Source organism: Patella vulgata, chromosome 3 (genome assembly GCF_932274485.2).
Source record: "Patella vulgata chromosome 3, xgPatVulg1.2, whole genome shotgun sequence".
NCBI classification, from domain to species: domain Eukaryota; kingdom Metazoa; phylum Mollusca; class Gastropoda; family Patellidae; genus Patella; species Patella vulgata.
Window position 1 is genome coordinate 800,804 of NC_065881.2, and position 144,179 is coordinate 944,982.

Below are 144,179 nucleotides of genomic sequence, written 5' to 3' on the forward strand. Positions count from 1 at the left end.
TCAATACGCAGTTTTGATTTCTTACCTACACGTGGGAACACGCCTATCATTCGCGACAAAGAGATTTAAGAAAAGAAAGAACCTTTAGCGGACCCTGCAAAATATCTTTTTACTAGCTCTTTGAATCTTGATAAAGATGTTTTTATATAAACTAATCAGCACCCACCACCACCAAACGTTATATTTAACAAATTTTACGATTTTAAACAGTAAAGTCCCTGTCAAAATTATTTACCGCGAGAAAGACATATCCCTTCAAATTCTAAAAGTGATTATTCAACCGTGTATTTGGGAGGTGTGTATTCATTCTTTTTGGCCTAAATTAAAATCGGGTATTTTACATTTCTGCTCTCAGTCTGCTAGTTGGTGTTTCTGTCCCTACTTTACAATTCTAGAAGTTACAGACCAATCAACACCTCAGTAATAGGAAGAAAACCTAACAAGAAAATTTATAACCCGGCGACGGTGAGTGATAATAAGCAACTGTCAGATAGTGAAACAAATGCTGATAGCAATGTAGATCAGATATCAGTGAACGATGTTATCCTAGCTTATGTCGTATTTTCAATGCAGAATAGTTCAATCGAAAATATTAAAACAGCTGTACTTGGACATTATACACTAGAGCACATTTCACAAAGTAAACGCCTTTTGTGGGAGAAATGTGATAACAAAATTATTGGTGAATTAGTCCGACGAAAAGACTCTACTGCGAGATCAGAGAAAGAGGCGCATATAATTGACATTCTTTGTGCAATTGAAAAACTGGATAAGGCAGATTGCTTACCGGATGTTACACTTAATGCCCTTGATCTTGGAAAGATGCCTCGCTCATATCCAGAAGAGCTAAATACGATATCTATTGTGGAACGATTGAATCTGTTTGAGACCAAAATGACTAACCTACAGAACGTACTTGACCATACCGTCTGTGAAAATATCGCTATTAAAGATAAATTAGACAAGATGACTACAGTATATGGAAAATCATACGCTGACTGTATTAGCAATACAAGAACTGACACGATTATAGAGACGACCAAGTTTTATTCGTAAAACCATCAACCGAAAACCCCAGATATAATAATTCCAATAGAGCGAAATATACCAAAAAACGCAAAGATGTGTCAGTGGATCGTTCCAGTGTGTTATCGGAAGGTACAAACAACTGTATACAGTCCCGAAAAGGTAATCCTATTTTAAATAACAATGATTCGCGCCACAATGGTTGTGAAGATGATGGCTTTGAACTTCCACCATATGCCAGGAAATCGAATAAACGCCAGGAATCCAGGCGAAGACATATTATACATGGAAAATCCTCTAATCATCTCCATCAGTTTAAAGGTGCACCCGAGCCTAGCAGGGAGCTATTTATATATCGTGTACACGACTCTACATCTGAATCACAAATGTCTTCTCATCTTAGTGAAAATGGATTTACAGTGAGGGAATTATCATGTATATCTAACCCTAACTCAACACATAAGTCATTCAAGTTGTCTGTTCCTTTATCAGAATTTAAACGCTTATACGATGAATCATTGTGGCCCGAAGGTGTACGAATTAGGAAATATATCCGTCCTAGAGATGATGAAAATGTACAGAACACAAGGTAAATGGACTTGTTTATTGTTTCATATAACTCACATGGACACGGCACTAGTCGTCTTGAATATATCGAACGATTGTGTATTTCTAACGATGTGGTTTTAATTCAAGAGCACTGGTTTTTAGCGGAGGCGATGTCTGTTTTTGAACAACAAATTAAAAATGTCAGTTGCCACGGGGTTTCAGCGTTTTATCTCTGGAAGACAGTTTGGTGGATCCGCAATATTGTGGAAGAGTAACTTACTTTGTAAAGTTAAGCCCGTAATAAGTGAATCCAAACGTATTTGTGCCGTTGAGCTGTCAGGTACTGCTATTGATATTCTAATATGTAGTGTGTATATGCCATGTGACTCTACAAATCCCCGAGAATTCGATGATACATTAAACGGTTTGTTATCAATAATAACCAACTCGGAATCCGACTACTTAATTATCGGTGGTGACTTTAATACCGACTTTTCCAGAATATCTCCACAAACTGAACGGTTACAAAACTTTTCTGACTTTACTAATTTGAAATGTATATTAGATCAACCAAACGCTAAGGTGTTATACACGTATGAGAGTAAAATAACTGGCGATAGATCACTTATTGACCATATATTCATATCCCATAATTTTTACGACGATGTTAAAAACTATATCTCAATCCACGATGGGGATAATCTGTCTGATCACGCAGCCCTTCGCCTGTCTCTCAATCAGCCTGTCCAATACTCTAAACGAGAGTTTGGTTATTCCCACCAGCGATATCCGCGGTGGTTTAAAGCCTCCGATATTCATATTAAACAATATCAGCAAGAATTAGACTCCAGATTAAAATGTATTAACATTCCTATAGATGCTATAAATTGTAATAATTTTCTTTGTAAATCACATTTACAGTGTATTAATGATTACTACAACAAACTTATTGAGATTAGTTTATCTGCTGCTGAGCATACAATAACAATGTCTAAGCATAATAAGAACAGTAAACTCCCCGTTCCCGGCTGGAAAGATCATGTCGAACATAGTAGAAACACGTCTATCTTTTGGCATAACATATGGAAAGACAATAATCGTCCTCGGTCAGGAATTCTTGCCGATATACGTAATCGAACAAGGGCCCAATACCATTATACATTGAGATCCGTTAGGGCTAAGCAAGATAATATAATAGCTGAAAAGTTGTCTGAATCTCTACTGAACGACAGAACTAGACATTTTTGGGTAGAAATTGACAAAATCAAGGGTAAAGCAAAATCCATAGCCACTAATATCGATGGTAATATCGGAGTTAATGATATAGCTAAATGTTTTACACAGAAATATAAAGAATTGTATAACTGTATTTCTTACGACAATGCTAACATGGAAAAATTAAGTTGTGATATTGATTCTAACATTAAGCACTATTGTCAGACAAATACATGCAATGCTAAACATAATATCTCTAAATTTAATGTTTCTGGAGCTTTACATAAACTGAAACATAGTATAAATGATGGTTATATGGGTCATAGTAGTGATCATCTTATATATTCCTCAAATACATATCATGTCCATTTATCAATGTTAATAACTGCCATGATTAAACATGGTTATTGTCCAGAATCATTTTGTTTGTCAACTATTACATCCATACCTAAAAATCGTAGACAATCCTTGAATAGCTCTAGTAACTACAAAGGAATATCACTGAGTAGTGTTATAGGTAAATTAATCGATTTGATATTATTAGATAGTTATCCTCATATATTTAACTCCTCGCAATTACAATTTGGTTTTAAGAGTGAACACTCGACCACTCATTGTACCTTTGTATTGAAAGAAACTATTAAGTATTATCATAACCGGAAGTCTGACGTATTTGTTGATCTGCTTGATGCCAGTCAGGCATTTGATCGGTTGAACTACATAAAGCTATTTCGATTATTATTACGAAAAAATATATGTTGTGTAATTGCTAGATTTCTCTTAAATTTGTATATTAATCAACAAATCAGGACCAGATGGGGTAATTTCACAGATGAACCATTCTCTGTCTCGAATGGAGTGAAACAGGGCGGGGTTCTATCTCCGATATTATTTAGTTTATATCTAGATGAGTTATTAGTGCGCCTGAAAAACAGTAAATTTGGTTGTCACATTGGGCATGTGTATATAGGAGCCCTGGCATATGCAGATGATGTCACATTAATTACGCCAACAAGAAAGGCCTTACAAGAATTACTTAACATTGCAGAGTCTTACTCTAATGAATACGATGTCAAATTTAATCCTGACAAAAGTAAGCTTCTAATATTTAGACACAATAATAAACCTGATACGAGTACTTGTCCAATTAAGTTTGGTGATAAAAATATTAGTATATCCACTTCAGAATAACATTTAGGTAATCCAATCTTTAGTGATCAGACCAAAAATAATATAGACAACTGTATAAATAACTTTATTGTAAGATTCAATGTAACTTCAAATGTATTTAAGTTTCTCTCGCCATGGATTTAGTATAAACTGTTTAAAACTTTTTGTATGCCACTATATGGATGTCAACTGTGGAACCTAACTAACAAATCTACCGAGAAATTTTACTGTGCCTTTCGCAAAAGTGTAAGACGCATATTTAATATTCCATATAGAACTCATAATGGTCTATTACATTTGATTTGTAATGATCTACCTATTGATGCCCAAATTCATAAACGGTTTGTAAAATTTATTGTATCTGTTTTAAATAGTAAAAACAAATGCACACACATATGTGGACTACTTGCATTAAATGGTAGCCAATCAAATGCAAGTGATAATATTAATTATATCTGTGAAAAATATGAAATGTATAAGAATGTCTTCTGTTCAATGACAAAAACTGAAATAATAAGTAGCATGGTAAATGTCGCAACTAACAAATATCAAGTTAATGACCTGCAAACTGCTGGCGCTATAAATGACATGTTATTTATGAAATATTCTAATGAAATCTGTGATAAAGAAAAAATAAACGAGATTATAGAGTATTTATGTACAAAATAAGTCAATTTAATTTAATTAAACATGTATTTATGAAACTGTAAATAAGTGTAAAATTATTGTAAATTTTATTATTAGTATTACTACCATTATTATTATTATTATTATTATCGCATCTGTGCTTCTGTATGTATACCTTTGTGTATGAAATAAATAATATTATTATTATTATAATCAAATAGAATCACTGGTGAGTAGAAGATTTCTGTTTTATATTCTTAACAAGATTTAAAACAATATTACGGTATCTATATTCCTAATAATAAGATTGTTAAAAAGTGTAAAATGTTAGGGTAATCTATTCTGATATATTAAAGGGCGTATGACTATATTCTTTGGAACATTGAAATAGTCGAAAATGAATCTAAAAGCACATATTAATGTAATATGTTTGTAGTTTTGAAAAACGGATGTGTGTACTGTCGAAGACTAGAGGCAGATTTGCCGAAAATGATATATCAGACGCATGTTTTTGGGGTAGACATCTTTTGATATTAGTAAACAAAAGAAAAAAAAACCCCAAACGAAAACAAAACCCAAATCACTAGTTTATCAGATCAGAGAGAAAAGTGTCAAGGGAACGAAGTAAGTGAATCAAAGTGAATGAATATTTTGGCCACCTTATTGTGAGAAATAGACTGCCGGAAATGCAGTATTTCAGACACTGGTCGTCGAGATAAATAGATCTGATCAGATACTGTCTGGAGCCAAATCACTAGTTTATCCGAATAAAAAGGGATGTGTCAAACGAACGGAGCGAGTGAATCAAAGTGAATGAATATTCTTGCCGCGTTAAACCCATAACCAAAAACTTTGAGGATGGCAAAAACCACTTGTGGTTTACGTGTTCTTGTTTATAGTAGGTTTACAGCAGGATGGGCTTGGTAAGAAATCACTCAGACTCTACAACATGCAAGTTTATGACTGAGTGGGAATGTGGTATTTAATCACCGTAAAAGGTACCGATTACCGAAACATTTCACAAATATTTTTTTTATTATTTTTAAAATTATGGGGGGTGGGGCACACCGACCATGGAAGGGGTGGACGGGGGAATTAATGTGGCGATCATAAAGATTGAAGAAAGGGTCGGAGGTCTTCTTAAGCAGCGTTTTGATATCATCTGAGGTTGGTCGAATTAAAGCCGGAATTTCAATGTTTTGTCGGACCCCGTCTTAACATTTGAATAATGATTTGATTTGATATACATTGTGTTATTTAATTACTGACAGGTAAAGATCTGAAGGGTTATTTTATTGTGAGTCGGAAGATTAATCATATTACCATGTAAAATCTACAAAAGATATAAAAAGGTCCTTTTGTTGAATTACCCATAAATACAAACCCGGATAGTATTTTCAAAAATTACATGTACATGTGTAAACCTGAAATGACCCAAATCATCGCGAACTACCCATTTTGAACGCTATAATAAATAGGCCTCTATGTAAATAAAGTAAAATGGGATTGATGAATTTCTTAGAAAGGTAAACCAGGACATTATTTAAAATCTACTATAGGTTTTGAAACTATTAAGTCTACATAATTGAAGTGTTATGTCACTATGATATTTTAATATACGTTTTGACCTCATATATATAGCTACAAGATCATGTCCCTTACATAAAATATACATGTTTCTTTCCATGTCGCTGCTTGCCTTGATACCCGGTTTGGCTTTTCTGCTCGTGATCAACCGCAACTGTTTATTCGTAGTGTAGACCTTTCAATTCAGGCCCGTAGCTAGCGAAGGTGGGGGGGGGGACACGTTATTGGCTTCGTATTGCGACCAATGGAAAGGCAGGTCCGTAATTAAGGAAGAGTTTCGCCTCCCCGCCCCCTATGAAAAAATGGTCGACCATAAAATAATCGACCCCTGTGAAAAGAATCATCGATAGTTAATATCGGATTCTCAGTGTTTCTACTTATACGGATTTTATCCAAATTTCTGGATTTTTCACCTTTTTCAGATATTCAAATGAGGGTTATTTGGAGGTTTTCTGGTCAAATGTTCTTCAAATGAGACCACCACCACCCAAAGCACGAAAATTGCCCGAAAGGGAGAAAGACGTCAGGTGCGGGTAATAGTGAAGGTCCATCTGCATCATTGTCCTCTATTGATGAGGCTGCCCAGAATGCAGGAAATAGCGTTTCCTCGAAGCAGGGGGGCGAGCAGCCCCCCCCCCCCCCCCCGGCCCCCTAGATATACACTGTCCGTCAATTTTACAGCACCCCTAAGAACACTTCCCGCCCCTCGTTTCTCTGAACTAGTTACGGCCGTGTGGAAAGGGCGTAAAAGGCGCCCATTGGGGGGGGGGGGGACAGATTATTTCCCAAATGGGCAAAGGCACCATTGGGTGCGTCGATTTTTTTCCAGGGGAGGCAGCTGCCCCTCTTGCCCCCACTAGCTACGGGCCTGCAATTGATACCGTACTTACTATTTATGCCCTTCCAAAGAAATAGCTAGCTCACTAGCCAGGAAGTACCGGGATCGATCCAGTTGTTGGTCGAGAAAATATCAAGGATTTTTCTTTATATATTACCCCCCCCCCTTTCCCTCGCCCTTTTTTATATTAGCTAGCCAACGTTGAGAGAAAGTAGTCTCGTCAAAATATATTTAGTAGTTGTTTTCTTAAAGTATGTTTATTACTCAATCCAGTTACTACATACCTCTTAAAGATTATTTAATTTCATGTTTATGTTAATTTATTCGGGATATAAATAGTTAAAGGGAATCATCTGTTGAAACGAAAACATTTATAAGATGTAAATAATTATAATTCTTTAGTCCATAAACGGGTTTTTAAATCCGTAAAAAATTACGACCAAGTGGGGAACACAAAGCTCTTTGTACTAGGGATCATAATCTTGGAAGTTACTGTCCGACATGAGCGAATATCGACAGGAGCCGCTTTCAATAATTCGCTTGCGCATAGGGGTCTTTAGTAGTAAGGTGAAACCGGAAGACCCGGAGAAACCCCACGGGGTTTGACAGGCGACTCTATTCCTTGTCACGTACATTGACAATTTGGAAAAAAGTTAGAGCCGGTTTAAGAGACGAGATTTAACATTAAAATGAATGGGGAAATCATTGGGGATCTGTGGCCACATCGTCCGTTATAATAAAGAGAGTTGCCTCCCCCGAACCGTTAATTGCGATAAAACAACCTAAAATGTAAACAGTTCGATTGCGGGTACATTTTGTTTCGTTGCTTGGCAACCTATCCTTCTGTAAATATGTTCGACAAGAATTTTTTTTTATAAATAGCAACACCAGTAAAACATAAAGAAAAGACAAAATAAGTTTTTGTATATCAAGTGCTTCCGGTTAAACAATTGTTGTCGTTTTGTTTAAAGGACATTTTAATCAATTAATGTCTTTCCTGTCAGTTAAGATCATCTGCTAAAAGCCCACGAACGATACTCACAACCCCAAATCTTGAGAAACGTGCTCTTGTATCAGCTGTTTCCAGCATTCTGCACACAGAGAACTATCTACTTTGAGAAAAGTCATACATACAAAGATTAATTAAAATTAGGAATTAAAATGTCGGTATAAATTCCTAGAAAATACAACTGTGAATATAAATGCTTTCCCTGAAATTCATATTATCTAGAAATTATAATGCTAACAAAGGAAGTGGGACAATATCTTTCAATAGGATATTATTGTAAAGACTGGCTTTCCCCAAAATTTCATATAGAACGCTCAACGATATTATATTATTTGGTTATTTTGATCTCATTGTTTGGTCCTCTTTTAATATGCATGGTGATTCGAATACATGTTTGTGTTTTTTAGAAAGATTTCTTTCAAACTGTATGGAATATAATATTAAAACTGAATTGACTACCGACGTAAACAACCATTGTAAAATAAGTTTGAATAGAATACTTGGCAGTTAACTTTTAACCCGGATCGTCGGGTCAGACATTTTGTAAAGTGTTCAATAATGTACAGCAATAACATTAAAAACCCATTAAACAGTTACCGTTGTATTATCTATTTGTGAATCAAATTATCATAGAACGTAATGTCATTAATCCACCGGTAGCAGATCGTTTCGATTTATTTCTAATTAATTCTCATTTGTAAACTACAATATTTTAAAGCGAATATCAGTCTAAAAATGGTTCCGTTCCAGTCTAAAAAAAAGGCCCCCTCTCCATTAAGTATTTACACAGATATGATGAATTAAATATTATGCAACATTCAGAATCCTGCACAGATGATAAAAACTGGATATGGTCAAGACGGACTAAAACCAAAACGGACATAAACCAAAATAACAAAATTCGCTTTAGTCGAAACGACCAAATTATGGTCAAAATTTATCTGAATATCTATCTTTGGATTGTTATTAAATAACAAATATAGATCATATAGATGAAAATATAAATCGTCGTATTTACCTTTTTAATGTCGTTATAATATGGCCAATCTATGACTAAAAGTAAAGTACATTTTGACCAAATGTTTGGACCCTTTTGCTTTAAGACCGTTTCGCTTATCTCCCTAATAAACAAGTCTACGCCGAATTTTGATGGGCCTCGTTTTATCCAAATTAACGTAAACACATTTTCTTACATTGTCTTTCCGTTAAAATATACAAAAGAAAAACTACACTTATACAGGGACCTAACAAGTCTATGTGGGGTCCCAGGGTAAAGTTTCGGTGACGTTATCCCGCCCCCCCCCCTTTGCATACCGCATACTGTAAAATACAATTATTATACGCTCACATTGGAATGTGGTCGTATATTGTCGTCGCCCATGCCCGCCCGTCCGGCGTCCACAAATGCTTGTGGACGTTCTAGAGGCTAAAGTTAACAGCCCATTGACTTTAAATTTATACAGTGTTTAAGATCATGAGACGAAGACGACTATTGATTTTCAACGATTTTCGATAATTATGGCCCTTTATCATTTTGACAATTTTGTGGACGCTCTAGAGGCTAAAGATAATATCCGATTCACTTTATATTTATACAGTGTTTAAGGTCATGAGATGAAGAAACCTATCGATAAAGGAGATGACTCACTATATGAATAACTATTCGGGAGAATCCTTCTTTTAACAATTTCCCTTTGATTAAATCATAGTGACAACTCTTGAATTGGATTATATTCATACGCCCACAGATTTGTATGTGCGAGTTTGCGTTGTCAATATATTATACTATCCGCTCGTCTGTTATGAGGCGGGGGGGGGGGGGGTTTGTATTGGTATTTTGCTTTTGAAACTGAATACAATGGTTAGTCATATTGCTATTGCGACATATCTTATTCTGTCACTGGGTCTTTTTTATTGGATTTGCTTTTGAAAAGGCTGAAATTGTTTAGCTAGTCATAATGATGAAGATTGTGAAAATTGCATAACTGATTATAATGTCTTATATTTCCCTGGCTATATTCACCTATAAAGTTTTTATAGCCACAGGAAGGCTAAACGAGTAGGTTGCCAGTTGATGTCCGAACCGCCAAATGAAATGAAATGGGGTTTAGCACAGGCCCGGTGGAGTGGGGTGTGGGGTGGTGTGGGGGTGCACGCAAGTAATAATGCCGTTAGATACAACGAGGCCTGATTTTAACATAGTAGTGAGACTTCTAGAACATAGACGTTTAGAAGAAAACCCTGTTATGCGCTATACTTATCCCTGGGTGAAGAGACTCTCGGTTGCGAAGGGTCACGATTAGTTAACTGAACAGACGATCTTTATTTCAACCCCCTTTCACTTCCGTTGTATCTATGGCAGATTAGGTAATTAAAAAACGACGGGATAGAGTTTTTCTCACAATCTTTCCCTGTGTCCCTTATCCATCAAATAATTAACTGCTATCAGTTATGACTAGATAAAACAAGTGGTTGTCATGCAAAATACGCCCACATTTTCCAAGTAATAAAATCAATGGGGCTCATCCTCTCAATCAACATCTTTTGATCCTGGACATATTTGTTAACAATTGTAGCTCCACTGGAGGGCCTGTGACACTCTGGGAAAACTTATTCTATGCCCTGGAAGCCCACACTTCAATGTCACACTGTCGTGTATCTGTGTATATTCTACAACATTAACACATCAACTGTTCCATAGATATTTTAACGTTACACACGATCAAAACCTGCGATGTTCACCATGGCTATTTCGCCCAACTCTCTTCCAGGGGAAACGAGCTAGTTTAATATATATAAAAGGCGTCAACTATCAGGGACTATACCAATACTGATGTTATAGGATTAAATAAAAGTATTTTAGATTTTAATTGGAATCAGAGTTTTAATGAAGATACTAATTTGAATATTTTAACTTAAACGTTTTCAGGGAAACTACTTGAAATCATTTCAAAATATGTTCCAAATAAGACCGTTACTATACGACCTCATGATAATCCATGGATGAATTGTCATATACGTCATATTATTCGCAAGAGAAACAGAATCCACGGTAAAGCCAAAAACATAATTTACCTTCTAATTGGGCAAACTTTAGGAACTACAGAAACTATGCAATGCAAGAGGTTCGAAAGTCAAAAAGGTCTTATTATAAAAAGATCGAATCAAATATTAATACAGACACATTTAATGATTCTGACTGGTGGAAACTTGTACGCATTTTTTCATTTAGAAACGACAATTCTATTAAAGATATCCCCCCTCTGAAATCTGGAAATACCATCAAATACACAAATAAAGATAAACCGAGCTTTTTAATAACTATTTAGTAGACCAATCGCTATAAGCTAATGAAACGGACTACCGACTTCCAGAACTAATATTAGTCGATACTGACATTGAACCGCATTCTATTGAATATCAGGATGTGGTCGTTGAAAAATAATATATAAACATATTTATAACTTCGTTCACACTAATAAAATTATATATATGTACCAGTCTGGGTTTCGACAAAATGATTGTGCTGTTTACCAGCTCACCGATATGTATAACCATGTTTCATCCTGTATAGACAAAGGACGTGAGGTAAAAGCTATATTTATTGATATAAAAAGCGCATTTGATAAGGTATGGCATCGTGGGTTGATACACAAACTAAACTCAATTGGAATTAGAAATGGTGTTTTAGATCTCATCAAAAATTATTTATCCAATAGAGAGAGAGAGAGAGAGAGTGAGAGAGAGAGAGAAATGGGGTTTAACGTCCACTCGACACAAACTAGGACATTACGGGACTAACATATGGTTTGATTTATTTCAATAATTCGCTTGCGTGTAGGGTTCTTTAGCAGTGGGAGGAAACCGGAGGACCCGGAGAAAACCCAAGAGGTTGGACAGGCGATCCTACTCCTTGTCACGTACAACCGGGGATTCGAAACCACGCCAGTTGACTCAATAACAGGCCTTATGATACAGCACGCACGTGCTAACCATTCGGTCATCCACCCCCCCCCCCCCCATTATCCAATAGAAAGCAATTAGTTATTATTAATAATGATTCCTCAGCTTTTAAAAATATATATTCCGGCGTACCCCAGGTGTCCGTACTGGCACCCCTCCTTTTTCTTATTTTCATTAACGATATTAGAAATGAAGTTACCTCCCGATTAAGATTATTCGCAGATGATACTTCGTTATTTTTGGTTATAGATAATTCCCCCCGGCACCCTTAATACTTCGAATAATATTTTTTTTTTAACAAATATAGACAATTAGATACATACATACATACATACTTAGATACATATTTCAAATATTTTAGTAATGTGGCATACATTTCGGATATTTATTTTATAATACATGTACATACTATAGATATTTCAAAATTCTTAAAAATATATAAATACATATTTCAAAATTTGAACAACTACCCTCCAGAACTAGTCATGAAACAAATCAAAGAAACAACAAAAAACATCAAAAAAAGCCAACAAAAAACGCCCAAAGAGATGATTAGAATAATTTTACCATTTTATGGCAACCTATCATACCAAGTCAGCAACCTACTCAAGAAGTCCAACATTGATACCACATTCTCTGTCCCTACCACATTAAAACAGATACTGAAAGCGAATGGCAAACTAAAGCCAAGCCTACCGATTCAGCCTAAGGGAGTCGTCTACCAAGTCAACTGCTCTTGTGATTTCTCATACATTGGCGAAAGTAAACGACCCCTAGATAAACGAATATCGGAACACAGATCCAAAGCTGCTACCAACAACTCAGCCATAGCAGAGCATCTTCGAAACCACCCGCAGCATAGAGTTGAATGGAACGATGCGCAGATTCTGACATCCAACCAACAGAACAAGAAACCAGGAAAATCCTAGAAGCAATTAACATTAGAAGATACTCACCAGAACTGAACAGGGACGCAGGGCTTCACATTTCAAGGGCATATGATCACGTTATCAGGATAAATAATACCACTTAAAGGGTTCTTATTCCTCAACTCAGCGGCTTTACTTTACGTCGTTACCTCAAATATTACAAACTGTCTACATTACTTAATATATCACTCTACTGGTTTCTCACAATCAGCCTGCCAACCTATACATGTTTAATCACCTCATATTGCTTATTTATTCCTATTATTTATTGTTTTTTTCATATTTTGTTATGGTTTACATTTGTTTAACATCATTTATTTCCTGGATTGCTTAATTAGTACGCATATATTTTTCATGTTTATTTAGACAATGGATGTAGGGTTATGTTGTGTTTGTATTTCTTGGTGAATGGTCTCATCTTGATCACCTCATTAACTGCAATATGGTTTCACCCAATGGCTCCCTTTGAAGGCATTCATTGTTAGTCAACATTATCCTTTGGTTGGACCGTGGGTCTATTATATTGTGTTGTTTTTGCTTAATCTTTTACTTCTTAATGTTATTTAATTTTTGTAAATGGCTTCATCATGAACTCTTATATATTAAATCCAAGTTTACTAAATGTCATTGTGCTTGATAACGATAAGAGGATACTTGTCGAAACGTCGTGCTATTAGAATAAAACCAGTGATTGTTTCCCATAAAAATTGTGTTCTGTTATTGATATTGAATAGTGGTTATTTATAAAACGCATAGATCTTTTTAAATACACAACCTATGAATGATGACTTTACGTTACAATGATTATATAAAATGAAATAACAACCTATGAATGGTGACTTTACGTTACAATGATTATATAAAATGAAATGAAATGAGTTTTAACGTCTTACTTTCTGCACCTACCGGGCTAATACAGTGAACTAATACCTGCCAACGGTTCTTTTGCACATGCACACTAAAGTGTACACGAAACCTCGATTTTTCGACTTATCCGATCGTTTAGGAATTGCCCTTTGTCAGGCCCTTAATTGATCTATCAAGACTTTGCTTCATATCGCTCGCAAATCCACCTTCGTATTAAATAATTAAAAGACATTCAAATCTTTGAAATATATAAACCCAATTAAGAGACATACTATTAGTAAAATGATTGAAATAATTTGCGAGACCTACAGGTAACGGTCGACTGATTTTTATTATAATACACGTGTACATTATACTCGTCGAATGGGCTTGTAAGAAATTGCATGATTATACGAATACACTGTGTTTTCAATATGTTTGTTCCATTTGAATCTATACACTGCCACAAGTTTCTAGTTTGTGTTGTTTTGTTAGATAATTTGTTTGTGTGGGAAGTGTTGTCTGTTGTAGTTTTAAAATCGTTGAAAGAATCTACACAAATACCCAGTTATAAGGGAAAATATAAAAAAAAAAGAATACAAATGCACCAAAACATTATTATACACATTATTTAAACAATATCGTCATAACATGTTGTATAACATGGTGCTATGGACTTTCATGTCATGTCGGAGTTATTTCTCTTTATATTAGATAATTCAAAATTTCAATTTCCTTATTCAAAGTATGTTGCAAATACTCTATTTATGCCTTTTAATACCCCACATTTGTGTAGTTCGTATTTTCCAAAGAGCTATGGTTTATTTGTTTTTCCTTTTAAATTCATGGTTTTTCTTTTCTTATTTGAAGAGTAAATATTTTTTTAAAACAAATTCTAGAAATGTACAATTTTATACACGCCTCATGTGCTAGCCATTATGATTTTTATTGGCAAACTCTAGGTTAGCTAACCAGCGTCTTACGTCGCGCCATCTACGTAGAGTATTTGTAGGGTTAGATCTGAATATTAAGGCCACCTGCAGATGTCGTCAAAATGTAAACAGGGCTAGAACTAGCCTAACACACAATCTCGTCCACAATCACATGCCCTAACCCTATTTACATCTCGCGACTTTGACTCGACCGTATTTTGAGAGGCCCCCTTTTTCAAAATCTGACTGATTCTAAGCTGAGAGATGTTGAGTTTTCTCAATTACCGTAATGGCGGCCATTGAATTGAACTAACCATGACGATGTTTACATTTTTGATTATTCAAATAAAATAAAACCAAGTACGAACAATCCAAACCATTAGACAAAATTCGAAGTCCTAAACCCCCCCCCCCAAAAAAAAACCCAACGTTATAGGTAAAATAGTGTAATAAAGCAAAATAGTGTAATCAGCATATGGACTGTTCACCGTGTACAGAATACACGACAAACAGTGGTAACAGGTGTCCGGAAGAGTAAGCTTACCCTGCCTGGCGCCACACCCGCCATCTAAATATTTAAAACAAAATGATTAAAAAGATAAAACCACAGGTATTTAAGGATGTTTTTGTCATCTAGTCTGTGGAAAATCGTCGTCGGCATGTGGAATAATATTCTTGAAACAGATCTTTCGGGAGAAATTTCTGGACCGTTCTGGTATTTTTATTATGGTATACAATGGGTTGTTTGGCTTGATATGCCAATTATAAGATTTCTGGGATCGTTTAAGTTTCTTGATAATTAACGTATTTTAATGATATGCAAAAATAGTCACGGGATCATTTTTATTTTCGTAATATGCATGGAGAACATCTCGAGTAAAAAATCTGAAGTTGAAAGTCGAATGTCAAAAGTTCAATTTCCAAGTAGGAAATTTGTTCTTGAATGTAAATATTGAAAAGGTGGACGTTTTATGTTGAAAAGCACAAGAGGTACATATTTCCTTCATGAAAATGTCCCTTTTGGATGAGAATTTTGTCCTTTGATTTTCTACTTTCTACTGCAGATCGAATTTAGAACCTGATACCCCGCTATAAGACGTGACCCCATTTTCCCTAACCCATATCTAAATTATTGCTTAAAGGAAAAATATGTCATTAATTATTACTTTATGTTGATGAATTTGCGATAAAGAGGATGTTGATGTTGATGTTGGTGTTAGTGGGTCCAGTGACAACAGCTATTTTACAAGGTATTTATATTGTATATATGGACACAGATCACCAAATATTCCTACGCCGTCACCCACGAAACAAGGGCCAAAGCTATTTTTAGTCTTCCTCTCCCTTTTCCTTTTCCCCCTTTTGCATGGCGATTTTTGTTGACTTTTTGGTGTAGAATCGAGGAAAAGGATTTGAAAATACATTTTCTGCCAGGTTTTGGTGAATATTCATAATTTTGATGCGGAAGGATACAAGAGTTGAGAGGTTGGTTAGGTTGAAATGTAGGGCCTGAAATTGCATGTTTTCTTGTCTCTACTTCCAGCTTGTGTATCTCAAGTTTTCCATGATGAACCTCATACGTGCTTTTGGGCAAGAGGTTGCCACATGTTGCTAAATCTGTGGTAGAAAGCGTTCTACCCAACGAAAATTTGGGAAAAAGTTAGAGCCGGTCTAAGATACGAGAATTAACATTGGAGTCAATGGGGAAATCTTTAGTGATCTGTGTCCATATTACTAGTCAGTAGTAATATTAAACATATACCACAGTTTGTGCAGAACACACGGACGTTATATTCCATTTCATTTATAAAATTAATCGAATCCCTATAACCTCTAACACAGATAGGCCACCTAAATACAGCTTGTGTAATGACGATTCGCGACGAACTGATTTAAAAAGGCACCGTCTATGGACACGTTATTTTTTTATTTTATGCATTGAGCCGAGGTGGTTCAGTAAGTAAGACGCTGGATCACAAACCAGGGGGTTTCATCTTTTCCCCTAGTCAGTGGAGGAGGACGAAAGGCCAGTGTACACTTCCGTGTGAACGTAAAAGAACAATTGAAAGATGGAATTCGAAATAAAAGTAGGTCGTAGTCCAGACAAGTAGGACGTTAAACCCTATTCCATTTTGAGATGACGATTCAAGACAAACTTATATACAGTCTATGGAACAGTTTTATCGCCAAATCCATAAAGTTTAAAGTTCATAGGTGTTAACTCTATGTATCAATGATTTTATGTTTGTCAAATTTCATGGTTATATTGTATCTGCTCCTATATTTTAGATTCTGTGTTCCAATGGAAAAATACAACAAAACCTGTGATCAGTACTATGCGTCAAAGAATTGCCCTTGAGTGGATATATCAATCTAAAGAACCTGTCAACAGCATGGTCTTTACACGAGTTAAAAACAGCAAGGATATTAAAGTAAGGTCATTCAATTTAATGGAATTAAATCATTATTTCGTACTGATCACAACAGGCCTGATATTAAAGTAAGGCCATTCAATTTAATGAAACTAAATCATAAGAAATATCATGTATATGAGTAAATAAATTGTGTGTAGATGTCATTGGTAGATATGTGTAAATGGTTCTATGTTTAAATGTTTACAGGTTCTTGTAGGAAAATGGACACAGGAAGAAGGATTTAAACCGAATCCCTTCATATCAACTGAAATGACCTTTATTACAGTTACAATAAATGGAACGAATGAGAACAAAGTATCTTTAATACTAGAAAATCCTATCCATATAGACTACGACCTCCAGTACAACTGTCAAGTGAACTATGATGATCCAGTACAAAGGAAACGTTTATCAATTGAATTGAGAGCGCTGAGTAAGTAACAGTAACTGTAAAGTATAGTACATGTATATTATAGAAGAGTACAAGATTCAAAATGCAATATAATAAAATATTGGAAGAAAACAGCGTGTGTAGTAGACAATCAAAAGTTGAAAATAGAAATTCGGTCGATGAAAATAGAAAAACGTTTTTACGGGTAAAAGTTATAGGTGTCCGCCATGAAAATATCCTTTTAATATAAGAATTTTCACTTTTACATTTCTACTTTTCTATAATACCCAGACAGCCACTCAGCTTTGGCCCTACTATGGCCCACATATGGCAAGGTCTGGCTGGCTTTGGCCCATACCCAGGGTAACACTTGAAAACTATTGACTCACTACTGATGAATAAAACTTATTTTTGTAACTGGCATCAAAGAATATCTTGTCAGTTTGTTAAAAGTTTTTAAATTATTTGTGTTATTTTCAAGACAATTAATGGGAGAAGTTTGCCATTTTTAGGCCAGAGATGGCCCACATCCAACTGGCCAAAAACCTCAAAATATCAACCCAAAAACTTCCGGCTCAGAATATGACTTCTTGTTTCCTGTAGAATTTTCCTGGGTCTTAAAGTCTTCAAATAATGTTGTTTAATGTACTGTATATAATATGAATGGAATCCCCTCACCCCATCCTCCAACAAGAGAGAGAGAGAAATGCGGTTTAACGTCCACTCGACACAAACTAGGTCATTTCGGGACTAACATATGATTTAATATTATTTCAATAATTCGCTTGCGCGTAGGGAGGAAACCGGAGGACCCGGAGAAAACCCACGAGGTTGGACAGACGACCCACTCCTTGTCACGTACAACCGGGGAATCGAAACCACGCCAGTGACTCAATGACAGACCTTATGATACAGCGCGCACGTGCTAACCATTCGGCCATCCACCCCCACCCCACCCACATCCTCCCAAAAAAAGACAGTAAATGAAAATCGTTAATAAAGCAAGAATCTATAGCATCTCAAATTTTGGTTTTCATTAAATTCAATTTTCAGAGAGTGTTGGGTATCCGGCCAGTATCAAGGTATCATTAGCAGTAGAAACTTCACACTCGGTGTGTAGGAGGAACCTGAGAGGCCCTACTAATGTCCAGAATTTGTCTGTCCAAATCAATTATTGTCCTAATAGCATATCATCAAAATTTGGTTCCAAAATTGCCCATTGTTTGCTTAATTTTCTATTAAAATATTATGTTTTACTAATTTTCGAGGTCGGTATCAACTGAATCAATCTAATATTTTGTGGGGATGTATCTGGCTACTAATCCATCCCACAAAAAAATTTTGGTCGAAATCCCTAATCAAGGTGAACCACCCCCTGCATGGTGCTCTCGCGGACACGCTCTTTAATTGATAAAATAAATACAATATTCCGTTCACATTGTCGATGATCGAATGCAATAGCAAATGACTACTCCTTGTTTCTACTTTATCACGCCCAAAAGACCTTTGCTGTCCTGGAAAAAAGTCTCCACTATGTAGAGGAATACTTCGTTGCTGAGTTATAAAAGGATTACAAGATTAAATAGCGAGATGTTGACTAATGTTTATTTAATGCAAATTAATTTTCCAGGGCCATACTGAACACAAACTGATGATGACAAATATGCTGCCGTGGGAGAAGATGTTACATTTATTAGGGAATACAAGTATCCTTATACAGCAGTTGCCGTGTTTATAAGACGAGAAAATAACAGTGGAAGTGAAATGGTGAATCTCAATTTACATTTAATTAACACCCCAGATACTTCTATGTTATGTAAGGTGTTAAAAGCGGGGGAGGTGGGTCACAGTTGAGATGCACCGGAGAGGACCCTTTCCATTTATCATTCACAGCTGTGTAGTAAATATATTTAATCATACATTATGCAAGAGCTAAATATGTCTATTGCACGTCTTTCTTTAGGCCTGAAATGTTATATAAATTATTAATTAGACATTAATTAACTTATCCAGACCATAATCAACTCTCGTTGTCATCGCTACCCTGCGATATTATGTGGATTAGAATCCGATCTGCTGCTCAACGCTCATTGATGATTTTAATCAAAATGAATAATCGAGACTATGTTTTTTATCGTACCGACTTTAGTAATGATGATCGAGGCTAGGCCCCAAAATTCAATCGCTAAATTATCGCTTCAGGTTGGATTAATTTGGCTGAAAGTTTCAGTAAATTTCCTTTACATAATCTAGTTTTTCACTATTATAGTGAAAACTGTCAGCTCTTTATCTAATCGCCCATAATATATCTTTAAACAAGTGTATCAAGAATTGTGGTAAAGTTTCACAGAAAAGGTGATCCATGATGTATTGAAGTCCCCATTCGTTAGTTTGCAAATGACTAGCATGGAATTATAAACCTGTTACAGACCAGTACATAATATTCATAAAATTGGGTCTATATGTGGCCGATAATGTCATTCGTACAAGTCAGAATGTTTAATGATTTTAAAGGTTGAGATGGGATATTGGTACCAGGGTGAATTTACTGATCTGGATCAGTTCATCAATAAAATGGTCTTTACAAAAACAACAAATGAAAATCAAACTGGTGAAGAGATCAGTCTAACATTGAAAAACGTCTCAGTGGAAGATTTGTGGTGGCAGTATGTCTGTCAGTTAACACTGGGTGATGGAGAGCAACTATTAACAAGAACAATATTGAAAGGTAAAGTACACATTATTACAGTAATTGATGTTATGGATATGAAGAAATAGTGTAAATATCAGAATTGGTGTAGAATTGATATTCATAGAAGTGTAACAAGCATTTTCAGCAACCTACAAATGGTGCAGGGTTAAGGTAGGTTAGTTCTTTTTTTATCTAATATTAGCTGTTGAATTTTACCATTTATTTTAATAGAAGTAGAAGTGAAGCCGAATACTGTAACGTCTAGAACAGATTCACGGACATCAACAGCTACCAGATCAACAGTTGGATACAGTACAATAATACTCGTTATTGTCTGCTCTATTATTTTTCACATCTCACAGGACTAGTAAGTACTTGTTACAACTTGTTATGGTCAACTCTATTATCTCGCACATCTCACAGGACTAGTAAGTACTTGTTACTACTTGTTAATACTTGTTATTGTCTGCTCTATTATCTCTCACATCTCACAGGACTAGTAAGTACTTGTTACTACTTGTTATTGTCTTCTCTATTTTTTCTCACAGGACAAATTTGATAGGTTGAGTTAGTATGTCAGTCAGTATCGTCACTTCATGGCCCGTGCAAACAACAGTGTCATCAGCCAATGTTGCTATGTGAACTCCTAACATCAAAAGAATATTACACTGAAAAAACACTTGTGTTGGATCTCAACACAAGTACTTGTGTTAAAACTAATCTACACAAGTTATGTGTTGTTTTGCATTGCATTAACACAAACTTGTGTCGATTTATAAAATCTTGTGTGTTTTTTCATATCATTAACACAAGTAATGTGTACCTTCCACGATTTGTTTTCTTTTTAAGAAAAAAACTCCATACAAAGTCTGAATTCGGGAGTCGTCAAGTTTTCAGAAAAGTAATAAAGGGCTTAATTCACATCTCGAAAATCACTGGAAGGGAGTGAGTACCAATTAATCAGACAATTGCCAGACAGACTTGAATGTTAATTGGTGTTAAGTTGTCTGTATAGTTAAAATGTCTGTCTTTTTTTATTGACCCAATAAACTGATAGACCAAATGAATATATAGTGTACATGTGATTTTCAGCACCCTGGTGTTTTCGAAAATTGATTCAATGTGCAATGAACAAAAAAAATGAGTAAAACTCTTAATAATGTAATTGGTTGATGTAATCGAAATTGGACAGTATTGGTTAACTGAAAAGTAACCAATCAAATTTAATTGATCATCCACGTGTATCTCATAATCGACTTATTGATATAATGGTTCTCCAAGTTATCTATACTTTTTGTCTGCGATATCACTTCGGTGGAAGCGGGCGTAAAATACAACTAACTAAGAAGAAGTATCTATACTTTAGTCATTACGACAAATTCTTTCTTTGATATTATATCAGCGACATTCAGTTAGATGTAGTGACGTTAGCATCAACAGAGTGCTTTAGCCGTGATATTTTTTTTAAAAAAATTATAATGGTCACATAGAATACCAGACCGCAGGTTTGTAAATTTTTACAAAAAATAAAACCGTGTATTTAATTTAGCATGTATATATTGCTTCTATGTATATAATAATTCGTTTCGTTTAAAACAGTCAGATTTAGAACCACTGCCACTGACTGCACCGGAATTCTATTTATATAATGGCGCCACAAAGAAATTTTTTTTGATGTGTTCTAAAAGTGTTCCGCTAATTCAGCAATCTAATGAATCTGTCTTAATTTTTCTGAAATCGTGCTTAATTATTATTAGCTAATCGGCGCTACACCGTTGTTCAAATACTTATAATTGCAAGAAACCCCCGACTAGGACCAGCAGGTAAGAATCTGTCTTGATTTTATAGTAATGCCCGGTTGCAATTATTGGCCGCCATCTTTGATTTTTATAGACGTTCGGGCCAAAAAAAAGGAGAAATGTATATCCAGACATGGACTATAGCTAGATACTAACTTTTGTGTTATTTGTTTATTTGAAATGTAATCTTAATATTTCTGTAAAAGAAAAAAACAACAACAAACAAATCAGCCTTTTTTTTATATCAATGTCATCAATGTGTAGGCCTAATAATTAGACTTTCAATGATTCAGAAGTTTCTCTACAGTTTCGTTATTTTTTTTCCAGTCATTGATGTTAGCATATGTACTACACAAAGAAAAACAGGTAACAGAATTTCATTTCCTTTTAATATATTTTTTAAATAATGGCCAATAATTGTTATTGTATGTAACAGGAAAAGTATTTATCTCTGTAGAGAGAGGGCGAGTAAATGGGGTTTAAAATTCACTAAATTCACTTGACACAAACTATGCCATTCATTTCCTTGTATTAAATTGGTCGAATCAATGATGGGTTAGTTGTATTTTACGTCCGCTTCCACCGAGGTGATATCGCAGACAAGGTCGAATCAAGTAGGCCCATGCTTTATGTCCTAGAATCAAGTAGGACGGGTAGTCTTCTTCCGTTTCCGCCCTTTTCCTGAACACTGTCTCATTCTATTGCCATCTGTGTATGTTGTGTTATATTAATTCTGCATAAACCTAGAGTTGTTGTTAGTGTTTGTCGGATAGATCCTTTATACTTACTGGCGCTAGGTAATTTTGAGGCTAATATTGTTCAATTTTATTTGAATGATTTGCTTGCGCGTACCGTAGGAGTGTATTAGAAACAGTGTTCGCGCAGGTTCGAGAACGGCTGAAGAACATGAAAACACTTTCATGAGTCTCGAACATGAGAGAACGGTATCCATGGTAACAAGATGAATTAAATTTATACAATCTGTTACGATAACTTGTTTGGTATTGACTTCGCTATTAGGCATACTTATGATAAATTATGACTCCATTTTACTCCTTTTCAATTCTTTGGATGACGATTACATCACCTTTTGATACGCCCACATGGAAATGTGGTCGCATATTGTCATCGCCCTCGTCCGTAGGTTTGTCCGTCGTCTACAGACCTGATTATTTTGAAATTGATATGTTGTTTATTTTAATGAGATGAATCCTATTTAATTTCAATAATTTCCGTTAGTTTCTTCTGGAGTTATGGCCCTTGTTTCACTTTGTGAAATTCATTTGCATCTTTTAAATTAGTAAAACGAAGACGTCTATTAAATTTCTGCGATTTCCGTGAATTATGTCTAGAGTTGTGGCCCTTGTTTCACTTTTTCGAACCTTGTGAACGAGCGAACAACAAAATTATCATCCGATTTGTATGCATTATTTAAATTAGTAAAACACAAAACAAAAAAATCTGTCAAATTTCAACAATTAAGGCCCTTGTTTCAGTTTGTAGAACCTTTGTAAACCCACAAACGACAAAAATTATAATCTTTTCTTGTAAATGCCCACATTACCTACAAAAGAATGAATATGCGACAATCCCTGTTGACTGAGCAAACGATTAAACTGCTGTGGGCATATGTTTCGTTGCCTGGCAACCTAACTTATTTGATGTTATACTGGCCACATTCTACATCCAATTTTCGAACGGTATTAAACTTTTAAATTAATAAATGCACCCATGATGCTGTTTTCTCAGCAGTTATCGATGCGTCGACCATGTTTGTTCTCCCTCACACCAGCTATGAGGTAGTGTGGGATTTGAGAACGGGAACGTGTTCGTGAACGCATTCCAGACTGCTCAAGTCCGACAAGAACCCATTCTCCGTCCGTTCTCTGCACCGGAACACTGTTTCAAATACACCCTAGGGGTATTTAGCAAAGGGAGGAAACCGGAGGACCCGGAGAAAACCCACAAGGCTGGACAGGCGACCTTATTCCTAGTCACATTCAAGTGGGGAATCACATAATAATGGCCTATTTCAAATAAGATATTTGCATATAAAGAAAGTAGGCCTACAGCCTCTTTCAAATGTGATATTTGCATATAAAGAAAGTACAAACTTAAATCGTCAGTACTGGATAAACTAGCCAAAGGATTCGGCTGAATCAATTGGCGCTAAACTTCACCTAGTTTATCCACTGACATACGCCCGAATCAAACATGTTTAATATATTTGGTCGAATTGTATTTGAGTGGTGTGTCCTGCTGTCCGCTTCGCCGAAGCATTCGTCTGATTTTAGAATTCATTAGCCAATCACCACTCATTTATATCGAGTGGGTATCACAAACTAGCAGTCGAACTGTGACACGGGTGCTACAGCCAACAAATTCCAACTACCATACTATCGGCTTAAATGCACGCCAATTGGACCTCAGGTTTTGTGTTCCATTGAAACTACTAGAAATGAAATGGGGTTTAACGTCCTACTATTTTGCTCCGAACTGGGCTAATGAAGACAGGCATACACCACACAGTGTGCTATGAAGGAAATTTTGCCCGGACAGCTGTCAAGGGATCTTTTACGTGGACGCCAACGTGTACACGGGACCTCGTTTTTTCGTATCATCCGAATGACTAGACAACTGTCCTTGTCAGGCCCTCCATCCTGCATCACTGACAAGGGGGAACCACGCCGGAAAATCTGGGTGAACTTTCTCGGCCAATGCAGGGATCGAACACCCTACCTCCAGGCTAGCGAGCCAGCGTCTTACCCACTTAGCCACCATGACGACTAGACAGGGAATCCATGCTGAAAAATCCAAATGAGCTTTGTCGGTCAACACTGGGAGCAAACCTACAAACTCCCGGGTAGCAAGCCAGTGCCTTACACACTAAGCCACATGGCTCTCTTCTAATTACTGTGACAGTCCAGTCACATGACAAACAAGGGTTATTAAAACAGATTTTCACGGCTTCGGTAAGATCTTCGGGATTCAAATGGTTTTAGATATCACACAGTTTGTATATGGTAAGGTATCTTAAACAGTTAATTACATGTCACATATTTATATTTTTCAGTTTCCATATTAGATGCCATAGCAAATCAAAGATCATATAATAAAATAAGTCAAAAAACCCAAATATGGGAAAAAAAAGAGCTGAAGAAATGGTGATTTGAGCACCTATGATTTCTCATAGTTGTTTTTTGAGGGTGAGTGTTCAATTCTAATAGAAAAGATTGTTGTTGTGGTATTTTAGAATCTCACCATAATGTGTTTGGCACAATATAGCCCGGTTGGAGCTGATGTGACATAAACCTTAATTTCATTTTATTATTTGGAATTTAAAATTCAGTTTAGTATAGTAAAACTGTGAAGTACATGTATGTGCACAGACAGAATCTTACTTATGTCCAGATACATGTAGATATGACTATCTCATCTGTGGGGACCTACGGTGACCAAGTGGGTTAGACACTGGTTCGCATATTTTAAGGTCGCGGGTTTGCAGTAAGACAATGCAGAACGGAGGGCCTTACAAGGACAGCTGTCTAGTCGTTCAGATTGAACAAAAAAACGTGGTCCCGTGTACACATTGGCGTGCATGTAAAATAGCCCCTGGCAGTTAGAATTTGATACAAGAGTAGGCCTTAGGGTCACGGTACCCGGCAAAATTTCTCTCATAGCACACTGTATGGCATATGCCCAACCTCATTAGCCCAGTCGGAGCTGAACAGTAGGACGCCGAACCCCATTCCATTTCATTTTTTTCATTTTGTCTCATCTGTGACAAAGCAAACCAACACATTACAATACAATGTAATTAAATTAAAACTTTCATCTTTTAACTGTCGAGTCGATTTAAGTCAACTAATACATAGTATGTTTTTTTTCTCCGTTAACTACATCAGAAAGATCAAGACAGTTGAAAATGGCTATTCATATTATGGAAACTTTTTCTCTCAGAGCTTGATAATCAGGTAAAATGTAATTTACATACATATTTGTATTTTTAATCATCAACTAGTTCTATACACTTGCTTGGTAATCTAGTTATTCTTCTTGGGGCAATGCCTAGGACTCAGCTATTTCAAGTACTTGGCATGCTTGATTTTTGCCAATCACATCCATTACAGTAAATAGCAGTAAAATAATGATGGACAATATTTTACTTTTCAAATAGATTTCAATAGATTTTAAAGGGTAATATCCAATTTGTTGTCAATGGAAATAAAATAAGAATGGGTCCAAAAATAATTAGACATTGCCAAGTAAATAGGTGCTGCCAATGATGTAGTAGGGAATCTGGATTTGCAGACAATACATGTATGAACCGGGTGAATAGTTGACCTATTATGAGACTTCAGTCCCAAATCTCAAGACTTTTTTCTGACTTGGCCTGACAATGACAGCTGTCTAGTCCTTCCGATGAGACGAATATTGGAATGCACGTAAAAGATCCCCTGGCAGTTGGAATTCGATATAAGAATAGATGATAGTGCCGCTGCCCGGGCAAAAATTCCCTCATAGCACACTGTGTGGCATATGCCCGTCATTATTAGCCCAGTATAGGAGCAGAACAGTAGGACGTTAAACCCCATTTCATTTCATTTTTCTGACTTTTAACCCATTTGATTTGAGCATAATAATCTGCCTGGGTCTTTAAGTGGACAAGACACAATAAGCGTTACGCAAAGTTGAAACCAAATAGAGACTCAGTCTCGATGTGGCAAAATAAATTGTTTATTTAAACATTGTATTCTTATTGCCTACTTTTTATTTTTTAGGCTGGAACACCCTTGAAAGAGTATTTGGTGTATGATAACAACAAGAGAACCCAAGCATCAATTTATTTTATACTTCTGGGAAAGAATGCATTTGACCCAATTTTTAAATATTTATTTTTTGTTATTAATGTTAAATTTTCTTCCAAAACACAATTAGATTTTAATTCTCTTCAAATATGTATGTATAATATAGCAAGTAAACTGACATATAAATCACTTAGAATTTGGTCGGAAATCATAAAGTATTTAATAGGCATTACTAGAAACCAAATGTAGATCAAATACACCCAGAATTACAAAATACCTTGACCTACATTAAGGTGACTTTCCCTTGCTTATGAAATGAAATACGTTTTAATATCCTGCTTTTCTGTGTTCTTAGAGTGATTCTACCCTACCCTTATATCAAATATTTCAACTGTCAAGGGTTCTTTAAAGGGTACCCAGGGGGGCCGAATGGTTAACACGCACACATTTGATCAGAAGGTCTGTCATTGATTCAAATAATTCAATTTTCAAGGGTTCTTCAAAGTGTACGCAGTTGGGTTGGTTTCAATTCTGGGGGGTGGGGGTGGATGGCCGAATGGTTAGCACGTGCATGCTGTATCATACGGCCTCCTGTCATTGAGTCAACTGGCATGGTTTCGAATCCCCGGTTGTAGACAAGGAGTAGGGTCGCCTGTCCAATCTTGTGGGTTTTCTCCGGGACCTCCGGTTTCCTCCCACTGCTAAAGACCCCTACGCGCTAGCGAATTATTGAAATAAAATTAAACCATATGTTAATCCCAAAATGATCTAGTTTGTGTCGAGTAGATGTTAAACCCCATTTCTCTCTGTCTCTCTCTCTTTTGATTCTGGGCTTGTACCCAATTATCCCTTGCCATATCCAACACTGAAAAGTGGAAACTATGCCGGAAAATCCAGTTGAAATTTCGCGGCCAACGCCTTATGCTCACTGAACCACTGTGGCTTATGACTTGTGATTGTATATAAATCTTTTGTACATATGATATTTTTTTATTTCAATCCTGTAATCTTGATGCTTTGCTTCTTTTATTTATAAAATATTCATTTTGTTTGGGTTTTTTTTAATGAGGAAAAGGCTCTACATCATTTTATTACTCCTGCAAAATAGAGCAATTTTCTTTTGTTAGTTTTCTGTGTATGCTAGTTATTTCTAGATGCCTCACAAATCACTTGTAGTGTGATTTTGTAGCATTTTTCAGTTTTTGAAATTGTTTCAATTTAGTGCATAATTAATCTTATTAGTGCTTAGTTTGGATGTTATTAAATTTAGATATATTTGAATTATATATTTTGGGGTATGGGGTAGGGATACTGTGTACATATCTTTATATTCTCAGTTCTTGTTTTGGGGTAAAGAACAATTTAAATAGCTATTTTATATTTTGTGATGGGTAAAGTGTGTGGGGCAAAAAACAATTTAAATAGCTATTTTATATTTTGTGATGGGTAAAGTGGGGGGGGGGAGGGGTCATTATATATAACACAACATAATTTGTATTAGAATTGAAGTCTCTGTTTTTCTGTTAACATTTCAAATATCTATTTAGTTTTGATGTATTAATTTACTTTTTCCTATGATTTTATGAATAAATAATAATCTTACAAATTTTTTTTTTGTTTCCTTCTTTTATCAAACTTTACAGGTCTAACAGAGCAAAGAGAGGGGTCCTGCATAGAAAGGTTGCTATGCTGGATATAAATTGGGGAAAAATACAACACAAGTTTTTGATGATGGTTATACACAAGTTTGTATGAAACCACACAAGTTTCAGAAATTTCAACACAAGTTTCAGAAATTTTAACACAAGTTTCAGAAATTTCAACACAAGTTTCAGATATTTCAACACAAGTTTCAACACAAGTATTGTGTAGATTTCACACAAGTTTCAACACAAGTTTTGTGTTGTTTGATACATTTTAACACAAGTTTTGTGTTGTTTGATACATTTTAACACAAGTTTTGTGTTGTTTCAACATTTAACACAAGTTTTGTGTTGTTTTAACACAAGTTTGTGTTGTTAAATAGAGACACCTAACTTGTGTTGAATTTAACACAAGTTTGTGTTCTTTCAACACAAGTTTTTTTTCAGTGTAGCATAATTATTGTAAAGGGGGACGGATTATTATACACGCGAGTATTGATCTATAATAATAACTCATTACTGTGTTTATATATTTCAGGGTTCCTACGCACGCAGGTGTTGGTTATCTTCTGGTGGATTTTTAACATTACGATTATTTTATTTTTTATTATGCTTTTGAATGAGTTTGTATCAAGCAATGTACATTGTATTTTTTTTTGTATATATTTTTATAACCCCACATTTTTATACGCCCCGGTCCGTCCGGACATCTAGACGTCTATCCGTCCACAGTTTGTTTGTAGACAGTCGACGGCCACAATGTTTATCCGATTTTGACGAAACTGGAAATATATAGGTTTATCACCCAAAGATCTCGGTTCCTGTCGATATTCGCGCATATCGAACTGTAAATTACTGCTGGATTATGGTCTGTAATTTTAGCTTGTGGACCTACTAGAGGTCACAATTTTTAAACGATTTTAAAAAGCGTTTAAATACAGTAGAGTCTGTATAAGGCAGCCACTCAAGGGAAATGCCATGATGACCTCTTAATAGGAGTAACCTCTTAATAAGATAAAGAAAAGATAACTCTTAAAAACAGAAACGATAACTCGTAATAAGACAAAGAAAAACAACTCTTAATAAGTCAAAGAAAATGCAACTGTGTCGGGTGGTTTATTACAAACAAACAATATGTACATGTAACAATAGCACACCACATTAAACAAAAAAGTCACTTATTTTGGGTTGTTTGGCACATTTTTTAACAATCAATTTTGATGTAATGTCTCTTGCACTCACAATAGCATCCACAAGTTCAAAATTGTACTCTTTTTCTTCTAATATTTTAATTTGGTCACATATTAATACACTTTTCACTTTCTGTTTCTTCCTCTTCCTCACTTTCTCCTCAGCTAATAAATCCTGGGCTTATTTTGACCAGTCAATGTCACAGACATTCAAGTCACAAGTTGCCAAGTCACTGTCTATTGCTAGTAATGAAACAAAGTTACCTCCAACAACAGAACATCACCACATTACCTTGGCCAGCACTGAGTCCCGACCTCTCCCCCATCGAGCATGTCTGGGACATGCTTTGACAGAGGTTACGTCAACGTCAACAACGTCCTGCCAATGTCCAAGAACTTGCTGCTGCGTTGCAACAGGAATGGGACAATCTGGACCAAAATGACCTTAGACGTCTCATTAGGAGTATGCCACGTCGGATCAATGCTTGTTGGGCAAACAGAGGAGGATTTACCCGTTATTGACTTGGTTGTGATGCTGTGGTAACTTTGCTGTTTGACCCCGGGTATCATTTTACCCTTATAATGGTCAGTCTGTGCCTTACTTAGTCTAACGATCATTTGGAATAAATCGATGAATGTGAACTTCATTTCATTTTGTCATTTGTTTCTTCGTCAGTTTCATTAGGTGACTTTAATAACACTTAAAAATCAAATATCCCCTACAATTTCATAGGAAAGCTGTATGATACACAACCAGGCCTGTATGTTGCCCCACCCCTTCCCCATTAACATGGCGATGCCGACAAATAACAAAACCCCAGTATTCGACAGTATTTGCAGCGTCTTATTTTTAAAATTTGTCAAGTCTAATTTCGTGTTCAAACTGTCAAATGTGTGGGTTTTTTAATCATTTTATTACATGTGTCTACTTGACTATTTTTTATATATTATTTCGGTTCCTGTTGGTAATTATACAAATATCATTTGTTACTTTGATGAATAGAATCCTGATCAAACTAATTTGTTAATAAATACTTTAAATGATACAACATCACCTTATCATCAGTCTTAGATATCGACAAAAATAACGCTAAGAGTTAAAACAATTGAAAACTGTTTGAATAATTTTTGAACGATTTCAAGTACACTTCAAAAACGGCCCAGGACTTTGTACGATCATTTGGAAAATTAAACTTTCGCATCGCTCCGCTCGACTGGTCGTTTATGCATATAAACATGCAGTATGCCTTTGCTCGACCTGTTGGGACAATTAAATTTGCAATTAACTTACTACAAATTTGTCAATATATTATATAAAATTTTATAAAATAGAAGTTAGAAGTATATTTGCACATATCAAGATTTCAAAAGCTAGAAAAAATTTATTTGGATGCTGAAAGTTTTTGTTTTCTTATATCTCTTTGCAGGGAATGATATCAGTAAGAAATCAAAACTACACAACGCGTAATATTGTGCGAACATATGAAACGGAAATAAAAATGTCACAAGCTGTCTATATTTAACATGCAACAAATCGCACTTTTTTAGTCAACATTGCGATGTTGTTGTTTTCAGAAAAATCGTAAAAAAAGTCCCAAAGAATTTGTCAATTAACTTACTACTGATTGATCATTATAAAACCTTAAAAGGCAAAAAAAAACTTAGTCGTAGTTTTGATTGGTGCAAAATGACTCATGCCAATGTAGGACTGTAGGAGAGTGAACCTGTAGACTGCTGTAGATAGGGGCTATACATGGACCTGTAGGGGCTATACATGTCAACTATATAACAGATTTAAATTTACAGTTAGTGGGGGTATTTATAGTAGCAGTAGTCACTATCTACCAATCATACAGGATAGGGTTTAAACTCCGCCTTATTTTATTATTATTAAAATGGATGTTTGAAATGTTAATAGGGGTGACGGTAAACACACATATATATATATCTAGAGCAGGGCCAAGCGGCGAGCGTCAGAAATTATCCCGACAGCAGACGTTAAACAGCTACCAATCTAGAGTTGAGGTTTGCATCAAATACAAGTCAGGTAGAAATGATATTATTGGATATATTTATTTTATATTTATTTATATAGTAGAACTATATCATATCTTTATATAGTAGGAAATGAAATGAAATAAAATGGGGTTTAACGTCCTACTGTTCTGCTCCGACTGGTGAAGACGGACATAGGTCATACCATACAGTGTGCTATAAGGAAACTTTTGCCCGGGCAGCTGCACAATGGCCCACCCTTATATCGAATTCCAACTGCCAAGGGATCTTTTAGCTGCACGCCAATCTATACAAGGGACCTCGGTTTTTCGTCCAATCACTTCGGGATATACCAATGAACTTTCTCGGCCAATGCAGGGATCGAACAGGCTAGCGAGCCAGTGTCTTACCCATTTAGCCACCGAGTAGCCCTTGGATCCATTCACTTGATCTGCGGCGTCTGTGTATATTGTTTGTCTTGTCCACGGGTTTGTTATGTATAATTGTTTGGTGCAGTCCTCCTGCACTTACTATTTTATTTTAATGCAACAAACTGTCCTTTTTAGTCGACTATTGACAGTTTTTTCTCTCGAAAAAAACCCATCAGAAAACATAGCCAAATATCTTCGTTGATTGGCATTTAGTAATTGAACATATTAACACAAGGTACAATTTTATGGATACACAATTACTGAGTTTGATACTAAGCGAATACTCTCGTCTTTATCAAGCAAATGATACAAGTATGTGACTTGTGGGCAAATATATACATGAAATGAAATGAAATGGGGTTTAACGTCCTACTGTTCTGCTCCTAAACTGGGTTAATGAAGACGTGATATGCAACAAAGATAATAATCAAATGCAATTAAAGCTTAGGAACTAAACCTCTACAACGGAAATCTCTTACATGGATTAAAAGGAGGTGAATGCTATATTTATAAAGATCAGTGTATTAACAATGTTAATTACGGCTTCCCCCGTCCATTTTTTACAGTCTAATAACAAGCTTTATATATCTTCCATGATTTTCTGTTCATTGAATTAATATTTTTTATATTTTTATAATTTTAATTTTTAATTTTTTTAATTTATTATTTTTCTTTACTCCTGCATCAGCGATCACTCTTGTTCACTTATACGTACACACTTCTCTTTATATTATTGTTTATCTATAGCTCAGGTTAATTGGTTTTCCATTACAATTGTGCGTAGAATACGATGCCGGATTAGAATCAGTCCGCCGTTGGGGCGTTTTCGAGATATTTGGGGTCAAAGGTCAAATGAACTGGTCAAATGAGTTCATTTGCACTGAAAGTGAATGCGTAGTCATTCTTGTATTATGTAAAGATGTTGAAAATGATCGAAAGTAATCACACTTTCAATAAAAATGTAAACTTGCTAAATTCACCTTAAGTCTTAGTGACTCTGGAGGTCAAAAGGTGAAATTTACCGTTTTTGCACTAGGAAGATTTAAAGCAATAAAATGTCACCGTAAAATATAAAAACTAAAGCGAAACCTGTTCTAATTAATAATAGGAACATTTAAAATTTATCTTTAGGTTGTCTTAGCACCGAACTTTTACTTTGGAACGTCGAAAATGATCTTGCATAACAGAACCAACACACTTTGAAACCCGTTTCAAAAATACGTAAAAACTGTCAAATCGAAATCGCTTCGATTTCACTAAAAACGGACTAGAAAAAAACAAACACGCATTTGCGGCGGTTAAATTTTCAAAATTTTCTTGGGGCGCGCGAAGCCCCCATACCCCGCAACGATTGATTTGGATTTGGGATTCAGGTCAGGTGCGCTAAATTCGACAACGTTGAACTTACTGTATTTACGGGCTGGAAAAGTAGGAAAACGAGATTGCGGCCGTCAAATGTTCTTTGGGGGTAGGAGGGGATTAGAGGGTGGGAAATTTGTCCTACACGGTACACCCCGCTCCTTCGCTTCTCGCAGACGACCGGCGCCGCCGTTTGCCTCCACCCCATAACATCATCGAGCCAGTACGCCTATGCATCACGGGACCGATTTATGAATACATTTATCTGATATCTCTAGACGTATCTTGATAAGAGGACACCGGTGAAACATCCTTCACACAATGATCCAAATGTATAAATAATGAATTACACCAACAATATATTTATATGTATACAATTTCACACATCGTCTTCTTTAAGTTATATATTATAATTGCATACTTTGTCAACAAGGCAGTTACTGAAATATCTATTTTATTTTTACACATGTAACGGCAGTGAGGTGTTACGATAGAAATAAATGTTAATACAACCGTCGTAGCGCTAGCTGTTCCCACTATCACGATTCTCACATAATTTTCAGGTGTACCCCTACCCCACAACCTACGACCGATCATCCATTTTTATTAATATATATACCTCTGCACCGCCTCGTCATAATATAATAAATTTGTTACATGAACTAATGTTTTGGGGACATTTTAATTGAAGATAAAAACAAGTCAATGGTTTATTCATATTTCTTAAGTTGCAGGTGGTGTTGTTTTAAATTTACACCATCTGGACCATTCATAATTGGGTTTTTTTTAGAAAGAAGTTGAACCCAGCAATAATCAAACCCATATATAAAACATATTACAAACCATATCCAACGGACAAAAATGACGATTAATTAAAATTCCACCATTTTGGATTTCATTTTGCCGGCCATTTTAAATTTCTACCATCACCAACTCTCGGAATTTATTTTTGAGATCAGAGTTGAACTCAACACATATTACAAAATTTCGCAATTTTGGATGAAACTTTGCCGGTCATTTGAGTTTCTGCTATCATGGATTCATTTTTGAGATCAGTATTGAATCCGGTTACATCGAAAACCGTGTAGATGACATGTTACACACAAGTGATATCTAACAGAAAAAAAGACATCCGCCGATTTGTGTTGCTGGCATTTTGGATTTTCAAAATTTATCTTTAAATTCAGAGACATCGAAAACCATATAAAAGACATAGCAAAAGTCATATCTGACGATATTATCGCTGCCATGTTATTATCACATTTATGGGGTTTTTTTTAAATGGCATTATATTACCAAATTTCGCAGCCATTTTGAAAGAAATGCCCGGCACCATATGAAAAATACATTTCTTTAATTCATGTTTGTCAAATTCGATTTTTCGGCACATTTCGCTTGCATAACCGCTCTGAGTTTGACGAATTTAAAAAGAAATTATTTATTATCCCACCTCTAAAACACACTAATTACGAGCTATCGCTCTCCGAAAATTCCTGAAGACAGTCGTATTGAATTTTGAGTATGGTTTTGTTGGACATATTTACCATTGAACCCAAATGACTTGTTTTCTTCCGCAATTTTTTTAGGGTAAAACGTTATCCCTCCCCGCCTATATAATACCGCAACAAGTAAATAAAAAGTTTTGATAAGAAAAGCTGTATGACATCACAAGACGCAAGTTCCTCCCTGAGGTCCGCGAAAGGTACAGCGTGGTGGCAATGGGCGCTATCTTCTAGCGGCCATCATGACAGAGATAATTGTTACCATTAAGTAAAATGTAAATGGACATTGAAATGAAGGTAGGGTGAAATCAATCTCGAGCGCTATCTGCGATGACACTAGCGTATCGGGACGGGATGATCCATATTCCGCTCTACTTCCCCTTCCGGCCGCCATGCTGGCTGGTCGTCAGCTAAGAATGTAAACAAACGGTAGCGAGCTCTCGGAAGTTTAATTTTATGAGAAACAATAACAACAACTGCGAGGACTTTTTATTAACCTATTTACATACAAAGCAATCAACAGAAATTATTTTATATTGATGATGAACAACTTGAACGAACGAACTCTTGTAATTTACGGTGTTACTGATGTATATATGAAGCTTATCTGTCATTACATCAGCCATTGGTGGTGCTAATATGAATTCGATGGCTATTGAAGAACATTCATGTTGTCATTTTGGACATCCATGTTAGTCTCATATTTTTGTTCAACAATAATCATGAGCTGTAATAACTGAAATTCACATGTGTCTAAGTTATTTATTTTGTGTTAAACGTTAGAAACGTCTTACTATTATGCACCAACCGGGATAATAAACATGGGCATACACCATGTAGTGTCCTGCCCCAACCGGGGTAATAAACATGTAGCGGTCTATGAGGGAAATCAGCTCCAGACAGCGACATATGAAAACATATGATAGCCACGCCCACACAGATACTATGTGTCTGAAAGGAAGACATGACTGTTGGTTAAATGAGAATCACGCATCCTTCAAAAAATCGGATTTCTATTGATTTAACAAGATTGTTGGGAGACAGGAGGGTAATCCTGAACGGAAGGTCGACTTGTGTGGACGTATACAAATTGGTCAAAACTATCTATTTTGAATCGTTACAACTGCAGGATTGATCACATATTGTGACTTTTCTGTACATTTTTTCAATTGAAATTTAACCCCGATTGGGTGGTCGAATGAGGCGTGTACTTAGGTCAGAATTGAGTCAATTGAGTCTTTAGCTTGTAGGTGACAAGGAGTACACTTTACCACTGCAGAATACAACATTTTACACAGCAATTCAATCAGTCATTAACCATATCACCGTTCGGGAATATTCGCCCCTCAATGTAATGAAATGGTGTTTGACGTCTTAGTGTTCTGCTCCGACTGGGCTAATGACGAGGGCTATGAGGGCAATTTTGCCAGGGCAGCGGCACTATGACCTACTCTTATATCGAATTCTAACTGTCAATGGTTCTTTTACGTACACGTCAATGGATACACGATACCTCGGTTTTCCGTTCAATCCGAACGACTAGACAGCTATCCTGCACCACTGACAAAGAGAAGCCATGTCGGAAAATACCGAAGAACTTTCTCGGCAAATGCAGGGATCGACGAACACGCGACCCTTAGGCTAGCGAGCTAGCGTCTTACCCACTTAGCCACCGTGGCTCCTTCCCTCAATGAACGTTGTCAATAAACAAGCTTGAGTCGTGTAGCATTTAAATAAAACTGCAGTTTCATTTTCCGAATAATGGAACTATGAACCCATCTGTTGAAATAACACGAATGTAGTATTTAAAAACAACCACCACGCCCCTACATCTTAACTCTACAATAAGTTTATAATATGCTTTTCCAATTTGTAATTATATTTTGGACCGTGGAATGAATTTAGATTTAGATTGATGACCTATAGTGTGTTTTATATATATTGACTTGATTACTTGTTTGTAAGGAAGAAAAACCTTCACGCCAAGTTTGAGATATATCCAATTTTATCTAATTAGTTGACCCCGTGTATTTTATTAAATTTAACATTACCTACAAAATACTACTAGGTTAGTTAGTCCTCTTCGTTCCTTGTGGAACATAGGGCTGGTACAGACTTCCGCCTTCTCACTCTATTTTGGGCTGTTCTTTTTACCTCATTCCAGGTTTTGCCAATATTTTCTAGTTCTTTGAGTAGGCATAACTCATCACTGCTTAGCCATAATATACTCTTCAAAAAAAGTAGGGTATATTCAGAAACAATACAAAACTGCGGAAATGCACTGCTGTTTTTATTAGAGGTAAGCAGTCTATGTTAATAACAGGTCAATTGCCTACAAATAAACATAAACCGTTCATATGGGCGGCTTATCCGACGACCCCATTTCACTCGAAAAGAGATACACTGTCAAAAGTAAAATTGGACGTTTTCGATTTTTTCTTAATAATGAGTAATTGCTCCACCAATCCTCAGACATTCAGCAATTCGTCGTGGCATGCTCCTAATCAATCGTCGAATAACTATTTAAGGCAATCTTGCAGTGTTGTCAGTTGACGTCGACGAACACGTCTCCCATCAAATTAAACGTAACACACTAACGCAAAGATACGCTAAACAATAAATCTTATGCAAGAACCGATGGGAAAGCAAACACGGATAGGATAAACCACCAAGAGGCAGCTTTCATCAACCCTTCCTTGAAGTGTCAAATTTGACAATGAACCCCTCCCCCGTGTATGGCACAATTGCGTGTTGCACATGCAGCTCAGTGGTTTTGTTGGGGCGATAAGTTCTTCACCTGTGAACATATTCTCAAAGCATGTCAAGTGTCCATGACTATTTATCATATCACAACCTGCATAGGTATTTGCATTTCAATATCCCCTACTTTCTTTGAAGAGTATATAATACATTTGATATATGAACTAATGTGTTAGTGATATTTTATTTGAAGATATAAAAATGTCAATGATTTATTCATATTCAAGTTGTAGGTGGTGTTTAAATGCTTTAAATGTTATATAACACTGTACCTTCCAAATGAACTGAAATTTAATGGTCTAGTTTGTTGATCATATCAGTGTGACTAAGGATTTTTTAATAAAGTTGATATTCATGTAACAGTAATCTTGAAAAAAACCCACACATATAGGTAAGAAAATGATTATAAATACACCTTGGTTTCGATTTGGTTTTTACTTGGCATACCAGTCATGGGTACAGAGTTATTTAGATGGCAGAACAAAAGTAAAATATCTTACTGAGTCTAGGGAGGAAAATGGAAAGAGCATAATTTAACAATAGATGTTATTTTGAGACTCGTATGTATGGCTACATGTGAATGCAGGGAAATTATTTGAGTCAGGTAGCACTATTGCTTACACCTCTTTCAAATTCAAATTGCATGCATCACCAATTTGCACATTGAACCAAATGACCAGTTGGATTCCATTATAGGACTCTAGAACCACACCAAGCAATTATCCAAATAGCTATGCTAATTTGAAGTTTACAACTGTTTCTGATGATTACATCCAAGCCAAATACGCTCACACCAGGTATCGAAGCCACAACCAAAAGTCAGAGGTGACCGAGCAGCTAGAGGTCGAAGCGTGACACTCTAGACCACTAGCCCCCCCCCCCCCCCAATTAACTTTGGTAGTACAGTAGGGTTTAATATCGCAAAATACTGCAATAAATATTTCTAGCAATAAATGTCCAATTCGATTAAAGAACCAATTAAATTAAATAAAAAGATTAACTCGGCTATTTCCACGCCCATTCGGACATTTTATTAAAACCTAGATATAACACTATTGTTCTAATTTTCACATCCTACGACATTTTTCTTTGATGTGTCAAGTTTATTCATGCGATATCAGTCAGACACTTCCAAATGCAGACATTGTAATAACCTGTCTTTGTCTATTGTCCGAGACAAGATGTGAAAATAAACAAAGAGTAGACTCAGAATAATCTTTTATTATTTTTAATTAAATGAATAGTTTATAATTAGATAATATCTAAAATACGTTATTTTAAAAGACATATTAAATGTATCGCACTATACATACATGACGAGGTCTACTTAATGTTTGAAATAATTAATATAAGATTTTAGATAATTACAAATATTATCGAAATCAAGTGAATTCCCAACATTCAAATTCATTAAGAGGGCTTTTACATATAGGCTAAGCCAGATCCCTAAGCCAGTTCCCCAATACCATTCAGATTTTCTCAATAAATAAAAATCATATTACATTATATGCTTTGATGTCATAGTATATGTTTTTATGTCATAGTATATGTTTTTGTACTACCCATCGAGATTGTTTTTATGATGTAATGCGTATAATAAGAAATAAATATTATTATTATTATTAATAAAGTAACATAATAAATGTTATCTTAAACTTCGACGTAATTAATTATAAGAAAAGAAAATCACACAAGATTTTTAAAATCTACACAAGCTTAAACTTCGACGTTATAAATTATAAGAAAAGAAAATCACACAATATTTTTAAAATCTACACAAGCTTCTGTTAAGATATTGAAAAGAACACACTTGTGTTAATGCAATGTAAAACAACACAAGCTCGTGTAGAATATTTTTAACACAAGTCCTAGTGTTGAGATCGAACACAAGAGTTTTTTCTGTGTTGGTTCTATTCCTGTCACTGTAATAGCCTGGGAAGCCACGAGACATGTATTTCATGGGCCACAAAATAAACCCACTTCAGTAGTAACTGTTCCTGAATCTCAACCCAAAACTGTTCCGTCGCTAAGATCACTAAGGCTTGTGCCCACAAAAGTTAGGTCGTCAGATGCGAATCCTCCTGCAGATGTCAACGAATCCCTTCAAACTGTTACAGACTCGCAAGGAAATTAGACTACGTACAGATTAGTACCCAGGTGGGGAGAGGAGATGGCTCATTTTGACGCCCAGGGTAAGGTTATTAATGTTACTACTACTCTCCAGGCATTGTATGCAACCGTCTCCACCGATCGAAATCTCTGACGAGAACATACTTGGCGAGAAGGCTGAGTCATCGTGGGTCAGTGATCGTTTTGTGTTTTATTTTGATTGTAACTTTGGTTTGACTCGTATTTGCGAACATGCACCAAAAATAACAGATGGTCGAGAAAGTTCATTGGGATTTTCTCATTTTCTGACGTGGTTTCTCCTTGTCAGTTGTGCAGGAAGGATGGCCTGACATTGGCGTGCACGTAAAAGATCCCTTGGCAGTGGGAATTCAATATAAGAGTAGGCCATAGTGCCGCTGTTCGTGTAATACTATAGGACATATATACTGTCACTATAAACCTCAGAATGACTCGTTCGGCATTTCTGTCCAAACGAGGCAAAAACGTGTCAAAATTTTTGCCCCGATTTTGCCACGTTGTAACGAGGTAAAAAAAAATACCTCGTTTCTCTGGAGTTCCAAAACGTGTTTTTTTAAATTGCCCTGTTTTTGGAACGAGGTATTTTGTTCAGAACGAGGCTGGGTAAAATTGCCTCGTTTACTAAACGAGGTATTTTATCCAAGATAATTATTAGCGGTATTTGCTGTCAACAAATAGAGCCATACAAATAATGTTCGGACCATCATGTGACCAATTGCAGATCTACAAATTAGATTATTTATTTGGGACATGATATTGTTCATAGTTATGGCTTACTACACTGGAGTTCTATTATGTATAATAAACGCTTCCCGAGCGAAACAAAACATAACAATGTCACGTGACAATATTACATATGGCGGATACAAGCGTTCTTTGATTACATGCAATCTGTTTTACAGACCTAATGCGACATCCGTCTTTTATCTCTGTCCAAGATGACTGACCTTTAAAAGGGCACACCGCTGTAGTTCTAAGGGTGACGTCACATCACAATGTTTACCAACAAAGCAAGATGGCATCGATAACGCCAAAAAAGATTACTTCTGTGGCTTGTTTTTGTTGTTTTAAAACAAACACGAGCAGGTCAATCAGATTAGACGGTGAAAATGTACTTTTGAAAGAATTCAGAGTAAACAAACAGAAAAAAACGTCAAATTGATGGTCACACGTGCGTTGTTTACATCGAACGTAGTAATATGAACTGGTACGGGCAAAATTATATCGTTTTACCCATTTTACGCATCCGCATACTATTTTCTGTACCTATTTACGCTAAATATGGAATATTTTTTATCAAGATATACTTCAAACACCTTTATTTATTTTTCTAAAACTAAAACAAAATGTTTCAGAATTTAATTTGTCGAAAGAAAAAAGTTAATATTTTGTAGTCATTAAGTCGCATCGATGTCATCCTTATCAGTGATTGTAGCGGCCAAGCGAATATTCACTGCGGATCAGTGTGGATTACATGCTGTTTGGTTTGATTATTAAATAATACGGCAATCTGTATTTATGGGAAAAGGAGAATGAATTTCCCCAAATCCAAAACTAGATGACTGGAATATTTATTGAATGGAAAGTAAATATTTTATAAACAAAAATATTCGGATTTGCAGTTTTCTAGCTTGGATGGATTTGTGATTTGAATCTCGAACTCAGTGTTTTATACATTTTATTATAAAATTGTAATAAATGTTTTACATGAATGAATAAAAGCTACAATTTAAAACAGTACAATAACATTGTGATTTGACGCTCTACAAATCACTAAGAGTATAACAATTGCTTGTTGAAAAAGCGTTACTAATATGTTTTTTTCCAATGCAGCAAAACCTACTGGACTGTTGTACTTAACTTATTATTTTTTAAAAATATATTCAAAAAGAATGCGTCTTTTACAGATTTCAATATAAGTATTAATGGTTTGTATTTGAAAATCAAATTATATAAGCGAAAAATAGTAAGATACATTATGTATATCTTAAAACACGCCCTTCTCATTTACTACTTCGGCGAATATCATTTGATAATTTAGATGATCAGAATTAAACACCGTTTTGCTATGTTATTATTTTTTTATGATTGGGTGGGGGTATACTTAATTAGGGGATTGGATTGAAAGATTATAGCTACCATCTTATGGAGACATAATGTGTGGTGCATTTACGGTCTTATAAAGCTCTATTCTTACATAAAGAATTCTTGATTCGCACGGAATTGTTTTAGCCGTGATCATTTTAAGTCATGCTTATGCCAAGATCTGGGTAAGTGTTAATTTAACTAGATATCAGAAAAGTACCACGTTTTCATAAATGTACTCTTTAGATAAATTGTACAATATTTATCAGTTCACTAGTTACAATAAAATCATGCATTATAGCTATTTTTATTTATTTATCCCTGGTGCTTCAAATTCAATTTAGGGTGCCTCAACATATTTAAAAATATGTTTTAAAGCTTTAGGTCATTTTATTATATCTTTCTACCATAAATAATAGCCCGAATTTAGGTATACCAAAAGTTAAAGAAATATAAACAGTTTTTGAGTTATTCAGATATGACTGCCAAAATTGTCACCAACACTCATGTCGTGTTTAGGCTAAAATCTAACCAGAAAACTTAGCGTCAATACATTATTAAATTTTATATTCCATTAATCAATTCCATTCCGCCATTGGTTTGTCTTAAACTCGTCATTTGTGTTCATGGGCAATCAGGGTCGAGATGGCAACGTTATATGTTTTATTCCTCTAATTTACTATAAAACACCATTCGGTTCGCGTCACGGGTTAACGGCATATTAATAGCTTTATTCACTGAGATGGTTCCTTTACTTTTTGTATTTATTTACAGAGGTTAAAAGTTTAAATGGAAATATTTAAGCACCTTCTTGTTAAACCGTTGAAAGATTTAAAGTTTGGATTAAGGTTAAGTGAATGTAGGTCAAACATGCCGTTTGACAGAGTGTGTATTAGGGTGTTAAAGATTAAAAGTTATTCCCTACAAGGTGGTTCTACGGTTCTTACCATACAATTCAGCTGTGAAATAACACAATTTCTTTCATTATGTGTACAACAATAAAACTATTTCAATTTCAAGTTGTCTAAACCAGGGTGTTGTGAGGTATGCATCTAAGTGTTTTGACGATCTGAAAAATATACTTAATTTTATTTAAACTTATTAGAATCTTAGGATGATTTAAACAAAGGCACAAGACCGGTTCCAGATTCAATAATACATATAGCAAGTATAACAAACCTTTAAACCTTGATACGTTCACTATTTCGGGCATTAAACTAATGGCTGATATTGTTTGTAGATAATACTAAGCCTAGGTTAACATTTTCAAAACATATTATCAATTTAATTCAAGCCTACTGTCCTAAACGCAGATATAGCACAATTATTAGATAATACGAATTAATTAAGTTAAGCATTCCCCAATCATGGGTGAGAGAAAATCAAACCAACTTGAATATAACAACAATGACTTCCACCAACACGAGCCAAGTGTTAGATGATGAATGAATTTGTGACACCGAATCAATTAAAATCTAAGTGTTGTTATGAAAAATGTCTCAGCTCTAAATTTGTAAAACTTATTTGTTTAAATTATTGGGAAAAGAATGGTTTCTTGTGTAATTTTCCTATCATATGGAAAACCATTTTTTGTATTTTTAAAAATCCTAAATGTATTGACTTAGATTATAAAATTTTACATAATATATTATGATCAACGGAAAAGCTATTTAAGATAGGTAAAGTAAGTGACGAATATTGCCCGGTTTGTAAACCAATGCACGAAGATATTCAATATTTACTAGATGTCATTATTAAACAGTTTTTTAAACTTCTAATTAAGAATATAATGAAAATAAATATAAGTAGTAATGAATTAGGCACTGTAATTTTATTTGGTCTCCAGCGGTCAAGTAAAACTCCACTAATAGAATTATGTAATATTATTATGTGTACAATACGATTAGCTATACATAATAGATAATATATACTGCGTACACATCTACGAAAAGAATGAGAGTGCTAAAGATTTTATTTTAAAATTTATTAAGCCTCCCGGGTTAAGTGATGAGATAAGCATCGATTTTTAACTTTAAATAAAAGAAACACAAAGTCTAATTTACTATAAAACACCATTGGGTTTGCGTCACGGGTTAACGGCATATTAATAACTTTATTCACTGCGATGGTTTCTTTACTTATGGTATATTTTTCGAATTGCTTTTTGTATTAATTTACAACGGTTAAAAGTTTAATTGAAAATATTCTAAATATTTTTCTTTATAACTGATTTGCTCAGTCATAACATGTCTTAGAAGCCTACACAACAATCTTGTTAAACCGTTGAAAGATTTAAAGTGTGGATTAAGGTTAATTGAGTGTAGGTCAAATATGCCCCTGGCGAAGTGTGTATTAGGGTGTTAAAGGAGCTAAGTCTCTCACTCGATATTTTCCATAATAATCGAAATTAAAAACACAAATTAAAATTCAATATTGGTCCATTTCGAGAAAATGAGTCACGCGAACTCGGGGGGTGGGGGGAATACCCAATTTTAGTGATATATAAGTAGTAAAAAAAATCTTCTGACTTAGTCCAGTAATATAATACAACACCTATATTAGAATCATTGTTTTTTGATTGGCGGATCATAATAGGAAGATAATAATATATAAAAAATTTAATCGACCGATATTTATAATCTGCTAAAACAAATTCGAGAAAATGAGTCACGCGATTTCGCGTGATGCCCAATTTTTGGGTATAAAAGAGACATTAGTTAAATATACCCCATTTCACTTCCAGAGTTCCAACTTCACATTATTCAAATCAACAGCCACAGGTAAATATTTTATTATTGAGTTCCCTTTCATATAGGACCGTCACACCACATTGGAGGAGATAAATGGGGTTTAACGTCCTACTGTTCTGCACCGACTGGGCTAATGAATGCGGGCATACGTCATACAGTGCACTATGAAGGAATATTTCACCCGGACAGCGACACTACGGCCTACTTTCAAATTCCTATTGTCAGTTTTTTACGTGCACACAAATGTGTACCTTTTCGTTCCACCCGAACGAGTATACGTTGTCCGTTGCCAGGTCATTCGTCATGCACCACTGACAAGGGGGAAACCACGCTGGAAAACCCTGACGTCCACATTGTGACAATCCGCTGTGGTCACTTTTATAATCTTCTAGACTTTATAGTTATCTTATGACAGTGTTTGTTTTTTGTCATGCATTTGTTTTCATGTGTTGTTGTGTGTTGTGGAGACTTCATGCGTTTAGTACGTAAAGTTTTATTCGACACGAGCTTCTAAAATTACTTGATACTTACTGAGGCAAGGTCTACTTATAGTGAGTAAAAGTCTATTTATGTTGAGTAAAAGTCTATTTATGTTGAGTAAAAGTCTATTTATGTTGAGCAGTGTACTTCTTTTCATTTCGTGTTCTACAGAATCAAACATGGTTAAATGGAAAATAAACTCCCTCTATATTCGAAACCGGGGGCGTGTTTTTCTCCTAGTTCTATAATCCTTGAGTGGCACTTAGCGAGATTAATGTTGTTGTTGTTGTTTGTTACAAATGTTGTTGTTTGTTGTTTATTGACGATTTAACGTCCAATACAATGACATATGATATTATGGACAGGTTGATGTAATTAAATTATTTACACTTAATTGGTTGAGAATTGATAAAAACATAAAATATAAATGTCCGTGTATATCAAAAGTCTGGTAAAAACACAAATTTAACGTCCTATCCATTATATATGATATCATGGAGAGACAGAAATGGGGTTTAACGTCCACTTGACACAGACTAGGTCATTTCAGAACTAACATATGGTTTAATTTTATTTCAATAATTCGCTTGCGCGTAGGGGTCTTTAGCAGTCGGAATTAACCGGAGGACTCGGAGAAAACCCACGAGGTTGGATAGGCAACGCTACTCCTTGTCACTTACAACCTGGGATTCGAAACCCCGCCAGTTGACTCAATGACAGGCCTCATGATAGAATGATATCATGGAAAGGTTGATTTATAATTAACAGCCGATTAGAAACAGTCAGAGATCAATTAATCAATACTGTCTCAGATATTGGTTTTAAATGTGATGACAAGCTACATACAATATTTATTTGTTAATCCAGGAGAATCATTCATTTAAAAATACCTTTGTACATACAGGTGCCTACATCCAATAATACCTGTATACGTACATACAGGTGCCTACATTAATCCGATTTAAACAGATTAACATAAGAGTATTAAGGAGTTAATTTTGTGCAAATTACTTTGTTTTCTTTTTGTATATAATTTTAAGCCAATTTTTTAGAGTTTACGGTAATGTGGTTTCTGGTATTGCTAATAAAGTAAGGCGGGAATATGAGGAATATTTTGCCCGAACAGTGGCACTACGATCGATTCTTAAATAGAATTTCAACTGCCAATGGTTCTTCTGTGTACAGTGCACGCCAATGTGTACACGCGACCTTCTTATTTATCCCCTTCGAGCGACTAAACAGTAGTCCTTGCCCCGCCCCTCCCCGTCCTGCAACACTGAACAGGGGAAACCAGATTTCTTACAGTTAAAATTACACGGCGAATTTTAATAGAAATTGGACTACCTCCATATAATGTTACCTGTAAACCTTGAATTTATAATTATTCAGTGAATTTTAATACACATTGAATTTCCGTCATATAATATTACCTTTAAACCTTGAAGTTATTGTATAATTACACAATGAATTTTAATTTTAAAAATTGGATTACCTGTATAAAGCTTAAAGTTATAATTACACTATACATACAGGTATGACCCGGATATATATTATTACCTATAAACCTTGAAGTGTTAGTTTACACAATGCATGTCGGTCAGGTATGACCAGGTATGACCAAGATGTGCATAAAATAAAACACAATGAATCGTATCTTCATTTGTCTATTACAAATTACAATGATAAAGAACTCTTTTAAACTGTTGATGACAATATTACTAAATTCATATAGAGATCAAGGTCTTTAACATCTTTGATGTAGACTTGATATATGATTTCTATAGGTAAACATTCTTCTATATATACTGCAGGTAAAACGATACACCAACATGATATACAATACATATAGGTTAATGTATATACATAGTTTCACACCGATTTATTCAACGGTTTATGATAGACGTCCCGGGGGGGGGGGGGTTGGATGGTCGAATGCTGTATCTTAAGGCCTGTCATTGAGTCAACTGGCGTGGTGTCGAATCCCCGGTTGTACGTGGGTTTTCTCCGGGTCCTCCGGTTTCCTCCCACTGCTATATAAAATATTAAAATGATTATATAAAATAATTATATATAAAATAATTATATATAAAATATTAAAATGATTATATAACATATTGAAATAGTTATATATATAATTTTAAAATAATTATATATTTAAAATATCAAAAAATATTCTTTACAAATATTAAATGGTTATATGTAAATATATTAAAATGATTATATGTAAAATATTAAAATGGTTATATGTAAATATATTAAAATGGTTATATATAAAACATTAAAATGGCGTTGGCTTACTAACCAGTCATACTAAACTAACGCCGTCTGTCTACAATTAGCTCTGCTTGGGAACAGACACTAAGCTAGTTGACCGAAATCGACGATTTTAGTCGAAAACTCTTAGTTCGATACTTTTGAGAAATATTTATTCTGTATCAATTTAATATCAATGAAACGATTTATTTAGTCTTTGTGTGTATAGCAGATATGAAACGGAATAGAACCACATTTGAATATGGCGGCCATTTAGGACAGAGATCTATTTTCGAAGTAGAGTAGATAGTTGTCTGTGTTCCTTGATCGGTCGACCGCTTTCCTTTTGTCAGTGGTGCAGGTCGAAGAGCCTAGTAATTTGGAATAAGAAGATCAATTAGTGGTAATTAGTATATATTATATTAAATGTCATTAATATTGCCAATTAGCTAAAACCAGCCTGTCATGTTAACAGGTTTAAATAGTATTTTATTAAATAGTATTTTATTCAAGCGACGATTAATATTTACAAGTCATTATTTTGTGAAATAGGATGCAGTAACAAGCAAACAAATGTTTATATAAAACTGTTAATTATACGATATATCTACACTGAAAAAAAACTTGTGTTGGATCTCAACACAAGTACTTGTGTGAAAATTATTCTACACAAAACTTGTGTTGTTTTGCATTGCATTAACACAAACTTGTGTTCTTTTTAATGCATTAACACAAATCTTGTGGGGTTTTTCATATAATTAACACAAGTAATGTGTACCGTCAACAAATTTTTTTTTTTAAATTTGAACTCCATACAAAGTCTTAATCCGGGCGTCCACAAGTATAAGAAAAGTATTTTTTACTCAGACATGATGGCCAGACAGACTTGAATGCTAATTGGTGTTAAGATGTCTGTAGTTAAAATAAAGTTGTTGATTTTTTATGGGCCCAATAAACTGGTAGATCAAAGGCCTATTGAGCGCTCATGCCCGGTGTGATTTTAACAATTGACTCCAAATGCATTGACAAGAAAATAAGTAAAACTATTATTTAATGTGATTGGTTGATAAAATCAACGTACTATAGGCTACAGTTTGTCTGCGATATCATCTCGATGCAACCGGACATTAAATGAATTGATTTCACACAATTCATTTACCATTTAACAACGTGCTGAAATGATTTTGGAGCAGTGATATGTTTGACAAATGTAAGCTAATGGTCACAGAGAATAAAAGACCGCAGGTTTGTGAATATTTATATAAAAAAAAATAATACCATTTATTTTATGATCAGTAGTGGAATACCGCGTTTTATCAGTGAAATAAAAGTGTTATTCCACTGGCTAGTTGTTTTTACCTAAAATGATTGTAAAATCATAAAATAAATAGAACATTACGCATTCGTGAAAATATAAGTTTTCTTGCTTCTCGATGAAATAAAATATGTTATTCACTCTAAAACGACAAATATCCTCTATGTATGTAATTTAGCATCGATATTGTTTTTGTGTATAATATTAGTATTTCGTTTCCTTAAAAAAAACTCCAACAATTTAACCCGGAAGTTCATGTTTAAAATGGCGGGCGGTGACAGGGAAAAAATTTCGGCATGTTATTATCAAATCTGTTCAATTTTTCTGAAATCGTGCTTAATTAACATTAGTTGTTCGGCGCTACGATGTTGTTCAAATACGTACATTACAGAATTACATTATGATTAAACCAGAAACGGCTCGACTTGAACCAGCAGGTAAGAATCTGTTTTGAAATTATATCTTGGGAGGTTGGATTGGATTGGCGGTCATTTTGATTCTTGTTTCATGATTTTTTATATTATAAAGATTTTGCCAAGAGTAGACATAAACGCGGGCACAGACTAGAAAAAATCTTTTTACACTTTTGTGTTAGTTGAATTGTAATCTAATTTATGTTTAAAAAAACAACCTTAAATCAAATAAGCAGATATTTTCTCCGTTCAACCTCTGACTCTGTCACTCTGTGGAATATATTAGGCCCCTATTTTCCTGATTCAGTCACAGTTAATAAATAATAAATAATGGAACTAGAATCAGTCTGTGGAAGTTTCTCTATAGTTTCATTATTTTTTCCAGTCAGTGATGATATGACTCATTCCACCTTACAGTTACAGCAATTACCGTAATGAGAATTTACCGTTCAAGGACTCCATTTTGGCATTGAATTGGAATTTGAAGAAAAACTGGTAACAATTTCATTTAATTTTTATATTTTCTAATTTTTTTTTACCAATGTCCTACAATGATTAGTGTATGTGAACATACAATCCCAAGTAAAGTATTTATATGACACTTACATGCAACAGAGAGAGAAAAATGACATAAACAAGGCCTTACGTGTACTTGTATTTGAAGAATCAAGTAGTCCAAGCTATGCCTATATGCATACCGGTAATCAACTACGACGACGATTAGCTTTCTTCCGTTTCCACTCTTTCCCTGCACACTGTTCCATTCTACTTAGCCCACAGACGCTAGGTCGTTTCGGGAAAAAGGACAGGTAAGGTTAAATTTGATATGAATAATTCGTTTGCTGGTATGGGTATTTAGCAAACGGAGGAAACCGAATGGCCCAGAGAAAAACTCAAGAGATTGGACAGGCGACTCTACTCCTTGAAATCGAAACCATGCCACTTAACACAATGACAGACCCTGTGATTTCATGTGAATGCATTAACTACTAGACCATTCCCCCCAGCCCACCCCATATTGAATAAAAGTATGGCTTATTTCAAATATGATATTTACATATAAAGAAAGTAGAGAGACTTCAATCTTACTAGAAAAATACTAGATTACCTGAAATGAAATGGGGTTTAAAGACAACGTCCTACTGTTCAGCTCCGACTGGTCTAATGCAGTGTGCTAAGAGAAAATGTTTGTCCGGGCAGCGACACTATGGCCTACTCTCATAGCGAATTCAAACTGCCAAGAGAACTTTTATGTGTACGCCAATGTGTACATTGGATATCAGGGGAAACCACTCTGAAAAATCAAGATGAGCTTTCTCGGTCAACCCCAAGAGGTAACCTGTGGCCTCCATGCTAGTATTCAAGCACCTAACTCACTCAGTCACCATGGCCGTCTTCTAATTACTGCGACATTGAAACCATGTGACAAACAAGGATTATAAAAATAGATTTTTACGGCTTAGGTAGTTCCTTGGGATTAAAATTTTTGATACATATAGATACATTAGTTTCAATTTCAAATCACACAGTTTGTATATATGGTATGGTAGCTTTAATGGTAAATTACATATCATGTATTTATTTTGTCAGTTTCAATATTGGATGTATATGCAAATCACCCAGGAAAAGATCATGTAACAAAAGAAATTATAAAAGTAAAAAAATGGAAGAAGAAATGGCTGGAAAAAATGATGATAGAGCAGCTTTTTCTTGGTGGGTAACTATTCAATTCTTATAGAAAAGATTGCTGTTATGCTATTTTGAAATCTAAAATTCAGTTTAGTATAGTAAAACTGTACACGTACATGTATGAGCACAGACAGAATCTTAGTTAGATATGACTGTCTCATCTGTGGCAAAGCAAACCAACACATGAAACAAAACAAATGTAGTTAAATTAACATTTTTTGACTTAATCAAAACTGTCTAGTCAATTTAAGCCAACTAATGTAATACATTGCATATTTTTTTTCAGTTAGCCACTTCGGAAGATCAAGACAGCTGGAAAGGGCTATTGATATTGTGGAAGTGTTTTCTTACAGAGGTTGCTTATCAGACAAAGGCTATGTAAGTACCATGCATATTTGCTTTTTGAATCAGGAACTGGTTCTATACACTTGGTGGGGGGGGGGGGTTGGATGGCCGAATGGTTAGCATGTGCGTGCTGTATCATACGGCCTGTCATCCTCGGTTGTACGTGACAAGGAGTAGGGTTGCCTGTTCAACCTCGTGGGTTTTCTCCGGGTCCTCCGGTTTCCTCCCACTGCTAAAGACCTCTACGCGCAAGCGAATTAATGAAATAAAATTAAACCATATGTTAGCCCCGAAATGACCTAGTTTGTGTCGAGTGGACGTTGAACCCCATTTCTCTCTCTATATATACACTTGGTAATCTAGTTCTTCTTTTTGGGGCATAGTCTAGCGCTATGCCATTTCAAATACGATCAACATGAGACTCAGCAGGCTTGTTTGGTTGATATACAGTTTTGATATATGACTTCAAAACTATAAGATGGATGCAATGTTACACCCTTTCATAATCATTATTATAAAGCGTTCAAATGCATGAATTTGTAAAATATAATTAATATCATATTGTAATACTGTTTGCAATACTGTATTCACCACTGCCTTAGTGGAGATAATTGGTAAATTAAATGATTATTTTTTCATTATTGTCTTTTTTTCAAGACTTTTGTTCTGGCTTCTGACCCATTGAGGCATAATAATCTACCTGGGTCTGTAACTTGAAAAGACACAATAAGTATTATGCAAAGTTGAAACAAAATAGAGACTCAACGTGTGGAAAAATAAGTTATTTATTTAAACATTGTGAACCGTAGAAAGTATATTTATTGCCAACTCAACCACATACTATCATCCAGGGTTTATGGACCTACTTATAGTCCAACCTTCGACGATGGGTTGTATGTTCAATCTAGTTGGAGGTGTACGATTGAACATACAATAATTCAATAACTCACTTCTCTTAGTATAATCTTATATTCTGTAACAATATCTAACAAAGATAATATATACATATAATACTGACCCACAGGATAGGTAACTTAATAAGGAACAGCATCTAAGAAATAACTAGTCACTATATCAGAGACCTGCCCTTCAGTATGTCCTGCTGCCTGCCTGTGGTTAACCCGCCTTTTTCTAATATATACAATTTTTAGGACTTTTATACCTTAGCTTTGTTTTTAGTTACAATATAATCCTTAATACCTTACTGGAATAACTTTACAATAGATAATAATTTATGAAACAATGTCTCTCTAATATAATTACAGAGTTTATTTTAATTAGGATTCTGGCTAATCTATAATGGCTCTGGCATCAAATTAACTATGCTCTAATTCTACCTGGTCATAATACTTGAATATTAAGCCATCAAATTATTTTATAATTTTGAAAATGAAATGAAATGGGGTTTAACATCCTACTGTTTTGCTCATAAACTGGGCTAATGAAGACGGGCATACACCATACAGTGTGCTATGAGGGAAATTTTGCCCGGGCAGTGGCGCTACAGCCTACTCTTATATCGAATTCCAACTGCCAAGGGATCTTTTACATGCACGCCAATGTGTACACAGGACCTCGTTTTTTTTATCCCATCCAAACGACTAGACAGCTGTCCTTGTCAGGTCCTCCGTCCTGTATCACTGACAAGGGGAAGACACGTCGGAAAATCTGGATGAACTTTCTCAGCCAATTTTGAAAAAGAATATAGTGATTGTAAAAGCTAATAAGTTATCGGTTGCATTTTATTTTTGTTTTTAATGTTAAATATCCCTCTCAAACACAATTATATTTTAATTCTCTCCAGAAATTTGTGTAAAATATAGACTGTAAATTAAAACTTTCATCTTTTAACTGTTGAGTCAATTTAAGTCATCTAATACATAGTATGTTTTTTTCCAGTTAACTACATCAGAAAGATAAAAACAGTTGGAAATGGCTATTCATATTGTGGAAACTTTTCTCACAGAGCTTGATAATCAGGCAAAATGTAAGTAACATACATATTTGTATTTTTAATCAGGAAGTAGTTTTATACATTTGCTTGGTAATCTAGTTATTCTTCTTGGGGCAATGCCTAGGACTCAGCTATTTCAAGTACTTGGCATGCTTGATTTTTGCCAATCACATCCATTGATTTCCTTCAAGTTATGATAGGGCCTATGTGTATTTTTACAGTAAATAGCAGTAAAATAATGATGGACAATATTTTACTTTTCAAATAGATTTCAATAGATTTTAAAGGGTAATATCCAATTTGTTGTCAATGGAAATAAAATAAGAATGGGTCCAAAAATAATTAGACATTGCCAAGTAAATAGGTGCTGCCAATGATGTAGTTGGGAATCTGGATTTGCAGACAATACATGTATGAACCGGGTGAATAGTTGACCTATTATGAGACTTCAGTCCCAAATCTCAAGACTTTTTTCTGACTTGGCCTGACAAAGACAGCTGTCTAGTCCTTCAGATGAGACGAATATTGGAATGCACGTAAAAGATCCCCTGGCAGTTGGAATTCGATATAAGAATAGATGATAGTGCCGCTGCCCGGGCAAAAATTCCCTCATAGCACACTGTGTGGCATATGCCCGTCATTATTAGCCCAGTATAGGAGCAGAACAGTAGGACGTTAAACCCCATTTCATTTCATTTTTCTGACTTTTAACCCATTTGATTTGAGCATAATAATCTGCCTGGGTCTTTAAGTGGACAAGACACAATAAGCGTTACGCAAAGTTGAAACCAAATAGAGACTCAGTCTCGATGTGGCAAAATAAATTGTTTATTTAAACATTGTATTCTTATTGCCTACTTTTTATTTTTTAGGCTGGAACACCCTTGAAAGAGTATTTGATGTATGATAACAACAAGAGAACCCAAGCATCAATTTATTTTATACTTCTGGGAAAGAATGCATTTGACCCAATTTTTAAATATTTATTTTTTGTTATTAATGTTAAATTTTCTTCCAAAACACAATTAGATTTTAATTCTCTTCAAATATGTATGTATAATATAGCAAGTAAACTGACATATAAATCACTTAGAATTTGGTCGGAAATCATAAAGTATTTAATAGGTATTACTAGAAACCAAATGTAGATCAAATACACCCAGAATTACAAAAAACCTTGACCTACATTAAGGTGACTTTCCCGTGCTTATGAAATGAAATACGTTTTAATATCCTGCTTTTCTGTGTTCTTAGAGTGATTCTACCCTACCCGTATATCAAATATTTCAACTGTCAAGGGTTCTTTAAAGGGTACCCAGGGGGGCCGAATGGTTAACACGCACACATTTGATCAGAAGGTCTGTCATTGATTCAAATAATTCAATTTTCAAGGGTTCTTCAAAGTGTACGCAGTTGGGTTGGTTTCGATTCTGGGGGGTGGATGGCCGAATGGTTAGCACGTGCATGCTGTATCATACGGCCTCCTGTCATTGAGTCAACTGGCATGGTTTCGAATCCCCGGTTGTAGACAAGGAGTAGGGTCGTCTGTCCAATCTTGTGGGTTTTCTCCGGGACCTCCGGTTTCCTCCCACTGCTAAAGACCCCTACGCGCTAGCGAATTATTGAAATAAAATTAAACCATATGTTAGTCCCAAAATGACCTGTCTCTCTCTCTCTTTTGATTCTGGGCTTGTACCCAATTATCCCTTGCCATATCCAACACTGAAAAGTGGGAACTATGCCGGAAAATCCAGTTGAAATTTCTCGGCCAACGCCTTATGCTCACTGAACCACTGTGGCTTATGACTTGTGATTGTATATAAATCTTTTGTACATATGATATTTTTTATTTCAATCCTGTAATCTTGATGCTTTGCTTCTTTTATTTATAAAATATTCATTTTGTTTGGGTTTTTTTTAATGAGGAAAAGGCTCTACATCATTTTATTACTCCTGCAAAATAGAGCAATTTTCTTTTGTTAGTTTTCTGTGTATGCTAGTTATTTCTATATGTCTCACAAATCACTTGTAGTGTGATTTTGTAGCATTTTTCAGTTTTTGAAATTGTTTCAATTTAGTGCATAATTAATCTTATTAGTGCTTAGTTTGGATGTTATTAAATTTAGATATATTTGAATTATATATTTTGGGGTATGGGGTAGGGATACTGTGTACATATCTTTATATTCTCAGTTCTTGTTTTGGGGTAAAGAACAATTTAAATAGCTATTTTATATTTTGTGATGGGTAAAGTGTGTGGGGCAAAAAACATCAATTTAAATAGCTATTTTATATTTTGTGATGGGTAAAGTGGGGGGGGGGGGAGGGGTCATTATATATAACACAATATAATTTGTATTAGAATTGAAGTCTCTGTTTTTCTGTTAACATTTCAAATATCTATTTAGTTTTGATGTATTAATTTACCTTTTCCTATGATTTTATGAATAAATAATAATCTTGCAAAATTTTTTTTTGTTTCCTTCTTTTATCAAACTTTACAGGTCTAACAGAGCAAAGAGAGGGGTCCTACATAGAAAGGTTGCTATGCTGGATATAAATTGGGGAAAAATACAACACAAGTTTTTGATGATGGTTATACACAAGTTTGTATGAAACCACACAAGTTTCAGAAATTTCAACACAAGTTTCAGAAATTTCAACACAAGTTTCAGAAATTTCAACACAAGTTTCAACACAAGTATTGTGTAGATTTCACACAAGTTTCAACACAAGTTTTGTGTTGTTTGATACATTTTAACACAAGTTTTGTGTTGTTTCAACATTTAACACAAGTTTTGTGTTGTTTTAACACAAGTTTGTGTTGTTAAATAGAGACACCTAACTTGTGTTGAATTTAACAAAAGTTTGTGTTGTTTCAACACAAGTTTTTTTTCAGTGTACCTGTACACTAATTTAATATGGGAACCGTGGTGGCTCAGTGAGTAGGGCTATAGGTTATTAACCAGGTAGTCCCTGGTTCAATCCCGATCATGGTCGAGACAGTTTCCCGGGTCCCCGTCCCCCGCCTTATCAGTGGGTGCAGGGTGACAAGGAGATGAGGTATTTATTTGATGGGACGCAAATACGAGCCCCCGCCCCTCCCTCCCTTTCCCTAGTCAATGGGGTGCAAGGCGGAGGATTTGATAAGGAGAGCTGTTAGTCGTTTGGATGTGACAAAACTACGAGAAGGTCTGGTGAACAAATTTCGTCATAAGACACTGCATGGTGTAAGCTCGTCATCATTATCCATGTCGATGTAGCAGAACAGAACGTTAAACCCCATTTCATTTCATATTATCCACGAGTATCCCTTGTATATTAATTCACTACCGCGCATTCGTACCGGCTTCTGAAATCCACGTACTAACCACGTATCCAGTAACATCTGATGACTCTTATCATAACTAACAACTTCTGCTGTAATGTTGTGCTGTAAAGTTTAATAGTAATGGGTTTCTAGATGTTGTAGGGAATTATCTTAATATTGGGTGGTTTTACGCCACTGGACTCACCCAACTCACCCAACTTACCGATTTCTTATTAAAGTACAAGATTAAATTAAAGTAGCTAAGTCTCTAACTCAATATCATCCAAAGTCTTACACGTTGAAAACACGAATTATATGTCAATTCAAATCAACATTGATGTTGTGATCCTACCGGGAAAAGGTGGAGTCCTGATATCCAATATTTAAGACAAAATAAACGAATCGTGTACCATAGTGCGTTTCAGCGTCATTGGTAACAAATGACCAGAAAGAACGAAGCTAGACATATTCCACAACTCTGGAGAGCATGCGCAATAGACTGGAATAACCAGACGCTAGAAATTGGCCTTCGGTTGAGACTCATGTCGTATTTCGCTGGACATAACTGATTTGAAATTAGAGTCAAAACGGAAACAATTGAATGTAAATCAGTTTATATACAATCAGATTACAGTATTATATGCGTTGCGACCCACTTTTGTCAATTTCTAGGTCCCAAATGTTAGCGATTTAGCTCCTTTAAATCGGACTATTATTTATGGTAGAAAGATATAATAAAATGACCTAAAGCTTTAAAACTTATTTTTAAATATGTTGATGCACCCTAAATTGAATTGTGAAGTACCAGGGATAAATAAATAAAAATAGCTATAATGCATGATTTTATTGTAACTAGTGAACTGATAAATATTGTACAATTTATCTAAACAGTACCTTAATCGTCAGAAAATTTATGAAAACATGGTACTTTTCTGATATCTAGTTAAATTAACACTTACCCAGATCTTGGCATAAGCATGATTTAAAATGATCACGGCTAAAACAATTCCGTGCGAATCAAGAATTCTTTATGTAAGAATAGAGCTTTATCAGACCGTAAATGCACCACACATTATGTCTCCATAAGATGGTAGCTATAATCTTTCAATCCAATCCCCTAATTTAGTATACCCCCACCAAATCATAAAAAAATAATAACATAGCAAAACGGTGTTTAATTCTGATCATCTAAATTATCAAATGATATTCGCCGAAGTAGTAAATGGGAAGGGAGTTTTGTTATAAAATGTACATAATGTATCTTACTATTTTTCGCTTATATAAATTGATGTTCAAATAAAAACCATTAATACTTATCTAAGCATTAAAAGAATCAACCATTTGTGGTTATATTGAAATCTGTAAAAGACGCATTCTTTTTGAATATATTTCAAAGTAGGTTTTGCTGCATTGGAAAAAAAACATATAAGTAACGCTTTTTCAACAAGCAATTGTTATACTTTTAGTGATTTGTAGAGCGTCAAATCACAATGTTAATGTATTTTTTTAAATTGTAGATTTTATTCATTCATGTAAAACATTTATTACAATTTTATAATAAAATGTATAAAACACTGAGTTCTAGATTCAAATCACAAATCCACCTAAGCTAGAAAACTGCAAATCCGAATATTTTTGTTTATAAAATATTCACTTAACATTCAATAAATATTCCAGTCATCTAGTTTTGGATTTGGGGAAATTCATTCTCCTTTTCCCATAAATACAGATTACCGTATTATTTAATAATCAAACCAAACAGCATGTAATCAAAGAACGCTTGTATCCGCCATATGTAATATTGTCACGTGACATTGTTATGTTTTGTTTGGATTGGGAAGCGTTTATTATACACAATAGAACTCCAGTGTAGTAAGCCATAACTATGAACAATATCATGTCCCAAATAAATAATCTAATTTGTAGATCTGCAATTGGTCACATGATGGTCCGAACATTATTTGTATGGCTCTATTTGTTGACAGCAAATACCGCTAATAATTATCTTGGATAAAATACCTCGTTTAGTAAACGAGGCAATTTTACCCAGCCTCGTTCTGAACAAAATACCTCGTTCCAAAAACAGGACAATTAAAAAAACCACGTTTTGGAACTCCAGAGAAACGAGGTATTTTTTTCACCTCGTTACAACGAGGCAAAATCGGGGCAAAAATTTTGACACGTTTTTTGCCTCGTTTGGACAGAAATGCCGAACGAGGCATTCTGAGGTTTATAGTGTGTAGAGAGAGTTTACCTAAGTGTAATAATTAAATGAATTTTTAATTTTAATTAAGAGTAAGAATTAATAATACTGTTAAACTAATATTGAAATAAAGCTTTAAATTAGGAATAATTAGTTTTTGGTCTGATGACGATGACGTGTTTAATTTGAGGATGAATGAATTTGTCCCAACACAAGTCGTCAAAAGAAGTGCTGATTGAAAATTCTTAAAGTCGGGACTTCTACCCTACTTACAAGAAAAGAAAGTTTTGATGGTGAGAAGATGGTATCTGAAAAAGACCAATGGAAATCCAAGATGATGAATTGCCGAAGTTAAAGTGAAACTGAACTTTAACAATATTAAGTGTAGTGTAATAATATTTTGAAATTAGGACATGTGAGGAATTTAGGAACATTTTAGTTATAATTTTCTGTGTTTAGGTTAAAGTGGAAGAAAACGAACAATAGAACATGGAATTTATTTAGAATTAAACAACAGTGTTATAACTTGTGTCAGTGTATTTATGTTATTGTAGCATGCATAACAGTATATTGATATTGTAGAAGTAGTATTTAACCGGCAACTAAACGTTTTTGGTAGCCTGGTCGTTTAAAATCGGGCAATGACATCATAGTCTGATAATCCAAAATATGTTAATTCCATGCTTTAGGCACGCGGGCAACTGTCCTTCTTGTGCCCATATTAGTACAATGGGTAGTCTCTGTGCAGCTGATCAATCCGTGCAGCAAGTACCTGGTCAATTTCCCGTGACCAGGATAGTGTTACACCCGCGTAAAGTTTTCCTCATAGCACACTGCATGGCGTATACCCGTCTTTATTAGCCCAGTTCGGAGCAGAACAATACGACGTAAAACCCCATATTATTTTATTTCATTTATAGTGTTGACACTATACAATACATTTACCTCATATTTGCTGCAGCGATCCGTCTAATCGACTGAGATACAATACAATTATGTCATACGTATCTGATATACTCGTCTTCTAGGTCAGATTAACTGTCATATGGGAATTGAGATTTGCCATGGTAAGTAGTGAAGTGTTTTTTATTCGCCTGTTATTGTCATTGTAGTAAGTATCAACCACCTTTCCGGAAAGTGAAAGATAAACCATTATGTATTGTAGTCAAATATAATTTGATTCAATTATTATTTATTTTATCACAGTCAAATTTAGATCTTAATCAATTATTTATTTGATCAAAATTTTTTTTTTTTATTGAAGTAAGATTTAAATTTGAACAAATTAGTAAAACATAAAGTTCAATCCATTATTTTATTTTTTATGTTTGAAAATTAAGGAAAAACATAAATTCCAAAGAAATCAAATTGTTACCATTTTAGTTATTATTCTGCCAACTTTCAGGGGGGGGTGGAAAATATTTGAAACTAAGTTTCCTGGTAAAATGAACATTCTAGGAAATACACAATAGCCAGAATAGTAAAGTAAATGAATAGCACACTAAGCCATGCATAGTAAATTTTATGGTAATATAGTAGGGAGTCACGGTGGCTAAGTAGGTGAGACTAGCTTGGAGGTCGAGAAAATTCATCATGATTTTCCGACGTGGTTTCCCTATGTTAGTGGTACAGGACGGAGGGCATGATAAGAACAGCTGTCTAATTGTTCGGATTGGATCGGAAAACCAAGATCCTGTGTGCATGTAAAAGATCCCTGGGCAAATTACCTCAACGCACTTTGCCCGGGGTATTGAATGGATTACCGCGATCATAAGCCGCCTAATCTTGGTATTAATGAATTTTGTGACCGTCCATTTACTGGTACAAGTACGAGCAATGCGATGCAGAAAGAAAAGCGTGATCGCATAGTTGTCTACCTGAAAGTACTGAAAGTAAATAGCGGTGACAATAATTCTAAATGGTTTGTTCTTTGGGTGAAAGAGAAAGGCTTTGATAGGTCTACATGACATACTTCGTAAACCTACAAGTACCAAAGAAAAGGTAAGATTACCAAGTTACGTATCTATTTTATTATCTTTTCACTGATTGTTTCGGTATTTTCATTGATCAGGGAAACTGATTTGACAATAATTTCTGAAACTCAGTTTTATTAAAACATTATATCTAGTCAGTGCAAGTGCCGAAGTGGGGTTTTGAAATTTGCGATTTTTTCGTAGACATTTTTGCCGTTAATATTAGTAGGCTATCCTGTCTTGCAACAGATTCATGTTTTTACGTCCATATTCATAATGATCCCTATTGTTTTTGGTGCATGCCCAACTCCCAGGGACAGAGCCACGCCCATATGTGTCTGCGTGTCGCCTACAGGTCACAATTCTTAATGGATCGTCTTGAATACTTTTCATACTTTTTCCATGTACCCTAAGGATGACCCGTATTATTTTTGGTGCATGCACTACCCCCTGCGACAGAGCCACGGCCAAGTTTTGTCTGTGTCTTTGTGTCGCCTACAGGCCGCAATTCTTTACAGATCCTTCTGAACCTTTGTTTACCTATTCCTTATACCCTAAGGATGATCCTATTGTTTGTGGTGAATGCCCAACCCCCAGGGACTGAGTCACAATCATTTTTGCTTTGTGTGCCTGTGTGTTACCTACAGGCCACACTTTTTAGTGGATCGTCTTGGAACTCGATACAAGTATTCCTTGTAGCCCACTTTATGTTTAATCTTTTGTCCGTCAATAATCATTAACAACATATTGGGATCCAATTCAGTATGATCTAGCATAGGGTTGTACCTATTTATATTGGTAGGGGGTGGCGGGGTTGAAGCCAAATGGTTAGCACGTGCGCGCTGTATCATAAGGCCTGTCATTGAGTCAACTGGCGTGTTTTTGAATCCCCGGTTGTACGTGACATGCAGACGGGTCGCCTGTCCAACCTCGTGGGTTTTCTCCAGGTCCTCCAGTTTCCTCCCACTGCTAAAGACCCCTAAGCGCAAACGAATTATTGAAATAAAAATTAAACCATATGTTAGTCTCGAAATCACGTAGTTTGTGTCGAATGGACGTTAAACCCAATTTCTGTCTCTCTCTCTTTATATTGTGTCATCTGACTAGGCTATGGTATTTAGTAATCCATTTTCTTGCACTAATAATCACAGAGTAAAAATTCACAGAGTGGCGACTGCTTCATTTGCATACAAAATAGGTCGCGCACTGCATCTTGGGTTTTGTCTGTAATGTCACTAAACATGTCGGCTAAAGAAGACGCTTCGCAGTTGAACAGAAGAAAATACTATAATACTATAGATAATAATAACAGCAGTATATATCATCAAAAATTTTATTTTGTAAGAGTACATATTTGGTGAAAGGTGTTTTCATATTTGATTGATTAATTGGCATTATATTGCATATTATGATATACTGAGCGCCATGAAAAACTCATCACTTAGTTTTTCGTATAACAAAATGATCCTGTAAACATATCTTATTTATTTTGCTTCTTATTGTGAACAATATTCAGATGGGAACACATCAATAACAACACATTTGTACACTTATAGATGTTTAATCTGTAATCAAGGGTACAAAGTCAGAGGGGTCAAAACCAAAAGTACGACACAGATGTCAGTAGCGCGTGTGTCCTCCACGGGCCATCATCACGGTAGGCTACAGCATAAACGCGACCCCTGCAAATGCGTAGGGCGGTCCGGTGATGAAATGTGAAGCCTCCCCACACCATTATCACGGCCATCAGCGTGATAAAGATGAAAGCGACTCTCTCATCACTGAAGAGCACACTTTGCCAGTCTACTCTTCTCCATGTCTGGTGTCCTTGAGCCCATATCATACGGCATCTCTAGCTCGATTCCTTCACACGTCCAACAACAAATTACGACAGATTGATGTTTCACAGTTCATGTACTGCACATTAAGTTGAAAACATGCTTTTAAAGGGCTCCCACACAATGCTGCACGTGAATATTGGGGTTTTAATGTGCATCTCGTGCAATTTTTTTTTTCACGGGCCGATATTTTTTGCGTTTGGGAGCATTGTGTGAAACAATAGTTCATAGTATTGCATAATATTATACATACAAAACCACCTAGTAATAAAATATTTGGGAGAAAAAAGTGATGCGTTTTCCATGGCGCTCCAATGTAGAGTACTGAGTACTGTAGGCCTAGAAGTAGATCTATAGGTATACGTCTTTAGGCTATCTAACTTATGATAATATGACCTCTCGCATGTTCTTTTTACATTCTATATTTTGTGTATCGAAAAATGTGATTCTATGTAGGTCTACAATTACTTGTGGTAAACAATTTAAGTGTTAAGTATATGGTATGTTATATACCTTTCCAAATTTCATAACAAAAATATTATTTTGCTCAATTTTCAGTTGCAATAAGCTTTTAATACAGTAAGCCTAATACTGTTAAGCTATTCAAAATCACATTTCCCCTTTTACTGGTAGGCCTTAATCCGAACAATAAAATATTTACTGAAGCACTGTCACTAATTTTAAACCATTCAGTAATTCAAAATAATTTTAATTTACTCTGTTATTATCTAGTAATATTATGCTGTATGGTTAACTTCAGTTTTCATGGCAGATAATTCCATAAGTACACAGTATAAACTAAATTTTCTATTTCTAAATAATCAGTTGACAAAAAAAATCACAAAATTAAAAGTAACTCTGAACACAGATCAGAACTAATGTCATGGATATCAAGAGCAAACTTCAGATTTATAATAATTTAATATATTCTTGTGTAGTAGTGCAAAATGGATAATTTCATAGTATTATGGGGCCTATAAAGTCCGTCAAAACATTACATGACACCCAGAGCAATATGCAAAGTATTCATTCTAAAGTTGTTTTTGGTTTATTCTTGTTTGTAAAAAGAGAAACCAATCAACTCAAATAATGTTCATTGAAAAATTTTATAGGCCTATTTCAAATAGAATTTTAATATCGTTAATTATTTAATTTTTAAAAAAAAAAAATGAAAGCCTACATTAATTAATTAACAAAAATCATAAAAGCACACAGTGAGTCAACGTTGGGGCCAAAGGTATTTTATCTTGGAAAACAACCAACGGCTCAAATCTGTTTATTGGAAAACGTGATATGCCTATTTGAAATTCGATTTTAATACTCTTAAATTATTTTTTTATATTTTAATGAAAGCTTACTTTATTAACATAACATAAAAAAGAAAATCACACAGTAATAAGCTCTAGAAGACAAAGGTAAATCATGTTGATGTTGAGTAAAATAGGCCTTATCCAAAAAAGGGCGTGTCACTTTGACATTTTCAAATGGTCCATTTTAAGGTGTATGGAAATTACATTTCAAATCTGGGAATCGAAACAACAAAAATCGACAATAATTTACGGCCTTATAGACCAATTCATAAACCGTCACAAATGCCGTCTCTCAATTCATTCCGGACTGTACCACGCTTTATCTATGCATGTTTTAAAAATATGAATCATGTTTTATAAATTCCCGAAAAAAACACACAACTAACGTATGATTGTATGTGATAATTCTCGGTAGTTTTGTTACCGAAAATACTATAAAACTACGAAATTAAAGAGATTTAGTTCATCGATATAGATATCGTAACGTCGTTGAGCGAACTGTCAGTGTGCGTTTTATTACAGACAATTTCCAAGATGCATTGCGCGTCGCTGTGTTACTATGCGCCGTAATGCGAGTCGCCACTCTGTGTATTTTTACTCTGTGCTAATAATGGTACCGTAATAAAAGTAATAAGCTAATAATATGTAATAGCCAAAATTTACACTTTTAACTCATCGTAGCAGATTAGGGCTTCCTTTTTTATATTATAATTATAATTTATTATTGTTTTATTAGCATTAACTTAAAACTGCATTACATCCTTATTGGTTTATTTATGTTTCTGATCACTTGTACTCCAATATGGGATTACATTATATATTTTCCCAAGAACTCAATAAAACCAATCAAAAGTATTAACTTTTAAATCACTGACTTGAGAGGACTAATTAAGCTGTTCCTTGTCTTTGAAATACTAAATACCGACAATGGTTTTATATCAGAAACCGATTTTTATTTATTTAGTTTTTTTTCAATCCAGAAAATTCATGAAGCTTAAGGCAGACAAGACGGAGAAAAGCTGGTTGACTGGGAAGGCGACTATAGTAGGGTCTGCCATCAAGAAGATGGAGAAAGTTGTGGGGGTTTTATGGTAAGAAAACACTACTATACATTATCTTGTTATATGTAAATTTTACGCTTTATATTATGTGTCGAAGTTTGTGGGGTGTCGAAGTTTGTGCCTGAGGAGTATAGTTAATTGTACGTAGGGCCAGACATCTGCGGCGAGAAAGTTATGCATGATTTTCAAGCCCGGTTTCTCGATGACATCCAGTTCATATATATTCCGCTTTCATTCTGGAGTCAATATATTGAGTAAATTATTACTATGCCACCTACTGAAAGTAAGTAAGGGTATGTTCAACTCTTGCTGTGATCAGCAGCCTTTAATAGACAATTGTTCACCCACAACTTTTCATTTCTCACATTGAGATAGCTGCATTTAAGCGTCTGTTAAATATTACATATGTGGTACCCTAAATGGTTTGCCAGATATTTCTTTCACAGGTAATGCTTCATAATTGTATTTTTCGTTTTCTTTTTATTTTCAGTATGCGGAGGCTTTAATGGTGGGCGTTCATTCCATAATAACGAGGATGCAACATGTACCAATATATAGAAAATATATTGCTGGGGCATTAGTATATACTATAACCAACACATCAACCCTTTGTGACCCGTCAGCTACATGCCTGAGGCCGAAAAACAAACTTATACAATGGATAGAATGTGACAATTGTGTGCATGGACTGCATGTTAAATGTGCATTGGATCAATGCGGGAGATTTTTAAAGTGCATTATTAAAGTGGGGTCTCAGGTTAGGAGCAGAACAGTGGGACGTTAAACCCCATTTCATTTCATTTATTAAAGTGGGTATGCCCGTCTGTCTGTCCATCACACTTTTTGGAACACAATAACTCTGCTTTTATTGAACTAGACTATTCAAACTTGCTGTATGTGGTTATTAGGTGAATGCTTTAACAGTGTTTGATGATAAGCATTTTCAGCTTAGACGGAGATAAATTCCTGGATTATGACCCCTAAAAATTCCAGTTTATAGCTTGTGGTCCCTATAGAGGTCAGAATATTTATTCGACTTTATAATCTGTTCAAATATATCAGCCTTACATCCTAATGATGGATGAGTTTGAGTTCATTCGACTGAAACTGCCTGACAAAAATGGCAGCTCCAGGTAATTAATACCAGGGTTGTGAACCCTCTAAAGGGTCACAGTTTGTGTCTGATTTTGATGAAACTTATGATTAGGTTGTGGACCCATGAAATGTCTCAATTGTTATCCGATGTTAAAAATCATTTAATATCCGATTGACTTTTTATACACAATGTTTAAGGTCGTCAGATGAAGACGCCTTTGAGTTTTTAAATATTTCTGATAATTACTGCCAGAGTTATGGACCTTTATTACTAGAAGCCAAACAAATTCTACTGATTTTCTATTAATTACCTAATGAGTTGTTACTCTTAATCATATTTTAGTGTATTATAAATGCTTCATTGCGAACAAAAGAAAAAATATGTGACGACTTAGCTGCGGTTTGCGTATGTATCGTTGCCTGGCAGCCTATCTTTTTAGATTGTTCTGTCCATCTCTCGCTAATGTGGACGTATGACAACCGCTTGTTCAATACTGTGTTTTTGTACATTTATATATATTTAAATTAGTGAATAGTTAATTGGGGATTATTTGATATATAGGGATTATTGTTACATGGGGATTATTACCTATCTGTAATAAAGAATTCTTGAAGGGAGATGTTAAATTTGTTGTGGACGTATATTGCCGTCGCCCCTGTCTCTGTGTGTGTGCCTGTGTGTCGCCCCCAGGCTGCAATTCTTAAGTGATTATGATCATCTTGAAACTTTACATACTTATTCCTTATAACCTAAGGATGAGCCCTATTGTTTTTGGTGCATGCCCGACCACAGGAGGCAGAGCCACGCCCATTTCTTGTATTTGTTTGTTTGTCGTCTACAGACCGCATTTCTTAACGTATCATCTTGGAACTTTGCACACTTAATCTTTGTGCCCTCAGGAACATCCCTATCGTTTGGGGTGCACGCGCAGCACTCAGGGGCACAGCCACGCCCATTTTCTTTTTGTGAGTCTGTGTGTCGCCTATAGGCCACATTTCTTAATCGATCGCCTTGAAAAATTTTCATATGAATTCCTTATACCCTAAGGGTGATCCCTATTGTTTTTGGTGCATGCCCCACCCCCAGTGGCAGAGCCACGCCAGTTTCTTGTATATATTTGTTTGTCATCTACAGACCACCTTGAAACTTTGCATACTTATTCCTTCTATCCTAAGGAACATCCCAATTGTGTGTGGTGAATGCCATGGGGCAGAGCCACGCTCATTTTCTTTTTGTGTGTCTGTGTGTGTGTCACTTACAGCCAGCAATTTTATACTTATTCCTTATACCCTAAGGCTGACCTCTATTATTTTTGGTGCATGCCCGACCCCCTTGGACAGAGCCACGCCTAATGTTTGTGTGTCTTGTGTTTCGCCTACAGGCCGCTATTCGTAACAGATCATTTTGAAACTTTGCATACCTATTGTTTTTTGGTTATTGCCCAAAACTCAGGGGAAGAGTCACACCGATTTGTTTTTTGTGTCTCTGTGTGTTGCCTACATGCCACGATTCTTAATGGATCGTCTTTGAACTTGGGATATGTATTCCTTATATACTATTCAAAAAAAGTAGGGGATATTTGATTTTGGGGGCATAATACTAAAATATGCAAATGACTACGAAAAAAGTCACTATAGAACCTAACAGAAGAAACATTTCCAGTTACATGTGACGCCCAAACGCACCAATAGCTACCGCATGGAATGCAGGTGATGCTTGGGATCATCATGGGGGTCCAACCCAAGATTTGCACGACTCTGACTTTGAATGTTACAGTCATTGTGGCATTGAATTCCAGGGTGGAAACATCAGTTTAATTGTTTTAGTGACCAGAAAACAAATTTTGATATGCGTCGGCTTACCCAAAATGAAAGGTTACGTGCCCTTGGCATGCTACAGATCGGCACAACACAGGCGGTTGTGGCGCGGACGATGAATGTTTCTCAGTCTGTCATAAGCAGGCTATGGTCCAGATACCGTGATACACAATCTGTACAGGACAGACCACGCTCAGGTCGACCAAGGGCGACAACTCAAGCCCAGGATCGATTTATCCGTACCTTGGCTTTGAGAAATCGTGTCATCACAGCAAATCAGATCAGCGCTCGTCTTCAAACAGACACTGGTGTGAGAGTGAGTGGCCAGACGATTCGGAATCGACTGCATAGGGGTCACCTTCGCGCCCGACGTCCTCGCGTGATCCCTTGTTTGGGAGATCATCACATTCAGGCAAGACGTCGTTGGTGTAGGGATCGTCAACACTGGGATAATCGACGCTGGAGCAATGTGATGTTTTCAGATGAGTCAAGGTTCACTGTTGATTTTTTGGACAGACGTAGGAGGGTGTGGCGTCGTCGAAACGAGCGCTTCCAAGACGTTAACGTCATCAGACATGATCGATTTGGGGGTGGTTCTGTTATGGTGTGGGGAGGCATCACTGTTGCTGGAAGAACGGCTTTACGTGTTGTTGCAGGGCGTGTTACAGGCCAGTACTACCGGGACAACATCTTGGCAGTCCATGTTGTGCCGTTCGCACGACGTCATGGCCGCCGTTTCATCTTCCAGGATGACAACGCAAGATGTCACAGGGCCAGGATCGTTACAGGTTACCTCCAACAACAGAACATCACCACATTACCTTGGCCAGCACTGAGTCCCGACCTCTCCCCCATCGAACATGTCTAGGACATGCTTGGACAGAGGTTACGTCAACGTCAACAACGTCCTGCCAATGTCCAAGAACTTGCTGCTGCGTTGCAACAGGAATGGGACAATCTGGACCAAAATGACCTTAGACGTCTCATTAGGAGTATGCCACGTCGGATCAATGCTTGTTTGGCAAACAGAGGAGGATTTACCCGTTACTGACTTGGTTGTGATGCTGTGGTAACTTTGCTGTTTGACCCCGGGTATCATTTTACCCTTATAATGGTCAGTCTGTGCCTTACTTAGTCTAACGATCATTTGGAATAAATCGATGAATGTGAACTTAATTTCATTTTGTCATTTGTTTCTTCGTCAGTTTCATTAGGTGACTTTAATAACACTTAAAAATCAAATATCCCCTACTTTTTTTGAATAGTATAGCTTAAGGACGACAACTGCATGTCCCGACCCCCAGGGACAGAGCCACGCCCAATTTTTGTGTTTATCGTTTACAGGCCGGAATTCTGAATGGATCAACTTGGTACTTGGCATATGTATTCCTTATAACCTAAGTGCGTCAACTATTGATTTTGGTGAATGCCCTGCCCCCCCCCCCCCCGGGGCGAGGGCCACAATCCTTAATGGATCAACTTGGTACTTGGCATATGTATTCCTTATATCCTAAGGACATCAACTATTCATTTTAGTGAATGCTCCGACCCCCCAGGGGCAGAGCCACGCCCAATTTTGTCTTTAGCGCCCGAAAGCCACAATTCTGAATGGATTATCTTGGAACTTGGTATACGTATTCCTTATACCCTAAGGAAGGCAACTATTGATGTTGGTGCACGACCCCCTTCTCCTCCATATCTAAATTATTGTTTAAGGTAAAACAATTATGTTTCAACATCAGATCACAACTACATGTATGGCAATGTACGTGTTTTATTGGCGTGTTTATTAATTCTAGTTCTGTGGTAAGTATATCTAAAGAACCAAAAGTTATTTGGGGGTTTTTGCGGGTTTTTTTGTATTTGTTCCCGTCTTGCGAAGGAAACAGGTGAGTATTAAAATGGGCCTGCCCGTCTGTCGGTTCGTCTTCCTGTCTGTCTGTCCGTGACACCTTTTTAAGACGGGGGGGAGGGGGTGGATGGCCGAATGGTTAGCACGTGCGTGCTGTATCATACGTCCTGTCATTGAGTCAACTGGCGTGGTTTCGAATTCCCGATTGTACGTGACAAGGAGTAGGGTCGCCTGTCCAACCTCGTGGGTTTTCTCCGGGTCCTCCGATTTCCTCCCACTGCTAAAGAACCCTACGCACAAGTGAATTATTGAAATAAAATTAAACCAAATGTTAGTCCCGAAATGACCTAGTTTGTGTCGAGTGGACGTAAAATCCCATTTCTCTCTCTCTCTCTCCCCCTTTTTGAGACACAATAACTCTTTCAAATTGCACCAGAATGCTCAAACTTGGTGTAGGTGTTTATTAGGCGAGAAAGCTTACGCTAAACAGAGATTAGCAATTGTTTGGTGTTTTGGGACGCGATAACTTTGCTGTAATTAAGTGTGATTGATGAAACTTGGTGTTATAGTTCGATGATGAGCATTTTCTGCTTAGGCTTAATAGAAACTTCAGTCTGATTGGTCGAGACTTTGGAATACAATAACTCACGATTAATTTGGTTCTAATTGGATGAGAGTGATGAAACTTAGTGTATTGTTTTATTATATCAATACCTTGACTAAGTTCGATAATAAGCATTTTCTATTTAAGCAACTCCAGAAGATAACACGATGTTGATGTTGATGTTGATGTTAGTGGGTACAGTGACAGCACCTATCCCACCAGGTATTTACATTGTATTACTAGAGATTAGTAAAATTAATCATAGCACAGATGGTGCAGAACACTAGGACGTTATAAAAAGACACCGTCTATGAAACGTTATTTTTTCTCAATATGATTTGAGCCGAGGAGGTTCAGTACGTAAGACGCTGGATCGCAAAGTAGATTATGGTCTGGATAAGTTAATTAATTAATGTCTTATTAATAATTTAGAAAACATTTCAGGCCTAAAGAAAGAACTGTAATTGGCAGATTTAGCTCTTGCATAATGTATGTTTAAGTAGGCCGTAGCCCAGTAATCCCAGTAAAGTAGGACGTTAAACCCTGTTTCATAGGTATTAATATATCAATAATTTTATGTTTGTCAAATTTCATGGTTATGTATATTGTATTTTAGATTCTGTGTTCGAATGGGGCAATACAACAAATCCTGTGATCAGTACTATGCGTCAAAGAATTACCCTGGAATGGATATATCAATCTAAAGAACCTGTCAGCAGTATGGTCTTTACACGCTTTAAAAACAGCAAGGATATTGAAGTAAGATCATATAATTTAATGAAACTAAATCATTATTACATACTGATCATAACTTAAAGTCGCTAATTCTCTAACTCAATATCATCCAAAGTCTTCGACACTGAAAACACGAATTATTTGTCAATTTAAATCAACATCGATGTTGTGATTTTACCGGGAAAAGATAACCTTCTGATATCCAATATTTAAAACAAAATAATCATTTTACCATTGGTCACAGGGGAAATGGCTTATTACGCAAGTCAATCTGTACCTCTATCTGGTAAATCAATATTTGCTCGTCTAGTGACACTTCTAATTTATTTAACGCGTTCAATTAGCTGACACTTTATTGTATTGTCCCATATTTTTATCTGGAGAGCATGTGCAATAAATACCTCGGTGTAGACTGGAATAACCAGACGCTACAGGCTGCCACTCGATTTAGGCCTCTGGCGTAATTCGTCGAAGATAACTGATTTGGAATTAGAGTAAAAACCGTAACGATTGAATCTAAATCAGTTTATATTCATTCATATTATATTATATGCGTTGCGACCCATTTGTGTCATTTTCTAGATCCAAAATATTAGCGACTTAGCTCCTGTGAGATATGTTTAATAACTTCTCTTTGCAGTCCTTCATGTTTATAAAATTGTGCGGGAGCCATCAAAAGCTCCTGATACCTTGAATATATGCAGTTTAAAAGTAAACAAAAACTGAAAATAGTTTATTAATCTCCATATTTAGGAGAGCGATTTAGCTAATTTGCAGGAGTCTTTAATGACTCCTTCCAAGGAAAGCCGATCTGCGTCTAGAGGAGCATGAGCGAAAGCTCCCCTTAAACGTGAAGGACTGAGTTTGTCCTATTGCCAATGATTACAGCCATTTTGCCCAGATCAAAATATCTTAGATGTCTTAAATAATGTTACACCTTGATTAATTTTATTTAACTTTAAATCACTTCGGTAACAGAACTTCTACACTAAAAAGAACGTAAATAAAAGCACTTTTAATTTACATCATGTAACTACTGATGATTTTATTTTCAAGCAACTCTGTTATCTTTAATCAGAAAAAAAGTACAGGGCTCGATGAGATCCCGGCAAGATTCTTAAAAGACCGCGTTGACGTCTTAAAAGTTCACATTCAATTTCTTATTAATTTATCAATATCAGAAAACACAGTACCTGATGATTTGAAGCTAGCTCTCTGGACGTAGGAAACTATCGACCTGTAAGTGCTTGAAAAATCTATATACATTCAATTAGTCTTTTCTCACTGAAAACAACATTCTCTATGAGTATCAGTCGGGTTTTCGTGGAAGATACTCTACAGACTCATGTCTGATGCACATTTGTAACACTATTGTTAGTGATAACAGTAGACCGGTTTCGTAAATATATGGTTTATTTACAACGGGAACAGAATATCAAACATCTACAAAATTACAACAGCAATACATAAACTAGTCTATACTGGAACTTAAACTAATATACCGGAACTATCTACGACAGGAACACATCTAACAATCTTGAATCAACCATTCCGCCCCTCTGCCAAGGCAGCGGCTGAACTCGGGTGAGTCCATACACTCGTCCAACCCTTTCTTCTCCTCCCGGCTCCTCTCTCCTGTCAGTGAACTCCTCAATATATACCCTAGCACACATGGTCATACATGCAATTGTCTCTTTTATCTCGTCACGGCATGCCTACTGACCAATGCATATTCCTTTGAAGTAAAGCGGAGCGTGTGCAAAGACCACACGTAGTTTGTAAAGAACACACTGAATCAATTAGATGTTTAATAAGCTCGTGCTTAACAGAAGTTTATATAGAGATGAAAGTCAAAAATCATATATTGTTAAAACTAGCAGAGTTCATTAAGTTCTATGTACCTAAATGATACTGTTCAATTTGGTGAGAAATATAAATCACTTTGTCACACATTTTAGACCACTTGAAAGACCAAAATGCAAAAGGTCTATTTACAAGGATGATAATGCTTGACCTCCAGAAAACATTTGATACTGTCGATCCTGTTGTCTTATGTGAGAATCTAAAACTGGTGGGTTTTACTCATATCTGTCAAATATGAAACAAGTAGTCAATGTTGGTGATACGTTATCCGAACCTGCTTCCATAACCTGTGGAGTGCCCCAGGGTAGTATCCTGGGACCGTTATTATTTCCGAGCTATGTAAAGGATATGGCTATCAGCATCCCGCAATAACGTAAACTTATCTTATACAATATTATTTTCCGACCAGAATCCTGAAGTCGTTTAACAAACACATAGTTGTGGTCTTGATTCCTGTTCAGAATGGCTTATCGATAATAAACTGTCGCTCCATCTCGGTAAAACCGAATGTATTCTCTTTTGGCCTAATCTTAAACTAAGTCATATTAAACAGTTTATAATAATCTGCAATAACTATACCGTAAAAACAACGGATAGTCTAAAATATTTGTGTCTATATTTTGACAAATACTTGTCTGGTGAGGAAACTGATAACAATATTATGCCTATGCAAAAAAACTAAACATATACATTGTTCTGCACTTATTCACTGCCACTTTGAGTATGCCTGCTCAGTCTGGTATGCTGGTGTGAATCAATCATTTAATAATAAACTACAAGTTGTTAAAAACAAGGTTCTTAGATTTGTACATGTGCCCGGACGTAGAGATCGTGTTTCATATTCATATTTCAAAATACTAAATGTTGAAAACCGAGTTAAACATGCATTATGCAAGAGCTAAATCTGATTATTGCAAGTTTTAATTTAGGCTTCAGATGTTATAGAAATTATAAATTAGATCTTTATTTAAACAACAAGACCAAAATCAACTCTGTAGACCCACGGATTGCTCGGCTACATCTCGGATTTAAATAGGATTTCACTAATTGATTAAATCAGATAAGGGGTAACCTGATGAAAATACGTCAGTTAGATCGAGGCTAAATGATAGAGTGTACTTAGCGAGGCCGCTGCAACGCGTTTCCGTACGCCATTGAAAACTTTACTTGATAATCGAGATATGTAGGCGGAGTTAACGCCTGTCAATCAAACGTTCGGCGAAGGTGAAGACACATTTCGCTACCATTTCTAGGCAAATATTACAACGATGATAACTATGTTCAGAATAAAGTAATTTGACTGAATTTTTCAATATATTCTTCTTTCATCATCTACTTTTGAACTGTTATAGCAAGAATGGCCAACTCTCTATAAATATCTCCCATAATGTATCTTTAAATAGTTAAAAGTAAATAATTTACATAAGATTTTTCATAATAATTGTCCATCATACCTTAAATCAAAATTCAAATACTCATCAACACGGTACAAGATCTAGTTTATTCAATTTTTCTGTTCCAAAATGCTCGGGTAGAGATCAGTTCACATCATTTAATTATATCGCCATCAGTATCTTGAACGATTTACCGAATTATATCACTATACAGCTTTAAAGCCGTAGTCAAGAAGTATTTATTGTCAACAGATTATTAATCTGTGATACTACAAGCTTGTTTATCTACTATTAATAAAATTGGTTGATGTATAACATGTAGACATGAATATATTTAATTATTTGTGATATATTGCATAGATTGGCATATTTATTAAGTTTTGTATCCTTATGATGACCTGATGCGACCTTGACAACTCTGGACCCGAGTTTGTGGCACTGAGTTTGTTTTTCAGCGCGTGAAACGATTAAATATATGTTCGATCTATTGTTAATGCTGTATTTTTTATAGTTTATAGAAATAGCATGTATATGAGTAAATGATTGCGTGTTGATGTCATTGGTAGATATGTGTAAATGGCTCTATGTGTAAATGATTGAAGGTTCCTGTAGGAAAATGGACAAAGGAAGGAGGATTTAAAATAGAAATAGCATGTATATGAGTAAATGAGTGTGTGTTGATGTCATTGGTAGATATGTGTAAATGGCTCTATGTGTAAATGATTGCAGGTTCCTGTAGGAAAATGGACAAAGGAAGGAGGATTTAAACCGGATCCCTTCATATCAACTGAATTGACCCTTAATACAGTTCACATAAATGGAACGAATGAGAACAAAGTATCTCTGATACTAGAAAATCCTATTCATATAGACTACGACCTCCAGTACAACTGTCAAGTAAACTTTGGCGATCCAGTAAAAAGGGATAGTTTATCAATTGAATTGAGAGCGCTGAGTAAGTAACAGTAATTTAGTAGATTATTGACGGGTACATGATTCAAAATGCGATATAATAAAATATAGAAAGAAAAAATCGTGAGTATTAGACAATCAAAAGTTGGAAATAAAAATGCGGTCGATGAAAGTAGAATTTAGAAAGACGTTTTACGGGTAAAAATTATAGATGTCCACCATGAAAATACCCTTTTCATATAAGAATTTGTGACAGTATTGCGTCTTTATGGTAGGTTCTTGACGACAACACTGGTTTAACTTCAAATAATACTTTTATTATGCTTCTAACATATCATGTATAAAACTTAAGACTCTGTAATTAGTGTGCCAACTCCCAACTCTTACATGACCGTTGTCCGTCTTAACTCGAGGCCTGCCTGATCTCAAGTTAACTTCTAGACGCCCCCGCCTAGCCTCTTCTGTCGATTCGTTTATATTCTGGGTTTATAAACCCTTCTAGACAAAGGATCCGATCTCATTACACATCTGGCCACTGTAACATATCAGATTTAACATTCAGTACAGTTTGATTATCGGACAAAGGAAGTTAAATAAAACCGACCAGCCACAAGTTGATGTTACATAATGACTAATGAATGCCAGCAGGACCACCAGGCGTGTCGATAGCGGACAGGTTGATATTAAGATCGATTTCGCAGGTCAAGATTGCACGAAGCGTCTATAACATCTGTCGCTATGTAACAAATTTTCGCTTAGTCAATCTGTTGGCATGGAAATATAGATCGCAGGTTCAAATCAAGCTTTTACCTCCATCTTACACGTGATCCGCCATGTTGGACGAAATATACAAATAAGTGACTTTAACATGCAGATAAAACAATTGGCAGCAAATAAATTGTTATCATCTAGTTTTCTTTCATCTGACGTAGATATTTACATTATTTCCTGAAAGTCTTAAATTGATAAAGGTAAAAGGAAATATACAATATTCCGTTCTCATTTTCGAAGATTGGATGCAATAGAAAATGACTACTGCGATTTTCTAGTTTAAGCTTTCCTTGTTCATGAAGCCCGAAAGAACTTTGCTTATCCAAATATACAGAGGGTCTCATTTCATGTCGATATTCAAGTTATTTGCATGTAAGTTTTCAACTAATAATTTAAATAAACGATATTACCTCGGGATATTCAAGAGTGCTTAGAGGTACTCCTGGTAATAAGCCCCGTTATGTGGAGATTATCCCGAGTTATTAACGGATTACCAGATTGAATGGCGAGATGTTAACTAATATTTATCCAAATGACTCATATTAATGTAAATTTATTTCCTAGGACCATACTGGATAAATCCTGAAAATGAAAAGTATGCTACCTTGGAAGAAGATGTTACATTTATTTGGGAATACAGATATCCTCATCAAGCACTTGCCGTGTTTATAAGACGAGAAAATAACAGTGAAAGTGAAATGGTGAACCTCAATTTACATTTAATTAACACCCTAGATACTTTCTGTGTTATGTAAGGTGTTAAAGGGCAGGAGGTCACGGTGTTTAGAATGGGTGCAATTAGAAGCTGTATGCAATGTACTATTCTCACCACTGCCTTCTCTATCGTATGTGTTAAGTTTTGCCCTGTCGCCTAATCAGTTCACCGAGGAGGCCCCTTTTCATTTATCATTCTCATCTGGGTTGACATTTCATAAAAAAAAGATGATCCATGATGTCCCTACTCTTTAGTTTGTACCATGTAATTATAAACTTCTTTTACCGAACAGTAAATAACATTCATAAAATTGGGTCTATATGTGGCCGATAACGTCATTCGTAAAAGTGATCAGAATGTTTAATGTTTTTGAAGGTTGAGGTAGGATATTGGTATCAGGATGAATTTACTGATCAGGGTCAGTTTATCAATAGAGTGGTCCTTACAAAAACACCAAATGAAGATAAAACTAGTGAAGAGATCAATCTAACATTGAAAAGAGTCTCAGTGGAAGATTTGTGGTGGCAGTATGTCTGTCGGTTAACACTGGGTGATGGAGAGCAACTATTAAAAAAAACACTTTTAAAAGGTACAGTAAACATTATTATAGTAATTTATGTTATGGATATGATATTGTTAAAAAGAAAAATTTTAAAAGGTAAAGTACACATAATTACAGTCATTTGTGTTGTAGATATGATATTGTTAAAAGACGTAGTGTAAATATCGGAATAATAATTGCATGGTAGGTTGTTGTCTGGTTTGTTGGCGTGCACGGGGCAGTCATCTCCAGCAATCACCTGTTGTATTGCCGAATCCCAAATCCCGAATCCCGTGCACGCTGTATCATTAAGCCTGTCATTGAGTCAACTTGCGTGGTTTCGAATCCCCGGTTGTACGTGGCAAGGAATAGGGTCGCCTGTCTATTGGCGAATCACGAATAACGAGCCAGCACGTTATTCGGGATTCGGCAATACAACAGGTGAGTTCAGGAGATGACTGCCCCGTGCACGCCAACAAACCAGCCAACACCCTATTCGCTCAAGAAACGGTCGTCTCCTTGTTAGTCGGTCACCCAACGTTCACTTACCCCTACGGTCGGGGGTAGAGAGAGAGATAAGGAGAGAGAGATAGAGACAGACAGACAGAGAGAGAGAGAGGCACAGGGAGAAAAAAATGAGGTTTAACGTCCACTCGACACAAACTAGGTCGAGACTAACATATAGTTTAATTTTATTTCAATAATTCGCTTGCTCGTAGGGGTCTTTAGCAGTGGGTGGAAACCGGAGGACCCGGAGAAAACCCACGAGGTTGGCCAGCACGTTATTCGGGATTCGGGATTCGGAAATACAACAGGTGAGTTCAGGAGAGGACTGCCCCGTGTATGTCAATAAACCAGCCAACACCCTAGTCGCTCGACAAACGGTCGTCTCCTTGTTAGTCGGTCACCCAACGTTCACTTACCCCTACTGTCGGCGGTAGAGAGGAAATGGTCGGATGCAACAAACCAGCCAACACCCTATTCGCTCGACAAACGTTCGTCTCCTTGTTAGTCGGTCACCCAAAGTTCACTTACCCCTACGGTCGGGGGTAGAGAGGAAATGGTCGGATGCAATGTAGGTCGTTCTGTTTTAGTGGCGAATCCCGAATCCCGAATAACGTGCTGGCTCGTTATTCGTTATTGGCGAATCCCGAATAACGAGCCAGCACGGGATTCGGGATTCGGCAATACAACAGGTGATTGCTGGAGATGACTGCCCCGTGCACTTACCCCTACGGTCGGGGGTAGAGAGAGAGAGAAAAAAAAATGAGGTTTAACGTCGACTCGACACAAACTAGGTCATTTCGAGACTAACATATAGTTTAAATTTTATTTCAATAATTCGCTTGCTCGTAGGGGTCTTTAGCAGTGGGTGGAAACCGGAGGACCCGGACAAAACCCACGAGGTTGGAAAGGCGACCCTACTCCTTGCCACGTACAACCGGTGATTCGAAACCACGCAGGTTGACTCAATGACAGGCTTAATGATACAGCGCGCACGTGCTTGAACATTCGGCCCCCACACCACCCCGGAAGTAGAGAGGAAATGGTCGGATGCAACGTAGGTCGTTCAGTTTTAGTGCCGAATCCCAAATAACGTGATGGCTCGTTATTCGGGATTTGCGAATAACGAATAACGTGCTGGCTCGTTATTCGGGATTCGGCAATACAACATGTGAGTTCAGGAGAGTACTGCCCCGTGTATGTCAATAAACCAGCCAACACCCTAGTCGCTCGACAAACGGTCGTCTCCTTGTTAGTCGGTCACCCAACGTTCACTTACCCCTACTGTCGGCGGTAGAGAGGAAATGGTCGGATGCAACGTAGGTCGTTCTATTTTAGTGGCGAATCCCGAATAACGTGCTGGCTCGTTATTCGTTATTGGCGAATCCCGAATAACGAGCCAGCACGGTATTCGGGATTCGCGAATCCCGAACCCCGAATCCCGAATAACGTGCCAACTTCACGTTGCCTTATATGACATTGAATAATGTAAATACCGGAATTGGCGTAGTTGATATGCGCACAAGTGTAACAAGTATTTGTAGTAAACTAATTGATTTTCCAGATGGGGCCGGGTAAGTTTGATAATTTCTTTTTTTCATTTAATAATAGCTGTTGAATGTTGCCATTTTATTTTTATATCAGAAGAAGTGAAGCTGAATACTGTAACGTCTAGAGCAGATTCACGGACATCAACAGCTACCAGATCACCTGTTGGTTACAGTACAGTAATACTTGTTATTGTCTGCTCTATTATCTCTCACATCTCAAAGGACTAGTAAGTACTTGTTACTACTTGTTATTGTCTCCTATATTATCTCTCACAACTCACAGGACTAGTAAGTACTTGTTACTACTTGTTATTGTCTCCTATATTATCTCTCACAACTCACAGGACTAGTAAGTACTTGTTACTACTTGTTATTGACTAGTAAGTACTTATTACTACTTGTTATTGTCCCACAGGACTAGTAAGTACTACTTGTTACTACTTGTTATTGTCTCACAGGACTAGTAAGTACTTGTTATTACTTGTTATTGTCTCTTACATCCCACGGGACTAGTAAGAACAAATAATACTGCCTGTTATTGTCTCAGGGTAAATTTGATAGGTTGAGTGCAAACAACAGTGTCATCAGCCAATTTCGCTATGTGAACTCTTTTAACATCAAAAGAATATTAACATAATTATTGCAAAAGGGGTCGAAATGAAATGGGGTTTAACGTCCAACTGTTCTGCTCCATACAGTATGCTATGAGGGAAATTTTGCCCGGGCAGCGGCGCTACGGCCTACTCTTATATCGAATTCCAACTGCCAGGGATCTTTTACGTACACGCCAATGTGTACACGGGACCTCGGTTTTTCGTCCCATCCGAACGACTAGACAGCTGTCCTTGTCAGGCCCTCCGTCCTGCATCACTGACAAGGGGAAACCACGCCGGAAAATCTGGATGAACTTTCTCGGCCAATGCAGGGATCGAACACCCGACCTCCAGGCTAGCGAGCCAGCGTCTTACCCACTTAGCCACGTGATCCTCGCAAAGGGGGTCGGATTATTATACACGCGTGTATTGATCTATAATAATAACTCATTACAATTATATAATGTATTGAAGTAATTAACTGTGTTTATATATTTCAGGGTTTATCCTACGTTGGTGATGTTATTGTTATCTTAACATCACCTTTGTTAGTTATCTTCTGGTGAATTTTTAACATGCATAGGTTTGGAAAACCTCTGTGTGGGTTAAAAATCCTGTTGGTCCATTTCTTATTACAGTTACTTATTTGAATAAGTTTGTATCAAACAATTTAAAATGTATTTTTGGTATATATTTTTATACGCCCCTGTCCGTCCATCCACAATTTGTTTGTGGACAGTCTACTGGTTACAATTTTTATCCGATTTCGACGAAATTTGCAATATAGGTTTCTCTCCCATCGACATCGGTTCATGCAAATCCGACTCTTAACTTGACGGATGCGACCCCTGGTCGTAGGAAAAAAATCGTAGTTTTAGCTTGTGGACCCTGTAGCGGTAACATTTCACATCTGACTTTAAAAAGCGTTTAATTATATCCGTGGTGCATACTATATCACGGTTACACCCTAATGATAGTTTAGTTCAAACTTTGTGAACATCTGACCGAAACTTCCCGACAAAATAGCCGCTACTTGTACGCAAATAGTGTAAAAGTATCTAATACCAAGGTTGTAGATCCTGGTTTACGATACGAAACTTGAAATATAGGTTTATCTCCAAAAGATCTTGGTTCCTTTCGATATTTGCGCATATCGGACCGTAACTTTCTGGGTTATTGCCCCTGATTGTACAAAACATCGCGTTTCGTTTTACCTTGTTCTCTATCCATCTCTTGCAAATTGTCCTACACTCTAAAAAATATCCATTTTTTATGTGGCCGAATTCCGTAATTTAACACCTTTTTTTCTGTTAATCGATGGATTTTTTGGAGAAATTGTGTTAATTGTCTGAATTATTTCTTCAAATTACGTGTTTTATGTATTTCTGTGAAATACTCAGTATTAAACAGGAAATTTCCGTGAAATTTAGGGATAAAATGTTTTATTCCCTTCTATAACGGACTTAATTCTGTTATTTTACGGAATAAACAGTGGAATGACAAGGAAGTTCCGTGAAATTTAGGGATAAAATGTTTTATTCCGTTCTGTAATGGACTTAATTCTGTTGTTTTACGGGATAAACGGTGCAACGATAAGTAATCGTATACATATATAATCATTCCTAATAATCATCATGTTATAGTATTCATTTCAATTTATTAACCATAATATGAAGAATCATATTTTGTAACGTTTGGTATATTAATTGACATGTATATCTAATTTCCATTATTTATAAGATCTATAAAGTGTATTGTTATTCATCATACGGTAATCAGATTGTAAGTATTTTCATAAATATGTATAAGTATGTTTTAATGCTGCGGGTGTTAAAGTTGTAATATCTGGTAATCAAGCACGCTAAAGTCCGGATAGTACAACCGGTTGGCCAGTGTAAATCGGTTTTTGTGTCTATGGCAGAGTCTGCATACCTGCGAATTGATAATACCGCAAACATACATCTGAAAGCCTCCAACCACTGACGAGTAGTGGTTTGTGATACCTTGCTCTCGATTCTTATAATAGCGAAAAGAGGTTACGTTTAAAAATTATTTGCGATATCACTTCGGTGGAAGCGGACGTTAAATAAAGCTATTTCACGCACGCGTATAAAGTCAATGGTTAATTCAATGAAATTTTTATCACCTTCATGGTCAGGAAACAAAATTTACCAGGATTTTTTTTTCTGTATTTGAAAATGGAATTTATGTTAATTGAAGGAATTTCTGTAAATTACAGGAAAAACAAATACGGATAAAATTTTCCTGGTAATTTTTGTTTCCGGAATTTTTTACGTTTTTTCACGGAAATTTTTGTTACAGTGTAGCAGCTGCTGGTTTATTTTGCTATCAAAATGAGAATTTGTAAATATATTTTTTTTTCAATCTATATTTCTACATATATTGTTGTATAGAGACTTATATACGATGTAATACTACATATAGTGTAAGACTTATGTAAGATGTATTGTGTATCTAGTCATTATTATATAAACCACCAGTCGATGACTAACATAGTAGGTCCCAAGTCCTTCAAGATGGAGGGGGATAATTTATTTTATTCTTTTATATAATAAATAAATATGTTTTAAAAATTCACTCGTTATGAATTATGTTTCAAGCCTTCCAGTATATGCTCTCCTCGTGATGTCAGGCAATTTATACAATTGGAGTATTTGGTTATTAGAAAGTTGAACTGGGGGAGGTGATTCATATTCCGGAGTAAGTTCCGATTCGGAAGGCGGGGATAAATGACTATTTTAAATATGAGAAATGATGGTTTAGCGTAATGTTTATTTTGAATGTAAGATATGATGGTTTAGGTAATGACTAGTTTAAATATGAGAAATGTTGTTCAGTTTAAATGTAAGATATGGTGGTTTAGGTTATGACTGGTTTGGGTGTGAGATATGATGGGGTTTAGTAATGTTCAAATTTATAATTATTCGACTCAAAATACGAGATATTATTGGTCAATGAACCTTTTCGGTTAATAAATATCGAATTAACTTCACGTTTAAAAGGCATATGACTCTATTCTTTGGAACCTTAGAATAGACGAAACTAGGTCTTAAAACACATATTAATGTAATACCAATCTATATAAAGTAATTTTAGCACAGCGTTCTCTGGGGATTGGTTGATACTTGGTGGAGATGGTGATGCAGAATAGGAAATGGTGGTTTTCAGTACCTAATGGATTGATGCTGGAACGTAGTGGCTTGTGCGACATGGCGGATTCGAATAATTGTTGGTTTCACTTCAGGAGATGTTTGTTTAGAATGGCGATTGGTTTTATTGTGGAAGGTGGTGGATAATAATGCACTATTTTTAGTGTTGTAGATGGTCGTTTAGATATCTGATTGATTTCTTTGTGTAAAATAGATCGTTGTTTAGGGTAAATTTTGTTTTGAATTTGAGAGATGATGGTTCCTTTGGTAGTGATATAGTGGTTTTAGAATAGTGGTTGGTTTGATCATATCTTTAAAAATAACGCATATTCCGTTGTATAATCCACCACATGTCCAAGTTTAATGTTAAATAGGTAAATCAAGGGGAGTTAAATCTATTTTATGATTAAAGTCGATTTGAATTAGTATATATATATTGAAAGCTTTGTATGATAAAACATTGGTAATCCGGGAACTTGAAAGTAATTCCAATGGCGGACTTCGTCATACATCCAATTCTAGTAGGGTACTGGAGTCTGCTGAGATTTGCCAAGTGCGTTATGCGGATGACTTTTTAGAATGGCGGAATAAACATCAAATCAACAATCTATTCTTCGTATTTCAATTTATAAATCTGCACGGCGCATAATCCGCCGCCGTTGTAAGATACCGAGAGAGACAGAGACAGAGACAGACAGACAGTCAGACAGACAGAGAACATGGTGAAGATGCTAAAGTTATGATGAGTCGACTGAAGCACTTTATAGACCATACATTATGAATTCTACGCTGTTTCGTTCTGTCAAGACTGTTTTCTTAATCTCAACACGTTGTAAGCCCACGTTTTTCTCTTCAGCCATGTTAATGTCTGATAAAGTCACGTAACACTATCGGTAGTTAGTATTACTTTAGTAAGTCAAGCCATGTACATGCATTTTCAGTCACCTACTCCATTTACCGATACAGACATACCTAACAATATTCAATTGCTGTCGATCAAGGGGATCCCTGTTGGTTTTAAGCACAACCTACGCCCGATCAATGTCAGAATTTATTATCCGATGAGTTGAGCCCGGAAGGCGAAGGACAGCCAAAGACCTCGCAAGAAGCAATTACTGCAACCAAACTTGGAGAAGCTAATGGGTATCGACGTCAAAAGCTAATGAAGTTCAATACCTGCCTACGACAGTTCTGGTGATAAAAACTTTAATACTTTTCCTTCAACCCATCATCAATGAGCTACTTACATCAGCAGGTTTCTGCACTGACAGAGCAGCTTCCGCGAAAGCATGCATCTCAGCCTCAGCCCTCGTCTCGGTCACCGCCTCAGCCACCGCCCAAATCTTACAGTCTCCTAGTCAAATGTCAACGACTTACCATTCACCGCCTGTACCCTCACAGCAAATGCCTACCTGTTTTGCTTGTTGTGCCCCAGGTCACCGTTAAGCTGAATGCAACTGGATCAAGAGTGGTAACTACAGACCCCATCTTCACCAATGTAAACAGTATGGACATACAGCCTATCGCTGCCGACTACGTAATGTTCAACAAGAGCTCCAGAAGGAATCAGTAAACTTTCGTTCCCGTCGTGCTCTTCCTCATCGTCTTAAAATGCAACAAGAGGACATTTTTTTTATATTTACCGGTACGAATTTATCAGCTGAAACTGTATTCTTTACTGGATAGTGGCAGTTCCATAAATATTTTAGAAGCTGATCTATATAATACACTACCCTCCCATGTCAAGACTACAGTTAACCCTTTGCCATACGCCACCATTCACCTAGCAGTTAGTAAACCAGTCGATGTCCTTGGAGTTACATCAGTTCAACTTAAAACATCGACCAGTAAATCTAGTGCTGTTGAATATTTTGTTTTAAACCAGTCGTCTCAACCCTTGATTCTGGGAACTGGATTTCTTCGAGATAACCAGGTTTTATTAAACTTCAGTAAACCTTTACCTACCTTACAGTCACGTGTCAAGTGTCACTGGTAATGAACTTCGTCAATTACAGGACTGTTTTTATCAGTTTAATGATATATTTGTTACTAAAGAGAAACCTGAACTTGGGAAAACTGATTTTGTTCAGCATCAGATAGAGTTAAAGCCTGATGCCATTCCAAAACACCAGCGTCCTTATCGTCTATCGTGAAGTGTTAAAACATCAACTAGAAGAACTACTTCAACAAGATGTCATTTGTTGTGTCAACGAAACTGAAGATATTCCTATAACCAGTCAACTAAACGCACAAAGCCTAATGACACTGCAATTCCAGGGTCTAAACAATCAAGTCTATCAATTTACAGATTTTGTTGTACAGATTTCCGGTACTTAAACTCACAGGCCCAGGTTTTTCATTACAATATTCCTGATTTACAAGAACTCACTGAATCCTTTGGTGATAAACAGCCTCACTTTATTTCGTCCATTGTTTTTTTTAATGCTCCTTGCCCATGATTCGTCCAAATATACGAATCTTGCCAAATGTTTCGGAACATTTAAATTTTTAAGATTAGCTATTGGATTGAAACCTTCTAATTCGTTTCAGTCATTGATGGACAAAGTATTCCAAGGAGTTTACATTTCCGTCTGAACTTTGGTATCCGGATGATGTTTTGATTTAAAGTGCTACGTTTCAAAAATATTTGGATGACTTAACTGTAGTTTTCACTCGTTTAAAATAAGCTGGGCTCAAGAGAGAGAGAGAGAGAGAAATGAGGTTTAACGTCCACTCGACACAAACTAGGTCATTTCGGGATTAACACATGGTTCAATTTTATTTCAATCATTCGCTTGCGCGTAGAGGTCTTTAACAGTGGGAGGAAACCGGAGGACCCGGAGAAAACCCACGAGGTTGGACAGGCGACCCTACTCCTTGTCACGTACAACCGGGGAATTGAAACCCCGCCAGTTGACTCAATGACAGACCGTATGATACAGCGCGCGTGCTAACCATTCGACCATCCAACCCCCCAGCTGGGTTCAAGCTTAATCCCAAGAAGTGTGAGTTTGTGCAAAGTAATGTGTTTATTTATGTCATGAAATATCGAGTTCAAGAATCACTTCACCTCGTCGCCATGTCAGTGTTGTTAAGCCTTCGTCTGTGAAAGAACTGGGACGTTTTCGTGGTTTAAATAATTCGTGAAAAGAGGAACAATTTTCATTAGGAAATCTGAGAACCAAGACACGTTTTACCGACTGAAATCGTTACTGAACTCACACGCACATGCATGCCCTCGTTACGGTGGTATACCCTTTCGCCTCAGTGTTGATTCTTCCAGTTTAGGCGCCGGATACATGTTGTACCAAATTTATCCGGAATCTGAATTTCCTAAAGACACGGATGAAAAATAGCGAACACGCATCGTTAAATTTGGATCAAAGTGTCTTTCGGAGTGGTAGAGGTTTTACAGCCCCACGAAATTAGAACTACTGGGAATGATGATTGCAATTGTTGAATGTGCACCATATCTTCGAGGCCGACATTTTGTCGTAGATTGCGACCATCACGCGCTTCATCCCACTTATTGCACACGTAGGCTTAAAGTAAAAACTCTCATCGAAACCACAAAACGAACTTTTATACAAATCAAATCTTAAGCAGCACAAACAAACAGAACGATCTTTACAGAGTTGTGAATTCCCTTTTAGTCCCCAATTTTAGAAAAATTGCCCTACCAAGAGAAAACTGTTCTGATTTTTCAAACAGATTTGCCGAATATATTTCAGACAAAATATCAAAAATCCGTTATGATCTCTCCGCGAATGCAACTGCCGAAGATATTATCTCTGAGCCTATTCAGTCTATTACTAATGTGGGCCTTTGATTAGATTTTGTGAACTAGATGAGCTGAAATTAACGAAGATACACGAAATCCACTTCCTGTTCTCTTGATCCTATACCTACCTGTTTCCGTAAAACCCACCTTGATCCTATACCTACCTGCTTCCGTAAAACCCACCTTAAGTGTTCTTACAGGTTATGTTGAATATTATCAACGCATCGTTTAAATCTGGAATATTGAACAGTGTTTAGTCGTCTGGGTGGTACCGAGGGACCTTGTACACATTGGAATAAGAAAAAAGAGTAGGCCATAGAGCCACTATCTGGGAAAGATGTCCTTCATAGCACACTGCATAGCGTATGTACGTCTCCATAAAATCTTCAAGTACGGGCACAACGCTTGGCCACTTTAACTCATAGCCAAAGCTATAAAGTGAGATAATAAATACATTTAAACACTTCAACTGGAGAGTCATATATACCTGGCTATAAGTACAGGTAGGAACACACGGGGACCTAGCTGTAGGTATAGTACGTCAGCTATAGTAGGTCAGACATTGCAAGTTGAAGACAGAGAAAGAACATAGCTGACGATACAAGTTGAACACGGGGAAAGAAAATATAACATACGCGAGGCTCATCGGTACAGTATGATAGATAGTACAAGATGAAATCCAGACATTGCAACGAAGAGAAGAACATACCTGGTTACAGTATAGTAGATATTACTGGTTGACACCTAGAAAATCACAGTGGTTATATCTGTGACCCGACCTACGGTATTTTTCCAACACGTGGGCTGGTTTGTTGAATATAAGGTGAGTATTAGGTTTACACGTACATAGCGTAATTTACATTAAATTCTAGTGAAATGGGGTTTAATTTTATGCATATTTCCACTGAAAGTGTCTTGTCTGTTCTGTCTTCCTACATAATATAATAGATATCGAGTAATGTCATTTAACTGAACATATTATGTAAGACTGCGGTGACAAGTCACGTAAACATGCTTGTAAAGTCGAAATAAGTATGCAGTAAAAAATTTTGACAGCCTTATCATTAAGTTGGACTTTGAACCAAATGCAGAATTAAATATTTTCTTCTTTTTTTATTAAATGAAATGTGATTAGAAACTTCCTCGAGTTATCCCTAGAAATAGTTATTCCTGGGGAATTTCATCTCAGGTCAAACTTAAGGAAGCTAAATAGGGTCACCATATATTTTTCTATAAATTTCAACTTCGTTACTTATATAACGTCCTACTTTTCTGCACCGACTGGGATAATGAGACCGGCCTACTTCTTGCTGTGTGGTTTGAGGGAAATATTGCCCAGACAGCGGCGCTACGGCATGTTCTTATTTTGAATCCCAACTGTCAATGGTTCTTTTACGTGCACGCCAAGGTGTACACCTGAACGCAGTTTTACGTAACAACCGAACGACCACTGTTGCTTGCCAGGGCCACCAATCCAGCACCATCAACAAGTGGAAACCACACATGAAAACCCCAAGGACCTTTTCCCGCCAACTGAAGGAACGAACCCAAGACATCCTAGTTAACGAGCCAGCGTTTTACTCACTGAGCCAGCACAGCTCCCTTAGACTGGCGATGCCATTTATATTCCCCACCATTATCCCGGTTGGTGAAGAATAGTAGGACGTTAAACCCCATATTATTTCATTGTGTTGTCGATCTGGAAATGTGTATATTTAAGTTTCCAAGTCTTACATCTGTAAAATGCTATGGAAACTGAATCTATGACCGTGACATTTGTGTTTATATCGCCATCGGACCGTACGAACACAATGGGTTATTTTTTGTTTTTAGGTCATGGGTAATAATCATTCAACGAAGTCGCGTCCTGGGATGGATTCGTGTGATGCAGTCCCTGAATACATGTGTGTTTACATTGAAAGAATATCGAATGGTATTCGATTCATCATTGACGATATTTCATGAGATCTGTAAGTGTCAGCACTTAAAGACTTGATACAGGATCATTATGGTATACCACACAATCACCAGAAATTATTTTATATTGATGGTAATGATGATCAACATGAACTGAAGCTCAGATCTGATGATGGACCGTTTAGTTTGAGAAGATAGTGGTTCGAACTATATCGCTCCAATAGTCCCAAAATGATTAAAATCGATAAATTATTTTGTATTTTTATATATATATCGATAAATCATATTTCTATATTGTATTTTTATATATATTTCTTATTATATAATTCAGATAATTTATATGTTACGATAGGCACATTTAACTCTTACATAATGTATTTTTAAGATATGTTTTATTATTATTCAAATGGGTTTTTTATGCAATATATATTTACTGGTTTGTTTTATATATTAAGGCAATTTTTTTTTATTTTGAGTAAAAGAAAAGATTCTGTTAAATTGTATCCATTTTGTTTATTTCGATTGAAATGGGTTTTTTAATGCAATATATTTATTGGGTTTTTTATTTTGAGTAAAAGAATGGCTTCTATTAAAATGTGTCTATTTTGTTATTATGATTGAAATCGGTTTTATATGCAATATATACATTTTTTATTTTTTTTATTTACAGAAACATTTAACCCAATTTATAATTATATTTTGGACAGTGGAATGAATTTTGAATTGGATAATTAAACTCCGTGATTGATCACCTATGGTGTGTTTTCTATACATTTGGTTCATAAATAAATTGCCTTAATTACTTCACGTCAGAGGTAAAGCCAAGCTTGAGATATATCCAATTTTATCTAATTAGCTGACCCCGTGTATTTTATTCAATTTTACTTTACCTACAAATCACTACTAGCTTTTACACCTGTTATTTTATGAAAATAAACGGGGTCAACCCCTAAAAATGACAAGAAGATTTTTCAGGTTTTTGGTTGTGTTGGGTCTACCAAAATGGGAATACCGGAAAGTCCTGAATTTGGTAGGCTAAACGCCAAGGTTTTTACTAGATTACTAAAAAACTGAGGTCATTTTCTATAAATTGCAAGAAGAAGATTTTTTAGGTTTTTTGTAGTGTTGGGTGTACTGAGTGACATCCTAAAAGTTTATCAAAATGGGAGTACCGCAAAGTCCCAAATGTCTAGGGTAAATACTAAGTTTTATAAGTCAATTTTCTTTAAAATGTAAAACTTCAGACGAGCATAAAGATGTCAATTTTTAAGAGAAACAAATGAAATTGACATCTGCCTTAAGGTTGTCAGGGTCAATCTTTCATATTTTAAGGGTAAAGTATATTAGACAATCATAAAGACTTCAAGTTTTAAGAGAAAAAAAAAGAAACTGACACCTTTCCCTAGGTTGTTATGGCCTATCTTTCATATGAAATGGTTTTCATAGATGCCCGTAGCTCCCTTTTACCATTTTCGTGGGGTACCCCTAACCTACAAACCTATGGCCGATATTGTGCACTGTTTCGTTATAAAATAGAAAATTTGGTCATTAATGGATTAACCATTTAACAACCTGAGCACGTAGTTAGGGCATACTGTTACTTGTTTTGTCACAATTAATAATGACGTGTATAAAATCCCAGAACAACTTTAATCACGTGATTGGCGGTTGTTTGTAGTTTATCATAGTTTATATTTTACATGACATATATATGGGGACACCAAAATCATTTAAATACTTTGGGCTTCTGTTGGTCTTAATCCAGTCCTGAGTGGTGTTAACTGGTCTCTTACACCATTATCAGGTGCACCCCTACCCCGATCACCCAATTTTATGAATAGGAATACCTCTGCATCGCCTCGTCATATAATACAATAAACTAATGTTGTGGGGATATTTCAGTTGAAGATGTAAACATGTCTCAAAGTTTTAATCATATTTCTAAGTTGTAGCTGGTTTTTTTTAAACGCGTCAAATATTATATAAAAAAGCCGACTACACCCACTCCTCCCGAATTAAGCGAAATTTAATAGTCTATTTTGCTTATCATATCAGTGTAAAAAAGGCATCTTAATAGTTTATTGTGCTTTTTATGTCAGCGTGACACAACATCTTTGTGTTCTGTCGTAAACAAGTGTGAATGTCAGGTCAGCAAATTAAAAGATGTACGGAAATATTAGAAACTAATAAACCCCAGCAACATAGTTTAAAACAGTTATTTATAGCTATGTCATTCACCAGGAGCGGACACAGGACTTTTGAAAGAAGGGAGGGGTGCAAATGAGTTTGTGACCGAGTGAAACGAAGCAAAAAACAATTTGGACCTTTTTCTGGCCATTTTGCCTAGAATAACCCCACGACAAGTGAACTAAACCGTGCTAATTGGTACATATTATTTTGTGACAATATTATTTACGTTTCATATTTTCGCACTCTATTGTCTATACCCAGTTTTGATTTCTTATCGATGGAAACACGCCTATCATTCTCGACAAAGAGATTTAAAAACAGAGATAACCTCTAGCTGACCATGCAAAACATCTTTTTACTAGCTCTTTGAAGATTTTTTTATAAACTAATCAGTACCCACCTACCACACCTCTGTATCCGACCTGTTCACGTGCGTGCTGTATCATAAGGCCTGTCATTGAGTCAACTGGCGTGGTTTCGAATCCCCGATTGTATGTGACAAGGAGTAGGGTCGCCTGTCCAGCCTGGTGGGTTTTCTCCGGGTCCTCCGGTTTCTTCCAACTGCTAAAGACCCCTACGCGCAAGCGAATTATTAAAATAAAATTAAACCATATGTTAGTCCCGAAATGGCCTAGTTTGTGTTGAGTGGACGTTAAACCCCATTTCTCTCTCTTTCTCTCTCTCTCTCTCTCACAAAACATTATATTTAACAAAATTTACGGTTTTAAACGCGGAAGTCCCGTCAAAATTATTTACCGCGAGAAAGCCATACCCATTCCAATTCTAAAAGTGATTATTCAACCGTGTATTTGGGAAGTGTGCATTCATCCTTTTTGACCTGAATTAAAATCGGGTATTTTACATTTCTACTCTCAGTCCGCACTATTCTGGAAGTTACAGACCAATCAACACCTCCGTAATATAATCAAATAGAAGTTACAGACCAATCAACACCTCCGTAATATAATCAAATAGAATCACTTGTGAGTAGAATATATCTGTTTTATATTCTTAATAAAAGATTTAAAACAATATTACGGTATCTATACACTGAAAAAAAAACTTGTGTTGAAACAACACAAACTTGTGTTAAATTCAACACAAGTTAGGTGTCTCTATTTAACAACACAAACTTGTGTTAAAACAACACAAAACTTGTGTTAAATGTTGAAACAACACAAAACTTGTGTTAAAATGTATCAAACAACACAAAACTTGTGTTGAAACTTGTGTGAAATCTACACAATACTTGTGTTGAAACTTGTGTTGAAATTTCTGAAACTTGTGTTGAAATTTCTGAAACTTGTGTTGAAATTTCTGAAACTTGTGTTGAAATTTCTGAAACTTGTGTGGTTTCATACAAACTTGTGTATAACCATCATCAAAAACTTGTGTTGTATTTTTCCCCAATTTATATCCAGCATAGCAACCTTTCTATGCAGGACCCCTCTCTTTGCTCTGTTAGATCTGTAAAGTTTGATAAAAGAAGGAAACAAAAAAAAATTTTGTAAGATTATTATTTATTCATAAAATCATAGGAAAAAGTAAATTAATACATCAAAACTAAATAGATATTTGAAATGTTAACAGAAAAACAGAGACTTCAATTCTAATACAAATTATATTGTGTTATATATAATGACCCCTCCCCCCCCCCCCACTTTACCCATCACAAAATATAAAATAGCTATTTAAATTGTTTTTTGCCCCACACACTTTACCCATCACAAAATATAAAATAGCTATTTAAATTGTTCTTTACCCCAAAACAAGAACTGAGAATATAAAGATATGTACACAGTATCCCTACCCCATACCCCAAAATATATAATTCAAATATATCTAAATTTAATAACATCCAAACTAAGCACTAATAAGATTAATTATGCACTAAATTGAAACAATTTCAAAAACTGAAAAATGCTACAAAATCACACTACAAGTGATTTGTGAGGCATCTAGAAATAACTAGCATACACAGAAAACTAACAAAAGAAAATTGCTCTATTTTGCAGGAGTAATAAAATGATGTAGAGCCTTTTCCTCATTAAAAAAACCCCAAACAAAATGAATATTTTATAAATAAAAGAAGCAAAGCATCATGATTACAGGATTGAAATAAAAAAATATCATATGTACAAAAGATTTATATACAATCACAAGTCATAAGCCACAGTGGTTCAGTGAGCATAAGGCGTTGGCCGAGAAATTTCAACTGGATTTTCCGGCATAGTTCCCACTTTTCAGTGTTGGATATGGCAAGGGATAATTGGGTACAAGCCCAGAATCAAAAGAGAGAGAGACAGAGAGAAATGGGGTTTAACGTCTACTTGACACAAACTAGGTCATTTTGGGACTAACATATGATTTAATTTTATTTCAATATTTCGCTAGCGCGTAGGGGTCTTTAGCAGTGGGAGGAAACCGGGGGTCCCGGAGAAAACCCACAAGATTGGACAGGCGACCGTACTCCTTGTCTACAACCGGGGATTCGAAACCATGCCAGTTGACTCAATGACAGGAGGCCGTATGATACAGCATGCACGTGCTAACCATTCGGCCATCCACCCCCACCCCCCAGAATCGAAACCAACCCAACTGCGTACACTTTGAAGAACCCTTGAAAATTGAATTATTTGAATCAATGACAGACCTTCTGATCAAATGTGTGCGTGTTAACCATTCGGCCCCCCTGGGTACCCTTTAAAGAACCCTTGACAGTTGAAATATTTGATATAAGGGTAGGGTAGAATCACTCTAAGAACACAGAAAAGCAGGATATTAAAACGTATTTCATTTCATAAACAAGGGAAAGTCACCTTAATGTAGGTCAAGGTTTTTTGTAATTCTGGGTGTATTTGATCTACATTTGGTTTCTAGTAATGCCTATTAAATACTTTATGATTTCCGACCAAATTCTAAGTGATTTATATGTCAGTTTACTTGCTATATTATACATACATATTTGAAGAGAATTAAAATCTAATTGTGTTTTGGAAGAAAATTTAACATTAATAACAAAAAATAAATATTTAAAAATTGGGTCAAATGCATTCTTTCCCAGAAGTATAAAATAAATTGATGCTTGGGTTCTCTTGTTGTTATCATACATCAAATACTCTTTCAAGGGTGTTCCAGCCTAAAAAATAAAAAGTAGGCAATAAGAATACAATGTTTAAATAAACAATTTATTTTGCCACATCGAGACTGAGTCTCTATTTGGTTTCAACTTTGCGTAACGCTTATTGTGTCTTGTCCACTTAAAGACCCAGGCAGATTATTATGCTCAAATCAAATGGGTTAAAAGTCAGAAAAATGAAATGAAATGGGGTTTAACGTCCTACTGTTCTGCTCCTATACTGGGCTAATAATGACGGGCATATGCCACACAGTGTGCTATGAGGGAATTTTTGCCCGGGCAGCGGCACTATCATCTATTCTTATATCGAATTCCAACTGACAGGGCATCTTTTACGTGCATTCCAATATTCGTCTCATCGGAAGGATTAGACAGCTGTCTTTGTCAGGCCAAGTCAGAAAAAAGTCTTGAGATTTGGGACTGAAGTCTCATAATAGGTCAACTATTCACCCGGTTCATACATGTATTGTCTGCAAATCCAGATTCCCTACTACATCATTGGCAGCACCTATTTACTTGGCAATGTCTAATTATTTTTGGACCCATTCTTATTTTATTTCCATTGACAACAAATTGGATATTACCCTTTAAAATCTATTGAAATCTATTTGAAAAGTAAAATATTGTCCATCATTATTTTACTGCTATTTACTGTAAAAATACACATAGGCCCTATCATAACTTGAAGGAAATCAATGGATGTGATTGGCAAAAATCAAGCATGCCAAGTACTTGAAATAGCTGAGTCCTAGGCATTACCCCAAGAAGAATAACTAGATTACCAAGCAAGTGTATAAAACTACTTCCTGATTAAAAATACAAATATGTATGTTACTTACATTTTGCCTGATTATCAAGCTCTGTGAGAAAAGTTTCCACAATATGAATAGCCATTTCCAACTGTTTTTATCTTTCTGATGTAGTTAACTGGAAAAAAACATACTATGTATTAGATGACTTAAATTGACTCAACAGTTAAAAGATGAAAGTTTTAATTTACAGTCTATATTTTACACAAATTTCTGGAGAGAATTAAAATATAATTGTGTTTGAGAGGGATATTTAACATTAAAAACGAAAATAAAATGCAACCGATAACTTATTAGCTTTTACAATCACTATATTCTTTTTCAAAATTATAAGGAGATCACATGGCTAAGAGGGTACGACGCTGGCTCACTAGCCTGGAGGTCGGGTGTTCGATCCCTGAATTGGCTGAGAAAGTTCATCCAGATTTTCCGACGTGTCTTCCCCTTGTCAGTGATACAGGACGGAGGACCTGACAAGGACAGCTGTCTAGTCGTTTGGATGGGATAAAAAAAACGAGGTCCTGTGAATACATTGGCGTGCATGTAAAAGATCCCTTGGCAGTTGGAATTCGATATAAGAGTAGGCTGTAGCGCCACTGCCCGGGCAAAATTTCCCTCATAGCACACTGTATGGTGTATGCCCGTCTTCATTAGCCCAGTTTATGAGCAAAACAGTAGGATGTTAAACCCCATTTCATTTCATTTTCAAAATTATAAAATAATTTGATGGCTTAATTTTCAAGTATTATGACCAGGTAGAATTAGTTAATTTGAGGCCAGAGCCATTATAGATTAGCCAGAATCCTAATTAAAATAAACTCTGTAATTATATTAGAGAGACATTGTTTCATAAATTATTATCTATTGTAAAGTTATTCCAGTAAGGTATTAAGGATTATATTGTAACTAAAAACAAAGCTAAGGTATAAAAGTCCTAAAAATTGTATATATTAGAAAAAGGCGAGTTAACCACAGGCAGGCAGCAGGACATACTGAAGGGCAGGTCTCTGATATAGTGACTAGTTATTTCTTAGATGCTGTTCCTTATTAAGTTACCTATCCTGTGGGTCAGTATTATATGTATATATTATCTTTGTTAGATATTGTTACAGAATATAAGATTGTACTAAGAGAAGTGAGTTATTGAATTATTGTATGTTCAATCGTACACCTCCAACTAGATTGAACATACAACCCATCGTCGAAGGTTGGACTATAAGTAGGTCCATAAACCCTGGATGATAGTATGTGGTTGAGTTGGCAATAAATATACTTTCTACGGTTCACAATGTTTAAATAAATAACTTATTTTTCCACACGTTGAGTCTCTATTTTGTTTCAACTTTGCATAATACTTATTGTGTCTTTTCAAGTTACAGACCCAGGTAGATTATTATGCCTCAATGGGTCAGAAGCCAGAACAAAAGTCTTGAAAAAAAGACAATAATGAAAAAATAATCATTTAATTTACCAATTATCTCCACTAAGGCAGTGGTGAATACAGTATTGCAAACAGTATTACAATATGATATTAATTATATTTTACAAATTCATGCATTTGAACGCTTTATAATAATGATTATGAAAGGGTGTAACATTGCATCCATCTTATAGTTTTGAAGTCATATATCAAAACTGTATATCAACCAAACAAGCCTGCTGAGTCTCATGTTGATCGTATTTGAAATGGCATAGCGCTAGACTATGCCCCAAAAAGAAGAACTAGATTACCAAGTGTATAGAGAGAGAGAGAAATGGGGTTCAACATCCACTCGACACAAACTAGGTCATTTCGGGGCTAACATATGGTTTAATTTTATTTCATTAATTCGCTTGCGCGTAGAGGTCTTTAGCAGTGGGAGGAAACCGGAGGACCCGGAGAAAACCCACAAGGTTGAACAGGCAACCCTACTCCTTGTCACGTACAACCGAGGATGACAGGCCGTATGATACAGCACGCACATGCTAACCATTCGGCCATCCAACCCCCCCACCCACCAAGTGTATAGAACCAGTTCCTGATTCAAAAAGCAAATATGCATGGTACTTACATAGCCTTTGTCTGATAAGCAACCTCTGTAAGAAAACACTTCCACAATATCAATAGCCCTTTCCAGCTGTCTTGATCTTCCGAGGTGGCTAACTGAAAAAAAATATGCAATGTATTACATTAGTTGGCTTAAATTGACTAGACAGTTTTGATTAAGTCAAAAAATGTTAATTTAACTACATTTGTTTTGTTTCATGTGTTGGTTTGCTTTGCCACAGATGAGACAGTCATATCTAACTAAGATTCTGTCAGTGCTCATACATGTACGTGTACAGTTTTACTATACTAAACTGAATTTTAGATTTCAAAATAGCATAACAGCAATCTTTTCTATAAGAATTGAATAGTTACCCACCAAGAAAAAGCTGCTCTATCATCATTTTTTCCAGCCATTTCTTCTTCCATTTTTTTACTTTTATAATTTCTTTTGTTACATGATCTTTTCCTGGGTGATTTGCATATACATCCAATATTGAAACTGAAAAAATAAATACATGATATGTAATTTACCATTAAAGCTACCATACCATATATACAAACTGTGTGATTTGAAATTGAAACTAATGTATCTATATGTATCAAAAATTTTAATCCCAAGGAACTACCTAAGCCGTAAAAATCCATTTTTATAATCCTTGTTTGTCACATGGTTTCAATGTCGCAGTAATTAGAAGACGGCCATGGTGACTGGGTGAGTTAGGTGCTGGAATACTAGCATGGAGGCCACAGGTTACCTTTTGGGGTTGACCGAGAAAGCTCATCTTGATTTTTCAGAGTGGTTTCCCCTGAGATCCAATGTACACATTGGCGTACACATAAAAGTTCTCTTGGCAGTTTGAATTCGCTATGAGAGTAGGCCATAGTGTCGCTGCCCGGACAAACATTTTCTCTTAGCACACTGCATTAGACCAGTCGGAGCTGCTGAACAGTAGGACGTTGTCTTTAAACCCCATTTCATTTCAGGTAATCTAGTATTTTTCTAGTAAGATTGAAGTCTCTCTACTTTCTTTATATGTAAATATCATATTTGAAATAAGCCATACTTTTATTCAATATGGGGTGGGGCTGGGGGAATGGTCTAGTAGTTAATGCATTCACATGAAATCACAGGGTCTGTCATTGTGTTAAGTGGCATGGTTTCGATTTCAAGGAGTAGAGTCGCCTGTCCAATCTCTTGAGTTTTTCTCTGGGCCATTCGGTTTCCTCCGTTTGCTAAATACCCATACCAGCAAACGAATTATTCATATCAAATTTAACCTTACCTGTCCTTTTTCCCGAAACGACCTAGCGTCTGTAGGCTAAGTAGAATGGAACAGTGTGCAGGGAAAGGGTGGAAACGGAAGAAAGCTAATCGTCGTCGTAGTTGATTACCGGTATGCATATAGGCATAGCTTGGACTACTTGATTCTTCAAATACAAGTACACGTAAGGCCTTGTTTATGTCATTTTTCTCTCTCTGTTGCATGTAAGTGTCATATAAATACTTTACTTGGGATTGTATGTTCACATACACTAATCATTGTAGGACATTGGTAAAAATAGAAAATATAAAAATAAAATGAAATTGTTACCAGTTTTTCTTCAAATTCCAATTCAATGCCAAAATGGAGTCCTTGAACGGTAAATTCTCAATACGGTAATTGCTGTAACTGTAAGGTGGAATGAGTCATATCATCACTGACTGGAAAAAAATAATGAAACTATAGAGAAACTTCCACAGACTGATTCTAGTTCCATTATTTATTATTTATTAACTGTGACTGAATCAGGAAAATAGGGGCCTAATAATATTCCACAGAGTGACAGAGTCAGAGGTTGAACGGAGGGTTTGGGGAAAATATCTTCTTATTTGATTTAAGGTTGTTTTTTAAAACATAAATTAGATTACAATTCAACTAACACAAAGGTGTAAAAAGATTTTTTCTAGTCTGTGCCCGCGTTTATGTCTACTCTTGGCAAAATCTTTATAATATAAAAAATCATGAAACTAGAATCAAAATGGCCGCCAATCCAATCCAACCTCCCAAGATATAATTTCAAAACAGATTCTTACCTGCTGGTTCAAGTCGAGCCGTTTCTGGTTTAATCATAATGTGATTCTGTAATGTACGTATTTGAACAACATCGTAGCGCCGACCAACTAATGTTAATTAAGCACGATTTCAGAAAAATTGAACAGATTTGATAATAACATGCCGAAATTTTTTCCCTGTCCCCGCCCGCCATTTTAAACATGAACTTCCGGGTTAAATTGTTGGAGTTTTTTTTAAGGAAACGAAATACTAATATTATACACAAAAACAATATCGATGCTAAATTACATACATAGAGGATATTTGTCGTTTTAGAGTGAATAACATATTTTATTTCATCGAGAAGCAAGAAAACTTATATTTTCACGAATGCGTAATGTTCTATTTATTTTATGATTTTACAATCATTTTAGGTAAAAACAACTAGCCAGTGGAATAACACTTTTATTTCACTGATAAAACGCGGTATTCCACTACTGATCATAATATAAATGGTATTATTTTTTTTTATATAAATATTCACAAACCTGCGGTCTTTTATTCTCTGTGACCATTAGCTTACATTTGTCAAACATATCACTGCTCAAAAATCATTTCAGCACGCTGTTAAATGGTAAATGAATTGTGTGAAATCAATTCATTTAATGTCCGGTTGCACCGAGATGATATCGCAGACAAACTGTAGCCTATAGTACGTTGATTTTATCAACCAATCACATTAAATAATAGTTTTACTTATTTTCTTGTCAATGCATTTGGAGTCAATTGTTAAAATCACACCGGGCATGAGCGCTCAATAGGTCTTTGATCTACCAGTTTATTGGGCCCATAAAAAATCAACAACTTTATTTTAACTACAGACATCTTAACACCAATTAGCATTCAAGTCTGTCTGGCCATCATGTCTGAGTAAAAAATACTTTTCTTATACTTGTGGACGCCCGGATTAAGACTTTGTATGGAGTTCAAATTTAAAAAAAAAATATTTGTTGACGGTACACATTACTTGTGTTAATTATATGAAAAAACCCACAAGATTTGTGTTAATGCATTAAAAAGAACACAAGTTTGTGTTAATGCAATGCAAAACAACACAAGTTTTGTGTAGAATAATTTTCACAAGTTTTTTTTCAGTGTATTCCTAATAATAAGATTGTTAAAAAGTGTACAATGTTGTGGTAATCTATTCCTATGATATTCTTTGGAACCCTAAATAGTCGTAAATGGACCTAACAGCACGAAAGTTGAAAAGTCGAAAAGTAGAAGTTACGACAAAATGTGAGGAGACAACACGGTATACGAGCCAAAATCAACTCGAAAATAGGAAATTAAGAAATAACACACAGCGATAATAGCGCCCATCGTTTTTTCCTAATTTCTTATTTTCGACTTGCATTTTGGCTTGTATACCGTCTTGTCGACTTTCGACTTAGTCATATTTTTGTATTTATTGATGTCAGTAAGAAGGCGCCAACACGCATACCAAGCCAAAATGCAACTCGAAAAGTAGAAAAGTTGTTGTAGTCTCAGTTTTCCAGGTCGCATTTGAATACGTGCAATCAGGGCTCACACTGTATTTTATTCTTTTCCGTCAAAATGGATAATAATTTTTATATAAAAAAAAATAAATGTTCATATTTTTTTCCGCCAATTGGGATATTTTATCTGCCAAAAATGTCTGTTAAGCCAGCCTGGAGTTCGGGTGTTCGATCCCTGCATTGGCCGAGAAAGTTCATCCAGATTTTCCGGCGGATTCCCCCTTGTCAGTGATGCAGGACGGGGGTGGGGGACTGGTCTATATTTATGTTAAGTTCAGCCATGTAACTGATGACCTACTATTAGCCCAGTGAGGAGATATTGGGTGTGGTCTGACTTGGTGAAATATTTACTCCAGCTATTGATACCTGTTTTAGCCAAGTAACTTATGACCTAAGGGTCAAACCTGTTATTATATTATTTTGTCATTAACTCCTGGACTATGTCGAGCATAACCCAATCAGCCCAACAGATTAAAATTGGCCGTGTCGCGTGCACCGCAGATAGCTCCATGTTTAGACATACGAATTCTGATGGTATTTTTATTACGATATATTCCATTAGCAGGCGCTGGCTTTCTATCTCGGTGTTGCGTGAAATCTAGTAGTTAACTTATACTTAAGATATCCTTTGAATACGGGCCTATCTCCACTAAATGAAGCATCGCATTTGACAGCTAACGCATCCTAAGCGAGTCATGTTTGTTATTGTTCTATTGCACGCTCTACATCATATCCATGTTAGCGTTAAATCAAAACAAAAATAATAATTAAGAAGCTCGTAAATATCTTTATTTTGTCTAGAATAAGATGCATAAAAATCATGAACATGTCTTGTGTTTAAATATATTACAACTTCCTTGAATACGGTATATTTATTACCGGTACGTTCTATCTCCATCGTTACTAGACAGCATGTTGATATACTGACAATAAATCCATTAATATATATTCCCAAATATATCTCATAATGTTATTTTATATTGTTTTAGGTCATGGATAATTCTAAGCTACTACGTGCCTCTTTTGCTGACACGGTTGTATTTGGTGCGTCATCTGATGGCCATATTTATGTTAACATTGAACGAGTATCGAATCGTAGTCGATTCACCATTACCAATATTCCAAAAGATCTTTTGGTGTCATCACTTAAAGACATGATACAGGATCATGATGGTATACCACCCGACCATCAGAAACTATTGTATATTAATGGTAATAATCATCAATATACTCTGAAGAATCATCGTGTATTATCCTACTATCATGTTTTTTATGGTTCTACTATATACTTAGCTGATCTGAGATCTGATGATGGGCCGTTTGATTTGAAAAGACAAAGAGATGATGGTTGTAAGATCGTGTCGGGTTTGGTGGATCTGTTCGAACAACACCGCTCCAATGGCCCCTAAATGATTAAAATCGATAAATCCTATTCTTATATTGTATTTTATATATATATATATATGTTTCCGTTTATAGGCCTAACGGGGGGGGGGGGGTGGATGGCTGAATGGTTAGCGTGCTCGCGCTGTATCATAAAGTCTGTCATTGAGTCGACTGGCGTGGTTTCGAATCCCCGGTTGTACGTGGCAAGGAGTAGGGTCGCCTGTCCAACCTCGTGGGTTTTCTCCGGGTCCTCCGGTTTCCTCCCACTGCTAATTATGTAAATAAAATTAAACCAAATGTTAGTCCCGAAATGACCTAGTTTGTGTCGAGTGTACGTTAAACCCCATTTCTCTCTCTCTCTCTTTATAGGCCTAACGATATATAATACGCGTTCTGGCTTTCTTCACATAATCTTCTTTATTTAAACATCTGTTTCCTATGTACAATTTATCAATTGTTATAAACTATTATTATATAATTATTTTAATCCTAAGCTGGTATAGTCTGGTGATCGGCTCGCCCTAGCAATACCCAGAGCCTTATATATATATATATATATATATATATATATATATATAATATATATATATATATATATATATATGTAAGACCCTAGCGATACCCATCTCCTTCAACCGGGTTAGATATTAAAGGAGGCACATTTTTATAGAAGGTTTTTATTTGTATATATACTTGTTTTATTTTTAAAATATCTGATATACATTAAATATTGTTATTTAATTTTAATAGTGTTAACTGTTATACTTGTTTTTATTTATGGATATTAATATTATGTGACTTCATTTAAAACCATTTATAAAATCCATTTCAATGGAAATAAACAAAATTTGAAAAGAAAAACAATAAATATATATTGCATTAAAAATCCCATTTCAATCAAAATGAAATATATATTATCTTATCTGGAAATAGATAAGATCATCAAAACATCGTCATTAGCATCGTGCACTCTAGATCACATTCCTACTTGCCAACTAAAACAGTGTTTTGAAGTGATGTTCCCAGCTATCACGAATATTCTAAATTTCTGGCTGTATGTCGGGGGTTCTGAAAGAGGCGTTAGTGTTTCCGCTACTACTAAAACAGCCCAGTCTTGATAAAAAATTACTAAAGAATTACAGACCGGTTTCTAATCCTTCTTTTCTTTCAAAAATTATTGAGAAAGCTGTTTTATTCGAATTTAAGAGACATTTGCATCATAATAACCTCAACGAAGAGTTCCAATCTGCATATAGAAAACAACACAGCACTGAAACCGCCTTATTACGTGTTCAAAATGACATTTCCAAACGACATGGATAATAAACAAACATGAGTACTAGTCCTGCTTGATCTAAGCGCTGCGTTTGCCACGATAGACCACTTAGGCTTTTTAAAAGGTTGCTGAACAACTTTGGTGTTAGTGGAATAGCCCTTACATGGTTCCAGTCATACCTTGAAAACCGTACACAGACAGTTGTTATCAAAGGTTCCACGTCTAAATCAACGCCACGGTCTTAAAGTATGGCGTGTCACAGGCTCCGTTCTCGGCCCTTTAGTGTTTACTACGTACACAACATCTTTAGAAAATGTTATTCGTAAACCCGCTCTTAACTACCATCTGCATTCAAATTTATATAACTTTTGAGTCTTCTTCTGAAATATGCAAACTTGAGGCCTGTTTATCAGATATGCGTAAATGGATGGACTCAAATTTATTAAAACTCAACGATGAAAAAACAGTAATAATGAAAGTCGGCAGCAGACAGCAACTACTAAAATCTAAAACAGAAAACTATCAAAATGGCAATATCTCTATTAAACCAACAGATTCTGTAAAAATCTTGGTGTTTATTTTGACTCTCATCTGGACATGAATAGACAAATCTCGGCCATGTGTAAAAGTATTAATTTTCAGATTTATAATATTGGAAAAATTAGATCTTTCATTGATAGTGACACGACTAAAATGCTGGTAAACACTATGGTTACATCAATACTGGCCTACTCTAATTCACTTTTTGTACAATCTACCAGAAAACAAAATTAAACGACTTCAGAAACTTCAAAATAAAGCAGCCCGGATCATAACCAAGACTAAAGAAAATGAAATTTTGCCCAGGCAGCTGCGTTATCGCCTACTCTTTTATCGAATTCCAACTGACAAGGGGTCTTTTATTTGCATTCCAATGTATACACGGGACCTCGGTTTTTTTTGTCTCACCCGAAGGACTAGACAGCTGCCCTTGTCAGGCCCTCCGGTCTGCACAACTGACAAGGGGAAACCACGTCGGAAAATCAGGGTGAACTTTCTAGGCCAAAGTAGCAGACGATAAACATCTACTACTAATGGGTGTTCAAGCTGTTTACTATTAATTGCTTGAAGCGAGGACAGAGAATCAGATATAGATGCTCATGATAGGGTCTAAATATGGTGTTAAATGAAATATGAGTTGGTAAAGATGCTATTTTCGTAGCATACTGCAGGGCCAGTTTATCACGTTCCAGCTAAATAAAGAGAAAATAGAACAAGATTTTCCATTGACCCGACTTCCGATTAGGAAAGTAGGTTAAGAGGGCTGGAATGTATGGAAGCTAAATAGGGCCATGATATTTATTTTAATTTTTTACTACAATTTCGACTTGAACTTTAATAATGGAACTAGCAGGCGTAAACGATGTGGACTGTTCGCTTATTTCACCGAATGGGGGGTTGGAGGGCCGAATGGTTTGCACGTGCACGCTGTATCATAAAGCCTGTCATAACTTTCCTTCGCGATTTAACGATTAAATGGATAATCGATACTATGCTGTTTATCGTACTGACTTTAGTAATGATGATCGAGGCTAGGCGGGAATTTCGAACGCTTAGTTCTCGGTTCATAGTGGATCGATTTGAATGAAATCTTCAGCATTTTCACGGTAGAAGTAGACGAATGTATTGAAGGTATATTATTTAAGAGCAAAATCTGCCTGATGTATGTCTTATTTCTGGCTTCAAATGTTATATATATACTGATGTCCAAAAGAAAGTATACACACTAAAAGTATGACTAAGTTTTGTTTAGATTAAAAACATTTGATAAAGCATTACTGAGTTTGTCTCTTGCGTCCAAACTCAACATTTCTAAGCAAAATAAAAATGTGAAACAAATTGACATTCTACCCAAATACCGTATACCATGGAAAAACGACTTTGGTTGATGCAGCACAAAATGCACAGTGTATACTTTCTTTTGGACATTAGTATATTATCATTATGCATTTATTCACACCGAAAGCCAATAATCAACTCTCTAGAAATCATCGAATGGCTGGGGTATTAAGTGGATTAGACCATATCCGCCATATGATCGATTAACCTTAATATGAACGCCACTCAATAACATGACCGATCGAGAATTCGTTTATAATCATGGCAATGTTTGGCAATCGGTTATTTCTTGTCATAACTTCGCCCAAAATGAAACACTTTGACTTAAACATTAAATATATCTATATTGTAACAAAGCATGTATAGAAGAAATCACAGCTCCACTTTTATTCTAACAGTTCACAAACTTTCTGAAACGTTTAAATTAAAATTGAACATTTAAATATCCACACACTACTTTGGTGATAACATGATCTTCTCCTTATTATCATATACCCTATGCCATAACTTTTATAACTTTATTTCTATTGTTCAGATAGCAAATTATTTATACAGTTAAACCAGCTAAAAGCCTTTATGTAAGAGGTACAGTTTTTTTTTCTTCTTCAATTTACAAAAAACAACCCATTTATTCACGACCAAAATAAAATTAGTATTGCATCATAAGGTCTATAATTAAGTCATGTGGCGTGTTTCCGATTTTCCGCTTGTACGTGACGAGTGAGTTTTCTCCGAGTTTTCCGGTTTCCTACCACTGTTAAATCGAATTAATGAAAGCAGATTAATGAAATAAAGAGAGAGAGAGAGAGAAATGGGGTTTAACGTCCACTCGACACAAACTAGGTCATTTCGGGACTAACATATGGTTCAATTTTATTTCAATAATTCGCTTGCGCGTAGGGGTCTTTAGCAGTGGGAGGAAACCGGAGGACCTGGAGAAAACCCACGAGGTTGGACAGGCGACCCTACTCCTTGTCACATACAACCAGAGAATCGAAACCACGCCAGTTGACTCAATGACAGGCTTTATGATACAGCGCGCACGTGCAAACCATTCGGCCCTCCAACCCCCCATTCGGTGAAATACGCGAACAGTCCACATCGTTTACGCCTGCTAGTTCCATTATTAAAGTTCAAGTCGAAATTGTAGTAAAAAATTAAAATAAATATCATGGCCCTATTTAGCTTCCATACATTCCAGCCCTCTTAACCTACTTTCCTAATCGGAAGTCGGGTCCTTCACATAGTCAGCAGTCTTTTTGGGTGTGTCGATGGGTGTTTCTTAAACGTCTGAATAACTGTGTACAAATCACGATCTATTTGTAAGGCCAACTTCAAGTTTGGTCAAAGGTCACGAGATGTGAATAGACCCATTAACCATAAATGAAATGAAATGAAATGAAATGGGGTTTAACGTCCTACTGTTCTGCTCCTATACTGGGCTAATGAAGACGGGCATACGCCATACAGTGTGTTATGAGGGCAATTTTGCCCGGGCAGCGGCGCTACGGCCTACACTTATATCGAATTCCAACTGCTAAGGGATCTTTTACGTGCACGCCAATACAGCTAGGGATCGAACACCCGACCTCCAGGCTAGCGAGCCAGCGTCTTACCCACTTAGCCACCTTCACCATAAATAGACCATCTAATAGTATGTCATTTCGGGACTAACATATGGTTTAATTTTATTTCAATAATTCGCTTGCGCGTAGGGGTCTTTAGCAGTGGGAGGAAACCGGAGGACCCGGAGAAAACCCACGAGGTTGGACAGGCGACCCTACTCCTTGCCACGTACAACCGGGATTCGAAACCACGCCAGTCGACTCAATGACAGACTTTATGATACAGCGCGGGCACGCTAACCATTCAGCCATCCAACCCCCGTCATCGGCAAAAGATTGAACTCTTCAGCAAATGATAAAGTTAAGGAAATAAGAGAGGGAGAGAGAGAAATGGGGTTTAACGTCCACCCAACACAAACTAGGTCATTTCGGGACTAAAACATGGTTCAATTTTATTTCATTTAGCAGTGGGAGGGACCCGGAGAAAATCCACGAGGTTGGACAGGCGACAAGGAAATAAGATATACCTGACCTAAAAATAACCCTGCAGAGAGCCTTTAATAATTGAAACCTCGTCCAGTGCATTTTGTTTTAGTTTATACAAATTCACTCCCCTAACCCTTACCCTGGACCTAGCCCTAATGCTTACCCGAACCCTAACCTACAATTTCGCCAAAAATCACGTGACCTAACCTTATTTACATCTCAGCGACCTTGACGCAAATTGAGTTGGCCTTAACAAATAGATTTAGCTATCACGTCCTGTGTTGATGCGCGTTTGGCATAGTTTATCTATTTATAGATAAATGGAAATACCCACTTCTTGATCCCGCTATCTTGTTGGAGGGAAATACCACTTGAGACTGCTGACGTGTTGGAGGTAAATTGTTGTAACAGTGCGAGCATAACGGTACAACTGTCCATTGTAGGTGAGTTTTTATTTACATCCACATTTAAATAATAATTTAGCTAAGATTAGGACAGAACATATTTTATAATATTTAATTAATACATTTTAACTGAACATGTTATGTAAGACTGTGGTGGCAGGTCACGTACACATGACCGTAAAGTCGAAATAAGTTTACTTTAAAAATGGGCATACAGTAAATAATTTTGGCAGTTTTATCATTAAAATAGATTTAGACCCATATACAGAATTAAATATTTTCTTGCTTTTATTAAATGAAATATGAATAGAAACTTCCTGCAGTTATCGTCAGAAACAGTTATTACTATGGAATTTCATCTCGGGTCAACCTACGGAAGCTAAATAGGGCCATTCTATTTTTATAATGTGCTGTAAATTTAAACTTGGGTTACTTATAGTTACTTCTATTGTATATTGTTGATTTTTTCCAGTGGTTATACAAGATCCAGCTTCAACTGAATAATTTCAGTGGTTATACAAGATCCAGCTTCAACTGAATAATTCCAGTGGTTATACAAGATCCAGCTTCAACTGGATAATTTCAGTGGTTATACAAGATCCAGCTTCAACTGAATAATTCCAGTTGGCAATTGAATAATTCCAGTGGTTATAAAAACCCCTCGTCCCCTGAAGAGGTGAGTACATGTAACTATTCCCCCTAGCACGCGATGAAAGGGTCTACATACCAGGGGCGGATCCAGGAATTTTTGCAGGAGGGGGTTTGCCAGGTTCCTGTCATCATCGTCTCTAAATTACATAGGCATACAAATTGAGCTTTTTAAAGAGAGGAATCATTTTTATAATGATGTAGGAACAACATTGTGATTTAATTTCATTGATGCAAGGCATCCATTTTATTTTATGTGGCTGTGCAGGGTGGGGTTTGGACCCCCCCCCCCTCTCGATCCGCCCCTGCATACATACAAACTACTACAATAGAGTTACTAAAATAAAATAAATATTAAAGTTTAGCTAGAGGCGTGCGAAACATTACTCCATCAGACAATACAATTAAAGGAGGCCATGTCGCGTGCACCATAATTAGCTCAATGTTTAAACAGACACTGGTGGTATTAAAGATTACGATACTTTATATTATCAAGCCCTTTATTCTGATGATATTTTTAATACGGTCCTTTCCATTATCAATCTTATGATCACTGTGGGAATTTCTAACATTGTTTTCTTCAAGGAGCAGTAGTGTAGGACGAGCCCTTAACAGAATGTGAAATAAATAGTATGCCGTAGCGCCACTGTCCGAACCGAATATCTCTGATAGCACTGCACGACGTCATTTTCCCGGTTGATGAAGACAAACAGGACATCAAAAACTCCGGTTCATTTATTGTGTTGACGATTCCATACAAAAGATGTGGAAATGTGTATATTTATGTTTGCATGTCTTATATAAGTAGGGGGGTTGGATGGCTGAATGGTTAGCGTGCGCGCGCTGTATCATAAAGTCTGTCATTGAGTCGACTGGCGTGGTCTCGAATCCTCGGTTGTACGTGACAAGGAGTAGGGTCGCCTGTCCAACCTCGTGGGTTTTCTCCGGGTCCTCCGGTTTCCTCTCACTGCTAAAGAGCCCTACGCGCAAGCGAATTATGTAAATAAAATTAAACCATATGTTAGTCCCGAAATGACCTAGTTTGTGTCGAGTGGACGTTAAACCCCATTTCTCTCTCTCTCTTATATAAGTACGTTGCTATTGAAACAGAATCTATGACTATAGCACTTGAATTTATATCGTCACGAACAATGACTGCCACATTGAAATATGGTAGTATATTGTCGTCGTTCACAATTGATAGAGGCTAAATTTAAGTTAATATCCGAATGGCGTTAAATTTATACACGTTGTTTATGGCTATGAGACGAAGGAGCCCATTGATTTTCAACGATTTCCGATAATTAGGGCCAGAGTTATGGCTCTTGACCACGTTCAAAAATCTTATGGACGCTCTTTAGACTAAGGTGAGTATCCGATTGACTATAAATTTAAACACAGTGTTTAAAACAAAGAGACAAAAAAGTCTATGGCTCGTCAACGATTTCCGATAATTTCTGCTAGAGTTATGGTCCTTCATCAGTTGTAAAATCTTGTGAATGTGCTAGAGGCTAATGTTAATATCAATTTATACACTGTGTTTAAGGTCATGAGAAAAACAATCGAAAACAAATTCTAATGATTTCTGATAATTATCTACTGGTAATCCGATTTTAGTGTGTTGTAAATGTCCACCTTACAGACAAAAGAAAAAATATGCCACAAACCTTGTTGATTGCTCAGACGACTTAGCTGTTGTGCGCATATGTTTCGTTGCATGACAACCTATCTTTGGTTTTCCCAAAGAAATAAGTAGCAATTTTTTTTAAAGTTTTCCAAAAGTTTTCAAATTATGAATTATTACGTCGGTTTTTTATTATTATTTTTTTTTAGAGATGAGTGGATTTTTTTCTTCATTCTTTGAACCTGCAGTCTGTAAGGCTAGGGCTGAATATCCAGTCTCTCAATACATAGACGTTTACATACAAAGAATATCAAATGGTAGTCGATTCATCATTACCAACATCTCAGAAGATCTGTATGTATCAGCACTGAAAGACTTGATACAGGATCATAATGGTATACCACCTAATCATCAGAAACTATTTTATATTGATGGTAATAATGATCAACATACTCTGAAGAGTCATCATAAATTATCTTACTATCATGTTACTGATGGGTCTACTATATATTTAGCTGATCTCAGAACTGATGATGCTTCACCTCGCTTGAGGAGACGCTAACATGGTTGTTCCAAGACCAGAGTTCAATCTAGTAAATACAGGTAGACACAGGTATATATTACAGGTAATGTTACCAGGTAAATACAGGTAATGTTACCAGGTAAATACTGGTAGTGTTATCAGGAATATACATGTAATATTACCAGGTAGATACAGGTAATGTTACCATGTAGATACAGGTAATGTTACCAGGTAGATACAGGTAATGTTATCTGGTAAATACAGGTAATGTTATCAGGTAAATACAGGTAATGTTATAAGGTATTTTACAAATGTAGATCTAGACTTAGTTAGTCCAGCCATCAGTTTAAAGTTCTATATATATTACAAACATATATCTAGACTTGGTTAATCCAGTCATCCAGTGCGGTTTATATTACAAATGTAGATCTAGACTGGGTTAATCCAGTCATCCAATGCTATATATATTACAAATGTAGATCTAGACTGGGTTAATCCAGTCATCCAGTGCTATATATTACAAATGTAGATCTAGACTGGGTTAATCCAGTCATCCAGTGCTATATATATTATACATGTAGATCTAGACTGGGTTAACCCAGTCACCCAATGCCATATATTACAAATGTAGTTCTTGTTATATACTATTCAAAAAAAGTAGGGGATATTTGATTTTTAAGTGTTATTAAAGTCACCTAATGAAACTGACGAAGAAACAAATGACAAAATGAAATGAAGTTCACATTCATCGATTTATTCCAAATGATCGTTAGACTAAGTAAGGCACAGACTGACCATTATAAGGGTAAAATGATACCCGGGGTCAAACAGCAAAGTTACCACAGCATCACAACCAAGTCAGTAAAGGGTAAATCCTCCTCTGTTTGCCAAACAAGCATTGATCCGACGTGGCATACTCCTAATGAGACGTCTAAGGTCATTTTGGTCCAGATTGTCCCATTCCTGTTGCAACGCAGCAGCAAGTTCTTGGACATTGGCAGGACGTTGTTGACGTTGACGTAACCTCTGTCCAAGCATGTCCCAGACATGCTCGATGGGGGAGAGGTCGGGACTCAGTGCTGGCCAAGGTAATGTGGTGATGTTCTGTTGTTGGAGGTAACCTGTAACGATCCTGGCCCTGTGACATCTTGCGTTGTCATCCTGGAAGATGAAACGGCGGCCATGACGTCGTGCGAACGGCACAACATGGACTGCCAAGATGTTGTCCCGGTAGTACTGGCCTGTAACACGCCCAGCAACAGTGATGCCTCCCCACACCTAACAGAACCACCCCCAAATCGATCATGTCTGATGACGTTAACGTCTTGGAAGCGCTCGTTTCGACGACGCCACACCCTCCTACGTCTGTCCAAAAAATCAACAGTGAACCTTGACTCATCTGAAAACATCACATTGCTCCAGCGTCGATTATCCCAGTGTTGACGATCCCTACACCAACAAAGTCTTGCCTGAATGTGATGATCTCTCAAACAAGGGATCACGCGAGGACGTCGGGCGCGAAGGTGACCTCTATGCAGTCGATTCCGAATCGTCTGGCCACTCACTCTCACACCAGTGTCTGTTTGAAGACGAGCGCTGATCTGATTTGCTGTGATGACACGATTTCTCAAGGCCAAGGTACGGAAAAATCGATCCTGGGCTTGAGTTGTCGCCCTTGGTCGACCTGAGCGTGGTCTGTCCTGTACAGATTGTGTATCACGGTATCTGGACCATAGCCTGCTTATGACAGACGGAGAAACATTCATCGTCCGCGCCACAACCGCCTGTGTTGTGCCGAACTGTAGCATGCCAAGGGCACGTAACCTTTCATTTTGGGTAAGCCGACGCATATCAAAATTTGTTTTCTGGTCACTAAAACAATTAAACTGATGTTTCCACCCTGGAATTCAATGCCACAATGACTGTAACATTCAAAGTCAGAGTCGTGCAAATCTTGGGTTGGACCCCCATGATGATCCCAAGCATCACCCGCATTCCATGCGGTAGCTATTGGTGCGTTTGGGCGTCACATGTAACTGGAAATGTTTCTTCTGTTAGGTTCTATAGTGACTTTTTTCGTAGTCATTTGCATATTTTAGTATTATGCCCCCAAAATCAAATATCGCCTACTTTTTTTGAATAGTATATTTAAATCAAGGCTAGTAATAAGTTTGTCTTTTAATCCCCTTGTTGAACCTAGAAATAAGGTTTTCTTTTAATACCCTAGTCGAACCTAGTAATAAAGTATGTCTGGTATTTGTCAGGTCGGACCTTTTTCACCATTTCACCATGCTAAAATTTGTTATTTCTAGTCATGTTGCAGGTTGTCATGTTTTTTGTCATCCAATCAAATCAAATCTCATCCAGTGCTATATATATTACAAATGTAGATCTTGTTATATTCAAATCAAGGCTAGTAATAAGGTTGCCCTTTAATCCCCTGGTTAAACCTAGAAATAAGCTTTTCTTTTAATACCCTAGTCGAACCTGGTAATAAAGTATGTCTGATATCTCTCAGGTCGGGCCTTTTTCACCATTTTATTGCTAAAAATTTGTATTTCTAGTCATGTTGCAGGTTGTCATATTTTTTTGTCTTCCAATCAAATCTCACATTGTTTAAATTTAATCTCGCCATTGTTTTTATTTAAGAATGATACTGGTGACAAGTCAAATCTCACCATTGTTTTTGTTTAAGATAAAAAAATCCTCGAGTCTGATATTGTTTTTAGGGAAAGTATTTTATATTACCGGTGGTTTTGTAACTATGCCTTGATAACATTGTTCAACAGTATTAAACCTTTTCATAAATAACATATTTCCTGTGTTTTTGTTGATTTATAGAAAAGCTAAACAGTGTTATAATGTGTTTTATATTGTCGTTCACGCCATCGTTCCGTCTGGTTTCATCGCTACAGACATTTTAACCGATTTTCGGTGTGATAGATTTCTCTGACAGGGTAAGCTTACTCTTCCCCACACCTGTTACCACTGTTTGTCGGGTATTTTGTACACGGTGAACAGCCGATATGCTGATTACACTATTTTGCCTTTTTACACTATTTTGCCGATACCGTTTTTTTAGGACTTCGAATTTTGTCTAATGGTTTGGATTGTTCGTACTTGGTTTTATTTTCTTCTTATACTCTGTTATTTCGCTATGTTACCACATTTTACAAGATATTTAATTGTGATAAGAGTGGTGTTAGTCTGTGGTGTTTTTTACCACAAGAGTTCCAAGAGATATTGACCTTCAAGAAAAAAAAATTCAACTATTTCTTCCACCACACATTCCATAGACTCTAAATTTTCATGCAATTGTTTTCTTGTTTATCTTGTGGAACTCTTGTGGTAATAAATTCCCACATAAGAGTCCCCAATCCTTGCCATAAATGCAAAGTTATCAGCCGATTGATTTTCAAAATTTTATAGAAATCGTGTTATCACTGTATAGGCTGGAATATATGAAATTTATATTGGTTTTGTTGGAGTTACTTTCTGGAAAATAAAATAGTAATATTACAGTTTTACATATATGAATGATCACTAAGCAATGAGAAACTCTTAAAAGGAAAGGGTTTTACAATTCACTCAGTTTTATACACCCACATTTCCAACAAGCGGTTGCCATGCAACATACGCCCGTATTGTGTGCAAGAGATGGACGGAGAACAGGGAAAATCAATAGGACTCATCCTCTCATTGTCCATTATATGTTTAAATCGAATTTGAATGAGGCTAAAAATGTGATATTTTGTACAATCAGGGGCGATAATCCACAAAGTTACGGTCCAATACATGCCACTATTCAAAGGAAGCGATACCTTTGTGATATAAACACATATTTCAAGTTTTTTCAAAATCGGTTAAAAGTTGTAACCTGTAGAGTATCCACAAACAAAATGTGAACCAATATGTACGTATAAGAATCTTTCAGTTGGAATACCAAATAAAGGTCCACTCTGGCACCGTTATCCGGGCAAACTTTCCCTCATAGCACACGGCATGGCATATGACCGTCTTCATTTGACTGCTAAAAACAGTGTCCGGGCAACATTTCCCTCATAGCACACGGCATGGCGTACGCTCATTCGGTGCAGTAAAGTAGAGCGATAAACGCCATTTCATTTTTATATGCTGAATAAATTTTACCGATGGGATATTTGTCTAGAAAAGCCTTTGGGATGACCGTTTTATTACATAAACATGGGTATATCTATGAGAAATAAAATAGCAGTAGGTTTATACCTGCCCTAGTTGGCTGTGGTTAATTAAGGTGTCTGGTTTATACGTGCACTAGTTTGTTGTGATTAAAGAGCGTATGGCTCTATTTTGTTAACCTTGAAATAGACGAAAGTGGTTCTAAAAGTACACATTAATGGAATATGAATGTATCTAAAGTGAATTATATCCAATTGTTGAACAAATATTGTAATTTATAATCAATTATATTCGGTGAAATACGCACACATCGTTTACGCCAGCTAGGTCCATTACTAAATCGCGATTTCAAATGTGAAGATAGTAAATCGAAATGTGAAGATAGTAAGTCGAAATGTGAAGATAGTAAGTCAAAATGCCAAGATAGTAAGTCGAAATTCAAAGTGACTAAATTGAAAGTTGAGGTTCCAAAGTTGATTTTTTTGTAAAAAATTAAAATAAATACCATGGCCCTATTTAGCTTCCGTACATTCCCGCCCTCTTAACCTACTTTTCCTAATCGGAGGTCAGGGCCTCCACACAGCCAGCCGTCTCTGAGGTTGTTGGCAGTTTCTTAAACGTCTGAAAAACTGTGTATATCACGCCGTGTGTCTATGCACGGAAAGCACAGCTTATCTATTTATAGATAAATGGAAATACCCACTTCTGGAGCCCGCTAGCGTGTTGGGAGGACAATATCACTTGAACCCGCTGACGTGTTGGAGGAAGATTGTTGTAACAGTGCGAGCATAACGGGACAACTGTAATTGACCATTGTAGTTGAGTTGTTATTTAAGTGTATTTAGAGACATCTTCATCTAATTAATAATTAAGATGGGGTTGGATGGAATTTTAATAGCTGAGTGATGCATTTTAACCGTGCAGAACGGAGGGCCTGACAAGCACAGCTGCCTAGTCGTTCGGATGGGACGAAAAACCGAGGTCCCGTGTACAATTGGCGTGCACGTAAAAGATCCCTTGGCAGTTGGAATTCGATATAAGAGTAGGCCGTAGTGCCGCTGTACGGGCAAAATTTCCCTCATAGCACACTGTATGGCGTATGCCCGTCTTCAATTAGCCCAGGTTAGGTGCAGAAGAGTAGGGCGTTAAACCCCATTTCATTTCGTTTGCATTTTAACCGAACACAATGTAAGACTCGGTGTGGCAAGTCACGTACACATGCCCTTAAAGTTTATTTTAAAAATGAGCATGCAATAGTTTTGACAGCCTGATCACTAATCTTGATGTTGAACCAAATGTAGAATAAGATATCCTCTTATATTTATTAAATGAAATGAAAATAGAAACATTCTGCGGTTATCAACAAAATACTATTTGGGAATTTCATCTCAGGTCAAAGTTACGGAAGGCAAATGGGGTCATGTTATTTTTGTACTATCAACTTATATTACGTTACTTATAACTTCTTCCAGGGCCTTATAAGGCTCTGACTACTTCCATCATCTATATTTTGTCCACTCTCTAACTAGGGCCATGTTATTGTTTATAATGTGCTGTATCTTTAAACTTGAGTTACTTATAATTACTTCTATTGTCTATTGTTGATTAATTGTTGATTAAGACCCGTATTTAACTGAATAATTCCAGTGGTTATAAAGACTCATCTTCAACTGAATAACTCCAGTTGTTATAAAAACCTGTCTTCCTCTAAAGAGGTGAGTACATGTAATAACTTGTACTGATTGACTCGTGTGAGTAGCCATTTCCCCACTGACCAGTGATGAAAGGAACTGCTTAAACAAAATAAAAACAAATCAAAAATACAATGAAATGAAATTAAATCGGAACATCCATACATCTAAATATTTAAGATTAGTTTACAGCCAGTGTCGTGCGTAACATAACTCCATTCAATAATAAAATTAAAGGAGGTCATGTCGCGAGCACCATAGTTGACTGAATGTTTAGACAGACAATTCTGGATGTATTTTATATTAGGATACATTCCATTATCAAGCCCTGTATTCTGATAATATTTTTTTCCTCCATCAGGCAATAAAATTAAAGGAGGTCATGTCGCGATAAGCGATCCATCTGGCAATTGAATTTCATCATCTAAGCCGCACCAACAAGGTTTTCAATTATTTTTTTTCAAAGAAAAAAAAAAGAAACCTTTTAAAACGTTTTTCCATAAGCCAAATCATGAATTATTACATTTTATTATTTTATTTTCAGTTATCTATTTTATAGATATGAGTAGGTTTGTTTCCTCGTTCTTTCCCGGGAATTTGAAACCTCATGTCTGTAAGGCAGTTCGTGGGGATTCCGACTCGGAGGATTCCGACCCTGATTATCCAGTCTCTTCATATATAGACGTCAACATAGAAAGAATATCGAATGGTAGTCGATTCATCATTGAAAATATTTCAAAACATCTGCATGTGTCATCTCTTAAAGACTTGATACAAGATCATAATGGTATACCACCCAATCATCAGAAATTATATTATATTGATGATGATGATGATCAACATACCTTGAAGAGTCATCGTAAATTATCTTACTATCATGTTACTGATGGGTCTACTATATATTTAGCTGATCTCAGATGGTTCACCTCGCTTGAGGAGACGTAGACATGGTCGTTCCAAGACCAGCGTTAAATCTAGTAAATACAGGTAGATACAGGTATATATTACAGGTAATGGTAGATACAGGTAATGTTACCAGGTAGATACAGGTAATGTTATCTGGTAAATACAGGTAATGTTATCAGGTAGATACAGGTAATGTTACCCGGTAGATACAGGTAATGTTATCGGGTATATACAGGTAATGTTACCAGGTAGATACAGGTAATGTTATCAGATACAAAAAGGTAATGTTATAAGGAATTTTACAAATGTAGATCTAGACTTATTAGTCCAGCCATCAGTTTATAGTGCTATATATATATAGTTTCATGGTTTTGACTTTTGTTAGATGCCATGGCTCCACACTTGGTTTAAGTTATATTTTATTACATATCTTTGCTAATTAATTTTTGTCATCTTTCACCTTTAACTTACGTTTATATTTGACCTCAGTTAGTTGACCTTTTTACACCTACAGCTGTCACCTGTTTGTCTATTTGTTGGTTGTGTTATCTACTCAGTATCCAGTGTGACATAGTACTCACTAGTACTCACGGCCATTTGAAACATACAGAAGCTTGTAAATTTGTTAATAGCCACACTTGTTTTTTCTTGTCTCTGTTGAAGAATCCGGCGGACTCGGACGCTAAGAATACACATGATTATGTGGATTTATGTGTCTTTTCATTTCCAAACATATTACAAACATATATCTAGACTTGGTTAATCCAGTCATCCAGTGCGGTTTATATTACAAATGTAGATCTAGACTGGGTGAACCAGTCATCCAGTGCTATATATATTACAAATGTAGATCTTGTTATATTCAAATCAAGGCTAGTAATAAGGTTGCCCTTTAATCCCCTGGTTAAACCTAGAAATAAGCTTTTCTTTTAATACCCTAGTCGAACCTGGTAATAAAGTATGTCTGATATCTCTCAGGTCGGGCCTTTTTCACCATTTTATTGCTAAAAATTTGTATTTCTAGTCATGTTGCAGGTTGTCATATTTTTTTGTCTTCCAATCAAATCTCACATTGTTTAAATTTAATCTCGCCATTGTTTTTATTTAAGAATGATACTGGTGATAAGTCAAATCTCACCATTGTTTTTGTTTAAGATAAAAAAAATCCTCGAGTCTGATATTGTTTTTAGGGAAAGTATTTTATATTACCGGTGGTTTTGTAACTATGCCTTGATAACATTGTTCAACAGTATTAAACCTTTTCATAAATAACATATTTCCTGTGTTTTTCTTGATTTATATAAAAGCTAAACAGTGTGAATATGTGTTTTATATTGACGTTCACGCCATCGTTCCGTCTGGTTTCATCCCAACAGATATTTTAACCGATTTACGATGTGATAGATTTTTCAAACACCTCTTCTTATACTCTGTTATTTGGCTGTGTTACCACATTTCACAAGATGTTTAAGTTTGATAGAATGGCCTTAGTCTATGGTATTTATTTTACTACAAGATATTAGCCTTCGATCAAAATTTCTTCCACCACACATTTTTATTTTTTTCGTACTGCTATCTTGTGGAACTCTTGTGGTAAAAATTTCAATACAAAAGTCCCCAATCCTTGCAATGTCAATGAGAGTATGAAGTTGGTGTGAGTACAAAGTTAATGAGAGTATGAACTTTATGATTTTAATTGGGGCATTTAAATACCGAATAATGTTAATGGTAGCATGGCATGAATGTAACATGAAATAAAGTACGGCGTTGGCCTAGCTATTCAATAAATCAATGTATAGCGACCTTGAAATAAGTTACTCATGAGCTCCTAGGTATCTTGTAATTACAAGATAGTCAGAATATTTGTTGTTTGTGACCCTAATGGTCTTCCGTAGACAAATAGACTATGCTGGAATTACTAACACATGTCCTGGAGTAAGCATGCACCATACCAATCGACCAATTTCAAAATATAGTATGACACCAATTTAATATGAAAACACAAATTAACAAATTGGCATTCATTTAAATATTTTTTTGAATACCAAGTAATATTCTCCGTCCCGCTATAAACGTGTATGTCATACCCTATTTACATAGTGTATATAGACCTGCTAATAGTTACATAGAATTATATATGGTCATTTCTACATCACTTGTCGAAATATTTCAGAATTGACTTCATCAAAGTTGGTGTAAATAATAACCGAATAAGGTCGACATATTTCAGTGAGTCAGCGCGGTATTGTATTACAAACCGGGAATTCCCCGGGGGGGGGGGGGGTTCAAGTTTTCTTTCATGGAGAGGGGGGTTGGATGGCCGAATGGTTAGCACGTGCGCGCTGCGCTGTATCATACGGTCTGTCATTGAGTCAACTGGCGAGGTTTCGATTCCCCGGTTGTGCGTGACAAGGAGTAGGGTCGCCTGTCCAACCTCGTGGGTTTTTTCCGGGTCCTCCGGTTTCCTCCCAATGCTAAAGACCCCTACGCGCAAGCGAATTATTGAAATAAAAAATTGAACCATGTGTTAGTCCCGAAATGATCTAGTTTGTGTCGAGTGGACGTTAAACCCCATTTCTCTCTCTCTCTCTCTCTTTCATGGAGATTTTACTCTGAATAGTATTTTTGAAGCGGAGTCGCTGCAGTATATAAAGTAAGTCGTTAATCCCCATTTCATTAGCTAGAAAACTCTACAGACCCTTCTACACCAGTCCTAGACAATTCTACAGACCCGTCAACATCTAAGCTAGACAATTCTACAGGACCTTCAACATCTAAGCTAGATAGTAATATAATCAAGTGGGTATTTCCAATTTTTGTTATAATCTACCAATGTAGTCCTGTTTTACGGTACCTTTCTTCCTAAAAACATGATTAAATAAATATTACGGTATCTTTATTCATGTATATTAAAGGCTTCTATTTAAATACTAATAGTATTGAATGGCGTCTATTTTTTTTTTTTTTTTTTTTTTTGATGCGACTGTCAGCTAAATTAAAATCGGGTATTTCACATTTCTACTCTCAGTATACGAGTTTCCGTACATTCCAGCCCTCTTAACCTACTTTCCTAATTGGAGGTCAGGGCCTTTACACAGCCAGTCGTCTCTTGCCAGTCTTGGGTTGGGTTGCATACAACCATGCCGTGTGTCGATGTTTATTTATAGATAATTGGAAATACCCACTTGAGCCCGCTATGTTGTTGGAGGGAGATTGTTGTAACAGTGCGTGTATAACGGTGCAACTGTAATTCACCATTGTAGGTGAGTCGGGCCCGTAGCCGCGGGGGGTATGGAGGGGGGCTGTAATTGACCATTGTAGGTGAGTCGGGCCCCTCCCCCCCTCAAATATTTCGCCAACAATAATGATTTCTTAGGAGCGTTCTTAGCCGGTCACATCCTCAGCCACTCCAAACAATTTCGTAGCCCCACCAAATTTTAAGAGCTGGCTACGGGCCCGAGGTGAGTTCTTATGTACGTGTATTTAGAGACATTTGTATCTAATTAATAATTTAGATGGGGTAGGATGGAATTTATTTTTTTAATAGCTGAGGGATGCATTTTAACTGAACATGTTATGTAAGACTCCGTGTGGCAAGTCATGTACACATGCCCTTAAAGTCGAAATATGTTTACTTTAAAAATGAGCATCCAGTAAATAATTTTGTCAGTCTGATCACTAAGCTGGATGTTAAATTAAATGCAGAATTAAATATTCTCTTATATTTATTAAATGAAATGAAATTAGAAACATTCCACCGTTATCACCAGAATAATGTACTATCAACTTACGTTACTTATAACTACTTCCATCGTTATAATGTTATATAAGACTTGTCTTCTTCTAAAGAGGTGAGTACATGTAATAACTTGTACAGATTGACTCGTGTGAGTAGCCATTCCCCCTGACCTGTTTCCTAGCAGTGAGAGGAAACCGGAGGACCCGGAGAAAACCCACGAGGTTGGACAGGCGACCCTACTCCTTGTCACGTACAACCGGGGATTCGAAACCAAGCCAGTTGACTCAATGACAGACTTTATGATACAGCACGCCATTCAGCCATCCAACCCCCCCGTATGAACACGAACGAGGAAACAGTTTAAATCAGTTCTTTTTCTTAAAGATGCATTATGTAAGATTAGATAAAGAACTAGCCATTCTTACTACACTAGTTCAAAAATATATAATGTAAAATGGATAATTTGAAAATTTCATTCAAATTACTCTATTGCGAGCGAAGATATTAGCCTTTGGAGGTTTGACTAGACGTGTGCATTAATTGCAACCACCGTACTGGTTGTTCGAAGCTAAATCTCCTCGATTTTTAGATGAAATCAAAATATGGCCGAACTGTTCTAATCTATTTAATATCGGAGAAATCCGATGCCATCGAGAGTTGATTATGGCCTGGATCAGTTAATTAATGTCTAATTAAGTGTCGGTCCGCGAGAAAACCATGCAGAAATTGATAAGGTGGGGTCGGCCAAATTCATTCTTACTCAGGTCATAAAGTCACCCCATCCCAACATGCAAAAACCCAAAATGGCCGACCCCAAATATTACCCCCCTCTTAGATATGGCCCTATGTCGATTTTTAGCCATTTTTGGCGAATTTTCGGTGAAAATTTGTCATTTTTCAGCTATCAAATTCTACTAAAAGCATCAGGTTAGTGATTATGTCTGATTGCGGATGGATAGTGGGGGTCGGCCCCTAAAAACACAACATGAAAGACCGACCCAATATCACAGTCTTTAGCCGCTGGGGGGCGTTTTCTGGATACCACTTTTCGCATAGTGAAATGTACCCAATCGATGAGGGGCTATATCTCGTCTGCAGCAGGGGGTGGGTCGAAATCGGGGGTATGTATTTTGAGGCGAGTTTATGTCCTAACAATATCAACAATAAAATCCACCGGCGCTAGTCTACAACATAGCGAATCTTTGATGAGAAGATTGCCGATTTCTGGATTTCTGACAATAACTGATATTCACTGAAAGGATTATAGGAGGCCTCAACACTTATAAAGTGCTCTAAATGCCCTATATATCACGGTATTTCGGATGAAAAATATTTCGAACGTACCGCCACCCGCTCTAGCAAAACAGACACGGTTGATTTTAGCTTGGTGTCCAACCTCAAATCCAAGATGGCTGCCATGGAGGAGAAATGCGATTTTTCTCAATATTTTGAGTCTAAATGTGGCATTTATGATGCGTATCCTGCAGAGAAAGATCACAAGCGGGTAAAAGACTGTAGGAAAGATATCAAAGATTATCTGGCGAGCATATATCAAATAGAAAAATAAAAGCCGGTTGGGCTCTGAAACATTTTGGGCGAATTTTCGGTGAAAATTTGTCATATTTCAGCTATGAAAATCTACTAAAAGCATCAGGTTAGTGATTATGTCCGATTGTGGGTGGATAGTGGGGGTCGGCCCCTTAAAACACAACATGAAAGACCGACCCAATGTTACAGTCTTTAGCCGCTGGGGGGCGTTTTCTGTATACCACTTTTCGCATAGTGAAATGTACCCAATCTTTGAGGTGCTATATCTCGTCTGCAGCAGGGGGTGGGTCGAAATCGGGGGTAAGTATATTGAGTCGACTATATGTCCTAACAATATCAACAATAAAATCCACGGCTGCTAGGCTACAACATTGAGAAAAACTTTGACAAAAATCAGTCACTCAGTCTCGTGGTGATCAAAAAATGAGAAAAATCAGTATATTGAGTCATTTAAATAGATGAATTGGAACCGAGAGATGAGGTTAAGAGTCCTAATCGAGGCAATTCATCACCCCTTCACCTTTACATGGGGCGAAGGATTGATTGGTCATCAATAATAGTATCCTGTGAGGCTAGGATTCCCGACATTTTTGTCAATTTTGATATAAAGGATTTTGATAGGTATTTATGAATAATGAAATGATGCGACTCATCTGGTAAGCTCCAATTCAGAACTTTTATTTACAAACAAAGAACGGGATTTTATTTTTTACACGACAATCACTAATAACAAAATATTTTTAAAACGTTTTTAGATCTAGAAATAGGATTTAGTAAGTATAGAGTATGAATTTACTAACATGAGTAGTATAGCGAAATACCGTATTTTGAGGATTTGATTCCTATGCCCGAGAACAATCCCCTCACTCGATACTATTATGCTATAATTTATCGTTCAAATTAGTATGTTCATCTAATCGTGAGAGATTTAGAACAGAATTCAACACAAAAGTGACAAATACAATAATAAGACACGAAAGCGAGTATCCCATCAGTCATCATATCCACAGTATATTATATGAATGATGAACACTTCTTGTCAGTTTCGTTATCGCCGCCACCTGATATGACCCAGATCAAAAGAAGCCGGGACTGGAGACTGAATAGATTGTCTCCAGCATCATCTGAGCGACGGCTTCCTTTAATCCACAGAGCACATAACTAGAGAGCAGATAAATAGTGAGGAAACGTGAGGCAAAATTGCGACAAAATTTACCGGAAACGGAAATAAAAATTCAATATCCTTTCTCTGCAGGATACGCATCATAAATGCCACATTTTGACTCAAAATATTGAGAAACATCGCATATCTCCTCCATGGCAGCCATCTTGGATTTGAGGTTGGACACCAAGCTAAAATCAACCGTGCCTGTTTTGCTAGAGCGGGTGGCGGTACGTTCGAAATATTTTTCATCCGAAATGCCGTGATATATAGGGCATTTAGAGCACTTTATAAGTGTTGAGGCCTCCTAGAATCCTTTCAGTGAATATCAGTTTATTGTCAGAAATCCAGAAGTCGGCAATCTTCTCATCAAAGATTCGCTATGTTGTAGACTAGCGCTGGTGGATTTTATTGTTGATATTGTTAGGACATATACTCGCCCCAAATACATACCCCCGATTTCGACCCACCCCCTGCAGCAGACGAGATATAGCCCCTCAACGATTGGGTACATTTCACTATGCGAAAAGTGGTATCCAGAAAACGCCCCCACCCCCCAGCGGCTAAAGACTGTGATATTGGGTCGGTCTTTCATGTTGTGTTTTTAGGGGCCGACCCCCACTATCCATCCACAATCAGACATAATCACTAACCTGATGCTTTTAGTAGAATTTGATAGCTGAAAAATGACAAATTGTCACCGAAAATTCGCCAAAAATGGCTAAAAATCGACATAGGGCCATATCTAAGAGGGGGTTAATATTTGGGGTCGGCCATTTTGGGTTTTTGCATGTTGGGATGGGGTGACTTTATGACCTGAGTAAGAATGTATTTGGCCGACCCCCACCTTATCACTTTTGCAGGGTTTTGCATGGTTTTCTCACGGATTGACTCTTAATAATTTATATAACATTTCAGGCCTAAAGAAAGACCTGCAATAGACAGATTTACCTCTTGCATAATGTATGTTTAATATGATTATTATAATGACATCATTATTAATGTGACGTCATAATGTATGTTTAATAAATTGGTGAGAAGTAATGAGGTTAATGAGAGAACGATAGAGATCACGATTGTTTTTTTTTAAATACTTTATTTTTAAATTGAGTGTGAAGTATTGGAGCCATTAGTCGACGAGGTGTTAAATTGTGAATCGATAAATTCGATTTAACGATATAATTAATTCATTTTAACGAAATAACTAATTCGTTTAAACGAAACAACGAATATTAAAATATTTCTTTATAACGAATTAATATTTCTTTATAATGAATTAATATTTCTTTATAACGAATTGATATTTTGTTTAAACGAAATAATTATATAAGAGTGAAATTGTGCACTTAAGGGGCCCCGAAACCCCCGGCCCCCTCTTATCACCGCCACCCACTCTACGCTATTTTAAAACTGGGCCCGTCAGACCTTGTAGTTATACTATCTATGGTCGATTGAGTTTAACGTACAGTTGGCAAGTCGTCTATATATATTTATATACCACTACACACATAATGTAGTCCACCTAATCTAAATCCGGGTTTGTACATAACGACATATTAAACATAGACGTCAAGCCCGGTTAATTTTCTTTACAGTGCTTGCTTGGTTCTTTCCAACACCACATATTACAGGTGTTAATTATAAAACATGGCGTATTACAGGTGTTGATTATAAAACACAAACAGGTAAGACTTGATATGACCTTTATTCTTCTATGACTTATATAATAACAGATAGCTTTATTGAGAGTATTCACTGGGTTTATTAACTATAGCGTTTGATAATGGTGAGAGACTTACATGTACATTATAACGAATAGCTTTGTAGATAACATTTATTGGGTGATCACGGTGGCTAAGTAGGTAAGACGCTGGCTCGCTGGTTTAGAGGTCGGGTGTTCGGTCCCTGCATAAGCCGCGAAAGTTCGTCCAGATTTTCTGGCCTAGTTCTTTCTTGTCAGTGATGTGAGAAGGGGGGGCCTGACAAGGACAGCTGTCTAGTCCTTCGGATGAGACGAAAAAAACGATGTCCCGTGTAACATTGGAATGCACGTAAAAGATCCCTTTGTTACATAATCAGATTATCTGATGTTAAAGACGCTTCCTGCCAACTGGACACCTGTTCGTTATCGACATACCTAGAGTTCTTGGTCTATGTGATTATGTAATGATTATGTAAACGTTAACTTGCTGGCATGTTTTATTTAAACTTTCTTTGTCTGATTAGCATGTATCGAATGTTAAACTTGATATGATACATTAGCCAGATGCCAAATAAGATCCTTTGTTTGGAAGGGTTTATAAATCCAGATTAAGAAACAAATAGACAGAGAGGTCCAGGCAGGACATGAGAGCAGTCGGAGGCTAGGCGACGTCTGGTAGTTGACTCCAGGTCTGGAGTTAAGACCGGACAACGGCCAACTAATGTAATTTAGTTCTGGGTGTCTTTAACATTACGATGTTTGTACATAATATGTTAGAAGCAGAATAAAAGTATTAATAGAAGCTGAAACTAGTCTTGTCATCTGAATTTGCTTAAAGAACCAATACTGTCACACCTTGGCAGTTGGAATTCGATATAAGAGTAGGCGATAGTGCCGCTGCCCGGGCACAATTTCCCTCATAGCACACTGTATGGCGTATGCCCGTCTTCATTAGCCCAGGTTAGGAGCAAAACAGTAGGACGTTAAACCCCATTTCATTTCATTTCTTTTTTATTTCAGTTTTAAAAAATGATCCTCGCCATTTCATAACATTGATACAAGATAGCAGATCATGGGGAACATAGCGGGTTTGTTTAGTCGTAATAAAGATTACCACACTTGGAAAATACAAAATAGAGAAACTGCATCCAATGCTGTGTATTCCTATGTCAATTTAGATGGCACGGGGATATTGCTGGATCTGTTGCGAGGGGAGAATGGACCGAAGAAAGTTAGAGATATGATCGCTAAAGAAATAACATCGGGATATATTACTGGCCAAGACGAAGTGAGTATATTGCACTCGGTAAACACTGCCTCTATTTAACAACAAAGATCTGTCATGGAATACAAAGGTTCGGTTGCTGTGGACGTAAACCCAGTCGGTACAGGACATTAGGATGTTAATTGATTGTATATCACCGATGGTTTCTCAAATTAAAAAAAAAGAATAGGCTTATCTTCATTCTCTTACCCATACGAGGGGTGTTGGATGGCCGAATGGTTGGCGCGTTCGCGTTCAATCATAAGGTCCGTCATTTAGTCAACTGGCGTGGTTTAAATTCCCCTGTTGTACCTGCCAAGGAGTAGGGTCGCCTGTCCAACTTCGTGGGGTTTCTCCGAGTCCTCCGGTTTCCTCCCACTGCTAAAGACCCTTACGCGCAAGCGAATTATTGAAATAAAATTGAACCATGTGTTAGTCTCGAAATGACCTAGTCTGTGTCGAGTGGACGTTAAACCCCATTTCTCTTCTCATTAGATCAGTTCGGAGCAGAACAAAAGGACGTTAAACCCCATTTCAAACTGTTTTCTCTCGATAATATTTGTTTAGGAACAGATTGAAGAACAGAGGGAACCCGGTAGATTCAGGGTTTTATCGGCGGCTTTCCAGAGATCAGTATCGGCAGTATCACTCTCAAGGAAACTCAACGTTAAAGTCACAGCAAACCAAATAAAGGTAAAAGTCTACTTTCGATTCAAATGTAGTGATATAACTATAATTACTTTCATTAGCACGTCTGGTGCAGAACAGTGGGACGGTAAACCGCAATCATCGCAGTCATTCATCGGTCATTCATCGTAATCATTCATTCATGCATTCCATTAATCCCCTAACCGAATTCAATATTTTCCAAGTTTAAAGATACATTATGGGATATTAGATAAATTTCTGTCAGTTCTCACTGTAATAGTTAAAAACTAGATAATGTAAGGGGAATTTGCTGAAAATTGATCCACTGTGAACCGAGAATTTAGCGATTGAATTTTGGGCCTAGCCTCGATCATCATTACGATAAAAAAACATAGTCTGGATTATACATTTTTTGATTTTGATTTAATCATCAGAGAGCTTTGAGCAGCAGATCGGATTCTAATCCAGTAAATATCGCAGGCTAGCGATTGCATCGAGAGTGGATTATGGTTTGGATAAGTTAATTAATGTCTAATTAATAATTTAGATAACATTTCAGGCCTAAAGAAAGACCCGCAATAGGCAGATTTAGCTCTTGTATAATGTATGTTTAAACGTCATATGAAAACTTTCAAGGGTCACACAAAGACATAATTATATCATCCTCTTTCCTAATTACACTATAAACCTCAGAATGCCTCGTTCGGCATTTCTGTCCAAACGAGGCAAAAACGTGTCAAAGTTTTTGCCCCGATTTTGCCACGTTGTAACGAGGTAAAAAAAATACCTCGTTTGTCCGGAGTTCCAAAACGTGGTTTTTTAAATTGCCCTGTTTTTGGAACGAGGTATTTTGTTCAGAACGATGCTGGGTAAAATTTTGTATTAAGACCCATATTTTTAATTTAAATACCCTATTCCCGTCAAATAATACGAGTTTCGTACCACACTGGACTTTCATCGCTTTTCAAGGCATGTAAATATGACTATCCTGGAAAATTATTTATATACTTGAAAGGGGCAATAAACATGCTTTTCAGTGATAGGTAACACGATATATTATGTAATTTCGTATTCAATCTATATCAAATCGAGCAATGTAACAGCGCTTCACGTTTGAGGCGATCGATCGCTGTCGCTCAAATGTCATTTTAGACGGGTTTTTCATCGCTCTTCCGTAGATGAAATCGCTATCGTCTGCAAATAAAGCCCAAGTAAACGAATCCACGAATATCGTCCAATGAAAATTTTATTTTTGGCACCAAAAATAAGTAGCCTATCGCTGAATTCGATACCCGGTCCTGGAATCACGATGCCTAAAGTAAATATGTGCTTGAAATATTTTTGTTAACGTGAAATTATTCTATTAGTTCCTTTTTTTTTTTTTTTTTTTGTATAGGCCTTATGGCAAATTATATAGCAACTGCACACTATATCTTCCTACGGTACTTCATATTGGTCATTGAGGTTATCGATCTAAAATTAATTCCAGCCAATAATACTACAAAGTATGCAATATGCAAATAAGATTGTTCGCCTTTTTGCTTGCACGCTGTTAGCTAATAGTTACTGGAAATTTTCCGGCGTTTAGACGGCTCTAACCGATGATAAAATAGTTGGCGACGCAGCGGAAAGTCTGCATTTTTACGATATTTCCTCTTGATTAAAGATGAATAACAGAAATAATAAAATGATTATATCGAATCAGTGAATAATTATTATACCTCAAATTAAAATTTACAAAAAAAGAAAGAAAATATATCCAGTGAGTCAGAACAGTTTTTCAAACGTTCGATTCATCATCACCCTACGCACCCTGCACGTTTCAAGTCAGTAGCTTGAAGCGTATATATGGTATTAGTGTCAGTGGCTTGTGGCACGAAGTAACAGTATATTGTCGCATACATAATATATTATGTCAACGCTTGGGCGACATAATATATTGTGTTGACGCTCCAAGCGTGTTAGCATATTAGACCTGTAGACTCAGTGGAATGTACGCGTCATCAGAGCGGATCCAGGGGTTGGACCATGGGGACCGGTCCACCCCCTTAACAATAGAAAGTGTCCCTGTAAATAAAAGAGGGCATCCTTATCAGAAAAAGGGCACCTGTGATGTCAGAATTTCCAAAAAGGGCACTTTTCTTTCGGATTAGGGTTAGGGTTAGGGTTAGGGTTAGGACACAGAAAAGAGAGAAAAAACAGAAAAGAAAAAAACAATCGAAACTTACCGATTCCATGATGGAAAATACCGCCAAAATATGTCTCCAAAGCATTCATTGGTTATCAAAGCGCCAATTAAATCTATCGTTGCAAGTTCATGCCTAGTCACCTCCATCCTAGTTCCAAGCGTTGACATAATATATTATATCGCCCAAGCGTTGACATAATATATTATGTATGCGACAATATACTGTTACTTCGTGCCACAGGCCACTGACACTAATACCATATATACGCTTCAAGCTACTGACTTGAAACGTATCGCCTGCCCTACGTACGGTATCGAGCTTCTCACACGATTTTCTATAATAAGTGTGTGTGTGTGTTTGTGTGTGTGTGTGCGTGTTTAATTAATGGGTTTGTTTTGAAAAAAAATTAAATAAAAATATAAACTGAATTTACATAGGTCTCGAAATGTCGCGTCAGCAACTAACCTATTAACTTATAATTTTCCACGTCAGACATTATCCATGTAGGTACACAAACACGATGCAGCTAGTTCGCCTATATAAATAAATATAATGGTAATTTTTTTAAAAATACTTAACGACGTAGAAACAGAATTTTATATTATTTCATATTAACAAACACAACACCGCTCTGTCGCTATAAACGCGTTATATGCCACGATCGAATTCGGATTTTAAATAAACAAATTATTTTATACCGGTTATAGCCTATAAACAAACATCGTTTTGTCGCTATAAACGCGTTATGTCACGGTCGAATTCAGATTTTAATAGAAATTAAATATAAAATTTAAAATACATAGACAAAATCTTTATTCAACATAAAAATCACATGACAAAAGCGCAACAATCATAATTCCAACTGCAATGACATTGTAACTATCGGATCACGTGTAGTTTGGTTCTCCACCGAGATGGCGGCGGCCAATGTGTGTGACGTCATGTGAATTAACTCTATTTGTTGACAGCAAATACAGATAATAATTGTCTTGGATAAAATACCTCGTTTAGTAAACGAGGCAATTATACCCAGCATCGTTCTGAACAAAATACCTCGTTCCAAAAACAGGGCAATTTAAAAAACCACATTTTGGAACTCCAGACAAACGAGGTATTTTTTTTACCTCGTTACAACGTGGCAAAATCGGGGCAAAAATTTTGAAACGTTTTTGCCTCGTTTGGACAGAAATGCCGAACGAGGCATTCTGAGGTTTATAGTGTTATCTGGCAATGGGGTTTAACGTTCGGGACTAACACATGGTTCAATTTTATTTCAATAATTCACTTGCGCATAAAGGTCTTTAGCAGTGGGAGGAAACTGGAGGACCCGAAGAAAACCCACGAGGTTGGACAGGCGACCCTACTCCTTGTCACGTACAACCGGGGAATCAAAACCCCGCCAGTTGACTCAATGACAGACCGTATGATACAGCGCGAACGTGCTAACCATTTGGCCATCCACCCCCCCCCCCCCCCCGAATGGGATGCAAACCCAAGGTCCAATGTATTTGTGGACAGAATCACCGCTATCCGGGAAAAATTCCCATCGTAGAGCTCTGTATGGTGTATCCCCGTGTTCATTGGTAAACCCTATTTCATTTTGTTTCTGTTTCTATTTGTTTTTCTAATAGTATTTATTTCATTCGTCAGCCACAATGTTGGAAAGAAAATAAACGTGGAGGCGTCGGTGAAACATCTTTCCACCTGTGTTTCCTGAAAGGTACACCAGAACACCTGGAAATTGCTAGAATATTCCTGGAAGTCCATCCGTCAATGGCTAATGATGTATACCTTGGTGACGAGTACCGTGGTGAGTACACACGTCAAAATATCAAACCGTTCGTCAACTCCCCTAAATAGGTCTATACGAACAGTACCGGTGTTAGTTAACACAGCCAACTCCCCTACATAAGTCTATACGAACAGTACCGGTGTTAGTTAACACAGCAACCTCCCCTAAATAGGCCGTTTGGAGACGGACAATACTTTCACCGTTTTTAATACCTTAAATCACTGTCCAAAGTTTTAGGGAAGACCCCAGATTAAACGAAGTGCTGCCATGTTGCTGTACTTGGGATATATTTGATTGAACGGGAAGAATAGACAAACCCGCTTAAAAGGTTCAAGTATCGAAGCCAATTCAGCAATGGCCAGACAGGGATTTCTCGGGCCATTGCTTCAGGAATATGCAAACTCCCCTAAATAGACCTACACGAAGAGTACTGGATTGGGTAGACACGTTAAAACAGCAAAACGCTAGCCCACTCCTCTAAATAGACTAACACGAAGAGTATCGGGGTGAGTAAATCGTTAGTCAAATAGACCTACACGAAGAATATCGGGGTGAGTATCGTTAGTCAAATAGACTAACACGAAGAATATCGGGGTGAGTAAATCGTTAGTCAAAAAGACCTACACGAAGAGTGTGGGGGTGAGTAAACCGTTAGTCAAAAAGACCTACACGAAGTCGTCTTCATCGGGGTATTGTTCTAGGGTGAATAATATTATTGTGTTATATAGAGTGATTAACATTGTTGTGTTAATTTAGAGTGAATAATATTGTTGTGTTACTGCAGAATGGTTATGATATTGTCGTGTAATTGTAGGTGAGGGTGGTTTACATCTAGCTATTGCTAAAGATAATCTAGAAGCTGTACAGCTGTTGGTGGAGAATGGTGCTGATGTCAATCAGAGAGCCACCGGTCAGTTCTTTCAACCAGAAGATGTGAAGCAGGGCAAAGACAGAAGACAGACAAACTATGAAGGTAATAAAAAAAATAAAAATCTGTTTTTACACCCATGTTGGATCTAATCCCCACTCATGCTCTCATGTATTGTTCCCTTGTTTTTGTTTGTTTTCTTGTTGGTATTGGTCTTGTTCTTCTTGTTCCTGTTCGTCTTCTTGTTCTTCTTGTTCCTATTCGTAATCTTGTTCTTCTTGTTCATCTTATTGTTCTTGTTCTTGTTCGTCCTGTTCTCCTTGTTCTTGTTCTTGTTCTTGTTCGTCTTCTTGTTCTTCTCGTTCGTCTTCTTACTATAATGATTTTGTTCTTCTTCTTGTTGTTCCTATTCGCCTTGTTCGTCTTCTTGCTATAATGTTCTTGTTCTTCTTGTTCTTGTTCGTTGTGTTCTTGTTGTTCATATTCGTCTTGTTGTTCGCCTTTTCGTCTTGTTGCTATAATGTTCTCTTTTTTTTCTTGTTCTTATTCGTCGTGTTCTTGTTCTCCCTATTTGTTCGTTTTCTTGCTCTTGTTCATTTTGCTCTTCTTGTTCTTGTTCTTGTTCTTGGTGTTCGTATTTTTGCTATTCTTGACCTCTAGACAGGAATCAACCCTGTATGATGACAACTGGACCTCTCACTCGTGTCAACTGTTTATATGGCCAGAGCATACTCGAAACTACAGAGTCGAACTTTTATTATTACTAAACATGTTGTTATAAGATATACCCCTGTTTGGATAACGGGGGTTGGACGGGCCGAATGGTTAGCAGGTGCGCGCTGTATCATAAGGCCTGTCATTGAGTCAACCGGCTTGGTTTCAAATCCCCGGTTGGACGTGACAAGGAGTAGGGTCGCCTGTCCAACCTCGTGGGTTTTCTCCGGGTCTTCCTGTATCCCCTCACTGCTAAAGACCCCTAGCTACGCGCAAGCAAATAATTGAAATAAAATTAGACATATGTTAGTGGGGGGGGGGGGGGTGGCCGAATGGTTAGCACGCGCACCCTGTATCACGAGGCTTGTCATTGAGTCAACTGGCGTGGTTTCGAATCCCCGGTTGTATGTGACAAGGAGTAGGGTTGCCTGTCCGACCTCGTGGGTTTTCTCCGGGTCCTCCGGTTTCCTCCCACTGCTAAAGACCCCTACGTGCACATGTAAAGACGAAAATAAAATAAAATGGGATTTAACGTCCTACATTCCCCTTGTCAGTGATGCAGGTCGGAGGCCCTGTTAAAGCACAGTGTTTTGTCTTTCGGATTGGACGATAAAACCAAGGTTCCATACAAAGAACTCGTGAATAGTTTTGTATGGCGAATGTCCATCTTCACTTGTCCGACTGCAGTAGAACTTTGTTTATTTTCAGGTTATGCCTACTATGGAGAATATCCCCTGTCGTTCGCCGCGTGTTTTCAACATACAGATATTTATGATTATTTAATCGAGCATGGTGCCGACCCTAATAATAAAGATGAGTTTGGTAATACAGTTTTACATATGGCGGTTATATATAACCAACCGGTAAGGGTATAAGTATTCTTTCCCTAGTTTGGCGCAAGAATAACTGGTCTAAGAGTGTTTCTATAGTTGTGTATGTGCTTCCATAGATTATAGAGACAGAGAGACAGAGACAGATAGAGAGAGAGAGACAGAGACAGTCAGATAGAGAGAGAGAGACAGAGACAGTCAGATAGAGAGAGAGAGACAGAGACAGTCAGATAGAGAGAGAGAGAGACAGAGACAGTCAGATAGAGAGAGACAGAGACAGAGACAGTCAGATAGAGAGAGAGAGACAGAGACAGTCAGATAGAGAGAGAGAGAGACAGAGACAGTCAGATAGAGAGACAGAGACAGTCAGATAGAGAGAGAGAGACAGAGACAGAGACAGTCAGATAGAGAGAGAGAGACAGACAGACATACAGACAGAGACACAGGGAGAGATACAGATAGAGAGAGGGGCAGAGAGAGAGAGAGAGGCAGAGACAGAGAGATGGGGGGGGGGCAGAGAGAAGGGACAGGCAGAGAGAGAAAGAGACAGAGAGGGAGAGATTTATTGATCGACCACCATGTCCCCTATTGGACTGAAACTGTTATAACTGTATAATTAATTTACTTAAAAACCCAACGTCCCATTTAACTCTAGCGGAATCCCTTGAAAACTGCAATATGAAGTATTTGAATGCAATTTTCAATATATTCTTTTTTCATTATCCATTCTGTAACTAGCAAGAACTAGCAACTCTATTTTAAAAACCGCTTCATTAGTTCTGTCGGAGCAAATCAGTAAGATTTTAATTCCCATTTGATTCCATTTCTTTATCTAAATCTTGTATATTGTATCTTTAATGCGTTTTAAATCGTTCATTACTTGCATGAATGCCCGAGAGTCGCCGTGGCTTGGTGATTTTAACGTTGGCTCGCTAACCTGGGAGTCCCTTGTTGGTCGAGAAAAATAATCGGGACTTTCCGGAGTGGTTCCTACTTGTCCGTTGTGCAGGACAGATGGCTTGTCAAGGAGCAACGTATAGTCGTTGGGACGGGAAGAAAAAAACGTAGTCTCGTGTACACATTGCTGTGCACGTAAAAGATCGCTTGGCAGTTGGAATTAGATAGAAGATTGGGTCGTAGCGCTAGTGCCCGCCCGGGTGAAATTTTCTTCATAACACACTGTGCGGCGAATGCCTGTCTGCATCACCCCATTTAAAGATACATTATTTAAGATTTAGATAAAGAACTAGCCATTCTTGCTATTATAGTTCGAAAGTAGATGATGTAAAATGAATAATTTGAAAATTTCATTCAAATTACTCTATTGCAAGCGAAGATATTAGCCTTTGAAGGTTTGACAGACGTGTGCAATAATTTCAACCACCGTACTGGTTGATCGAAGCTAAGTCTCGGTCCTCCATATTTGATGAAATCAAAGTATCGCTGAACCATTCTAATCTATTTTATATCGGAGAAATTTGATGCCATCGAGAGTTGATTAAGGCCTGGATCAGTTAATTAATGTCTAATTAATACTTTAGATAACATTTCAGGCCTAAAGAAAGACCTGCAATAGTCAGATTTAGCTCTTGCATAATGTATGTTTAATTTGTTGTGTCACTGGCTACCTAGTATGTTCAAAGTCGCATGCAGTTGGAGCAGAACAGTAGAACGTTGAATCCCATTTCATTTGTTGGATCACTGGCCACCTAGTATGTTGAAAGTCCTATGCAGGTTAGTCTATATATATATACTTACTTAGTTTGTGTTAAGTGGACGGTAAACCTCATTTTCTAGTCTCTTAATTATTTTTGTAGAAAGTCTACAGACATGCTGTTAAGCATCCGTTTACAAAAGCCGTTGAATCTAAAAACGAAGCTGGGTTAACCCCTTTAACTCTTGCCAGTAAATTAGGCCGACCTGAAATATTCGAGGAAATGTTGGAGATAAGTAGCACGGTAAGTAAACACTATATTTAAAGGCTTTTAACCCAAAATGTTCTGAAAATAAACGAGGCAGTATGTTGTTAAATCGTGTTTCGTTATTCGTTATTGACCAAAAAAAAAATCCAATTTATATGTCAGAAAACAATAATCCATTTTGCTTTATCGAGTTTGAATAAGGAATGATTAACATATATTGGTTTATATTGTGACAGCGAAAGTGGAAGTACGGTAACATCTCCTGTTCACAATATCCCTTAGAAGCTCTTGACTCTATTGGTCCCAAAGGTAAAACTGGTAAGTTTAGCACCCTAGAATCTATTAGTGAATAATTATAGTAGAGCTAGCAAGAGTGGCTCTAGCATCAATTACATTATTGAATAATTATAGTAGAGCCAGCAAGAATAGCTCTAGCATCAATTACATTAATGAATAATTATAGTAGAGCTAGCAAGAATGGCTCTAGCATCAATTACATTATTGAATAATTCTAGTAGAGCCAGCAAGAATAGCTCTAGCGTCAATTACATTAATGAATAATTATAGTAGAGCCAGCAAGAATAGCTCTAGCGTCAATTACATTAATGAATAATTATAGTAGAGCTAGCAAGAATGGCTCTAGCATCAATTACATTAATGAATAATTATAGTAGAGCTAGCAAGAATAGCTCCAGCGTCAATTACATTAATGAATAATTATGGTAAAGGACAGCTCTAGACTAGAGTATATAAATGAATAATTATAGTAAAGATCTAGAGTCTAGAATAACTCATTTAATTTAATTAGGCTCTAATATTTCAACACAGCTGTAGGGAAATTAATTTCCTGAAGCTAAGCTTTAATTGTAATGTCTGCACGTGGAGTTTACCATGTTAAAGCTTTGATCCCGTTGTTGATCTTGAAATGAACCACAAGTTTAATTATATGGTTTCCAGATTGGGAGTCGGCATTGATGACTGTATTAGATGGGGAAACAGATGAACACGCCGAGATGTTGGAGGGTCCAGTGTTATCCCAGTTATTGCGAGAGAAATGGAAAACATATGCCGAGGTATATGCTATACGTCAGTTTAACTTTCTCATATATGTTCTATCCATAATGATCAGTTTGTCCATGTAGAATTAGTCAGTTGCTTGGGTTACTGGCATCCCCTTGGTGACACCCCCTTGTGCACAGACCGACATGTTTCTGTTCAATATAGAAAGATATGTTTGACCATGTAGAATAAGTCGGTTACTTAGGTGACTACACGCCCTTGGCGACATCCCGTTACTGTATCTTGACTATTCAATGTTCATTATATTGTAGAGAATGCGAATAGCCAGGACATATAATTGTCTTAAATACATGTAGAGACATCAATTAGATGTGTATAGCTATGATACATGACTTTATTAAATCGTTCGCCTGTCTAATATTATAGGTTTATTGAAATACAATTTTATCATATGTTAGTCCCAAAATGACTTAGTTTGTGGATATTTAACTCCATGTCTGTCTGTATATATTCTAGAGACTGGATGAGAATGAGTATAACGATGATACATGTGTGTATTATATTGTAGAAACGGTTCTAGGTTAGAATGAGTATAACTATGATATACGTGTGTATTATATTGTAGAAACGGTTTTGGGTGAGAATGAGTATAGCTGTGATACATCTGTTAACAATAACTGTCGCTGTTTATACACGACCTGATCATGATGATCTACTGGATCGCTCAGGCTCGACCAATGTGGTAAGTAACTCCTCATTTTGTATCAAGAAACGCTCCGTCATCTTCTTCTTTTTCTTTAGGCCACGCCCCGCCAGTTCAAGTAGGCGTGTACTATGGCATTCGGCAAACCTCGACAGATTCTACGCATCTAATCTCGGCTGTATGACGAATTCCGCCATATTGGAACTATTTTAAAGTTCTCGTGTCATTTTATGCATAGTAATAAATCAAACCGGATTTATTAATTTCTTAAAGATACATTATGTAAGATTGAGATAAAAAGCTAGCCATTCTTGCTATAATAGTTCAAAAATAGATAATGTAAAATGAATAATTTGAAAATTATTTGAGATATTAGCCTTTCAAGGTTTGACAAGACGTGTGCAATAATTTCAACCACCGTACTGGTTGTTCGAAGCTAAGTCTCGATCCTCCATTTTTAACTTAAATCAAAATATCGCTGAACTGTTCTAATCTATTTAATATCAGAGAAATGCGATACCATCGAGAGTTGATTATGGCCTGGATAAGTTAATGTATGTTTAATGTCACGCAACATTCCGCTTCAATTTATCAGTAAACAAGTCCATTTTTAACCCGGTCTTCTTAACTCGTATAAAGACGTGAATAGGTCATATGTTTAAAAGTGTAAACAAGATTTAATATCAACTATGTAACCCGTATATACTGTAACAATTTTATGATGCTTACTGTAATAATTCCCGTCTTCATTATCCCAGTCGGAGCAGAGAAGTAGGGCGTTAAACCTCATTTTTTCATTTCGTATACTGTGTCATCTATATATTGTAATGTTATAGGTATGTACTGGAGTTAACCCAGTCAATTGTTGTCATTGTACCGTATATTACCGTATTCTGTAACTGATCTGGAACCGGTTGCTCAAAGCTCTGTTATCTTTTAACGATCCGTTAACATGGAGTTAACTTTAACGGATCATTAACTTTAACGGAGAGAAAGGTTGTTGCTGGAAGCCCCGTTAACTTTAACGTGTAGTTAACTTGGCGTTATATTTAACGGAGGTGTTGGTCTCCGTTATCTGTTTAATGATGGCATTAGTTGGCTGTAGCAAAAAGTCATAGATTACATTGTAACTATGTAATTTTCTATAAAATTCTAGAGGGTTGGGCGATGCGGGCCTATTCCATTTTCTATAGGATGAAATTCTATACTATTTTACAGAATTTTGGTGGCCTGTAGGAAATAATGGCCCCATAATTCTGTAGTGCAAATCCCATAATTTTTCCTACAGATTTATGCTAAAATTTCTAAAGGAAAAATTAAAGTATTCTATGGTGTTTTCTGTATTAAATTCTAGTTATCTTTTTGTCTTTAATCAAGTTTTGTGAACAGACTGCAGTTAGTTGTCTCACTGTCTTCAGTTTCTTGTTAATACTAACTTCTATGAAGTTGTTATACATGTACATTGAATTCAAAAATTTAAAATTTAGCCAATGAACAAACAGTATTGTCTTGGATTAACTTAAATGAATCCGTTAGCTAACGGATAAAGAAATTGACTTTCCAGCAACAGAAATTTAACGGACCGTTAACAAACGACACGTTACCAAGATAACGACCCGTTAGAGTTTAACGGATCGTTAAAATAACTTAGTTTTGAGCAACCGGCCCCAGTACTGTAATCACTCTATATTGTAATCACTCTATATTGTAATCACCCTATACTGTAATCACTCTATACTGTAATTACTATATACTGTAATTACTCTATACTGTAATCACACTGTACCATAATCACTATATACTGTAATTACTCTAGACTGTAATCACTCTATACTACATTCACTCTATACCGTAATCACTCTATACCAAGATCACTATATACTGTAACCACTCTATTATGTAACCACTCTATACTGTAACCACTCTATATTGTAATCATTATATACTGTAACCACGCTATATTGTAATCACATTATACTGTAATCACTTTATATTGTGTTCATTCTATACTATAACCACTAAATATTGCAATCACGCTATACCGTAATCACTCTTTACTGTAATCACCATTTACTACAACCATTCTATACTGTAACCATTCTATACTGTAATCACTGTATAACGTAATCACTCTATATACTGTAACCGCTCTATACTGTAACCACTCTATACTGTAATCACCGTATATAATATTGTTTCATAAAACAGATTCGTCTTATAGCAGAGTGCATCGTGGGTGCAATGTGTGTATTCAATCTGGTGATGGAAGTAAAAGTTGTAGTGGGCTTAGGTTTACGTCCTTATATCAAAAACTGTGTAAGTATAGTTTACCAAATATTCACAGCGCAGGCCTGTATTAGCGCATGTGCATTAGATCATAAGTTCTGTCATTAGGTCAAGTGGCGTGGTTTCGATTCCCCGCTTGTACGTAACAAGGATTGAGATCGCCTGTCCATCCTCGTGGGTCCTCCGTTTTCCTCTGGCAGCTAAGGATACCTATGCACAAGCGCATTATTGAAATAAAATAATATGTTAGTCCCGAAATAACATAGTTTGTGTCAAGTGGACATTAAATATCTCTCTAAATTCAAAACAGGAAGTGTTTATATTCTAATCGGATGAGTAATTTATATTACACCACTATAAGTTGGTTCTACACAATGTTCCGGCGTGGTTTCCCCCTTGTCAGTGATGCACGATGGAGGGCCTGACAAGGACAGCTGTCTAGTCGTTCGGATGGGACGAAAAACCGAGGTCCCGTGTACACATTGGCGTGCACGTAAAAGATCCTTTGGCATTTGGAATTCGATATTAGAGTAGGCCGTAGCGACGCTGCCCGGGCAAAATTTCCCTCATAGCACACTGTATGGCGTATGCCCGTCTTCATTAGCCCAGGTTAGGAGCAGAACAGTAGGACGTTAAACCTCATTTCATTTCATTTCATTTCATTTCTACACAACGATTTGATGTTGAGTAGTGTTGCTGGATGATTAAGAGGAAACTCGTCTTGAATGTCACGTGTCATTCTTATTCATATCAGACAGAAATGATTTCTCCCTAAAATCTGCTTTAAGATGGCTTACACACCAAACAGAATCTTAGAATGATTACGAGTTAACCTAATTCATAGCTTTTAGTTTGCATAATTCTAAATTTTGAGTTTGCATAATTCTTAATTTTGAGTTTGCATAATTCTTAATTTTGTTGAGTTTCCATAAGTCTTAATTTTGTTGAGTTTGCATGATTCTAAATTTTGAGTTGTCCTATAATTCTAAATTTTGAGTTTGCATAATTTTAAATTCTGTTAAGCTTGCATAATTTTAAATTTTGTTGAGTTTGCATAATACTATAAAACACTATTTGTTTTGATTTGGTATATTATTAGAAATATGCTCCAGACAATACGATCTATACCCTGTCCTGTGTTCTGATATTAATATGTATACCACTGAGATTCACCAGATCATTAGTTGATGAAGAAAGATTACTCATCATCGCTGTACCAGGGACATTCTGTATTCTTCTCTTCTTTGCTAGGTAACCATTTGTAATTGTCATTTTAGTTTCCATTAGTAAGTGCAGTAGGACCGTACTACACAAGAATTTTAATTTTCATTGTGTGATTTTAATATCTAAGAATTTTTAGACATTTTCGAATGTAACCATATCCAAGCTCCTTGGGTCATTCGAACCTAGCCATGTGTATGTTCCGTGAGCCCTTCGAGGCTAACCATGTGTATGTTCCGTGGGTCATTTGAAACTAACCATGTGCAAGCTCCATGGGTCATTTGAAACTAACCATGTGCAAGCTCCATGGGTCATTTGAAACTAACCATGTGCAAGCTCCATGGGTCATTTGAAACTAACCATGTGCAAGCTCCTTGGGTCATTCGAAGCTAGCCATATCCAAGCTGATTGGGTCATTTGAAACTAGCCATATCCAAACTCAGTGCACCACCGAAACTAGCCACATCCAAACTTCGTGAGTCATTGGAGGGTGGCCATATGCAAGCTTCGTGAACCATTGGAAACTAGCCATATGCAAGCTTCGTGAGTCGTTGGGAGGGGGGGGGGTAGCCATATACAAGCTCAGTGTGCCAATCGAAGCTAGTCATAGTTAAGAAGTAGTTACTTCTGTTGATTGGTTGTTTTCCGTACCCACCTATTCGAAAATCCTTGCACCTCACTTCCAAGAGCAGCATCAGGTGGTTGTAAATATAACGATTAGCGTTTCATTGAAGGGGTCGGGGGATTATCTTAATTTGTTGGGTATTTTGGTGCCATCTTCATTAAAACAATAGGGCGTTAATCCTCATTACATTCCCTTTGTTGATGGAAATATGTTGATATTATTTCAGAGGATCAACAATAACTGGACCGTTTATTATTATGATGTATAAACCCACGTCCTTGATGGACAAATGTTGATATTTATTTCAGAGGATCGACAATAACTGGACCGTTTGTTGTTATGGTTTATAAGATGTTGACGAGAGATATGTTCCGATTTGGTATCGTTTACTTCTTCTTCTGTATCGGATTTGGTCTAGGTATTATATTTATTATATTGTTTTTCTTTATCCAAATATACGACACCCGGTCACTCACTCATTAACGACGTTAAACGGCACGGGTTAGACACACGGTCGCTCGCTAACAAGGGTGGGGGACACGGGTTAGACACACGGTGGCTCGCTAACAAGGGTGGGGAACACGGGTTAGACACACGGTGGTTCGCTAACAAGGGTTGGGCGGCACGGGCTAGACACACGGTCGCTCGCTAGCTTGGGCTAGAATTTGAAAAATGGGCGGGTGCACCAATAAAATCGTCCATTAAACCCAAGGTAACTCCTTCCTTTGTCTTCATCCAGGTATAATGATTGTATATTTATCGTTGAAGTGGGGCCACGGTGGATCAAGTAACACGTGACAACTCTCTCCTTTGTTTTCACCCCGGTATAATGATTGTATCGTTGAGAATTCTAGAAATATTGTGACCACTCGATTTGAACAAGGGGTGTGATCGAAGGGGGCCACGGTGGATCAATGAGTATGACACTAACTCACTTACAACATTTGATCCCGGTTTGGTCGAAGAAATTCCTCTTATTGTTCTTGCCTTGTTTCATCTTGTTAGGAAGAATATTGCAAGTTAGATCGTATGGTCTACATTGAGCCAAGTTACGCTTTTATTTGACAGGGAGTAAGGTGGCTTGCTCTCCTGGTTTCCACCCGATGCTACAGATCCATACGAGCAAAAGAATTATCGAAATAAACTGAATCATATATTAGTCCTGAAATTACCTAGTTTGTCTCAAGTGGACGTTAAACCCTCTCTCACTCTGTATTGCGAAGGTTGGCTCTCGAATAAAATATTAGGCAAAAAATGGTTCCTTTTTGTTCAGAAAATATGAAGAATGGAAAATTCCATCGACCAATGCTGGTCTCTGTATAATAAGACGATCTGTAATTCTGTGAATCAAACTGATGGCCCTGTTTTAAATCTTGTTCTGTTTCAGGATTTTCTCTGCTGTATCGTGATATTGAGGACCAGTCAATCAACCCAACAAACTTCACAGACAATAAACAATTCGCTATAGAAAGATTTTCTACGTGGTATGAGACCATAATGACTTTGTTTCAGATGACGTTTGGAGAATTCCAGGTAGAATATGCACGTTTTCTGGTTTATTGATCGTATCTCTCTCCGTCCTGAACCGCATGTCTTTATGGGCATTCCGAAATGGATTTGTAATGTTTTGAAAAGGAGCTGTTTTAGACATGTCTCGTATTAATCCATATGTGTGGATATGTTTTTATTCTTTCAGTATGAAACATTTAATGAAGCTCGAAGCCCAGAAATAACCAAGTTGATATTTACAGCATTTATAACATTAGTGCCGATATTACTGTTAAATATGTTGATTGCTATGATGGGTAATACATATCATAAAATCAGAGTTAAGGCAGAGAAAGAATGGAGAAAACAGGTCAGTCCCGTTGTGTGTTTGAGAGAGAGAGAAAGTGAGAGAGAGGGAGAGAGAGAGAGAGGGGGGGGGAGAGAGGGGGAGAGAGAGAGGGGGTCCACTAGGCCCACTAGGCCATTTCCGGACAAACATATGGTCTCATTCAGAGAGAGAGAGAGAGAGAGAGAGAGAGAGAGAGAGAGAGAGAGAGAGAAAAGTCCACTAGGCCATTTCTGGACAAACATATGGTCTCATTCAGAGGGAGAGAGGGTGGTTGTTGAATGACCCTGGCCAAATACAGGCATGAAATCGACACCCGTTACAGCCACCCTTTCATATCAACCAATCATGACAGTTGAAACATATTTGTGATTTAAAATACGTCACGATTCTACTCACACCACCCCAACTGTCGGGTCCGGCAGAACTGTCACAGTGCTGAATTCCGTATCTCTTGATTGCAATTCTGTCAATTCGGGACGTTCCAGATGGGACTAAAAGAACCGTCAGAACGCTTTCCAGGCACAATTTACCTACTAGCTTACTGCATGACAACTGTCCTTCCCTCCAACATTAGCCAAGTTGTAGCAGTAAATAGGGAGAGGGGTTCACTAATCCGCGGGTGCACTAATCCGCGGGTGCACTAGTCCGCCGCTATAAGAAATACTATAATTATGGGTATCAATAAACCTAACCCTAACCCTAATCCAACCCTAACCCTAATAATAGATATCGGTGGACTAATGAACCCTATAGCCATTACCCAACCTTGACCTTAATAATAGATATCGATGTACTAATAACCCGCGGATTAGTGAACATTCCTCAAATTGGACGTTAACCCCGATTTTATATTTATTAACTTTATCATAATGCGACTGTGTAATTTGTTTCAGAGAGCTAAGATTATTATCGTATTAGAACGCAGTTTTACCCGAGCTCAGTTATTGGTGAAGAGGGACGATTATTCTGATGGGTGTGGTTCATTGGTGGTTATACGATCTGGAAAAGATACCATCGAAAATGAGAGGTGGGACACATGGCTTTAGCAAGAAGGCCAACCGAGCTTGGTGTGGGGTGTGGTAGGGGTGGGGGCAATTTATTCGCAAAAGAAGCAGGCGATATTGACAACTGATATCAGATTAGAATGAAAAACGGGTGTGTGGAGAAGGGGTGGGATTTGTGGAGAAG

The 144,179-nt window shown here is 36.5% G+C and overlaps 2 protein-coding genes and 5 long non-coding RNA genes across 13 annotated transcripts; 6 read left to right on the plus strand and 1 right to left on the minus strand.

The window, feature by feature from the left end:
* Positions 1-21,554: 21,554 nt before the first annotated feature.
* LOC126816429 (uncharacterized) lies at positions 21,555-28,246 on the plus strand. The gene is made up of 4 exons (XR_007678348.2): positions 21,555-22,353; positions 25,061-25,193; positions 25,893-25,961; positions 26,769-28,246. It is a non-coding gene; the product is annotated as an uncharacterized LOC126816429 (long non-coding RNA).
* Positions 28,247-31,344: 3,098 nt separating this feature from the next.
* Positions 31,345-82,762, plus strand: LOC126816426 (uncharacterized). 3 transcript variants are annotated; one of them, XM_050542967.2, is made up of 8 exons: positions 31,345-31,675; positions 70,319-70,393; positions 70,788-70,930; positions 74,893-75,118; positions 76,411-76,547; positions 76,937-77,150; positions 79,251-79,383; positions 80,250-82,762. In XM_050542967.2, coding segments are annotated over exons 1-8 (1,077 nt in total). In that variant the 5' UTR covers positions 31,345-31,527; the 3' UTR covers positions 80,251-82,762. The 3 variants fall into 3 exon arrangements, with proteins under 3 accessions (XP_050398924.1, XP_050398925.1, XP_050398926.1); XM_050542968.2 differs by lacking the exon at positions 31,345-31,675 and adding an exon at positions 59,640-59,687; XM_050542969.2 differs by lacking the exon at positions 31,345-31,675 and adding an exon at positions 69,175-69,521.
* LOC126816428 (uncharacterized) lies at positions 48,182-55,387 on the plus strand. 2 transcript variants are annotated; one of them, XR_007678345.2, is made up of 5 exons: positions 48,182-49,614; positions 50,710-50,832; positions 51,095-51,186; positions 53,053-53,140; positions 53,980-55,387. It is a non-coding gene; the product is annotated as an uncharacterized LOC126816428 (long non-coding RNA). The 2 variants fall into 2 exon arrangements; XR_007678346.2 differs by lacking the exon at positions 48,182-49,614 and adding an exon at positions 49,721-49,928.
* On the plus strand, positions 60,117-66,515 carry LOC130012152 (uncharacterized). 2 transcript variants are annotated; one of them, XR_008787492.1, is made up of 3 exons: positions 60,117-60,621; positions 64,722-64,832; positions 65,293-66,515. It is a non-coding gene; the product is annotated as an uncharacterized LOC130012152 (long non-coding RNA). The 2 variants fall into 2 exon arrangements; XR_008787491.1 differs by lacking the exon at positions 60,117-60,621 and having other exon boundaries at positions 63,519-64,832.
* Positions 82,763-93,258: 10,496 nt separating the features above from the next.
* On the minus strand, positions 93,259-99,556 carry LOC126816019 (uncharacterized). 3 transcript variants are annotated; one of them, XR_007678180.2, is made up of 7 exons: positions 99,366-99,556; positions 98,859-98,904; positions 98,377-98,486; positions 97,161-97,283; positions 96,807-96,898; positions 94,786-94,873; positions 93,259-93,946 (listed from the first exon to the last, which is right to left on the minus strand). It is a non-coding gene; the product is annotated as an uncharacterized LOC126816019 (long non-coding RNA). The 3 variants fall into 3 exon arrangements; XR_007678181.2 differs by lacking the exon at positions 99,366-99,556 and having other exon boundaries at positions 93,260-93,946; positions 98,859-98,921; XR_007678179.2 differs by lacking the exons at positions 98,377-98,486; positions 98,859-98,904; positions 99,366-99,556 and adding an exon at positions 98,068-98,221 and having other exon boundaries at positions 93,260-93,946.
* Positions 99,557-107,288: 7,732 nt separating this feature from the next.
* LOC126817005 (uncharacterized) lies at positions 107,289-112,979 on the plus strand. Its single transcript, XR_007678720.2, has 3 exons — positions 107,289-107,410; positions 107,844-108,047; positions 109,853-112,979. It is a non-coding gene; the product is annotated as an uncharacterized LOC126817005 (long non-coding RNA).
* Positions 112,980-124,920: 11,941 nt separating this feature from the next.
* On the plus strand, positions 124,921-144,037 carry LOC126815407 (transient receptor potential cation channel subfamily V member 6). The gene is made up of 16 exons (XM_050541026.1): positions 124,921-125,055; positions 126,093-126,360; positions 126,904-127,029; positions 130,824-130,983; positions 131,780-131,938; positions 133,256-133,410; positions 135,195-135,335; positions 135,536-135,617; positions 136,257-136,372; positions 136,945-137,061; positions 139,231-139,338; positions 140,408-140,559; positions 141,463-141,572; positions 142,542-142,687; positions 142,851-143,012; positions 143,885-144,037. The coding sequence occupies exons 2-16, from the start codon at positions 126,145-126,147 to the stop codon at positions 144,035-144,037; spliced, it is 2,103 nt and encodes a 700-aa protein (XP_050396983.1). The 5' UTR covers positions 124,921-125,055; positions 126,093-126,144.
* The last annotated feature ends 142 nt before the right edge of the window (positions 144,038-144,179 follow it).

Excerpts from the sequence above, each read along its gene's own strand:
- LOC126815407 (XM_050541026.1), top strand. The coding sequence starts at position 126,145 with ATGGGGAACATAGCGGGTTTGTTTAGTCGTAATAAAGATTACCACACT. Across the intron at positions 127,030-130,823 it reads TCACAGCAAACCAAATAAAG|CCACAATGTTGGAAAGAAAA; the intron begins GTAAAAGTCTAC and ends TTCATTCGTCAG. Across the intron at positions 135,618-136,256 it reads TGGTCCCAAAGGTAAAACTG|ATTGGGAGTCGGCATTGATG; the intron begins GTAAGTTTAGCA and ends TATGGTTTCCAG.
- LOC126816426 (XM_050542967.2), top strand. The coding sequence starts at position 31,528 with ATGTTTGAAATGTTAATAGGGGTGACGGTAAACACACATATATATATA. Across the intron at positions 31,676-70,318 it reads TTGCATCAAATACAAGTCAG|CAACTCCAGAAGATAACACG; the intron begins GTAGAAATGATA and ends TTTCTATTTAAG. Across the intron at positions 75,119-76,410 it reads AATTGAATTGAGAGCGCTGA|GACCATACTGGATAAATCCT; the intron begins GTAAGTAACAGT and ends TTTATTTCCTAG.